At 38.4% G+C, this 144179-nt stretch overlaps 3 protein-coding genes and 1 long non-coding RNA gene across 8 annotated transcripts; 1 reads left to right on the plus strand and 3 right to left on the minus strand.

Annotated features, from left to right (window-relative positions):
- Positions 1 to 17979: 17979 nt before the first annotated feature.
- PTTG1IP2 (PTTG1IP family member 2) lies at positions 17980 to 53962 on the minus strand. Of its 2 annotated transcripts, none has more exons than XM_039337796.1 (8): positions 53574 to 53962; positions 50216 to 50268; positions 46134 to 46242; positions 43740 to 43851; positions 37845 to 37913; positions 31898 to 31944; positions 23633 to 26326; positions 17980 to 20383 (listed from the first exon to the last, which is right to left on the minus strand). In XM_039337796.1, the coding sequence occupies exons 1-7, from the start codon at positions 53701 to 53703 to the stop codon at positions 26277 to 26279; spliced, it is 570 nt and encodes a 189-aa protein (XP_039193730.1). In that variant the 5' UTR covers positions 53704 to 53962; the 3' UTR covers positions 17980 to 20383; positions 23633 to 26276. The 2 variants fall into 2 exon arrangements, with proteins under 2 accessions (XP_039193730.1, XP_039193729.1); XM_039337795.1 differs by having other exon boundaries at positions 17980 to 20386.
- Positions 53963 to 55738: 1776 nt separating this feature from the next.
- Positions 55739 to 65784, minus strand: CLDN12 (claudin 12). 3 transcript variants are annotated; one of them, XM_039337801.1, is made up of 6 exons: positions 65671 to 65781; positions 64770 to 64805; positions 63463 to 63486; positions 62491 to 62506; positions 62102 to 62164; positions 55739 to 61057 (listed from the first exon to the last, which is right to left on the minus strand). In XM_039337801.1, exon 6 carries the CDS (start codon positions 61034 to 61036, stop codon positions 60299 to 60301), a length of 738 nt encoding a protein of 245 aa, XP_039193735.1. In that variant the 5' UTR covers positions 61037 to 61057; positions 62102 to 62164; positions 62491 to 62506; positions 63463 to 63486; positions 64770 to 64805; positions 65671 to 65781; the 3' UTR covers positions 55739 to 60298. The 3 variants fall into 3 exon arrangements, with proteins under 3 accessions (XP_039193735.1, XP_039193734.1, XP_039193736.1); XM_039337800.1 differs by lacking the exon at positions 63463 to 63486 and having other exon boundaries at positions 65671 to 65784; XM_039337802.1 differs by lacking the exons at positions 62491 to 62506; positions 63463 to 63486.
- A 2474-nt stretch (positions 65785 to 68258) lies between these two features.
- GTPBP10 (GTP binding protein 10) lies at positions 68259 to 85822 on the minus strand. Of its 2 annotated transcripts, none has more exons than XM_039337798.1 (10): positions 85175 to 85822; positions 83322 to 83515; positions 83141 to 83232; positions 80878 to 81022; positions 80288 to 80361; positions 75293 to 75345; positions 70995 to 71102; positions 69908 to 69985; positions 69176 to 69299; positions 68259 to 68674 (listed from the first exon to the last, which is right to left on the minus strand). In XM_039337798.1, exons 1-10 carry the CDS (start codon positions 85208 to 85210, stop codon positions 68472 to 68474), a joined length of 1107 nt encoding a protein of 368 aa, XP_039193732.1. In that variant the 5' UTR covers positions 85211 to 85822; the 3' UTR covers positions 68259 to 68471. The 2 variants fall into 2 exon arrangements, with proteins under 2 accessions (XP_039193732.1, XP_039193731.1); XM_039337797.1 differs by lacking the exon at positions 85175 to 85822 and adding an exon at positions 84888 to 85082.
- A 25382-nt stretch (positions 85823 to 111204) lies between these two features.
- On the plus strand, positions 111205 to 113097 carry LOC120305628. The gene is made up of 3 exons (XR_005556079.1): positions 111205 to 111717; positions 112242 to 112451; positions 112745 to 113097. It is a non-coding gene; the product is annotated as an uncharacterized LOC120305628 (long non-coding RNA).
- Positions 113098 to 144179: the final 31082 nt, after the last annotated feature.

Raw genomic sequence — 144179 nt, forward strand, 5'->3', positions numbered from 1 at the left:
CAAGAGGGAATCCAAGAAAGCAATAAAAAATTATATCACCAAAAGTCCTTTTACTTCTTGGCAATACCATCTATTAGCAGAAATTTGGATGCACTTAGCTACTTAAGATATTTGAGGAACTGTCAAATCAGCTTCATGGATATATCTTCAGCAAGAACTAATTCACATTCATTTTGAAATCCTTAACTAGAGATACGTAGAAATTTAAAAAAAAACTGATAATACAAACCTACCGTAAGTTCTTAATTGATACTGTTGAGTTCAATTTATCTGTAAACCCTACTTAAAAGATACTACGAGTTACAGTAATCAAGAATTTATTGAGTCACTTGACATACTTTGAATATTGTCTTTGCCAGCTGCCCCAGGAGGGTGTTAAAAGTATGATTCAGTGCTTTGTTTACATCAAACATGAATGCATTGGGTGTAGTACATATTGAAAGCTTTATTTAGGAAGAAGAGATCAAAGCCCCAAAAAGTCACCGTTCTACCTGCAATGTGGTAGCTTCAGTTAGTTAATAAGATTTTGTTTCTCTGGAATCTGGTTCATAGTTAGGCTTGCATTTCTGCATATGTACAGTATATTCCATTATACATTTACAGCTTCAATATGGAAATAATATTCCTATGTGTGGTGCCTGATGGAGCCTGAATGATGTATAAGCACACCAACAGTGCCAGGTGGCCCCCAAAATATGGTTGGGTAGCTATAAAAAGATGTTGAACCCCCTGGATGCCCAGGAAAGAGGAGGGTGAGAGTAGGGGAGATAGAAAAGAAATCTGATAGCAGTGAGTAATGCTATCCGGGCATGTCGTCTTCCTTTGGTATGACACAGCTTTTTGTGTCTTTAATTATAATCCAGAAACAGGCAGCCAAGCATATAGTATACAGAATTACAGATGCTTATTTTCTTATTGTCACATTTAAAATAGTATCCTTTTGCACAATAAAAGAGACACAAGATATCAGTATAATAGGAATAAATTCCATCTTTTTATTTCTATAGCAGCGGCTTCTTCTATACCCCGTACCCCTAGAATGCTTCTGATATATTGTCACACCCCTTAAAAAAATTCAAAATAACAGCAATGAATTATGCATATATACTATAATTTTGAAAACCCAAGTTTTCGGGGAGGGGGGGCTGGAATATTGTCCTGCACCCCTGGTTGGGAACCCATTCTACAGTCATCCTAGAAACATGAAATTTAAATGTGACATACTACATCGTGTCTAGTAAACAGTTGTTCTTTGATCATTTGTTTTTGTCTTGATTATATTAGAAACTATGTACGTCCCGTGTGTGTGTGTGTGTGTGTGTGTGTGTGTGTGTATGTGTGTGTGTGTGTGTGTTTTATAGGTACAGTGACTCTGAGGAGACACTGGTTTATAAGTTTCAACCTTATTGGAAATTCTCAGACATGGGTACCCAGATGTTATTTTACAGGGTTCAAGCCCTCTACTACGAATTGGATCTTAGGTGACTGTATACAGTGCATTAGTTTTAGGAGCAGAGTGATGCTAATATTATATTATTATAACATAGCATCTCACCCTTTAAAAGATAGTGAACTAAGTATACCATTCTAATAGCATTGTTAGACACAGAGAAGCAATTGTCAAATTTAAAATACTTACCAGGTAGTGATAAGAGAAGTACTAGTACAAGTCACAGTTGAATTAATGCAGTCTAGCCCTCTAAAGCAGGGTTATCAAACTCGCAACATTACATGATGTGTTGTGACGTATCTTGACTTTTTGCCATTGCGGGCAATCGGATGGGCGCGGTTTCGCTATGATGCATCCAGCCCACGGGCTGGCAGTTTGACACCCTTGCTCTAAAGGAAGTCCTTCTAAAATCTAATATTATCAATCTGTAGTCCTAGTATGGCAGTGCTTTGTCTTTAAGGTCACATTCATATGTTATGTTAATGTATTTTATGAAACAGATGTTTCCATTTTTACAGAGTGATTACATGAGTTAAAAACTCATATTTGTGCAAAAAAATTCATTCTCAATAGATTTAATCATGACAGCATGTTATTATGAAATATAGTAGATTTTATAAAGAAATTGATTTTTATATTAATATTACAAGAGCTGGAACTGAAATTTTCCTCTTTTGTGATTCATCAGTCTGGTATATGGCTGTAGAGATTATTGACATAAATATAAAAAACAGGCTCATTAGAACAATAGCCTTCCTTATAATGACATATGGATGTGAGAGTGGATACTAAGAATGGTTGATTGAAGAAGAATTGACACCTTTGAACTGTGGTACTGGAGTAAATTATTGCATATACCATGTAACAGCCAGACCTACTAACAGTGTTAAATCATATAAAACAAGACACATCACTAGAACCTAAAATCACAAGATATCTGATTAACTTTGGCCATGTCATGCCTGCAACTTCATTGGAGAAGGCAATGATGCTAGGAATGGTTAATAGAAGGAGCAAACAAAGAATACGTTGGCTTGATAACATAAAAAATTATCACGATAAACATCCAATAATGGAAAGAAGCTGTGCTTGATGGGAGAGCATTTGTTGATAAAAGAGTCAGACACAGCTAAATAGTTAAAAAACAACAACATATAAATGTAATGAAATGCAACTGTCTTTAATGCTTCAGGTTTCATCATAGACTGGCTAACATCTATTAAGTTACATACCCTTTTTTCTGACAGGGGTTTATGACAGGGGTGTCAAACTCAATTTCATTGAGGGCCACATCAGCATTGCGGGTTCCCTCAGGAGGCCAGATGGGTGTGGCCAGGGTGGGTGTAGCCTACTGGGTGGGCATGCCCAGCTCTACATTGTTCACATCAAGGGTACCTGTGGGGACCTGGGCAGGACTGGGATAGATCTGAGGGTCTCTGGCAAAGGGATGGGACCAAGGCAAGTGCCAAGGCATGGTCCACTGGAGGAGCCTCACTGTTTCTCTTAGGCCATGTGGGGGGGGCTGGATGGTGGTGCGGGCTGCCCGGAGCCCTGGGCAGCAGAGGTCAAATGCCCAGCCTGGTCCTCGAGCACCTGTGGCACCAAGCCCAGCCCCACTTCCCGAAGGGGGTGCCCAGCTGAACTTACCTCCTCCTCAAGGCTGCTGCTGATGTGCTTGCTCTCCTTAGCCAGGTTGCTCATGATGGGTACGAGGGCAAAGTCAGAGGGAGACCCATTCCCTCTCCATGGGAGGAGACCCAGCTTTATATACAAAGCTTCCTTAGCAATAGGATGAGAGGCCCCCAGGATAGACCAGGAGGAAGGGGCAAGGGGATGGTGAAAGGGCAGCAGGGTAGGAATTAGGCAGGATTTCCCTCAGACCCTCTCTCTCCTTCTTTCCTTCCTTCCTAAGTACAGAGTGGTGGGGAAATATTTGAGATGAGGGAGAAAAACAGGCAAGAAATGCAGCTAGGGAGGTGTCACCCTTCGTGAGGAACGAAGAAATGCACTATCGCCTGGAAGTGTCCAGCACATGGCCCTCACTTACTTCACATATCTGGCTTGGTGGGCTCTGGGGAAGGGGATGCCATGAGCAGCATGAGAGTCAACATTACCAGCATGACACCGCCCAGCCCCCAGCCTGCCCGGTCTCGGCAGGCAGGGAGGCGCTCTCCTCACAGCGCCGAGAGGCTGAGCCAGGTGGTGTGAATCTGAAAAGAAGTACAACGATGCCCAGCCCCCAGCCTGCCCAGTTTTGGCAGGCAATGGGTCGCTTTCCTCACAGCTCTGAGAGGTTGAGCTGGGTGGTGCGAAGCTCATCTGCTTTGTACCTTGCTGCCTGCTGAAACTGGGTAGGCTGGGGGCTGGGCGGCCTCACACTTCTTTTTGAATTCACGCTGCCCAGCTCAGCTTCTCGGCGGTGTGAGGAGAACACCCCACTGCCTGCCGAAACCCCTCCCCCGGAGCCCATCAAACTGGATATGTGAAGTAGGCGAAGGCCATTTGCTGGCCACTTCCAGGCAATGGTGCATTTCTTCATTCCCCACAAAGGTGACACCTCCCCAGCATGCACCCAGGGGGTGGGGCCAATGTGGCAAGGGCTGGTTCCTCACTGTTTCCAGACGGCTTTGTGGAGCTAAGACTGAATGCATTTCAGCATAGATGGCCACCACAAAATTGTACATTGGCTCCCAGCTGGCCTGGGCCAGGGCCAAGGCAGCGGGGGCCGTTCCCTCACTGTTTCCAGGATGGCTTTGCGGGCCACATGAAACCACTTCACGGGCTGCTTCTGGCCCGCAGGCTTTGTGTTTGTCATATCTGGTTTATGAAAGCAGATGCCTGCTTGAAAAGTTAGGGAGAAAACATTACCTCTAAGCATTTTGCAAGATAGATTTGAAGAAAAAGAGGAACAGTGAGAATTTTCTTCTCTATTCACACAGTTTCTCCCTGCGTGACTTGAAGTCATTGTATCACATTGAGTCACTCAGGCTGATAATCAAAAGCGTATCAAATATAGTATCAAAGTAGTTTCTTAAAAGTATATCAGGGCTACCAGGAGATGCCTAAATGTAGGAATATGACGGAGCAGATATAGGGACACTTCTTCTGAAGAACAATTCAACTTCAAGCAATGAAGTATAAAGAAGAATGGAACAGTGGCAAAACTCAATGCTTTCCATATAGAAGATCATATATTCAGTCTTTGTCACCTTCAGGCAAAGTTATAAAAATCTGCATTGCCAGCCAGCAACTGGTTCATATATTGTGCAAAGCAAAGATGCATTTTTGCTATGGCTTGTTGAACAAATTGCAGTGGCCTGATTTATGCACTTCATATGGGCTTACAAAATATATTGTTTAGTTTCACATATTACCAGTCAGTGGCTACTTCGTATATTGTGCAAAGCAAAGCTGTGTGTTCACTTGCTCATTGAACAAATTGCAGTGGCCTGATTTACACTCATCATATGGGCAAATAACCAAGTGTCATATCTGTTCCCATCAAGGATTTTGTGTGATTTTAAGATACAATGTTTTATTAATGATTTATATTGGGATAAACAGGCCATCTGATTTAATATTATTCTTTCAATCAAGAGATCACGCTATAATACCTATACATAAATATGACATATAAATTGTTGTGAAGCAATACTAGGCAAACAGAACTAAAATGTTCTATTTTTAGAATACTTTAGAATCCTATATCCAAAAAAGGATTAAGACAGTCTGGAAAAAAATATTGTTAAGACCCAGATAGGAATTCCAAGATAAGGAAGCACGAGTCTCCTTTGCTCACCTGTCTTACTGTGGGATTCACATGCAGAACATTGGAATTCCTGCACCAAATTAACTTATTACTACAAAATATCAGAACTTCTCAAGTTTTGGGTTTTTTTAAAATTGCTTTTAAAATATTATCATTTATAAATGTTAGCAATCCATATTTGTCTCGTGAACATTTGGAATGTAATGAGAGAAAAAATAAACAAGGATATATTTTAAAGCATTAAAACCCAATCCTCTATTTAAAATATTTACATTTTGACTTAAAATTTCAGAAGAATATGCATGGCATATTTATAACATCTTTGTAATTTGTGCAGGATCAGGAAAATCCTGGCAAAGTGGTTTTTCAGACATTTATGATAATCTTCAGTTCTCTAAAAACAAAACCCTTGACTTGAAGCTGGTGGCTCTATGGATGTGCCCATGTCATTTTTTTGGCAATGATATAGATGCATTTTGCTATTACTGCCTTATGGGATGCTCCTACTTTCAGTGTAGCCTACAGCACTGGTATTCTGCCCTCCAAGTCCTGCTTAGTAACCCCAGACAAGGTTGACCAGATGCTACTAACAGCTTTCGTTTCTTTAATTTTAGTTAAAAAGCAGATCTGTACGAGCTACCAATTTACTGCTAGCAACCCTAATTTCTGACTAAATTTTTAAAAAACTTATATAATGTCCCTTTTCCCTAAGATCTTTTTCAAAGCTTCATTTTAATTCTATTATACTATGTTTTTTGCCTCATGGGCAGAGTGGTATAAATAAGATTAAATATTTATTCATCATATTCAAGTGCTTTATATCTAAGGTGAAAAGAAATTGCATCAGGAATGTTACCATATTCAGACTGACGGACGTTAACAAAAATAAAGATTTTCTGAGCAGGTTGTTTTCAATATGGGTAAAAGATTATTTGCATAAGGACTGAGTTGCCAGTTAAGAGCACCTGATGAGAAATTACAACCTCATCAAGAACTCCACTTGACAGCTCAACATAAACAATTCATAAGTATCATAGCCAAAGAAAATATATGCTTATGACTGTTTGTTCATTTTGAAAAGATCAAACTGTTGGATATCAAAGACCAGTGGCTTTATGCAGCTGACTCACTCACAATGATTTCTCGGTACTGATACATTTAAAACTAAGTTACTAGACCCTATAAGGCTTTTCTCAGCAATCTCATATCTAGAGAGCCGTGGTAGTGCAGTAGTTAGAAAGCAGTAGTGCAGGCTATTTTTGCTGACTGCCAGCAGTTCAATTCTCACTGGTTTAAGATTAACTCATCCTTCCATCTTTCTGAGGTTGGTAAAATAAGGACCCAGATTGTTGGGGGCAATATGCTGATTCTGTGAACTGCTTAGAGAGGACTAAAGCATTGTGAAGCAGCATATATGTCTAAGTGCTATTGCTATTGCAAGAGAGAAATTACTAATTGAGCAATTATCTGAATCAACTGCATATTTACAATCACATATCAACTACACAGTCACCTCAAGCAAGCCATTTTTGTCATGATTCTTCATCTGCTATGCAGGAAATAATACTAATTTTGTTAATAGGATTGGAATAGGATGTTAAGGATTTTTGAGCTAATATCAGAGAAGTATCTTCAAAGCCTAAAATATATTGTTTTCTGAATCTTTTAATCCCATTTATCGATTAATGTATACATATTCAATGGGAAGTTGCACATAGATGTTGATGGTGGGCTTGTTTTGGGGTTTGGGGTTTGGGTTTTTTTGCATTTTTTTGTTGTGGTTTTTTAAAATCCATATATGTTTGAACTAGGCTAGCCATACTTCTTAAAGTCCAGTTGTTTTTACCAAACCCATTTTCTCAATCTACACAAAGGTAATCCCCCAGATACGAGTGTTTATTTAGTGAGATTTCACAAAAACAAGGTTATTCAGAAAAAGTACTTACATTACAAATTCAAACTTGTGACCAAAAACAGGTTTCTGTAGCCATATGTCTCAGCTGCTGTGGTGGCTATTTTAACTCTGTGACTTGCTTGGGATGGTTCAGGACTACAAGAAGCTGGAAGTGGATTTTGTGTGTGTGTGTGTCTGGTCACATGGCCAAACAATATCGGGCGATTTTTGTAGCCAGCACCGACCATTTGTTTTTGTTTTCCCAGAGCTACATGGAAGATCTGCTGCTTGCTGAGCTTGAGGTCTACAGTAGAGAGCTAGAATTACTTCTGTAAGTATTTTAAAATATTATTTTTTGTTACTCTATAGTAGGCATGTCAAACTGCTGGCCGCAGTCCAGATGTGGCATGCCAAAACCATGCCCATCCCATTGCCGGCAATGGGGAAAAAGTCATGATACGTCGCGCAATGTCACATGATGTCGCAAGTTTGACATGCCTGCTCTATAGTACTGTTGTGTCCTGGACCTGCTGAAGCAATTCAGCAGGCCCAGAAATGTTGCAAACGGTTCCGGGCACCCTAAAAGCTGCCCGGGACCAGACTGGCTGGTGCCGGACTTGTGCACATGCGCAAGGTGTGAAAAAAGGTTTTTCCCTATTGGCTGGACTGCCTGGGTTTGGGGAGACTATAAAAGGCCTGCGTGCCTGCTTGGTAGTGAGTTGAGTTGAGGAACGAATAAAGAAATACTTGTTTACAACATGTGTCTTGCTTCAATGCCGTGAACTCCAAAACATAAAAGTGGTGACGAAGGTGGGATTGCTGCAAAGAAGAAAACAAGAAGAAGAGGGTAAGCCTCATCTGAAGAGCCTGAAACCTGGGAAGTCGGTGTCCAGCTCTGCACTCACCTGGCAGTACTGCATTGCTGGAGGTGAGCTTGGCAAATGGGCCCTTTCCCCAATGAAGGCTTGCAGCGAAGCATTCTGAAGCTGAAGATGTCAAAGGTTGGATGCTTGTTGGAATTTGACATTTCTCACCCGGAGCGCTGGAACTCCTATGTGGCCCAGGTAGAAAATTACCTAAGGGTTAACCAGGTCTGGGAAGACGGCCTGAAAGTGGCAACTCTGCTGTGCATCTGCAGTCAGGACACCTTCGACATGGCCGAAAACCTGGTAGCCCCTGCACCGCTGGAGTCTGTCACCTACACAGACTTAAAAAACATGCTGAAGGATCACTTCCATCCCAAACTGTCTGTAATTGCATGAGCAGAGGGACCAGAAGCTGGGTGAGCAGAGGGACCAGAAGCTGGGTGAGTCTGCTGCAGAATTCATCTCTGCCTTGAGACAAGCTGCCAGGCCTTGTGAATTCAAGGACCTGGAAGAATTCTTACGAGACTGCTTCATCTGCAGCCTGAGGAGCAGAGAGCTGTAACAAAAAATCTTTGCTAGAGCTGAAGTCACTTTCCAAGATGTCTTGTGCGAAGTTGCAGCTGAAGAAACAGCAGGCTGTGAAGGCCTTGCGGCTCACCAGAAATGCTTCAGCGGTCACGACCGTCCATAAAGAGATCGCTCAAGAAGTTCCAGACCTGGATCCTGAAGAGGAGGTGGACAGACTTCACCAGCCTTCAGTAAGAAGGCTGCAAGAGAAACCAGACAAGGCCCCAGCAGCCCTTCAGTGTCTTGGTTGTGGAGGATGTCACAAGCACACGGACTGCTGGTTCCGCTCTGCCATCTGCCGGGCATGTGATAAGCAAAGTCACATTGCCACCATTTGTTTCGATCGCCAGCAGGTGCAACCTCGGGAAGAATTCCTTCAGAAAGGTAGCAGGGTCCCCAGCCAACACAGCATGGGTTTCTGCACGTCGCGTAGAAACATTTTGTGGACGGGGACACACAAGCCCCTTAAAAAGAAACTTTGCATTGATGTGAAGTTATAGGGGGTTCCCTTATCGATGGAGCTGGATATCGGGTCCGCTCTATCGATCGTTTCACACAATACCTTTAAAAGGATTTGCAGTAGTAGTGGCCTTCGAGTCAAACTCAGGCCATCGAACTTAATTCTTACTGACTTTCAAAATTCAAGGGTTAATGTAATTAGAGAAGCCACGCTCAAAGTGCAGCTTTCCAAGGCCTATTAGATGTGGTGGTTGTTGGGGGTGATCGTATGAGTCTAATTGGACTCAATTGGTTCGAGGCCCTGGGAATCCAGGTAACTGGCCTACACAGCCTGCAAACTCCAGGAATTGCAGAAGTCTGCAGAGAGTTTGTGGATGTGTTTAGTTCAGAGCTTGGTTCATACAAGGGGCCTCCCATTGCCCTACGGTTAGATCCAAACATCACACCAGTTAGGATTAAATCTAGGAGGGTGCCCTTCGCCTTCAAGTGCAAGATTGATGCTGAGCTGGACAAGCTGCTCCAGCAGGGCATCTTGGAACCTATGGACTCAAGTCCATGGGAAACCCCCATTGTAACACCTTTAAAGGCCAATGGGGAAGTCTGAATTTGCGCGGACTATAAATGTACTTTGAATACAGCTTTGCAACAGCATGCATATCCTGTACCAGTAATGAGTCATATTCTGGCCTCCCTCAAAGGGGAAAAGCTGTTTGCAAAGCTTGATTTAGCACAGGCCTATCAACAGCTACCTGTTGATGAGGCAACTGCTGAGGCCCAAACAATAGTGACCCGTAGGAGTGCTTTTAAGGTAGAAAGGTTACAATTTGCTCCTGGCATACTTCAGAGTGTCATGGAGCACACACTCAGGGGTATTCGGGGGGGTTGCCCCTACTTCGATGATGTCCTCATCGCAGGGAAGTCATCACAGAATTTGGCTGAGAAGTTATGGGCTGTGTTGCTGAGGTTCCGCCAAGCGGGCCTCAAATTAAAAAAAGTCAAATGCAAAATTGGTGTTACTTCCACAGAATTTTTAGGCTTTAAAATAGATGCTCAAGGCATCCACCCTGCAGAATCCAAACTGAAGGCCATTCAGGAGGCCCCAAGTCCCAAGTCTAAAAGCGAGCTTCAGGCTTTCTTTCGACTTCTTAACTTCTATCATGCTTTTCTTCCCCATAAGGCTGCAGTGTCTGAGCCGTTAGATAAGCAAGCTCCATGGCAGTGGACTATGGTCCATGACAGGAGTTTTAAAGAAGTCAAGGCCTTGCTCTCATCAAATGTGATATTAGCACATTTTAACAAGCAACTGCCTGTGTGCATCGCTTGTGATGCATCCCTTTATGGGGTGGGTGCAGTACTCAGTCATCTGAAGGCTGATGGGACACAAGTCCCTGTGGCTTACTACTCAAGGACTCTGTCATCTGCAGAGCGGAATTACGCTCAGATTGACAGAGAAGCCTTGGCCATAGTAGCTGGCATAAAGAAATTCTATGATTTCTTATATGGCTGCCACTTCACGGTCTATACAGACCACAAGCCTTTGCTGGGGTTGTTTACAACGACCAAACAAACCCCACATATCATATCCCCACATATGCTGAGGTTGTTCATTTTCCTGTCAGCATATGACTACACGCTCATTCACAAACCTGGGAAAGAAATGGGCCATGCAGATGGCCTCAGTAGGCTATCTCTCACTCAAATAGAGGCAGATCCTGCCCCTGCCATTAATATTCTCTCTATTCAGGAAATACCTGAATCTCCCCTCAATGATAGGGACGTGGCTGCAGAAACTGTCACTGATCACATGCGTGCTGCCATGGGTGTTATCAGGATAGCCTGACACGTGTCCAGATGCTGCATTTCAAAGCTTCTGGCAAAGGAGTCACAAAATGTCTATATTTAATGGGTGCCTGTTATGGGGTAGTAGAATAATTATCCCAGCCTCACTGAGGTCTAGAGTCTTGTTCTCTCTGCATGAGGGACATCCGGGCATTGTGCACATGAAAGCGCTTGCACACAGTCATCTTTGGTGGCTTGGGCTCGATAAAGCTGTCAAAGCCCAGGTGCACGGGTGCCAGGTGTGTCAATTGTCACATCCTGAAATGCCTCAGGCCCCTATATACAGGTGGGAGGAGACACAAACTCCTTGGTCAAGGGTACATTTAGATTATGCAGGGCCCTTTCAGGGGCAATTCTTCCTTATCCTGGTGGATAGCCATTCCAAGTGGCTAGAGCACGGGTCATCAACCCATGGCTCCGGAGCCGCATGCAGCTCTTTCAGCTGTCTCCTGCGGCTCCCAGCCACGTGCAGTGCCAAAAAAACAGGACTAAAAAAGTTGAACCAATCAATTCAAACTTCTCACGAAAGAAGTTTGAATTGATTGGTTCAACTTCTTTGGTTTGTGGGACGCTGTTTGTCATGGGCTCGACATAGACGGGAGAGGGGGAGAAAGACAGCTCCAGAGGGAGACAGCCCTTTAGCAAGAAGCCGGCGGCCCAAGCAGAGCAGCACGGAAGACCTACTGGTTGGTGTGGGAGGCTCCAGTGTTGCCGGTGAGCAAGGCCTGGCGTCCGCAGCCCAGTTCCACACCCTGACGATCAGCTGGACCGGCTTTCACTGCTTCTTTGCAAATGAACGCAAAAGGTTTCGAGGTTTTGATCGCCGCTTAGTTCATGCTTCCCAGCGTCTGCCTGCCTGCCTGCCTGCCTGCCTGCTTGAAGGCCTCCGTGCTCCTTTCCCGAAGCATGCAATTGCTCAGAGCCCATCCCAAAAGGTGCTGCTTCCCTGGCAGGAGCCAAGTTTGCAAGTCTCATTGGCAAACTGGGAAAACTAAAGGTCCAGAGGATTCCCTCCTAAGCAGTGCCTGGACCTAGGCTGACGGGGGAGGGGTGGGGGTATTCGGGGACTAAAAAGTCCTCCAGGACAGGCTCGGGGCTGGCCCTCTTTCCCCGGACGCAGGAGAAGGGGAGGCACCGGCTCTCCACCCAGGCAGGCAGGCGAGAAAAATCCTGAAAGCAGGAGGGAAGCCTCCGGACCTTCGGTTTTCTCAGCTTGCCAACGAGGCTTGCAAACTCGGCTCCTGCCAGGGAAGCTCCTTCCCTGAAGCATGCAATTGCTCAGAGCCTGTCCCAAAAGGTGATGCTTCCCTGGCAGGAGCCGAGTTTGCAAGCCTCTGTTGAGGCAGAATTCAAATCACAGGCATTGAGGAGTTTTAAATATTCACACCAAGAAATCAGACTCTGTGAAATCAGCGAGACTTCCCCCGCGTGGTATGCATAACATTGCCCCTCAACCCTCACTGAAACCACTGAGCAAATGAGGGATTCCGTTGTTGGCAACATTACAAGCCGATGCTGGGGCTTCAAGTCAGTTGTGCTGTTTAAGCCACACATAACTGCTGCCCAGGATCAGCTCCTTAAGAAGCTGAGAATTCCCCTAAAAGTCGGTTAAATTTAAAACATTTAAAACCGTTAACAAAGCCCCCTAAGCATCCTATGGATGGAAGATCCCTCGCGCTTGGCTGTTAACCGGCTCTTTTGTGGGAAGGGTCGCACAGGGACCATTGATTGGGTGAAGTGAGTGAGGGCGATTCCATGGGAGAGAAGAGGCGGGGCATTATCTCCACAGTTATGGGGGAACACAAATCACAGCGGAGTTTTCATCTCGTGCTGTTGCCAAAGTGAAGCGGCGAAACCCCACTTGACCTCATCCTGCAGTAAGTCTTCCCTGGGCAGGCCTTTATCCATGTTCTGCGCTGGCTATACCCATGAAAATGATTTCATCAAAATCATTTGTGCCACCCCTCGCGTCTTAGTCAAGATTGTCAAGAAGGGATGAAGTACCACTCTGTGATTGTTGGGGAGGGAAGTGTCATTCATTTACCATATTTTTACCTCGCTTTTTGGTCAGTGCACTCAATTCAGAATCAGGTCCCGTTACATGCATGCTCATGCGCGTGCATGTGCATGCGCACATTTTGCAGCTCCCAGGTTTTTTTGTGAGGGAAATGGGTCCAAGTGGCTCTTTCACCATTTTAGGTTGCCGACCCCTGGGCTAGAGGTTGTACCTGTCTCCTCCACTACTACTGCTAGAACCATCCAGATGTTGAGAGGAATCTTCACTACCCATGGACTTCCTGATGTCCTCGTTTCTGACAATGGCTCCCAATTTACTTCTCTTGAGTTTCAGGCTTTCCTACAGGCCAACCTGATCAGGCATGCAACATCAGCTCCTTTCCACCCTTCCACCAATGGACAATCTGAACGGATGGTACGCACCACCAAAGATGCACTCAAAAGAATCACACATGGTAGCTGGCATCCAGGTTAGCAGATTTTCTTCTTGCACACTGCACCACACCATGCACTGCCACTGGAAAGAGCCCAGCTGAACTCCGCTGGGGTCGCTGCCTCATCACAAAGTTGTACAGACTGCATCCAGACCGGGTGGCTTCACAGGTGTCACAGCCACGGGCACCTAAGAGACTTCAGGTGGGCGATCCGGTCTGGGCAAGGAACATTTGGACATGGTCCTGGACATCTCTGGGTCTGTGAGGTTGTATGTAAGGTCTCAGGACCACTTTCGTACGAAGTGGCCTTAGATGATGGACGCGTCATTCAGCGCCATATTGACCAACCGTGCTGGCGGTTGTCCAACAATGTTTCCGCTCTTGGTTCTGCTCTGGGGGGGGGAGGAGGACTATAATCTGCATTCTGGTTTACAGTTTCCCAGTTCTAGAAGTGTTTCGCAAGCTGCTGAGTCTGCCGCTGAGGCTGTTCGGGGGTCATCGCAAGGTTCAGCAAGTGCTCCGAACAGGAATTCTCTGGAAGGGAGGGTCATCCCGCACATCAGGTATTGTTCCAGACAGGGAGTCTCATTGGGGGTATCCACACAATACAGCAAGCACTCCAAAAAGGGAGCCACAAGAGAGGGGGTTTGCCATAGAGGCAGCTCCTGACTCTGACACCTCGGCCACATATACAAGGGACTGGGACTACTGGGGCACTTCTGCAATGAAGGCCACTTCCGATGCTGGTTGCGGGCTTGAGGGACAATGTTCCCAAGAGAAGTCCATTGTGGACTTGGAGAATTCCACTCCACCATTGGGCTTGGGGATTTCTACCCCACCGAGGAAACCTGGCTTGGATTCGGAGGCTCCAGCCAGTCAGCAGTGGAGTAGGTCACCTAGAATTATAAGGCATCAAAGTCCTGGTCTATCGAGCCCACCAGACGGGCAGGTAGGCCAGGCACCATTAAATAGAAGTCCTGGTCTGCCTAGACTGGCAGGTGAGCTGTCACGCCAGGCACCCTCCCTGAACCTGCGATGGTCACAAAGGGCCAAAGGGCCACCTAAATACCTTAAAGGTTATGTAAGGTTACTATCAGTCCAAAGGCCACTTTACTAGTCAAAGAATTATGTTCCACACTGTGGTTGTTGTAATTATTTTGTTAAAAGTTTATTTGTTATTATTATGATTTAGTATAAAATGCTCTGCCTATGCACAGTAAAAGAAACTTGTGTTTAACACTTAACCTGTCCAAGACACCTGTATTGGGCTATTGTGCCTTCTGTGGCGTGTTTCATCCAGGGGAGAGGGGTGTTGTGTCCTGGGCCTGCTGTTGCAAACGGTCCCGGGCTTGTGCACATGCGCAAGGTGTGAAAAAAGGTTCTTCCCTATTGGCTGGACTGCCTGGGTTTGGGGAGACTATAAAAGGCCTGCGTGTCTGCTTGGTAGTGAGTTGAGTTGAGGAACGAATAAAGAAGTACTTTACAACATATATCTTGCTTCAATACCGCAAACTCCAAAACATAAAAAGTACTGTACTGTATTGTTTGTAATCACTTTGGGAACTGCTCTGCTTTCTATTGTGTTTGTAAGTACAGTACTTTGCAAGATCGTTTGTTTTCATTTGCCTGAAATTTATAGCATATGGCTGCTCCTGCCTCCTCTCCCTAGCATAGACCCACCAGAGATTTTGCTGACTGCTTACTGGAAGGAAATCCCCCTCCCCATTTTGGATTTTGCCTAGAGGGGCTTTTGCTGATTGGGGGCAGTGGTTTTTTTTTCTTTTTAAAGGTTTTAAATTTAAATTGCCTCCAGAAGTTGTGGGCGTTCCCTCACTGGATAAACATTTATCAGAAATACAGTACAGTATTGTCCTCTCTTGTGAGAACTGTGGGTTAGACTAGATGAACTCAAGGTTGCTTCCATCTCAGTTACTATTGCAAGCTGATAGTTCGGTAAACTCCACCATCTCCCTCTGCCTGGAGACACTTAAGCTAAAGCTACTTACTTTAGTGGCAACTACAATAGGAGAGCTCTGTAAACTCCCCTCCCCTCTGAAGAAGCTTGAACTGCCTAGCAACAAATCGTTTTTTTTTTTAAAAAGCCTGCTGCCTGCTTGGGAGGCAGTTTACAGTACTATAGTTCCTGAAACCTGAAACAGCTGATTGGTGGCCTGAAACAGCCTGCAGCAGCAGCTGGAAATGTCTTTCAGTTCAGACAGCCATTGGAGGAAATAATAAGTCAAATCTTTGTTCATTTAACGACCCATTTGATTCAATTAATGAGTCTGATTTTAAAATGTTGAGTCTGATTCATTTGACGATTGTGAGTCTAATATACAGGCTCTATTTGGCTCGTACCTCGGGGACTACCTGTACCTCTCTTTTTCCACTTCTGTGGCTGGACTATATACTTTAAGGCAGGGGTCCCTAACTTCCTGGCCACAGCCGAGTACAAGGCTATGTCCTATTCAGAACTGGGCTGTGAGAACAGTGGGCTGGCTGTATGCATGTGTGTACAGGTTGACTTGTGCGAGCAGTGGGCTGGCATATGTGCACACACATGCACAGTTCAACTTGCTCATGCAGGCCCATTGCCCTCTACCACCCTCGCCAAGCCACAAAGGTTGGGGACTGTTTCTTTAAGGCAGGGCTTTTCAACCTTTTCACAGATTGTACCACTTTTAGGACATGACACTATTTGAATACCACCAGTGCTTAGCAAGATGTCAAAAACTTGATGACTAAAAAAAGGGGGGGATTTTGGGTTTTACTGGTTATATTCATTTGTTGTTATAGAAATGGTTAGTTTATAATATTATGGAAAAGTAAAAAGTTAAGGTTCAATGTTAATGCTTCCTTCTACTGCAACAGAAGAAGCCTGTTCTTTTTCCCTTCTCCCCCTCACTTTCCCCCCTTTTTCCTCCCTACTGTGTTCTACTATTTGCTTTTGTATTTTTGTATTTTATTCTATAATCTAATAAAATATTACAAACTGTAGGAAAAAAAGGAAAAAAGCACCAGTTTTAATTTCTTCGGTAGCTGTTCCTTTGCTGAATCACTTTCCCTTTACACTGACAAATGTATGATGAATTTATCCATGTTTATTAATATGCACCAATACCAGCTAGCACAGGGGTCTTCAAACTTGGCACTTTTAAGACTTCTGGACTTCAGCTCCCAGAATTCCTCAGCCCTCATGGCCCTTCTTCCTCTCTCCCTTCTAAGCATTTTCCACAATGTAGTAAGAATGCACTCCCCAAAATCCCTTCACTGCACCCTTAAAGGTACATGAATCAAGTGCAAAGCAAGAAAGGCTCAAAAATAAACATATAAACTCCAAGTTTTTTTCCTTTAAGCTGTCTCAGGCATGTCATGTGTCACAATGTTGCAACCGAGACTGAAAGGCTCTGGCAATTGCGAAAAGCTTTAGCTTTAAATTAAGCCTGTTTACCTTCAAAGAAAACTTTCTAAAAGCCATAGACAGACTTAATTAAAGGGGGTAAAACTAATTACATTTGTTTAAAGGGATTAAATATTTCCCTGTTGTCTTTTTTCCCCTTTCCCGCCCAAACCACCTCCTTTTATAGCCTCTCCTCTCTTCCCCCCTTTTCTTCATCTCCAGCTCCAAGCTGCTTCTGAAGCGCCAATGCTGACTCCTTCTGCCGAGCCCAGACAGTCCTACAGTTGCAGCTACCTCTCCCTCAGGCTTTGGTCGCTTTGGCTCATTCCCTCCTCTCCCCTCCCCTTTTCTAGGACGGTCACGTACCACAGATGGTACACGTACCACCGCTTGAAAAGCCCTGCTTTAAGGAACCTCTAATTACTCAAGATAGATGATTTCATGCTGGTTGTTCCTTAGCATGACTTCTAGGAATAGCAAATGGATCAGGTGCTTTTCAGCCATGACTACTAGTGGCAAATATTAGAAGATAAATTTTTTTAATGTTCTTTTAAAAGCTTTCTATTAACTTCTACATTTATTTCAGAAGTGGAAATAAAGCATTGTTGATTTATAGAAACTTTAGCCATTACTCATACTTTCTATGGTTATTAAAAATGGTAGTACAACAATATCTGGAGGAACTTGAGTTCCCATATCACTCAAAGATTGTCATCTTAGTTTAAGAATCTATTCAAACACTTTTCTTTTAGTAAGATTGAAATTGGGAAAAGGAATGTAGGATCTAAATAAAAAAAAAGGCACTATAATTTGTACAGTGAAATTTTTTTTTTTAAAAAGTAGGTTTCACTTTGGGCACATCCATTATGAAAAATCTATTGTGTGGTTCTGTTGAATTGGTAGAGATATGCATGAGAACCAGGATATTGTCCAGCTTCTTATGAATATCAATGGGGTTTAGGCAGGGATTTTTTTTATGACTGCTGTCCTTTAGTGCAATCATGTATTCACGTTAAGTTTTCTGCAAATATTTTTTCTGTAGTCCCCAAAGCTGAAGTATAATAAATAAGCCCAGTAGTACATAAATATGTGCAATTCATCTTAAACTGAATTTCAGTTTGATCTAATATGTGTGCTAAAAAACATTAAGCTACAGCATGAGCATGTTTGCAGAATTTTCATATCATTCATATGCCAGAAAAATAAAACATCACATTTACTGTATTTGATTAACCACTCCATTCTGAGAGCTGAGAATGGATAATGAATGAAACACTCAATAAAATGAGGGAAACAAAATTATTCCTGTTTAAAACATGGTCTACTAAACAAATTAAACATCACAGATTTAAAGATTAACTCCTGAATTATCTTTTCATCTTACTCTTTTAACATAAAATCAACAAACTGAAAATTGTATAAATCGTTATAGAAACCAAATTTCTCCAAAAAGGATTAATACCTCAGAATATCTTTTGTGTCCTAGATAACTTTTATCCCTTAAATGTCTTGTTTTCTCTGTTGTTTGTTTTAAACTCTTTGTTTTTAATTAATTTGTCATTTATTTTTATTTGGTTTTAATATGAAACGTGCCATGAGATCCTCTGAATTATGGCAGGCAAGAAGTGAAATAAATAAGATGCACTTTGAATTCTTCAGCTCTTCTCTGCTACCTCTTATATTTCTCACAGCTTTCCCTGTGGAGCACCTGCATTGGCCTAGGGCAGGGGTCTTAAACTTAGCTCTTTTGTGGACTTCAACTCCCAGAGTTCCTCAGCCAGGCATGTTGGCTGAGAAATTCTGGGAGTTGAAGTCCACAAGTCATAAAAGGACCAAATTTGAAGATCCCTGGCCTAAGGAGAGTGACCCTGGCAGCGCGCAGAGTCAGCTTGGAGGAATCACTGCCTCTTGGCCTGTCCTGCCTGACCAAGTAGCAAAATAAAGTGGGGGAAGCATAGAGGAAGAAGATTTGTATGTTTAACTGAAGACCTTTAAAAAAGGACAGGATGATAATGTAATAAATAAATAATGAATCATGCTGGCTGGTCTTGATCTATTTGCTCCCAATTGGATTCTGAGGTTTTATTATTTGAAAGGAAAGAAAGTGCTGCCTCTCTTTTTTACTTATTGAAATCACACAAATTGATAGTTGACTCTTCCACAATAAGGCAACTTCTGCTAAGAGCATAAGAATCATTTGGGGTGACAAATTATCAAGTACAGCTAGACCTTATTTAGTGACCATTTGTTAGTGCTCATTCAAAGTTACAAAGAGATTGAATGAAAAGAGTTGTAGCTGGTCTCAAATTGTGACCACTGCAGCATAAAGTTATGATAGTCACAGTGTCCCATGATCACTTGATCACTATTTGTGATCTGTCAATTTCAGCAGGCAGTGGGAAAACCCAAGGAAGTCCCAAGTTGCAGTCATGTAATATCATACCTAACGAATATATGATTTGCTGAACCACAATCAGAACTGCCATCATAAATTGGTGCCATCATTACATTTTGCTTTATGACCACATCATTCAGCTATCAAATTCCAGGTATCACATTAAGGATCATTACTTGTAGGCTACAGCAATCTCGGCATTGGTTACTTGAAGCAATAGTGTCATTCTACCAAAGTTAGGACTTGTTCTGCCTAAATCCTTGCACAATCATGAATCTATGAGCTCTCTGGAGCTATAAATAGAGGAAGCAGATCTCCCTTCTCTAAATATGCAACTCTAATGGTTTCATTCAGATCACTACATTTCCATGCCATTCTTATGATATTCAGGCAGATAACATTTTATGACAAAGTGTCATCTTCTAAATGGAAGAGGTTAAAGAGTTTTTAGTTTCATGGAACTACATCATTGAGAAAACAAAAGGTTGTAAAGAAAGAAGGACACCTAGTTTGATATTAACTAAAACACATGATTTGGGAAACAGAGAAAATAGCCTTCTATAAAAAGAAAATATATTTATCTCAATAGAAGTACAGCTGCACCTTTCTTAAATCTTAACTTATATTCACAAGAAAAATCCTGAAAATGCTAATGATTACACAAAATATAGAAATGTATTTTTCATATCCAATTCCCCATTGATCTGCGAGGCAGAGTAGGTGTGCATGACTGCTGCAGCCAATCCGTTTCAGAGAAATATTCTATTCTTCCATAAACAACCAAGCAGATTTTGTTTAACCCTATATGACTACATCAATCATTTACACCCACCTTTTTCCACAATGCAGTGGTCCCTTCTTCATAACCAATTGAGTATAATTGGGAAAAAGAATCAGTGTCTGCCAGGCCAGTGGACTAGTAGACAATGATGCAATGAAGTTTTCTTCATATTTTCCTGGTGTAAGATGAACTAGAGAAAGTGGATGAGGATTTGATAAAAATGGCATTTCTTGACCCATTAATGTAATTGGGTTCTGCCTGAACAATCAGTGTTAAACTGGATTACTAGCTCACTGCTATTGTATAAACAAGGCCGTTGCTGCAATATTTTGTTGATAGTGAGATATGGAGATCTCAAAACATTTCACAGTTTTGTAGTCCTTTATATTAGTCTTGTGTTAAAAGTATTATAATCTCATGAAAGCCTGGTATGAGGTTTTATACGACATCAAGAAATTTCTTCTTCAATAATTTCAAACTGGTCACCTCTGATCCAGTTAGCATGAGGTTATGCTGCTGAAAGAAAACAAAAGTTGATCAATAAGTGACTGATTGGGTTAAGCAGGGCCATCAAATGATTTGTCCAAAGAAAAGAGCAAGTTAACTTTCAGTTTTCGGTTAAATTCATTAAAATTCTTAATTCATCTAGCCAGTGTCATGCTAAAAATGTAACATCAGTGTATTATCACAACATATCTAAGTGATTGTTATCCTAAACAGAATGCATTCAGAGTGATACCAGAAACTGGAAACAACAAGCAGGAGTACAAAAGAACTGTATAACAAACAATGCTTGCTTTTCTATTTACTGAATCTGCCAAAGTGACCTTATCTTTATTGGATCATGGGCATAATGATTCTCGTCTTATATTCTCTACAACGGAGATATAGTTTAAATCTCCAAAAGCTGAACTAAGCACTGAATGAGCTGCAGATTTCTTTCGATGCACTGGATATCTACAAATTTGTCAAAATGTGGATGAAATGTATCAGGTATGAATAGCAGATGGACAAAAGACATTGCCTATCATTTTGATTAGAATCAAAAGCAGTGATCAGAGAAGACAATGTGGTTGACTGTTCATAGACATGATCACCAAGTTTGGTTGAGAATTAGAGTAATGAAAACTGGTATGCTTTTGGGAAGGCAAATATAATGGCCATATTAAAAAGAGATGTAACAAGATAGTTAAAAATAATACATACTAAAATGAGAAGATAGAACTCTATAACAATACTAAGTCATTTTGGATACTATGAGACATTTAACTCTAAGCCTGCCTCTTTCTCTTTGTTCTAGTTGCTCCTAAAACAAGTAAACTCTATTTCCAAAAAGTTTCTCTCAAATGATAAATGACCTTCAATGTTTATAAATGAGGTGGCCATGCTCTTTAAAAATGGTTTTATTCATATTAAATTTTTTTCATTGAAACTGTTTTCCTTTCCTTTGGTACATTTTATGAAACTCACAGATCATCCTTGCTGTAAATAAGATGATTGATAATTTGGGGTACATATAAGTCCTCAATTTACAATCCCAATTGGGACCAGAAATTTTTGTTGGTAAGTGATAAAGCACAACATTTTTTGCTTAGCAATGGCAATCCAGTTAATCCCAGTTGCTGTCACTAAGTGAATGCTGGCTTCACTTAGTTAGGTGCAACAGCTTCCTGCTGGATTCCTACAATGAAGCCAGAGGGAACGCATCAGGAACTTGCAAGCTAGTGGGGGAGGAAGCAAGAAAATGCATAGGAAGGTCAGATTGTACAAAGATCTCAGAACCACTTGGATCTTCAGCTGCAGAGTCAAGAGGCTTCTGAAATTGAGAGATCATAAATATGAACAGGTTGCCAAGTGCCCAGATTGTAATTACTTGACTATGGGAGAGTCATTGCAATGGCCATAACATTGGATACAAATTGTAAGTCCCTCGTTCATCATTATCTTAACTTTGAACAGTTACTGAATGATTGGTTTTAAGTCAAGGATCGTAGATGTTTCAATACTGTCTCCAAAAGGGGATGTGTGAAAATAGGGAACTGTCATATTGAGTTGGACTAGTCCAGCTAAGCCACCAATCTTTGCATTGTCTATATTGACTAGCAATTGCTTCCCAGATTTTTTTTATCCCTATAACGAGATGCAAGCGAAATACTTCTTTTGAAATAATGTTTTTAGTAGCTCCTACTGTAGCATTTCTTAATCTCTCACCTTCCAGATGCCTGTAAAAGTTATCATGCTGGGAAATAGTTATGAAAATTTTCAACATCCCAAGAGCCAGTTTGGCTCAGTGGTTAAAGCACAAGGCCAGAAAAGAGGGGGGAGGGCCTATGAAACCCAGTCTTTTCTTAAGACACGAAATCAGATGGTGAACTTGCATCACTAACTTTTCACAGCCCTAGGAAGCAAGCAGGACCAAGTCGCTTTCAAAATGCTCTCAAGAAAACTGCACAGATTTGTCGAAGCAGTCCCCAGGAACGGAGAGATCAGGAAAGAGAGCATCTTCTTAGAAAACCAACTTGGAGAAGGCCCCTAAAAAAGGCTGTTTATACATTGGCATGAACTACAGGAAATGGCTGCCTTTGGTCTTTAGTGTTCGTAAACTTCCTGTCCAATTCTAGGGAACCTGGCACAGGCAACTGTGATTTGAAAAATACTTTTTAAAATTAATTTTGAGAAAGAATTCAAACACACATTGCAACTTTGTATACAGGCCAAAGATAGCTAATTCTTATAAATCACCATTTTGTGCATGTTTAGAAGGGAATACTTAGAAGATAGTACTGAACAATTTTTACGGTGTCTGCAAGAATAGCTGTGCCTATTTCCCCATGCTGTGCATCTGCTGTTCAGCAAATAAGAATGAGTAAGACAATATTACATAGCTAATTGCTAGTTTGAAAGGTATGTAAAAAAAAATCTAAGCCACCATTTCCCCATCTTTGCAACATATTAATCCTAGCTGCTGTAACTCAGTCGATGAATTAGAGACAAAACTATGCCCTTAACCAAATCAGACATGCTATTTTTGTCTGACTTGGAAACTCAACATTTCCATCTCCCCTCAGGCAACATTAGCTTATGCAACAATTCGAAACACAGTATTCTCATTGCTTGATAATATATAAGCTATTTTTCCTCTATAAGAAATTCTTAAGAAGCATTTCCCAATATTGAAGTATAGATAGTACTTGATTAATGACTGTATTTCTGATTCTAAGTCATTTTAATCATAAGTCAAGGACCAATGAATGGCCCAATTTTACATTTTTTGCGGCAAAGATGAAGCGACAAACTGCAGTCATTAAGCAAATCCATGGTCATTAAGTAAACCATTGCAGCCATTAAGTGAATCCACAGTCCTTAAGCAAATGCCACAGTCATTAGTGTGAACTCATTCTTCCAAATGGGCATTTTTGCCAAAACTGGCAAAAATATGGCAAATCAGGGTCACATGATTATGAGATGTAGCAAACAGCAATAAAGGCAAGCCAACTGGCAAGCCCCCAAAATACAGTCATGTGACCAAGGGGGGATTGTTGCAATATTTTAAAATGACCAGAAAAGTTTTTATGGGCTATAAAGCACCCATTTTGAAATGGTCACAACTGACCATTGTAAATGAGGACTACCTGTATATTTTGTGTTCTTTTACCAAGAACATTTAGTCCATTTTCTTCATCTAAGGTTCTGTATTTTAGAATACTGAATATAACCACTATGACACAAAATACATTAACCTGGAAGAAATTGCAAACTTACAAAAAGGTGATGGGTTCCACAGGATTGGGGACACTTCGCTATGAGGGGAGAGGCAGTATAAAAGATTTCTGAAGGTGGAATCAATCACTTCTTCTAAATTTCCTTCTGTCAGCAGAAGCCTCTATAGCTATGAGTTGTTCTGGTTTTCCCTCATGGATAAAATAGAATTCAAGATTCACATAAACATAGGTAGAACCATATCCTTAATTTATTTATTATATTGATAATCCATATTTGCAAACATAACAACATACAAACTACAAAATTAAACATGGTAAAACATGAAGATAAACAATTAAATAAAGTACAATACACTAAGTGATTTTTTTAAAATTAATGCAATATTCATGTGAATTAGAAAACACGGAGATATCCTTCAGTTGTATGTATATCATATCTAGGTACAAAACCTAAACTTTTATGCATCTTCTTAATGTATTGAGGCAAATTTTTCATAATGTCTCATCCTTGATGAATTCACAAATTATTATCCTCAGATAATCTACATAGATGGTTGTCCAGACAAAGGGGAATACTGAACAGCAAGGCTAATATGGGAATTAAAAGCATAAGGTGCAATTACATTTTCACATTAATCATTCACAAAGTAGGCTCAAATAAATGTTTACCCATCAGATACTTAAGAGAAGTTGCTAGCAGTCCAATTAACTGTTCAGATCTAATAAAAAATATTTTCACATCGCATGCAGTTTCCAGTTTCACAAGATATCTCCAGTGAGAACTCACTATAGAAATAGTATCCAAAGCTGTAAGTTTTCAAAAATCATGAATCTGGTTTAAATAAGGTGAAAGATAAACCAACCACATTATTTCAAATTGCTTTACAATTTGGGTTGGTATGTCTCTACTTGCCTCTACATACCAAAAAAAGTTGATTAAGTAGCAAGTGTCTATTGTTCCAGCTTAATTTGATGTTGCACCCAGGTAGAAATACACAATTGATCTGTTAGGTCTTACTAATGGCCTTACACTGTATTGGATTGGGTGAAAGCTTCAGTTAATAGAACAAGACTGCTCTTCCTTTGGCTCAACATGCTCCTTTTCACACTATTTCTGAAAGACCATCAACTCTGCAAAGCAAATTTGATATGGGAAAACTGTGGTGAGCTATTCCTGAAAATCACATGTTCATAATGAATGTTAAGATTAGCGAGCCTTAGTTTTCAGAGTTTTGTTTAGGGAACTTCAGCTATGTAATGACATGACAAAGTCTGTAGGCTTGTTAAATAAAGAAGAATGTTACCCACAATAAAATGTTATAGCATGTTCTTCTGAAAAAGAAAGTATTCTACTGAATCCACCCTACTTCCCACATTTTCAAATTGCTATGCAATATTCACTATGAAGCAACTTCAGTCCTTATTAGATCATTTTCTTCCCTGCTTAAGAAAAACAGTTTTAAAAAAGCAGTTTAAACTATAAGTATCTGAATAAAGCAGAGATGCTGTGCTTCAGATGTGAAAAAAAAAATATACTACTTAACTGTTCCTAAAAGCAAAGAGATCCACTCTGGGATCCTGGTGTGGTTCTGGAGGTTATCTACATGACCCACACAAAATACACAATTGGTCTGAAAAGCTCTGAACAGGAACATCCATAAGCTTCAAAGCACTTTCTTCTCTTCAAGTCTGAAGCACAGTACAGTTAACAGTTACTATTTAATAGCTCTATTTTAATTATTTATACAATAACAATATACTGGAAATATCCGCTTTGATAGATGTTAGGTATGATGACAGAAACAGATACAAAAAGTTTGTACATTAGAAAAAGTAAATAGATAAATCTTGTACATTATTAGAAAAAGTGGATAGATAATTGCTTGAGGAATGAATTAAGAACAAGGCTTTTCAACACAATCTATGAACGTACAGAGATTAAAACGAAAAGCTCTTAACACATGCCTAAATAATAGGTTTTTGATATAATACTGCAGATTTTACTATCTTTTTAAACTTTCTTTTTTTAAAGTCAAGTGTTAATTTCAGTGGTCTCTTCTTAAGTACAATGGATCAGGTACTGCAATCAAGATGTTTAAAGTCTGGAAAAAGCAGTTTTGAAGAACTTTAACATGAGACAATGGCAGGCTGCAGTGATTAAGATGCCATATTTAAGGATCTGATGATGCGGAAGGTACAGGCTAGCCAGAAGCACCAGATCACATTCATTCAGTTAAGGTCACTGCCTAGTGACAGTTTCTTTCACTTACACCCTTTGTATTCTATTAACATGAAGATGGTGTAAGCTATGATTATGTGATAACCTCACCTCTGCAGTGTCAAATACTTACCAACACCTACTTGACACAGATTTAAAGAGTCTCTTTATTTAGCAGCATGGAAAAGATGACAGAATTGGTTTTCCCCCTCCCCTCAAAAGTCTGTTTAAGAAAATTAAACTGTTTCTGTATCTCAAACTTCACTCCTCCAGGTTTTTTTTCTATAGAGGGGAAAAAAACCCCTGAAGCATTTTATACTAGAATCATTAGATGCAAATATAATATTGTTGTTTCCAAAAGGAGGAGGGAAAAAAAGCAAGATAAACATTAAGTTCTACTGAACATGTTTGTACAAATTTGGTGCAATGAGAATGTCTTAACATTTTAAGGCAGTAGTGCTATTTTTCATTCATTCTCGTATCTACTATAGGGATGATCCGAATTCTGAAGGAGACCTAAAAAATAAAATTAAACAAAGTATTAACAGAGATTCCACAATTGTTCTTTTCTGAACATGGTAGCTAATAACTATTAAGAATGGAACATCTCAATTTCTGCTTGAATACAAAACAAGGTTTTTTTTTTTTTTAAATCTTAACTGCAGACAGAATGTGCCTGTTGACAACCTCTCACAGCACTGAGCAAGAAGGGGTTTAACTCTTCAGGTCTTGCTTGATCTGTGTGACACCTGATAATATGACTGTGGCATTCTTCTGGCTCATCTTTGGAACTGGATGTGGCAATACTGTCTGGCAGCGGTTCGCCTCCTTTCTCCAGGTCATTTCCAAATGCTGGAGGAAGAAATCAAGCCTGAGACCCTTTGTTTGTAGGGCTTCTTGTAAGCTTGATGCTCTCCTCTGTGTATTATTTCTACAAGTGCAAGCACTGAGTCAGATTTCATCCCTATGCAGAAGATATCCCACCATCCTGAACCCAAGATAACCATGAAATACTATCCAAGTCCTGTCTCAGTGTCCTCTTGTTAATGACTGAAAAGAGAAAAACAAGCTTGGGCTCAAGCCTAGCTAGATTAATTGACTGTAAATTCAAGGGTTCCCCATTTCCAGAAGCTATTCCAACTTCAGTTCTTGATGGAATTGAGTTCCCCAGACAGAACTGCTGCTGTGAAGTTGGGGCTTCTCCTACACTTGACTCTTGCTCAAAGAGCAGTTAGCAGCTCCAGTCAGAAGGCTTTTTCTATAAGCAATTTTGTTCATCATTTATACCCTTTTGCAGATTGGAAGGTCCCCTTCCTGATCATGTATGCTTTATAGTTGAACTTTTGCAATGCACTATGTGTAAGACTGCTTTTGAAAATGAGTCAGAGGCTATACTTGGTCCAGAATGCATCAGTGTAAGTGGTCCTGAGTACACTTTGGTTCAGCTGCACTAATTGCCAATAGGCTTCTGGGCAAAATTCAAGCTGCTGGTTATCCTCTAGGAAGACTTGCAGAGCTTAGGGCCTGCTTATTTGTGGAACTACCTCTCTTTAGTTATGTCTGCCCATTCTATTTGTTCTTATAATGTGGACCTGCTCCATGCCATCATTAAACAATAATCATGTGGAGGTTTGAAGACATGCTCTTCTGTGACCATACTTGCTCTATAGGATAGTACCCTATTTCTTAAAGTGTCCATAGGCCTAACCTGTTGTGGTTGTTTAGGAAAGTCCTTCACTGAAATTCTTTCATTGGCTCTAGAACAAATCATTTGGGATCCTGAGTTGAAATCAGGATTTTATTCCTTAGCTGTTATCCTCTCTATTCCCAATATAATTCTATAGTTTTTGACTTTTATGTTTACTCCTGGTTTTGTTTCATGTTGTACATTCCTAAAATTGCTTGGACAATTTATGATGCTTATAAATTGAATACAAAAATAAAAGAAATAGAAATGAAGTTATCATAATTAACCAATGCCCAGTAACAGAGACATACTGATTTTTACAGCACAAATTTATCTTATTTAAAGGATTTTGTTATAATACTTAAAATTAATTTGACTGTTTTGCTACTAGAAACATGCCTAGCACCTCAAAGGATATTTTCATAAATAGATTTGTAGTTCTTACTAAGTGTAGTTTAGCTCAAGATCCCTGAAATAAAAAAAATGGACTTCTGTGCATTAAACTGTAAAAATGCTAAATCCTAATAGCCAATTAAAGTCTAAGAGCCTTTAAACCATCCTTCAAGTTAATCCAAATGTAAGTCATTCATCACCCATCAAAAATTTTAATCAAGGCAGAAAGAAGTCTCCCTGTGTATATACTAACTAAATTGTTCACCAGTTAAATGAGCAATTGAGATTGGCATATGGTGCTTACATAACAATTTATGGCATTGAAGGATAAGCGGAACAATGGCAGTATCAATACAGTTTAAAGGGCAATCATAACACAATGCAGGAAGGACATTTATGGAGTGTTTCTGTTGCACTAGAAAGTCCTATCTTTAATGTCAAGGACGAAGAAGATTTCCAGAACACAATATATAGGGGGCTGACATGGGATAACCAGATTTTAATCAATAAGTTGCAGAGATAATTGTAGTGAATATCCATGCAGTAAATTTCATTGTGATATTCATATATGCAAGTGCAAGCACACAAATATAATACCAAATATGATATCCTATTCATATGCCTCGTTATAAATTGCATAATTTTACAAAAATATTAAAATACAAAACTACTGTAAATATTAAAGTCATCATAGAATGCATACAACTATAAGCAACCCTAAAAAGGGAAAAGACAGCATTAATGATTAATGATTAAGGAGAATCTCTACAAATATGAGGTTGCTATTAAAAATAAAAAAACTCATGTCTGTCCTGTTATAATAATGTCCACTTCAACTTGTGTTATGTTATTATAGGGGAAATAATAATGGGAAATTAGAAATACCAAGTGTACTGGTAGTTACTTGGTTAAGGATCACTTGTTCATGACTGCCTGCAGTTACAACTAAGCTGGATTACTGATGCTTACAAATGTTTTTTTGAAGTTCTGGCCATCCTAGCACATACGCACACATCCCATAGTCAAATGATCACAATCTAGGCACTTGGCAACAAGCTTGCATTTACAATGGTTGCAGTATCCTGCAGTCATGTGACTGCAAATATGCAATCTTTCTCGCTGGCTTCCCATAAGCAAAGTCAATGGGGAAGCGGGCAGGGAAGATCACAATTTACCTGGATAAGTTTCTCACACCTGTGCATTCCCCTCAGGCCCTCTGCACGCCATCTGCCACCTGTACACCTTTGTGCACCCTCCTGAACCTCACACCATGCCTCCTCAGCCACTTGTGCACCCTCAACAGCAGCCACTTACCTGCCTCCCAGCCTACTTCAAAGTCACCTGGAATTTCCTGCCGGCTTCCCCATTGCCTTTGGTTGTTGAAATCTGGCAGGAAGGAAATGCTCACCTACTGACTCATGATCCTCACTTAGTAATGGCAGTGGGTGCAGGGATTGCCATCATTAAGTGGTGCGGCCACATATTATTGTGTTTCATGACCACATTGTTTAGTGATGGAAATTCAAATCCCAGTTGCCATCATAATACAAGGACCACCTGTACTAATGTTTTCTTTAAATCCATTCACAGCCTGGATCACCACAAATGTTTTGGAATTGTAACTCCTATAATACTGAGAAAATTGTAGCCTTTGAGAGTAAAAACCAAACTCCAGGTTGGCAACCCGCGACTCCGGAGCTGCATGTGGCTCTTTTAGCCTTCTCCTGCAGCTCCCAGCCTCCTCTGCCATTTGCAGAGAAAGAGAGAGACAGAGAGAGGCACTTGCGCTTCCCTTCTCTCTCTCTCTCTCTCTCACTGTCTCTCTCTCTGTGTAAAAAGAAGAGTGGCCTCACGCTGTCCTCCGACTAGCTGACAAGCTATTGGGCGGGGCTCCTCCCTTTGCTGTGTCTTTGCAGGAAGCAGTAAGGGCAGGAGAGAGCCAACCCAATAAGAATGTGTGTCAGCTTATTGGAAAAGAGCCTGAAGCCAGCTTGCCAGGTGAGCAGAAGATCGGAGAGAGGGAGAGAGAAAGGGAGAGGAAAGAGAGAGAGAGAGAGGGAGAGGAAAGAGAGAGGGAGAGAAAAAGAGAGAGAGGGAGAGAGGAAAGAGAGAGAAAAAAAGAGGGGGAGAGGAAATAGAGAAAGAGGGAGAGAGAGGGAGAGGAAAGAGAAAGAGGGAGAGGAAAGAGAGAGAGAGAGAGAGGAAAGAGCGAGAGAAAGAGGGAGAGAGGAAAGAGAGAGAGGGAGAAGAAAGAGAGAGAAATAGAGGGAGAGAGAGAGAGAGAGAGAGAGGAAAGAGAGGAAGAGGAAAGAGGGAAAGAGAGAGAGGGGGAAGAACTCATGCACAGCAGCCTCTATTTCTTTTTTAATTAAACTCTTCAATGAAGGTCCTCCCCTCGTGCGCACAAATTTTGTAGCTCCTAATGTTTTCTTTTCTCTTGGAAATGGGTCCAATTGGCTCTTTGGGTGTTTAAGGTTGCAGATCCCTGCTCTAGTCCATGAATACAATATGGGACCTTGATCCTTTTTGTCCTTAGTTGTTGCACTGATTACCTAGTTTGGTAATGACATATCTGTAAGAAAACAACCTCAGCTCAGAAAGCATCAAGGACCTTACAGATCAACTCTGAGCTATTACTATTCCCTTCTATCTATGCTTACTCTATTCTGTAACAAATTTTTCAGTTTAAAGACAATTATGGAAAACATTGTGTTTTTCTTGTAGAATGTATAAGATTGTACCAAATGAATAACAAATATATTTTCTAACAACTTAACGAATTCTTAGTTTTATTTAGCAATGAAAGTAGAATTTAGGTAAAGTATATTCATTCAAGAAGATATGGGGAAAAAATCTGACAAATCTCTGCACAAAGAAACCATTCATGTGGAGCAGTCCACTTTCAAAGTGCTAGTGCATCCTCCCCCCCACCCAAAGGACCACAACTAGATTGAGGGACACATGTTATGCATTATCAATGTATAATTACCATTTAAATGGAGAAAGAAAAGTTAAAAGGGGGAAAGCAGGGGAGGATGATTCTTTTTCATAATAAAACAAGTCTGTAGACATCTTAATTTAGAAACATGTTAGCAAATTATTTCCCCTCTATTATTCATTCATGCATATATATGAGAGAGAGTTCCTTTTGCAAAATAGAGCAAGCAAGTTAATCTATTGCTTATTTTATTCCTCTGTATCCAGATGAAACAACAAGCTGCTTATTTTAACTTTATGGTAAACATTGTTCCTTATGCTTATAGTTGGGTCATATATGCCATTGATGGCTCAATAATATTTAGTTCTTTATTTCTATTTTCTTTTTTTCCATCCTAAGCAAGTAACACATTCACAATTCAATAGGCTTGAAACATTGAACTAGCTAACTGACCTTTTGGTGTTAAAAATGCCATTTATATGCCAAGATTGTATTCAAAACTCACATAAAGTTACACTTCATTTTTTTAAAAAATGCACTGAACAAACCAGAATTGGATATTGGATATTGGCTTGACAGTAATCACTAGTATGGTGCTTACTAATGAAAAAACTGAAATACATCAAGCTATTTGTTTCCCAAATTGTGTTTCATTGTTCTAAAATAAATTACATATTAACTATAATTATAAATCATGTTAATTATGTGTGATATGTGAATGCAGCAAAAATTTTGAATGTAATCTATCAGATTAATGTTATGCAAAGGCAAACATTTAACCCCAACACTTACATGGGTTAGAAAACTTTATTTCAGGCACTGGATACCATGCAGAAGAGACATTGGTTAAACCTGCCCATCACTTTACAAGCAGAATGTCTAATGAGGCAGGAAAACTGCTTAACCTCACAATTTCACAAATTGCACTGCAAAACACTAATGTTATAGGAACAAATTGAATAAGAGGTTCCACTGATCACCCATTTCCCTTTGCTAAACAGAATTACATACCATGCTTACAAACACTATTGAGATAAAAAGCTTCAGATGGAAATTATGTTATACATACCATATTTTCTGCGTAGCTCATCATATTTCACTCTTCTTTCATGTCTCCTGCAAAGGTTATTAACATTAGAGAAAATAACAGATATTTAAGTTAATGATTATAAAATAAAAATGATAAACCAGTACTAACTAATAATATTCTGTATAGCTATTACAATCAGGGAAAATGAATTACATCTACAGTCATTTCTACATCTCAAAATACATTTTAATATACATTTGATGATCAAATATATCAACACAATACAATTTACAATATATCTGATATTGCAGTGTGATTTTCATATCTGTAAATATTTCTGTAGCATCTGAATCAATCTTCAGTTCAAAGTTGTTTTCCTTCCTTCAAATTTTATCTGTACTGATTTCCAATGACTGAAGCACACATAATGAATGCAATGTGAATATCAACCAAGCTTTTAAAATTTTAGCATATATGATAGCTTGTAAAATGAAATTTTTTTTCAAAGGCAAAACAAATTAAATTCTAGATTATGGTACTTTATAGAAAGATTAAGAAAGTGACAGTAAATATAATTCTGTAGTACTTTTGACATCAGAATATTTCAGAGGTTTTCTTCTATTTTCAGATCAACCCCTTTTAATAAACTTCTCCGAGATGATAATCTCAGCAGCTGAAATTGAAAGGACTGCAGGAGATCTATTGTACGCAATAGCTCAAAGTCAGTAATAAATTTTATTTGACTTCTGGTTCTGGAACGAGGCAACGCTGGTCATGCCTGGAGACTTGTCTCCGCGCCGTCCAGAGTTTCTTTCGCCGGTAGCCCCCCTAGGGGGTCGAAAGTCACCCTGGAGGAGGCTTGCTGGTAGATAGGGGAGGGCGGCAGCTTTCCCCGTGTCTCCAGCTATCTCCTTAGGGCCGAGGGAACAAAGATCGGCCTGCAAGATGGCCGATCACCCTGCTGCACCAGCCGAAAGTCACATTGACATCTAAGCGTTATAGACCCACCACGGATGATCCGGGTGAGACCCCTTTTATTCCTCTCTTCACCCCATGCTGTTTTTGCCTGTAAAAGCTTGTCCTTGGAATTATTTCCCCATCTGGAGAAAGCGGCTTTTGTAATTGTGGGAACAAAGGCGTTTTATAAAAGGACAGAAAAAAAATTCATTTAAAGACTATACTCTATCTCTATCTACGTTGAGGGACAGAAAAAATTGTTCTTTGTTTTTTTTGGAGCGGTATTATTTTATATTGGGAGAATATTTCTTTTTCCACTCTTTCTTTAAGAAATAGAAAAGAAAAGGAAAAAAAATGGCGTTTGCAATAGACTTTTTAGCTTACTGAGGACATCTACTGGTCAAAAGTTAATATTGTAATTGTTGACTATTTGAAGATGATTTTGGCTTTCAAACTATTTTTCAAGAGACAAGATAATTTGAGCCAGCTGTGAGATTTGTAGGGGTGGATACTCTTCAACTGTAGCCTCCACAAAAAAAAAAAAAAAAAAGGATTGCTTTTCAACTATTGTTAAAATGGAGAAGTCTCAATCACATTTAAACTGTAAACTTATACTGGAAAAGATCTATGAGGCCAAAGAAGAAATATGCACTACAATAAAAGAGTTTACTATAGAATTAAGAGCCAGAATCTCTACTGTAAAACCCAAAATTGACTTCAGATTACACCTGACTACTCTACAAAACAGATTATACAAGAAGAGGATTTAACTGAGAATAAAGAGAAATTTATCTTGCCTTATAAACAGTCTACTTATGGCTTTGAGGACCAGAAAAAGCAAAGACTGAGTTTTGAACTTTTGAAGCAACGAGGACTTATGGATAAGAGAAACAGAGGGCCAATGCAGAGGCCAAGATGGTTTTCATCGAATCAAAGGACACTACAAGCAACAAAAAGAGACTTATCAGCTGGAAGGGAAGCTCTGCTATGGAAACCTGCCTAGCATAAGAGGAAGGCTAGAATAAGATTGAAAAATGAAATTTAAAATTTCATGCATTGGACTAAAGGCAATCTAGAACTATGGACTGATTTAAGGATTAAGATTATGAGTTAGAAGTAAAGAGATGTTTTAGACTTGGATTGAATTAATAATTAATTGAATGTTAATCAAATAAGGTGACTTGTTTGTTTCATAATATGGATGTTATTAGCTATAATAACTAAATTGGATGAAATTTGTATTCTGCTTAATGGATTGATATGAATTAAGGTTTGATACTATTCTGTCAGCTTAAAGAGATTGCTTAATTGATGGATTAGATATGTATAGGATAGATAGATATATTTAGATATATATAGGATAGGTCAATATTTTTGCTTAAAAATGAGATATTTTCTATATAATGGATTAAAGGTAATCTAGAATATTAAGAACATATTTTTAGAATGATATATTTATTTGTATGAAAATTATTATGTAATGGAATGAAGAAAATTGAGATGTTTTAGATTTGGATTGAATTATTGAGTTAATTTAATAAGATGTGTTTGTTTGATGACATGGATGTTATTAGTTATGATAATTAACTGGATGAAATTTGAATTCTGTCTAATGGATTGAAATGATTTAAGGCCTGATATTATTCTGTTAGCTTAAAGAGATTGATTAATTGATGGATTAGATAGGTATAGGATAGATTAATATTTTATTTTAAATAGGGGAGATTAGTGGAAGAAGAAATAAATAAAATTCATGATAAAATTAAGGAACTAGAATTTATGTGGAAGGGATACCTGAATTGATAAGGTTTTTATTTAAAGCTAGCTTGATTACAGTATTCTAAATTTATAAAGCTTTAAAACAGTTTCACGTGGATAAATTTAAGCTAGAACTGGATATTTTAAATATACAATGCTATTTGAGGGGAAAAGAGAGGGAATATCTGATATATTGATTGTACTATGTATATATGTTTTGTTCTAGGTTGTTTGATTACCCCAGCACTATGCTGTTTTAAGAATTAAAAAAAACCAATAAAATGTGTTTTAAAAAAAATAATAAATTTTATTTGACTTAATGGACAAGAACCAAAAGACACCCATGCCTTTGACTTAGAATGGGCAGAGATATTTGTTTTATTCTCCTGGGGTTCACTGGATTGAATCATCATAAATTCTTTCTTGAATTTAGTTACTAACTGATTTATGTACATTCCAATTGCACATTTAAGATAAAAACATAAGCAATTTCTACTATTGCTGTGAAGATTATAAAAAGCAATATCGTATTCCACTTATGAGAATAAATACTTGCCCAATGTTGGCTTTTACTGAGCTGTAATGATGCAGTGGTTAGAATGCAGTATTGCAGGCTAACTACCCAATACCAGGAATTCGATCCTTACTGGCTCCAGGTTGACTCAGCCTTCCATCTTTCTGAGATCGATATAACGAGGACCCAGATGGTTAGGGGCTATGTGCTGACTTTGAAAACTGCATAGAAAATGCTGTGAAGCACTATGAAGTGATATACAAGTCTAAATACTATTGCTATTTATGGATGTGGGCAGTAAAAAGAAAATACAAATCATTCTTGTTATAACTTCCAATGGAGATTATTTTGCATTTTAGAGTAAGACACCACTGACACCACTATGGAGTGATTACAGGTGGTCCTCGACTTACAACAGTTCATTTAATGAGATCATTCAGTTTTACAACAGAATTGAAAAACATGACTTATGACTGTTAGTTATACTTACAACTGTTGCAGCATCCCCATAGTCACATGATCAAAATCCAGACCCTTGGCAATTGACTCTTGACAGTTGCAGTATCCCAGGGTCATGTGATCACCTTTTGCAACCTTCTGACAAGCACGGCCAATGGGGGAGCCAGATTCACTTAACAATCATGTTATTAGCTTAACAAGTGCAGCAAGAAAGGTCGTAAAAGGGGTCAAAATTCATTTAACAACTGCCTTGCTTAGGAACAGAAATTTTAGGCTCAATTGTAGTCATAAGTTGAGGACTACCTGTCATCTAATCCTTATTCACCTCTTGACTAGATTACAGCAACACACTCTACATGTAGCTGCTTTTGAAACTCGTTTAGAAGCTTACAGCTAATCCAGACTGCAGCAGCCAAGCAGCCATTAGCATTTCTTGGTACCCTTATGTGATAATAATTACTATGTCAGCTGCACTGAAGACGTTCAGATAAAATTTAAGATACTGGTGGTCAAACAATTTCAAAATAGATAGAAAATGTTTAATTTATACACACAGATATACACATTTCTTGGATCTCTCTTCTCCAGCAGCAGAGTTTAAAAAAAGAAGCTAAGATGCTGAATTCATTAGAACTGCACCTCAGAAAGAAATATGTCACAAAATACCCAACACATGATTAGTAGTAGAAATATACAGGAAGAAACAAAGTAGCATTACTTCCTCTGGAGATTTTATTCATTTTTAGCTCCAAAAAGACTTGGTTTCTCAATTTTTCCTTACTCTTTCCATTTTCCTCCTGATGGCCCTCACCTGATCTAGAATTGCATTCTTCATAAACTAAGCTTATCCGTTCTTTGAATACAGTAGGTGCAGTTAGCTTCTTTTTAATACCTTCAGTAAGCATTTTATTTGTTGTTTAACAGTCTCTTGGAAAAATGAAATTATTAGAGATTCCATCTAGCCTTCAGATGAAGGTCCTTTTATTATTTTAGATATTTATCAAGGAGACAAAATGCCTATCTAGCTGGCTGGCTCTTGTTCTGTAAAGAACATTTCTGCAACTTTGTTTAAAAATGAATTATATTTCACTAGGCTTTATGTATATTTATCTGTGATTCTTACATACATGTATTTTTTAAAAGTGTACACTATGGAAGCCTGTAGACAAAGCATGTATTTTAATAATATATTTATCTGATTTATATATTGGATTTCTATTTTCAGTGTGGCTATCAAAATTTTTAAAGTTTTTACAATAGTTAAAAACTGAAATTGTTAATACAATCAATTAATAATTAAAAGCTCAATGAAAGCTGTGTCATTACAATGTTTCTCTATGTATAAAAAAAGGGAGCAATATTCCAAGGGAATTTGTTCCATAGCCCACAAACAACAGAAGAGGTTTTCTCCTGCATTCCAGACTAACAATTGGGCGTCTTCAAAAAAGCCTGTCTTGCATGTAGCAATGGCTGCAAAGATTTGCAACAGAAAAGGTGCCCTATAAACTGCTAGGCATTAACTATTTGAGGGAGATGGATGGCACAAAAATGTGAAAAAATAGTAAACAAATAAACTAAAGTTTTTATTGTGCCTGATCAATCTAGTCAAGCAGTGCAGATCTCTGCAATGCATAAATATAAGCAAGTACTATTATTTATCGTTACTTTGCTGTGCAGAACTGAATTCCAGGAGAATACAGATAGTAGTTCTTGACTTATGACTACAATAGGAACCGTAACTTCTGTTGCTAAGCAATGCAGTCATTAAGCAAATTACTGTGATGGCTAAGCAAATGATAAAGGCATTAATCAAAATCTGGCTTTCCCCATTAACTTTGCTGGTTGAAAACAAATGGCGATCATGTGTCCCCAGCCTGCCGCAATCATCATAAATACATGCTGGTTGCCAAGGGCCCCAATTTTGACACATGACTGTGGGGATGCTTTGACAACTATTAAGTGCAAATTCACTTCTTTCATGGTTACTTTAAAAGCTTGTTAAATAATTGGTTGTAACCCAAGGACTACCTATAAAATGAAGCAGCACCATAGCAGGGATATTGGCAGAATTTCAACCAATGAATAGCCCAGATTATTGTAATTTATTCTGTCACTCTTCCACTTGTAACCAGCAATAAACTTGGATCCTTGTTTGTAACAAGCCGATAAACTATTTTGAAGCTCACAGCCTTTCACCAAAGACAGGCTGAAAGGCATTAGGAATCTTTTTCTGCTTCTGTAGCCAAATACTTAAGATTTGCTGAAAGCAGTATTACAGTTAATAATTTCCAAACTTACCGTTGAGCAGATTGCAATCGTTTTTCTTCCCGATCTCCAATAAATGTTTCTTCCTCATCAATTGCTCTCCTGAAAATGAAAAAAAAATGTGCGATTTCAGAACAACCATATGCCAGAAATATACTGTTCAGGTGGCATTAATTTATTAGATTACCAAACTTGTAACAGGGAATATCATTTTAATTTTTGCAGCCTCAAAGCGTGCCTAATTACAAACTGTATCTTTATTGACTTACGATCAGGATGTATCTGAACCCAACATTATCAAATGCTATTATAATTACACTTCATTCTAAAATTTTAATTCAATTCTTAAATTAAATGAAACTTATAGTTCAGATTTAAAGTGTTCTGGATATAGTAAAGAGATTTGTTTTATATAAAAATAAACCTCATCTAATATACTCTTATGATTTAAAGTGGACAATTTATCAGGATACTTGACAACATGACAAACAGAATAATGAATCATGCAAGTATTACTGAATTTATCTTTTCTATTAAGTAGAATAGTTGATGTTTCCTTTTTTCAACTCACATGGAAAATCAAGTATGAAAAAAGGATCAACAATAAAATATTTCTTAGTTATTAACTTTTGATTTGTTGGTCAAAATAGGAAATTTTATTTACTACCACTGTACTTTGACCGTTTCAAGAAAGAACACTGACATCCAGTGGACATGTTATGTGAGAGATTAAAGAATTATTCCAAAAATGCCATGTATGTATGTATGTATGTATGTATGTATGTATGTGTGTGTGTATATATATATATATATATATATATATATATATATATATATATATATATATATATATATATGGAATGAATAAAGCGCGTTCACCAGGAGAGTTTAAAGTTAAAATACTTTAATTAAAGTATTTTACTATATTAAAAGGTTGCCAAGCTTTCGTTGGGAAAACTCCCCAACATCTTCAGGGCTGAGAGACCGTTTCTAACAAGGTGATTCAAACGGGTTCCATAGACGTCTGCACGTGGTTCCTAGACTGTGCTAGCATTCCCTGCTGAACAGCTGATAGGTGGGAGGGGGAATCGGAGTAAAGATTTCTTCCGTCGTTCTCTCGAGCACTTTTGTTCACATTTCCGTCGACCTCAGGGGGTATTGTTAAAGTTATGTTCCGCCCTCTCCCGGCAGTACTGGCTCTCGTTGCAGTGGGGGGATTTAGTTTGATGTCATTGTGTATCCTACCATGGAGGCGGGGCTTCATCGGCTGCAATTTAACATCTTTCCTCTGCTGCGTACTCCCGTATTTATCTTCGCTCGCATGTACAAGCATCAACTGGATACGGGAGCACGCAGCAGAGGAAAGATGTTAAATTGCAGCCGATGAAGCCCCGCCTCCAACGTTCCTCCAGGTCTTCCTTTCCTCTACCATCTTCTGGAGTCCATTTAAATTCACACCTACTGCTTCAGTGACTCCATCCAGCCATCTCATTCTCTGTCGTCCCCTTCTTCTATTGCCCTCAATCTTTCCCGGCATTAGGCCCTTTTCCAGTGAGTCCTTCCTTCTCATTAGGTGGCCAAAGTACTTGAGTTTCAACTTCAGGATCTGGCCTTCTAAAGAGCAGTCGAGGTTGATCTCTTCTAGGACTGACCGGTTTGAACGCCTTGCAGTCCAAGGGACTCGCAGGAGTCTTCTCCAACACCATAGTTCAAAGGCCTCAATTCTTTTGCGCTCAGCCTTTCTTATGGTCCAACTTTCACAGCCATACATTGCAACTGGGAAAACCATGGCCTGGACTATACGCACTTTTGTTGGCAGGGTGATGTCTCTGCTTTTTAGAATGCTGTCTAGATTTGCCATAGCTTTCCTCCCCAGGAGCAAGCGTCTTTTAATTTCTTGGCTGCAGTCCCCATCTGAGGTGATCTTGGAGCCCAGAAAAATAAAATCTGTCACTACCTCCATTTCTTCCCCATCTATTTGCCAGGAATTGAGAGGGCCGGATGCCATGATTTTGGTTTTCTTAATGTTGAGTTTCAAGCCAACTTTTGCACTCTCCTTCTTCACCCGCATCAAGAGGCTCTTTAGTTCCTCTTCACTTTCTGCCATTAGAGTGGTATCATCTGCATATCTTAGGTTGTTGATATTTCTCCCGGCAATCTTAATTCCAACTTTTGATTCATCTAGCCCTGCCTTTCTCATGATGTGCTCTGCATATAAGTTAAATAGGCAGGGCGACAGTATACAGCCTTGCCGGACTCCTTTTCCAATTTTGAACCAATCAGTGGTTCCGTGTTCGGTTCTCACTGTTGCTTCTTGACCCACATATAGCTTTCTCAAGAGACAGATGAGATGGTCTGGTACTCCCATCTCTTTAAGAACTTGCCACAATTTGTTGTGATCCACACAATCAAAGGCTTTTGCATAGTCAATGAAGCAGAAGTAGATGTTTTTCTGGAACTCCCTAGCTTTCTCCATGATCCAGCGTATGTTGGCAATTTGATCTCTAGTTCCTCTGCCTCTTCGAAATCCTGCCTGTACTTCTGGTAGTTCTCGATCCACATACTGCTGGAGTCTAGCTTGTAGGATTTTAAGCATAACTTTACTAGCATGTGAAATGAGTGCAATGGTGCGATAGTTTGAACATTCTTTGGCATTGCCTTTCTTTGGAATTGGAATGTAAACTGACCTTTTCCAATCCTGTGGCCACTGTTGAGTTTTCCAAATTTGCTGGCAAATTGAGTGTAGCACTTTTACTGCATCGTCTTTTAAGATTTTGAATAGCTCAGCTGGAATACTGTCACCTCCACTAGCTTTGTTGTTGCTCAGATTTTCTAAGGCCCATTTCACTTCACATTCTAGGATGTCTGGTTCGAGGTCAATGACCATCTCATTGTGGTTATCTGGGATGTTAAGCTCATTCTTGTATAGTTCTTCTGTGTAGTTTTGCCATCTCTTCTTAATCTCTTCTGCCTCTGTTAGGTCTCTGCCATTTTGGTCCTTTATCATGCCCATCTTTGCATGAAACGTTCCCTTCATATCTCCAATTTTCTTGAAGAGATCTCTGGTCCTCCCTATTCTGTTGTTTTCTTCTATTTCTTTGCACTGTTCATTTAAGAAGGCATTCTTATCTCTTCTAGCTATTCTCTGGAATTCTGCATTCAATTGGGTGTATCTTTCTCTTTCTCCTTTGCCTTTCGCTTCCCTTCTTTCCTCAGCTATTTGCAAAGCTTCCTCAGACAGCCATTTTGCTTTCTTGCATTTCTTTTTCTTTGGGATGGTTTTAGTTGCTACCTCTTGTACAATGTTGCGAACTTCCATCCATAGTTCTTCAGGCACTCTGTCTATCAGATCCAGTTCCTTAAATCTATTTGTCACCTCTACTGTATATTCATCAGGAATATGATTTAGTTCATACCTGAGTGGCCTAGTGCTTTTCCCTACTTTTTTCAATTTAAGCCTAAATTTTGCAACGAGAAGCTCATGATCTGAGCCACAGTCAGCTCCTGGTCTTGTTTTTACTGACTGTATAGAGCTTCTCCATCTTTGGCTGCAGAGCACATAGTCAATCTGATTTCTATGTTGACCGTCTGGTGATGTCCATGTGTAGAGCCGTCTCTTGGGTTGTTGGAAAAGAGTGTTTGTTATGACCATCGTATTCTCTTGACAAAATTCTATTAGCCTGTGCCCTGCTTCATTTTGTTCTCCAAGGCCAAACTTGCCTGTTATTCCGGTTATCTTTTGGCTTCCTACCTTAGCATTCCAATCCCCCATGATGATAAGGACATCATTTTTTGGTGTTAATTCTATAAGGTGCTGTAGGGCTTCATAGAACCGGTCAATTTCATCCTCTTCAGCACTAGTGGTTGGGGCATAGATTTGGACTACTGTGATATTAAATGGTTTGCCTTGGATTCAAATTGAGATCATTCTGTCATTTTGGGGATTGTATCCCAGTATTGCTTTTCCTATTCTTTTATTGACTATGAAGGCTACTCCATTTCTTCTGAGGGATTCTTGCCCACAGTAGTATACCTGATGGTCATCTGAGTTAAATTCACCCATTCCTGTCCATTTTAGTTCGCTGATTCCTAAGATGTCGATGTTCAGTCTTGTCATCTCTTTTTTGACTACGTCTAGCTTGCCTTGATTCATGGATCTTACATTCCAGGTTCCTATGGAGAAAAAATCTTTACAGCATCGGACTTTCCTTTCACCACCAGATATATCCACAGCTGAGCGTCCTTTCGGCTTTGGCCCAGTCGCTTCATTCTTTCTGGCGCTACTAGTACTAGCCCTCTGCTCTTCCCCAGTAGCATATTGGACACCTTCCGACCTGAGGGGCTCATCTTCCAGCGTCATATCTTTTTGCCTTTTAGTACTGTCCATGGGGTTTTCATGGCAAAGATACTGGAGTGGTTTGCCATTTCCTTCTCCAGTGGATCACATTTTGTCAGAACTCTCTGCTATAACCTGTCCGTCTTGGGTGGCCCTGCACGGCATAGCTTATAGCTTCATTGAGTTAAGCAAGCTCCTTCGTCACGACAAGGCAGTAATCCATAAAGGGGTCCCTTATTCATAGTTTTCCCTAATTATGGTTTTCATTATTTATTTCATTTTTTCTTTCTAGCATGTAAATGGGGTCATTATGGGTAGTCCTCAATTTACAACCACAATTGAGCTGAAAATTTCTGTTGCTAAGCAAGGCAGTTGTTAAGTGAATTTTGTCCCATTTTATGACCTCTTTTGCCATAGATTTAAGTGAATTAAGTTAAGTTGTTAAATGAATCTGGCTTCCCCATTACTTTGCTTGTTGGACGCCAGATGGAAAGATTACAAATAATGATCACATGCTCTCAGGACAGTCCAACTGTCATAAATACATGGCAGTTGCCAAGTGCCCAAATTCTGATGACATGACCAAGGAGATGCTGCACCCATTGTAACTGTGAAAAATGGTCATAAGTCATTTTTTTAGTGCTATTGTAATTTCAAACAGTCACTAAACAAATGGTTATAAGTTGAAGACTGCCTGTATTAGAAAGTCATCATACTAGAACATTGTCTGGATTTAATGAGTTTTATATGATTTCTGAAACCATTTGCGTGACAAACTTTAAATCTACGTATTACACATATAGATCAGGATTAAGATAGTTAAATATTTTTATATCTTGGAAATATTCTTTTCTTTTATATTTTTTATCTCCAATGACAAGATGCCTCAAATTCAAATCCAAACATTTCCTCTTAAAAACAGCAAATAGCAGATTATTATTCTCTTAAATCATGCAGAAAAAGTAGTCACATAAGAAAGTAAGGCCCTGGACATGCAAATAATCTAATCTGGATGGTAGATACACATATTCTGTGTAAATATATTTAAAAATTAAGAATCAAATTAGCTACAAAATAGCCATAGGCATTTGATTATAATAAAGCAGAATTTACTAAAGATGAAAACTTTAAATTTTTAGTCCTTACAGTTTTCACATATCCAACATTGTTTATTATCTCAATCTTAATGTCTATAAAACTGTGATAAATGCTAGGGAAAAAGAGATTTTCTCCAGCAAACAATAAGAAAGAATAATCTCTGCTGCATATGTTATAATCCCGACTGACTTCCCTAAAATGTTTCTAAACAATCTAATCTTTTATAATTATATTATAGTATAATTATGGTATGATTTACTTACAGTTGGATCCCTAAGACAGATGTGCTAGAACAGAAGTGTCAAATTGCTGGCCCGTGGGCCGGATGCATCACGCGGAAGCTGCACCCACCCCAGCTCCAGCAAGGAGAAAAAATTCACGATATGTCATGTCATGTCACGTGACAAATTTGACACCCCTGTGTTAGAATCTTCAAAAATGCTATTTTCAGAAGGAAAAAAAATCAAGAAAACATTTTTAAAAAATGTGTGTACCTTTCAGAACGCCTACGGCATTTGCGGCAGCAATAACAGCAGCAACAAATTATGAACACCAGAATGATGCCTACTACAACACCTATAGTGATGATGATTGCTTCCAAACTTGCTGAAAATTAAAAGTAAAAAAAAGTTAGAAAAGGTAGAAAAAGTAGCCATTAGAAAAATATGTTATGGGAAAAGGTGATTTATGTCCATTATGCTTACATACACACTCTTATTAAGCACTATTACGTATCTGTATGATAAAAAGGAAGATCTATCACTACAGTATCTATTTGCTAAATTTAGATATTTTATTTAATTTGTAGTAACATGACTGTGCAGTTGCCCACGTTTCATAATCCATATATTAGCACAGTGTTCATTTATCACCTACTTCACATTAATAGGAAAATGTCATGAGATACACATTGAAAAAAACTATGTAACCAATGGAATCGTACTTGAGACAATGACTCAGTTATTACATAATGCTATGCCATAATACGATTTGTCTTTAGTTTATCATAGAACATCCCAAGAAAAAAATATGAAGTTTATAAAACCCAGTAAAGCAATCTGCATATCATACCAAACTAAAAAAACCACTCTACTGTGAAACATAGTGCATGAACCAGACAAATATCAAGTAGGTTCAATATGCACTACCTGTTTTTATAAAACAGTCATTTATAGATTAAACAGTATTTGTCTTTCAGTTTATAGCCAATATTTCTATTATGGAGAGCCTTCAAGGTGGTTAATAAAATTATAGACAAATACTGAATATAAAACTGTAAAAAATATAATTTAAAATTATTAACAAATACTAAAATCATATTAACATTTGAAAGCCAAACAAAAGCAATATATCCTTACAAATTTTCTAAAAATTTAGAGTGGGGCCAAAAAACATTAGAGGACATGCTCCATAGCTGAAATGAATACAGAAGGCTCTTTCCTCTATGCCAAGTAAAATAAAATAAGGCTGACTACAAGGGCATCTTTAAAAAGTCCCTTCCTGCTAATCCTAAGAATTGCATCAAATATCAGACACATTTTCCACACTCAGACATTACAAAACCATTTTCCTGTACTGAATACATCCTCTCTTCATGTACACCTTTATGCCAAAAAACTGATATCACAATAAATTTTACACAGAGTTTATCGTAGTGGAAATACTCCAGAGAATCCAGGTTACATGACCACTTTTCACCTTGGTGAAGTCTTTATATCCTTTCTAAACCAATGGAAAGTTGGAAGGAAATTATTTAAGGGGTATTGGGAATCTGTCTGAGTCTGTCCATCTATTAGCAGGATAACTGGAAAACAGTACAGAACTGGATCAGATTTGATATGGGAAGAAGTTGGGAAAAGATAGAGAGTTGAAAACAGGCTTGATCAGGCCAATGGATGCAGAGATAAATTATCCTCAGTGCACCCCAATGCTGACTGTTCCATTTTAAGCATTTCACATGGTCCCGTGCAGAACATACGGTACACAACTCACTCTGTATTTCAAGTTCATGTATATACATGAAGAGGAAAATACAATCCATGAGGAGAGTGGAAACACACATACAACATATAGAACTCCGAGATAGCATGATTTATGAAATTATATAGGCATCTCTTGAACAACCCGGGAAGAAAAATAGAGCTAAATGCAAGTGAAATCTTTATCAGTTTTCCTTGTCGTGATAAGAACAGTGAAAAGAATGTTTTTCTCCACTTTTACTGCATCCACTGAGAGCCAGCCAATAGCTGTTTCGGACAACAGATCTTTCCTTGATAAGGAACGATTGGGGGAACTCTTGCAAGGTTGCTGTGAGGATTCTTCTGGGCATCCATTGGTTAAAGTCTCTTGGATTTGCTCTGGGTTGAACTCCAGTTGTGCTCCTATGAAGTGGCTGGGGAAATATTTTTGCTGCATTACCTGGGTGGATTTTTAGCTAACTGGTCCTGAGGAAGTGGACAGAATCCCTGCAGTTGTGAGATCTGCCACCTGTGTTCTAAACCCATGCTCCTCCAGGGAAAGGCACATTAAGGTCCAAGACATATTTCTGGGAAAGGAGGTGGTAGTTCACACCTTTTCAAGCGCCTTCTTTGGACCCTACTTTGCTGGACAACAATCATCCAGTCACCAACAGAGGCTTCTGTAGTGTTTTTTACGAAGGTACTGATATGGCACTGATATGTTATAAATTTTAATCTTTTGGGTTTTTTTCTGTTTGTTTCTTAACCCTATACCGTGTTTTACATAATACTGACATCCGTAATTTTTTTCTAAATAAATAGTGATACCATTTCACAGGAGACACTGAACTGAATTGAATGTTCTTTCATAAAGACATTGCAATTATATTCTGGCCTGTGCTGATTTAACATATATACAAGATTACATACCCCAACATATTGCCCAGTAAGACTTAGTAAATGAACACAACGATGATGGTGGCAAGATTTTGTTTACAGGATAATCCATACAAGTAGAATTTTCACTGCACCAAAGACACTGTGAGGAAAAGGAATGAAAAATAAAAAGTTTATCATGAACCAAGCTTATTATTAAATCAGCAGTTTTATCAAGATTATAACTAACACTTCTGCAACACTATCGGTACCAGAAAAAGCCAGCAGATTGGCAATCTGATCTTATTAATATTTACACCCCATCTTTATTGCACTAGTCCAGGCAGTTTACATAATATTCTTGCCTCCTATTTTTCCAACGCCCCTCTGAGGTGGATTGGGCTAAGAGAGTGGCTGGCTCAATCACCCAACCAATGTTCATACTTAAGAGAGGAGTAAAATTTGGAATTTCTTGATATAAAGTCCAAGACCTTAATCACTATACCAAAGTATCAGTTATGACAGGAATGTTTTGTCCCATGAATGCTTTGTACTGACTGAATGAAATTACATCATATTTCATCTTGATTTATCAAGATCCCATTTTTAAAGGCTAGCAAGTTATAATTGCTAGCACATTTATCTTACAGGTAGTCCTTGACTCATCACAGGTGGGACTGGATCTTCCCTCACTAAGCAAAGTAGTCATTACATTGCACACAATTTCTTAACCTTGATGGCTGCAGCCATTAAGTGAATCACCACGGTTATTAAGCAAATCACTATGGTCATTAAATGAATTCTGTTTCCCCCAATGACTTTGCTTGTTGGAAGCCGCCTGAGATAGTTGCAAATGGTGATCACTTGATCCCAGGACCCAACAATCATCATAAATACTTGCTGGTTTCCAAGCACCCAAATTTTGATCATGTGACTGTGGGGACACTGCAACACACATAAGAGTGAAGACTGGTTATCAGTCACTTTTTTCAGTCCAGTCACAATTTCAAATTGTTCTTAAATAAATGGTCATAAGTCAAAGACTACTTGTATTTGATTTACTCTAGGCCTACTTCCTTAAATTAACCAGAAGAGTTTTAAAAATTCAAGTAGGTCTCAGTTTATGACTGATCACTTAGAAGTAACCCTAACCCCACAGCGAATAATGGGTTTACTTAACAACTGCGGCATTCACTTAATGACTTTGGCCATGGTGGCACTGTGATTAGAATGCAGTAGTGCAGGCTACTTCTGCTGACTGCCAGCTGCCAGCAGTTTGGCAGTTCGATCCTGACTGTCTCAAGGTTGACTCAGCCTTCCGTCCTTCTGAGGTCGGTAAAATGAGGACCCAGATTGTTGGGGGCAATGTGCTGACTCTGTAAACCGCTTAGAGAAGGATGTAAAGCGGGATATAAGTCTAAGTGCTATTGCATTTGCTTAATGGCAATGCACTTAAAATTGCTATAAAAAGGTTGTAAAATCGGGTTAGCCACATAATTATCGCTTTACAACTATCATGACTTATGGTCATAATAGGCTAGCTCCATCATATTATTTCCCATTCTTCACCTTGGGAGCTGAAAATGTATTTTATACTAATCTGAGCAAGAAATAAAAATGTAATTTCCCAGAAATTCAGAATCTTTATACTGGCTTTATTTATAAAATTACTCTGCCGAACAATTATATTTATGAACACTGCTATGATGAACTCCAGATGTATTTTTTCCTAAGAACAATGCTGGCAGCGCTATAGTAATTTCCCTGCTGCATTCATCATCCAATTATCAATACAACTCATCAGCCTTGGAATTCAGGACTTAATGATTCTAAAACATTTATGTTGCTTTAACAATTTCAATATGGCTCAAAAGATAACTTCTTGTGAAAAAATTCAGGCTGCATAGCTATCATTTTTAATTTAAAAAAATGGGGCTGGTGGAAGTATCAGAAAATTTTTATCAGTCTTCTTTTCCTTTTCTTCACTCTTTTGTGGATTCATATCTGTAAAATAATTCACTTGGGCTGAACAAGGAAAGGGAGTATTTTAAAACATCACTAACAAAGAGCAGATGGCTGTTGCAATTCCAGGCTTTTCTGGATAGAGAGCAGCTAGCTCTCTTCCTGGAAAAAGGGGATCAAATAACTCAGAGATACTGCCTTAATGAACCCACTCATGAATGAGGAGGGGAGTTTTGCTTGTTCAGTTTCCACAATTTTGTATCCTAATGTATTATTTCTTGACACATAACCATATTAATGAAACAAAATGTGACTCTTGTTTCGCTGGCTGTATTCTGCTATTAGGAGCTTCCCATCCTCTTTTATCAATGATGATCTGGCCTACTTTATCACTGTTCCTCTCTTCTACTATACTCTGGTGCTACTGAATTCTAGCTTCACTTTTGTTCTTTCCAATCTCTTTTCTTGCTGAATCTAAAGTTCTGATTACAACAAAAGAATAGAAAAATCCTTAATTAAATGGCTATCATATAACACAAGGAAAATAATGAGATAAATGCTCTAGTTAAATAATAAGGTCACTGTTATAAATTAAGCCATTCATTGTAAAAGATTATTATTCTTCTGAAATCATTTTTTTTAAAAAAATCTCTAAACATGATCTCAACTAAACAAATGTTTAGGCATGAACAGTTCACAATCCAAATTTAGGAAAGTGAAACAAATCAATACAGATTTTAAGCTATTATCGGAATTCACTTGGACATGAAATAACCATCATATGAATTCATGCCAAGAGATTCATTTTTAATTTAAAAAGACACACTTAATATTGGTAGTCCTCAACTTATGACCAGAACTGTTCACAGAATTACAGTCATAAGTCATTACAATCATCAACCCGGACATCATATGACCAGACTTAATTTTAGAACTTTTGTTGCAATTGTTAAGCAAACATCATGCTCATTAAACAATGTGATTTTTTTAAAGGTAACACTGTGATTATGCAAATCCATTCTACCTAATGGTTGTTTTTTGGTGGAAGTAAATATCAAAAATTAACAAAAATAACTGAAAATCACTATCACATGACTGTGGGATGCTGCAAACAGCTATAAAGGTAAGCCAACTGCCAAGCACCCAAAAGTGAGCATGTGACTGTGAGGGGTTTGAGCTATTGTACTTTCAAAATCAGGTCATAAGTAGCTTTGGGGGGGTGGGTGACCATTTCAAATGGTCACTAAACAACCAGTTATAAGTCAAGGATTACCTGTAGTCACCTTATCTTCAATCTTAAAATACACAGCACATTAAACACATTCATTTCAGAGAGACAAATTTAACTTTTTTCTTTCATGTTATGACAAGCCATATTTAGTAAATCATTTATAAACTCACATATTTATCACAGTCCTCGCAAATACTCTATTTTCTCCCCTCCTTTCAGACTTTTCAATTTGCCCTCATATATAAATTAACTATATTAAGATTTGGTAACAAATCACAGCTTGTACAACCAACTGGGTAAAATTGAAATTGTGATTTAACATAATTTCAAAATAGGGATTAGGAGCCCACACAAGAAGAATAAACTTGAAGATTCAATTAGTAATTACCAAACTATGGATTATTCCCATCAATGAAACAGCTTTCTTTTTCCAAATATTTATGACACCTTCCTTACATTTGAAAACTCAGCAGGAAGTTGTCAGGCTACCACAGAGATAAAAAGAAACATAACTCAAAGCTGCATCTTTATTGTATTCCAGGGAATGATAACCGTAACAGAGAGTTGACAACTGCTGAGTGGGGTAGAAATACAAATTCATAATTTATAGCCAGCTAGATCTCAAACTTTTTGTGCTCTCTTGCAGCTGCACCTTCTTTGAAAATTTGGATTTCTTATCTATATCCCTCAGAATGTCCAAATATGGCATAATCTTCTTTACATTCTTTGCATTCAGATTCTTTTGTTACCATAAGCCCACCACTGTAAATCTTTTAAGTCATTGAATTCTAAATGTTATTGTCTTCTAGTTGCCAGTGACCTATTGTTTACTGATATCAAACAACAAATGTTTGCATTTCAAAAAAAAATCTGTCTCTGCCCATGAAATACAGTAAAAATAGTCAAAATTTTCCTCTGGTTAAATAAAAATGAAAATACTTACGATAGTATTTTTTATACATGCTTCACAACTCATTCCAGTAAAATCAGAACATTCTGAAAAAGAATAAAAAAATTGCATGGGAAAGTTTAAATCTGAAGGTTGTAAATTTTCTGACAAAAATATTTAGATAGAGAAGCAAAGACTCTTTAGATCCAAAAAAGGTCAAAATTTCAGAGCAAATCAAATATGTATAAATATTTCAGAAAACTAATGCTTTTCAAGATGCTAGGCTTTAGAAAGCATTTTATTATATAAATTTCAACTACACCTAAATAAAGCACAATTGAGCAACAAAGTACATTTTATAATAAATTCCAATATTGTAGCATAGTAAATATGCTCAATGCTAAGTTGCATAACATATTCAATGTATATCTGCATTACTGTACAAAAACACTAACTAGAATAAAATGAAAATAGTATTTACAAGTATTTATTTTTTACATCTTGTAAGCAGCATTTTGTAATGATTCTTTAGCTGCAAAATAGTCTTAAGAACTGTAACCATTTCAGGAAAATTTCCATGTAAAGTCATTAAAGACTAACTTACATTTACAACTGCACATAGAACACTTTGCTTGAGTATTTTAAATAGTTGAACTATATTTATTTTAAATGGAAACTTCTGCAGAAGCACACTGTGACCCAAGAACTGCAGAGTAACATAAAACTGAACTGCATCTGTCACATGCCATAGGCAGATTAACATGCCTTTTTTATTATGAAAATGCTTCTGACTCCTGTCCCACCAACACTTTTAACTGTAAAAAAACTCAGTAAATGACCTCTAGATCAGGTTTTACTGACAACCATATTAACTGAACTAAGGACTGATGTGCAGCCAATGTGGTAGGGAGAAGCAGAGATTCCAATCTGTTTGCCACCACCCCAGAGCATCTTTTCACTGGTGCCATACTGAGCAGGAAGGGGCAGGATGAAACAGACAAAGACAAAGTCATTTAAAACTTTCTTGCACTCTACAGTCATTAATTAGTTGGAGTACAAAAGCAAGACTGTTTTGGGAAAAGAGAGCACAAGCTGAAAGGAGAAATTGTTGTGGTATATAACAGTAAATCTTGGCAAAGTGGAACATGTTTCTCCCTGCAAGGAAGGATAGAACATCATCTTGCCTAAATAGTAAGATGAAGGTTGCACTCTGTATGCAGCCCCTGCCAGCTCCATTCTGCCCCTTGTATCCTGCTGCTTCGTTCTCCTCAGAGCCCTCTCTCCAGAATCCCAAGGGTGCTTTTTCCAAAAAGCAACTAGACTTTTTTTTTTTTTAACTTTGAAAACATTTAGCTTCCAATCCAAGAAGTTTCTTCAGTTTAGAACTAAAGAGGTTTCTTGGTTGACAAACAAAATATTTTCAAAAAAAAAAAAAAAGTCCAATTGCCTTTTGAAAACAGCATGTTTGGGACAACCATGATCTGGATGATTGAGAAGACCTCTCTTCAGAGCTTTTTTCATCCATCACCCCAAGAGCTGTGCCTATATGTGGGTTCCTGATGAAATACTCATTACTTTGCGTCAAATCCCCCTTTCCCAATTCTTACACATCCCAAACATGGTCCTGTTTCTGCCCCAGGCAGACCACTTTCTACCTATGTCGGTCCTACTTCTTGTCAAATTTAATCTGCTTTTCATTAAAAGTAATCTGAACTAATTTTTCAGAAAACATACTTATGAAATGAAGAGACATAGCAAATGGAAGATAAGACATAATTTTCTCTCAAGAGAATTGCTAATAACACTTTTATTTATTGGCAGTTTTTGTTGATTAGACAGGATAATTAGAGAAAAGAACCATAACATTAAAAGAAATGTTAAAAAATATTTTTCTTATAAGTGCTATGAAGAATATCAAAAGCCACTCCATATGTATGTATGTATGTATATATATATATTACTTTTCCTGCACTTTTAGCTTACTTTTTGACTTTTCTTATTCTGTATTGTTTTAATATTTTGTTGTCCAATAGCAACCAAACTAAATATTGATGTTCTGATTAATATAAAATCTTACAAGATAAGCAGCCAAAGTGAAACAGCAAATAAATAGTGTTCTTCAATAAAGTATTTAAAACATTTAGTTGAATGACATACAGTGAAACTATTCATTGACCTTGGAGACTTTTGTACCAATGTATAAAAAGGCCTCAGTGTTACAGACCTTGGGCAAACGAATCACATGACCGTGACAATTTGAGTCAGAGATCTTCGCCCTAATCTATCAACTCAAAAGAAAAATGTTCAAAATTTATATTTTTAAAACAATTAAATCTATTAGGGTTGAATAAGCTATACATTACTAGAAAATAAAATCAGCCCTTTAATAAATTAGAACTTAAAATGGTTAACTCTCTCTTACTATGTCTAAAAGTACCTTCAGAGATGTTTTAATTCAGAAATGTTATATGGGATTGAGAGGTAAATAAAATTCCTTCCTCAACTAGTCTTAATCTAAGGTGTCTCTTGGCTGTTCTTAACTTACACTTTAAAATACCAACAGTAAAGTCCACTTCAAATTCATAATATCCTGTCTAATTCAGTTCCAACTATTTTGTGGAAAATGTAGGAAGTGCTACCTGCAATAAAATCAGGCAGTTCCTGTAGAAGTTTCAGCTAAATCATCCTATTAGAGGAATGACATTTTCACAATCTCCTAAAAGAAAAGGCACCAACCCTGAGGGCCCAGGTTATTCTAAGTGTTAATCTGATGCTCACTGAAATTAAGATATTAGCTCTAGATACTGTAGGTTCCTGAAGGATGGAGTAATAGAGGAGGCCATAGAAGTCTGGGAAAAACAATACAAGGGCAGGAACTGTATCCAGTTTTAGGTCAAAGTAAAATGATAAAACCAGATTACTGGAAAGGACCATCTGTAAAAGACTGAAGGGGATTTAGCACGATATAGCTCATTATTTTTAAAGACGCCTGGGGCGGGGCCGAGAGAAAGAGAGAGAGAGAGAGAGAGAGAGAGAGAGAGACAGAGCCTGCTAAAGGTACGAAAAGACTTTGCTCTCCGAGGCAGAGTTCCTGAGCCTTTGAGCCTTGTCACCTCCAGAGCCATCAGGCCTGCAACTCCCAAAATGGGGATGGGGCTTTACATTCTCCCCTCTCCCCACATCTGCAAGAAGCCTAACTGACAAGAGGAAAAGGGGGGAGAAAAATGCGCCGGTATCCAGAATGGACCCAGGAAATACGGACGCAAGAGAAGGGACTGGAAGACTCTCCCCACCGCCGAAAAGCTGGCCGTAAGGCGGGAAAGGAAACCAAGCCTGAGCAGGCCATGCTCCCTCCCGCAATGCACCCCACACCGCCCGGCCCGAATAGGCGACAGGACCGCTCCCTGCTTACTCGGAGCAGGAGTTGGCGAAGGCGACACAGAGGACACAGTGTCCAGTCCCATCGTCGGGCAGCGACGTAGCAAGACGTACAGTACGGCCAGAGTCCAGAAACGCTGCCAGCAGGCCATAATCACCGCCATCAATTGACCCACTCAAAGCCGATAACCCACGCACTTCTCCACCCACCCGCTCCCATAGAATTCAGGGAGAACTTATTTCCTGATTCGCGCAAGCGTATTTTAACTTCGTGGGCAAAGCCCATGCCTCCCGGCGAATAGGAACGCTCGCCACCGCCCACCAGGCCGCAATGCGTTCTCTCTTGCTCGGTCTGCCGCGCCGTTTCTAAAAATGAAGGCGGATGCGGGGCACCCCTATTTGGCTGTGCTGTTAACAAACTGGCGTTTGGGGAAAGGCAGGATGACGGGTTGTATGAACTATTTCTATAGGACAGGGTTTCTCATTTTCAGCAACTTTAAGAGGGATGGACTTCAACTCCCAGAATTCCTCAGCCAATATGGTAGGTCCGGGAATTGAAGTACCTTCCTCTTAAAGTTGTAGATTGAGAAACTGCCTGCTAGCTGGGGAACTCTGGGAGTTGAAGTCCACGTATTTTAAAGTTGCTGACGTTGAAATAGCTAGATTACGTATTTATGGAGACAGATTGGAGCATCATTTTCTTTGGTGGAAAGTCGCTGACACCAGTTTACCTAACGTAATGCATTCAGCACGATCTCTATTTGAGATTGATGTGAACTGCAAACCTCATACATGTTCTTGTTTAACTGTTTGCCAGACAAAAACTTTAAAATAATTCTTAAGTTTTCTCACTGTTTTCAAACTCTTTGCTAGAACCTTATAAAGAGATTCTTCAACTATGATTCTGAATCTGTAAGGATATAACTTTTTTTTATGAATCACAGGAGTTACTTTGAAGGAAATATAAACGGCTTGCATTGTCACTTAGTCAAGCTCTGTTAAGTTACCAGAGAATAGTATCTTAGATTTCCAATTTTTAAGAAAATGCTGAAGAATTCAGTACAGGTAGTCTTGAATTTCTGTTCACTTAGCAACTATTTGAAATTATGATGGTGATGAATAAAGAGACTTGTGCCCAAAGTTATGGCATCCTTGTGGATTTGCAAATAAATTTTGGGTGTTAGGCAGCTAGACTGCAGTTCCCAACACAATGGTGCTGCAACCTCTTCCACCAATCTAGCCATCCCCCACCCCATTTCAATTATCTATCTAACCCAGGGGTGTCAAATTGCATGCCGCATGCATCATGCCGAAACTGCACCCCATTGCCGACAATGGAAAAAAAGTCGCGATATGTCGCAACACGTTATGTGACGTTGCGAGTTTGACACTCCTGATCTAGCCCATCAGCCTGTGCAAACAAGGCTGGCCTCAAGGTCTACTAATTTACAGAAACCTGTTCAGCCCGTGAGACCCAGCTTAACTTCAGATTTTTTTTTCAGTTGACACACCCAGTCTGTGCAAAGTGCGGCCTTCCTACTGTCTTTTGTCATTCTTCAAGTAGACTCCATTCTTATGATTCTTTGAAAACTGATTTGGAGAAGGCATCCCCATGCTCCTGACTCCATCTGTTTATTGACCTGCAAGTTCAATTAAAAACCACACTTAGGAGACCCAGGATTGTGGTAATTGAGTGAATCTGTGACATGCCTTAATTAACAACTGCTTTACTCAATGACTGATTCTGTGCCCAACTATAGACATAAGTACAAATCTTTAGCAATTGCTCACAATTAGAACTGTGATGAGTAACTTTGCAATCAATCCTGGCATTTATGGCCTTCACAGGACTGTAAAGCAAAGGAAAGATAATTAAGATTATAAGCAAAGTTGGGGTTTCATTTAGTTGCTTAATGATTGAATTGCTAGTGGTTGCTAAATAGTAAAAACATCTTTAAATTTTTAACCATCTTTTGAATCTCTTCCCCCAAAAAGCCCAATGAGAATACTTTGGAAACCTAGAACACTGAACTAGGATGGTCTAATTTGGAACGCTGGATTAAAAGAGCAGAGTGAATGGAAAAAGAGGGGTAAGATACATGTAGGCCTATTTCTTATGTTATACTAAGTGAGAGTAGTATCTTTCACCTTAGCAGGAATTCGTACTATAACAATGAAGACTTCTATATGTCAAAAGTGGTCTGATCACCCAATGCAAAATGTTTTATTTTTTAATTAAAAATACACACTTTACATAAAAACATATACTATAGGATATCATTAAATGTCAAAACCAGTTTTCTTTACAGTAGGCAACTCTGATTAAATTTATACATTTCCATGCAACACAAAGATAAATTTTGTTCTAAAACGAGTGGTGGGATTCACATCCAAAATTTTGTATTTGAAAAATTACTCTATATCATGCCAAACAAGATAAAATTCAAAAGAAACAGATTAATGTTACACTCAAGTAGCACTTTAATAGCTTCTGCATGCACAAGCAGCCAGCACTGTGAAAAAGTCCATTTATAATAAATATTTCATTAAGAAAATGTACAAAATCCAACTAGACAAGCAGTTCAATTTTTCTTCAGCATCAGTGAGGGATACTGTCTATTCCCATTTAAGGTGGTTAGTTAGGGTGAATGGGACAGATGGCACAGAGCTGTTTCTATTTATTACTCTGATACCCCTGATGCTGGCACTGGTGGTAACTTTCTTATTTTGCTTAAAGGCCTTGTACTCTTAAAAACAGAAAAGCAAGTTGGGCAGTATTGAGCTTCAGATTTAGCAATCATGTTACCTGTTCAGATCACAGGTAACTAAGCAATGTTTGACTGGGTTCCTGTCCTTATTGCAGTCAGGACACCTATAAAGACTACAAAATTATATAGCTTTATAACTGTATGGCTATAAAAACAGGAGCACAGTCAGCCCCTGCTCAGTTGCCTGCGGTCCACGTGGCAAGCACTTTGTTTCTGAAGATGCTAAGTACAATTGCTGCAAAATATCAGGAAATCCATTGCCTAAACCAGTCACTAAATCCTGAAGCTCAACATTGTTAAATAGATACTGGCCGTGAAAACCTATCCCCAGAAAAGCAAGTTAAATATTTGCAGCATCCCAATACTTCAAGTTAAAACCCGTAAAAATGGCTTTAATATAGAACAGCTACCTATGGAGTCATGACCAAACTGAAATACAGCAATTCTTGAAGGCATTCTCCTATTCGTCTTCTTCCAATATTAAAAGCACCAGCCATAAGACAAAGTGTATCCTCCACCATCTCCATGAAATTCACCCCTCTCCCAAAAGATCACTCCAATATACTTTAATTTCTTTCAGAGAGCTTGAGCTAACAGAGCACAGGGGACATAATGGAGTATTTATTTTGGAAAACAGTTCCATTCAATATATGGATATATCTATGCCACCTCAATCAAAAAGAGTATGCTCTTTTTTTGTTGTTGCTTGCATTCAATTGTGACTGATTATCAGAAACTGCCTGGACAAGTCCCTGAAGTTTCATGGCAAGATTCCATAAGTGGTTTGCCATTGCCTTCTTCCTAGAGCTGAGAGACCAAGTTTGCCCAGCTGGCTTTGTCCCTACGGTAGGACTAGAACTCACGGTCTCCTGGTCCCCATGATACCTTAACAAGCTGGTTCTCAGATTATTCTTAACAAAGGGTAAAATGAAGCCTCTAAGCTAAGTACATCAGCTCCATCATTTATACTATCTGATGTAACTGATGTATTGTTTGCTAATTGTTTTCATACCTCCTTTGTTTTTCATACAGGAGCTCAAAACAGCATTCATAGGACTTACTTTCATTTTTCCCTGCAAAAACAATCCTGTGAGGTAGGTTGGCTGAGAAAGAATGACTAGGTCAAAATCATCCATCGAGCTTCTATGACTACAGGTGGACAAGAATCTGAGCCTTCTCACTCTTAGTCCTATCATTGCTAAGATGAGAACTGAAGTAGTAGAAGAAGAAGTGATCAGAATGCAGCTATTGTATTTCCATAAGATTTCCAAATTCTCCAAAAGACAATAGAAACTGAATACCTGAATGGGAAAACTGAAGAAGCAGTATTGTTATTCGTTTGTCATTAAAAGCACATATAAGTTAAAACCTGTCCTGCATTTTGAGGCTATTCATGAATTGCAGCTATTTGAAGGAAATTGTATTCACTTCCCATTTATGAATTTCATTTAAGTGCAAATATAAATCATTTCTAATATTCTATTTTTAGTTGTAAACAATGCAAATATCACTGTTAAGAATGTTACATACCCAACATCTTGGAGAAATTCCTCATTCAAAACAAAGCTTAGACTGATGTACATATAATTGGAATGGTAAATACAAAATAAACATTAATACAAAACAATTTCCAATAATTTGCCTACAGAAATAGATAGATATTATAAAGAAAGCTTTGCTTTCTTTATCATATGTTACTATTTTTATTGTTTAAAGCAAATAAAGTAATATTCTTAGAAACCAATAAGAAAGATACAAGATTTGGTTCAATTTCCAGAATATACTTAAAAGCTTTTGTAAATTCTTATTTGCTTAAAAAAGAGATCAAAAAACATACTCCAAAGTTCATATATGCTTCTGGTACTACTTAGAAAGCAGTAAATACCGGAAAATGGAAAAAAAATGTCCATCTGAAAACATTTCAGGAATAAGAAAACAAAATAAGATCTACAAACCAAGCTTATATGTATGTAACAATATAGCAAGTGTTTTTAATGATAATTTCATCTTCAAAACTGTAATATTATATAAAAATATTCTATACTCAGTGTAATTTATTTGGAACATGGCTTTCAAGAATCCACTTATAAAAAGTAACCCATAAATGTAATTCTTTTTTTTTTTAAAAAAAATCTAAAATCAGAAAGGAATTTTTCAATAAGAGTAGGCAGATTTTCTTCTAAGTTAATCAATATTTAGAATACTTACAATTTTAAGTATAAAGGAAAAACTCACATTATAAAAATATTTGATAATAAAGGGATGTACGAGCCTAAGTATAATTGCTGTCCAACTGATCTACATTTTTGATTTTGCCTCCATAATCAATCCTGAGACTATTTGATATTGATAATAGACTACTCATGTGCTTTGGCTGTAAACAGACTTTTACATAATGTCCTTTGTTGAAAAAAAAAAAGCTTTAAAACTTTTCTTTAAACAAACAAAATACTTCTTAGGCAATGCAGTTTTACTCCCACTAATTATCATTACGCTTCTTTAGAACTGGCAATCTTTATAGGAGCAAAGGATGAGTCATTAAAATGTTGACAAGTATCTTTTGTATGTGCATAATGAAACACAAGAATAGGTACAGGACTGAATGTGTAGATAAACTATTACTTTGCATACTGAATGTCAAGCTATTACTGTATAGCTTCAGACAAAATTAGCTTATTTGTAAAAATAAGCAATGACTATCAGTGAAGAAAAGATTTAAACTACAAATGTTTCGAATTAGAGGAATACAAGTAGTCCTCGACTTATGACCACAATTGAGCCCAAAGTTTCTGTTGCTAAGCAAGGCAGTTAAATGAATTTTGTCCCATTTTCAATCTACCTTGCCAGCTGTTAAGTAAATTACTGCAGTTAATTTAGCAACACGTTTGTTAAGTGAATCTGACTTCCCCATTGACTTTATCAGAAGTTCGCAAAGGGTGATCCTATGACCCCGGACACTACAACCGTTATAAATGCATACCAATTGCCAAGCATCCAAATGTTAATCACACAACCATGGGGATGCTGCAATGGTCGTGTGAAAACTGGTCATAAGTCACTTTTTGCAGCATGATTGTGACGTCAGTCACTAAATGAATGGTTGTAAGTCAAGGACTACCTGTGGTCTGGTAAGAAGTACAAGTAATCCTTGACATATGATCACAATTGAGACCAAAATTTCCTTTGTAAGTCATTGTGGTTATAAAATGTGACCAAATCTGATTTTACAACCATTTTTATAATTGTTAAGTGAATCATCACAAATAAGTAAATCATGTGATCATTAAAAAAACCACCATGCCCAACTGATGTTTTTAATTGAAAATCGACTGGGAAGGTAGTAAACTGTGATCATGTGACTATAGGATGTTGCAGCCAGTCATAAATGTAAGCCAGTAGCCAAGCTCCCAAATTGTGATCACATGACCACAGAAGTGGTATGCCAGACATAAGTGCAAGGACAGGTTGTAAATTATTTTTTCTGGGGCCATTGTATCTTTGAACCACTTGTTAAAAAAATAGTTGTAAGTCAAGGACTACCTGTACTTAAATGTTTCAATGCTGGGAAAAAACCAGCATGACAGTATTTTTCATACTATATTTTATGGAAGAAACTTGAGTTCTGCAAAAGTAAAATGATACTAACATTTGTTATTTATAAACTTATAAAAACTGCTGGTTTCAGATACCCTTAAAAATTTGCAGTTATAACTAAGACTATTATTTCATTACCGGCTCATTATCAATCTAGATCAGAGGTAGGCAACCAGAGGTAGGCATGGCTTAGGAATTCTGGGAGTTGAAGTCCACGAGTCATAAAAGAACCAAGGTTGCTTACCCCTGATCTAGATAATGAAAGTAAAAGTCACCAAACTACAAACCCTTGCTATAGTTGCAGAAGTTGCCAAGCTGTGGGAAAGCACTTAACCTGTAAATGCTAGCATAAAGGGAGAACACGCAAAGGAATGTTTGGCTTTCTTGACCCACTCTTTTAAGAAGTACGTGTAACCACAGGGATGTCAATTTCAATGGCAGAGTGCCGTGATCGTGCAGAATATGGTTGGGAAGCATAGCTGTGCACACTAGGGGCATGCGAATATAGAGGCTGCCAGAAAGGGGAAGGTAACGTCTTGCATGCACAATACCAAAGGCATAAGAGAATAGCTGTAAACAATAAGCCACCTGCACTGGCAATAGCAATGTAAACCGAAATGTCAAAGGTGAAAACGGGTTCATATTTTTGATTCAGCTCTCTATTATGAAAGATGACCCAAACTGATGGTATCAGGCAAATGACACATGCAAGAAGAAAGAAAAGGCCGGCCACAAGATGGCAGCCTGCACTATTGATGAGGCATCTGACCTGCTTGATGTTAGGCACAGTGGATACAAAAGCTGTGTTACACATGCCAATTAAGCAGAGAAAGAGGGCCAAGACTGTGGTCAACATGCTAATGGGAAGAGCTAACTGGAGGACACGCAAATCTAGTTGATCAACTGCTGTGTACCACTCAGTGTCATAAATGACACAGTCTTTGCTCCCATCAGAGCGAACACACTTAATCCATAGCCCAGTGTAAACGGTCACATTCTTTTCATTTTTGTTAAAGGTGTAGAGTCGCATTTGTCTCCAGTTTGGAAGCAGTGCAGCAGCAATGAGTCCTGATAAAGCAGCTGTTCCAGAGAGGAAGGCTAGGACCGTTGCAGCATGAACATCCCGGCAGCCCATTGCAATCAGTAAAAAAGTTTCCTGGAAAAGTTGAGAAAGAGCAAGTTAACTGTATGAAGATCATTTCAGTGTGATGAAAAACCAAGAAGAAATGGTGGATTCAGCTGACTTTGAAATGGGTGTCAGATTCCTTACAGTAAATGATTCAGTATTATTAGTGTATCACCTAATAGCATTGGTAATCCTGAACTTATGACCATAATGGAACCTGCCCATTTACAGCTGCAGCTCACGATGACTAACTCATGATGGGAGATTTAGCTTAATGATCTCCCATTCTTACTCTCCAAAATGAATTGTTAAACAAATACCCTGGTTATTAAGTGGAGCTGGGTGCTCCAGTGGTGGGGGAGAGACTTGGAGGCCTTGCACAGGCCCAGGTCTTCCTGCTCCAAGCCTCCCCCATCCCTGAAGCATCTGGTTCTTCACTCCATGTCCTTCAGGATTTTCCCAGGCCTTAGCCTGCTCAGAAACTGGCCATTCAGCCACAGAAGGGAGTCTAAAGGAACCATTGGTACAGAAAAGGGCAGTTAAGAGTCTGTAGAGCAAGGCATACTTCCCATCCAAAAATCCAAGAGACTTCCAGCCAGGCCATTTAAGACAGCCTAAAACTGGGCAAGGAGGCTGTTAAATCTTTTAGGCCTCAGCCTACTTCCCATTCAGCCTCCCAGGGATTTGCGAGTCTTGACTTACTCCACATCCAGCTCCAGGCCCAGCAGCACCCAATTTACCTTTTCTGATTTTTGCAGAGGAGCAAAAATGATGCAATGCAAGGCTCAGCTTTCTTCCAAAACTGCAAGCCTCATGGCAATTTTGTGCTATTCTGCAAGCAAGCAGTATTTCTCGCGAGACTGTTGGGGGTTCTATGTTTTAAGGAGGCTCCACAAACAAACAGAGCAGAGCTGAGACGCCAGCTTTAGAGTAAGCTGAGGCTTGCGGGGACCCAACCAGATAGTTGAGGGAAATAGCTGGGGGGGAGGAGCACTGCACTTTCCTGTGGTTAGTAGTAAGGTGAATAATGGCATAGGCACTGAACTGGCTGTAAGTTTGTAGCAGAGTCAGTACCTTTGGATGGTCTGTCGTAAATTCAAACAGTCACCAAGCAACCAGCTATAAGTCAATGACTACCTGTAATACAGTAAATTTAATCACAAAAATAGTATTTAATGTAAATAGTCAATATAATTATTTAACACAGTTTCTTATAGCCAAAAGCCCTTATTTATTTACTTGAAAATAAGCCCAAGTGAATTAAATTGACTGTCAAGTGAATGAGCATATTAAATAACATTTCTACTTGCTGATCTATATTCAGCCACACATTTAATGGCAAATGCATGTAATTTTAATACAAAAAGCTACCTTACAGTAAAATAATTCTTAAAAAATGCTCCCATTTGCTTGACTGTTAAACATACAAAAACACAGAAGTTTAGCATGATGCCCAAACTTACCTTGGAATCCTAGTTTCTGCAAGAATGCAAAAGAATGTTGTTAACCAAAGCAACTATAAAAACAGAATACTGAATACTTTTCTATTTGTAATTTTAGGTATAGCACAAGTAGGTATAGAATTTGCTATCTGACTTTTTAATTAAAACTAATTTGCATTGGTCTAAACCTAGCCATATTATTATTATTCAAATATGAGCCGATAAGTACTATTCTTTAGCCTGAGAATGGAATTTAACCTAAAGTGTAATTAAATTCAGATTAATAGAAGAACTCACATATGTATACCAATGTTTCTAGAGCAAATATTTTGAGTCAGTGGCTATGTTTGCATAGATTTATAAGATAGGATTCCATTGAAATTCAATTTATCATGGGGACTGCAGCCAAGAAATTAAAAGACCCTTGCTCCTGGGGAGGAAAGCTATGGCAAATTTAGGCAGCATACTAAAAAGCAGAGACATCACCCTGCCAACAAAAGTGCATATAGTCAAGGCCATAGTTTTCCCAGTTGCAATGTATGGATGTGAAAGTTGGACCATAAGAAAGGCTGAGTGACAAAGAATTGAGGCCTTTAAACTATGGTGCTGGAGTAGGCTCCTGCAAGTCCCTTGGACTACAAGGCATTCAAACTGGTCAGTCCTAGAAGAGATCAACCCCGACTCTTTAGAAGGCCAGATCCTGAAGTTGAAACTCAAGTACTTTGGCCACTTAATGAGAAGGAAGGACTCACTGGAGAAGAGCCTAATGCTGGGAAAGGTTGAGGGCAATAGAAGAATGGGACAACAGAAAATGAGGTGGCTGGATGGAGTCACTGAAGCAATAGGAGTGAGCTTAAATGAACTCCAGAAGATGGTAGAGGACAGGAAGACCTGGAGGAACATTGTCCATGGGGTCGCGATGGGTCGGACATGACTTCGCAACTAACAACAACAACAAAGCTGAATATTAGCATATTTAGCCCATTCACTCACATTTTGATGCTTCCATTTGCATGACTGTTAAACATACAAAAACACAGAAGCTTAGCATGATGCCCAAACTCACCTTGGGATCCTTATTCTGCATGAATGCAAAAAAATGTAGATAACCATAGCAACTATAAAATACTTCAATTCTATTGTAAAAAGTATCCATACAACAGAAAAATATCTAATTTCAGACATTATTGTTTCTTAAGTTCTTTTTTTCATTAATCTGTTGGCATTAGCAAACTTCTATTTCAATTTACAATATTGTTCTACACAGATGCATAGTTGTACTACTTGTGCACTTAAACTAGACATAACTTAAATATTACACTGAAGGAGAGCTATCCATTGTCATTTTTAACAATCATCATAAGCTGATCAATTGTGTAACCTAATTTTGGATTAGAACACTTGAAAACACTTTCCTCTCAACTATTTCACTCATATTTTGATATACCAGAATACAGACTGAAGCTAAGATACATGCTATGTTCTTCAATTTATCCTACAAGTGCTAAAACAAACGAAACTGACAATCACCAACTCCTTATATAAAGAAAACATAATATTTCAAACCAATTTGTGCATGCAGGCAAAATATATATTACTATAGATGCTAAATCTATAAGATTAAGTAGCACTGACATATCCTTCATTATCTTTCTCCAAGGCAGTATTATTTTCTCAAGGGCAATATTTTATGTGAACACTATATTTTTTGCTCATGCTCCTCAACATTATGTTGAAGGCACATTCAAAAATGAGTTTTATCATTCACAGGCAGCAAATCCCTCATTCAAATGCCTGAGTGAGGCATGATTTTTCTTAGCTTCCAGCTGTGTGTATACACATAACTATATTGTAGATATTGTGGATATATGTCGATACTGATAATTCAATGCCAAATACGTAAAGCATTACATAATGCCACTGAAGACCCAGTCCCTAAATATAGTAAAATGCAGTTGTCACTCTTTTTAACACAGAAAACATGAATCTTAACATATTGAGAATCAAATATATTCATTAAGCTTTTCTATAGCTTTATGTATATACCATTATTCTTAAACTGGTCATCTGCCAAAAAAACCCAAAAAACAACAGTTCATAATTCTAAGTATTCAGAATCATTTGAAGAGCATAAAAATATGCACAATGTTTTCAATATAATATATCTCAAATCAGAGTATGGAACCAAAATAAATATGACATAGGCATGCACACCTCATTCAGCCCCCACCATATCAGTTCTATACAGTATATAATTAACAAAGCCAGGAAAACATGTTGCAATATGGTAAGACACTTACTTGTACACTGTATCTAACTTTCTTCAGTTCCAATTACTGTAATCAAGAAAAATTAAAAATCATATTATCAAACTGAAACACTCAAAAACAACTAAATAAAAACAATACAAAGTATTGTATTTTGTTTGCATTACTGTTTATGGCTAAAGTGATGAAAGTAACCCACAGTAAGCTACAGGAGATGAGTTAAATTATGATTCAGGACAACATATAAATACCTATTTGAAACATACAATTAACAGACAATATAATTAGAGTTGTACCAGCCAACTTGATTCATCCTGTGTCTCAAAGCAGCCAACCAAAAAATCTGTAAGGACTATTTAAAAATAGGGGTGTTGCCTTTCACAAATTTATCCAATTTCAATTTTAAGTCCATTTAAACCAGATCTCATGAAAACATGTGGCAGCAAATCTTACAAAACGATAACTATGGTTTATACTTTTTCTAATCTATTCCACCAAACTTTTCCATAGGATGGCCCCTAATTTTAAAGAAGTATTTTTTTTTAAAAAAAGTATTTCCTTCCTAGTATCAGAATATTTGGACAACAGGTTCTACTAGTCAGGCATCAGCATCCCTTCCAGATGTTGCTGAACTACAATTCCCATCCGCCTCCCATAGGCCATGCTGGTTTGAATAGCTGGATGCTGTGCTTCAGGAACATATCTATTTTGCCTTGGCTGATAAACCTGTGACAATGAGACTCACTCTTGAATAAACAGACAACAGTTGCACTGAGGATAACAAATAATCGTAATAATCATTATACAATCCCTAACCCATATAAATATAACACAGCTCTAGCGATCTCGACCGTAGGAAAGAAAGCTAATTATTGTACAATGAAAATTGGTATCTTTGTTGACAGACAAATAGAGCAAATCTTCCCTTTCTAACCTGCTTCCCACGCACGACGCACACAATTACAAACAGCGAATCCATCTTCGATTTCCCGGATTTTCAGGAAGTGGCTGCCTTTTCCAGGTCTGCCCAAAGCTTCCTGGGACTGTAGTCTCACTCTACAGTTCTCTTAAGTTTCCACGTGCTTCCAGAGACTACAATTCCCAAGATCCTCTTTCAATAGCTATTATTGAAGCCTCTTTCCCGGTTGTAATTGAGGTTGTCCTTTGAGGACCGGATCGGATTTTTTTTTGTTTGGGTTTTTTGTTTTTTGTTTTGCAAAAAGGAAGGAGTTTGGGTGAAATGAGCTATCGCCTTCGAGATTTTTAGTAGTGATGACTACTGTTTTTTTTTTAAACAAACCCATGTGAATTCTGCGGATGGATTTTTACCCTAAAATATTAAAATCGATGTTGAATTATAAAATATAATTGCACTTTATGGCGCTTTAAGTTGCATTTTGAAAAATAGTTTTTAATTAAGTTAATTAATAAAATTATCGTTTGGGAAAAAAAGTTTAGTTCCTGCAATGCATCCGTGGACCCATTATTGATCTTGAGCTGTCAGATCTCACAACTCTAATTTGAACCAACAATAGCCACGTTTTAAAGCAGTGGTTCTCTGGTCGGGACCCCATTTGGGGTCGAATGACCATTTCACAGGGGTCGCCAAACAGTCCGTCATTTTTTTCCCCCTTTTCTTTAGCTGTGCTACTCCCTTTTATTCTATTGGCTTTTGAAAGCCAATAGAATAGACTCTCTTGAATAGAGTCTAATTCTATTGGCTTTCAAAAACCAATAGAAATTGTCCAGGCTGTCTCTGCCCTGCTGAGCCTGCCAAAAGTCCCATTCTGCAAATGGTGCTGCACCAGTTGAGTAGTCCTCAACTTTCGACTGGTTGAGTAGTCCTCAACTTACGACCGGTTGGGGTCGCGGCATTAAAAAGGTTGAGAACCACTGTTTTAAAGCAATATCTGATTTGGGATTAGGAAGACAACAAATTGCTCTTGTTTAAAAAGGGCAAGCGCACATAGCCAAATCCTAGATCTGGGTTAAGTTCACTTAACATTTTATAGGAAAGTAAAATGGGAAGTCTCATCTCACACAAATCTGAATATGGTGCAATGGGTGTTCTTGATTTTCAGCAACTATAACCAAAGGGATGCCAAGGGTTGCCAAAAAGGAATAAAAGTCTACAAGCCCTGGACCCTCATTTTGCTCATCTCTGCTTTCACAGATTTACAGCATAACTAGATGGAAGTTTATTCAGAAGCTAGTTCTACTGGCTAGATAAAACCAGCCATTATGTCTATTGAGCCAGATTATGGCATGATGAGATGTATACACCCATTGTGGCTTAACCAACTATTTTTACAATAAATTATAGTTTAGCAGGATATATTAACCAGATGGCTTCTCTCTTTCTCCAATTTGGTCTGCACTCCCACCCGCCACTTCCAAGAGTAGTAATGACAAGATAAATGTACAAACTCCATTACTGGTTCTTCATTTCTACAGACAATTCGGGAGAATGAGAGGCTGTCAATTGTCTCACAATCTTCACTGAATCATCTAGAAAATTTGTTTCTATAGGTTCTTTAGTGCGTATCAGCTTTCCTCCCGGATCCATGAAAGGCTTCCATCTACAGAACAAAAAAAAATGTAGTCCACCATCCTCCCATCTAGTTAAAATTCTCCAGTGGGTCCAACATTATATTCTGAGCCTCAAATAATTTCACATCATGCTTATATTAGATTTTTTTGCCTTCATTCTTCATTAGATTTAAGTGCAAAAGTAGTTACATGTATGAACTACTGAATGGTATTCTTTGGCTGAATCGCCATGTCATATTAAGCTTTTTGGCTGAATAAACCATAACTGGCTAGATATGCATAATATAGCATTGGAATTATAGAGCTGGATGGGATCTTTGAGGTCTTCTAGTTGAACCCCCTGCTCAAGCAGGAGATCCTGTATCATTCTGGACAAATGGTTATCCTATCTCTTCTTAAAAATCTCCAACGATGAATACCCACAACTTCTGGAGGCAAGCTCCCCCATTGATTGATTGTTCTGACAGGAAATTTCTTATTTCTAAGTTGGATCTCTGTTGTTAAGCTTTGATCTGTTACTTCTTGTCTTGCTTTGGAGAATAGGTTGACTCCCCTTCTTCTATGTGACAGTCTCTCAGATATTGGAAGATTGATATTATCTCACTCCTAGTCCTTCTGTTTGTTAAATTAGACATTCCCAGTTCCTGAAACCATTCATTGTAATTTTTAGCTTCCAGCCCCATAATCATCTTTTTTACTCTTCTTTGCACTCTTCCCAGTGTCCAAAACTGGACACAATAGTTCAAGTATGCTTTTACTAGTGTAGCATAAAATGGTTCTAACACTGCACATGCTGAAAGATGTACCAGTGCAAGACTTTTTACAATTGCCACTAGAATGGCTATAATAATTTAAACATTTCTGCCCAAAATATTTCATGGAGCATTAGGTATCTGTAGTACAATCTGTTGTGCTCTCTCAAAATATTGTACTCTTCTTGAAGTCTTTTATGAAGAAAACTGAGTCCCAGGATCAATATATAAAATTATATATTTACATGTTTTAAAATTTATTCTACAAAGTACATGAGATACATAACTTTAAAATCTACATATGTATTTACTATTTTACAAGAACAAAATACACATATTTATACTTAAAAAGAGAAGCAACCATAACTTTGCATGAATTCAGTTAGAAGCAGAGTTACAAAAATTGATGTATTGGTTTAATTGGAAAACGTTGCTATATTTTTGAGAGATGTAATGCATTGAGTTGCTCCCTCTGATAACTTTCAATCTTTTCTTCAGTTTCTTGATCTATTATTTTTCTTAAGCATGTAATCAACTGCTCAGATCCTTCGCCAGTAAGTGCAGATATGGGAATGATTTCCCTGAATTTGACAGTGACTTCAGGAATCATCTTTTGTGGAAGCAAGTGTAAATAATCTGAAAGGAAGAAAATATGTCATAAATAATTAGGTTGTACAAAGTTGCTGCAAAATGTCTTAACAAAGGAAAAGAAGATGCAAAGTAAAATGATGCAATGCTTCTAACATTTCCTTCTTTGAGGGAAGAGGGTAATTTTATTCTCTTTTTAATATGTTTCAATTCTAAGAAAAAAGAATATTAAAAAGGTCAATGCATAATTGTTAATATATATTTGTTTTTGATGATGGTTCAAGACAATAATTCAAGTTGAAATTGGGATAACTACATCTCTACTAATTAGCAAAGGCCTTTTCTATTCATTATTATGCAGATGGAATATTTTTGGTATTTTATCTTCTTGAACTACAATTATTATTTAAGCACTAGAAATCTTGCTATGAATTTTTGATTTATAAGATAAGCCACAATTCCCACAATTATCAATCATTGTTGATATTTTATATCCAAAAGATATATGTATTCTTTATTTTAAAAGGAACTGGTCAAAATGAATCTTACTTTGAGGGTTCTGTAATTGTTCCATTAACTTTTCAAAATTTTCTTTGGCGTTAGGCAAATCCATTTTATTCACAGCAAGCAATGCAGATTTAACTTGAAGTTCCTCTTTATACAGTTCCAGCTCCTTCAAATATAATTTGCATACACTTTTTTGAAAATATTTGACTACTAAGCAATTCAGTATTACTTAACATACATAACTTAAACATGGTACAATATAATGTTAAGGCAGTTGTATAACTATATATTCTAGTTCACCCCATGAGTATGAATCTTTAGTTTTGTACTGGCAATGAAAGGCACTCTTAAATAAAACATTAAAAAAAGTCTTCTGTTCATACTTCTAGGTGTATACAAGGTAAGCACTTGCCTATAAAGTTGCCAAGATTCAGATACAACTAAATGTGAATATGGTGGTGGTATATTTTTGATTGTTGTTACACTCTCTGACTTAGAGGCCAGATCTGAAATCTACTGTCAACAGAAAACAATATTCTTATCTGTATTGAAATAAAACATGTTAAACTGCTTTGAGATAAACAGACCCTTCCAGGGACAAATTAGTTCAACATCTTTATTATCAACTGTCCCTAGAAATATCAAGGAGAAACTTCCAGACGTATAATATTATAATATTATTATAATTTTAAGAGACTTATTATGCAAATAAATATTTCATCATGAAACTATATATAGTTTAATGTTACAACACAAAAGGGACAGCAATTTTACCTTTGCTAGTAACATTATGGTTTCAAATGCCGTCCTGAATGGTTTATGAGAAGTAAGTTGGAACCCAGACACATCAACCTAAATTTAAAAAAATAAATATTTTCACTCACGTGGTAAAGGTGAAAAGAGTTAATAAGGTAGTTATTTATTTATATATAAAGCAGTTTTGGAAAATAGTACTTTAATGTTTCTAAATGATTTCTAAATTACTGAAAACATTAAATAATTTAGATATTTTTCTATGTTTCATTATACCTGCATATATCTTTTTATAGAAACTTTACATAATTGGCTATTATCCTATTCTGGATCTAATGGAAATTGTACCACAAGTGGCCTCCTCCATTAAGTTACCCAAAAATTTCACTACCAATTATTGTAAATGCCAGCGTATAAGGCGACTTCTGCGAGCGCTGAAATCGGCGGCAAAGACGGGGGTCGTCTTATACACCGGAAATACTGGTAGTTTCCGGTGTATAAGACGACATTCTAGGAATGCGGCCCGGCGATAAAAACGGGGGTCGTCTTATACGCCGGGTCGCCTTGTATGCTGGCATATACGGTATTCCTTTGCTATGTAAACTGATTGCTCAGTAGCATTTTGATGGACAATCTAGGAGACTCCAAGCTTTAATTCCAAAAGTGAATTGCCATAAATGTTAAAGAATTCATATTTGGAAATATACATTCAGTGTTTTATATTCATGAAAACATTTCAGTACTTCATCCTGGGAACTGCTTCCAGTTTGCAGTCAAATATTATGGTTCACCAAAATTATGGGAGTTTTGATTTTGGCTAAGATATTGCATTAACTCAACAAATTATGGTTTAATAAATAATAGTTAACTGATTAACATGAACCATCATTTATACTCTGCATAAGCTGATCCTCAATTTTTTAACCCAAATACCATAAAAAATATGCCACTTATGAATAAGCTGGTCTGCATTTTTTATGGTACTTTCTTTAAAATCTGAGGATCTGTTTATCCATGTGTTGGCTTATATACAAATTTATACACAAACACACAATTCATATGTTGGCCAAATTAAGCATGAAAATGCTGACAAAGAATGTATTCTTACAACAAAGAGAAGTTGTTTAGTTCTTTCCACATGTTTCAAAAATTTATGGCCTCTTCCTTTATTTGCGTGGGCACCTTCTATTAATCCTGGAAGATCAGCAACTGTTATCTAAAGAGAAAAGAAACTTTTTAAAATGGTTTGGACCTGTTGAGTTCACTTAAGTGGATACCAAAATCATTAGGAAGCTAGTAGTTTCATGTGGTAATTCTGCATCCCCAAATAACAAGTTAAAAACAGCACACATTTATAATAACAATATAGTTTTAAACAGTATAATTTTAAAATCTTAATTTGTATAGTTTTAATGTTTTAATATTTTAATTATTTCTCTTCTTGGTTTATAACATGTAAGTTGCCTAATTACCTTATGGGAGAAATCAGCGGCATAAAAATTTACTAAATAAATATATGCGGACAAATAAAGGAATGTAGGTCTTTGGTTGTTCGGGTTTTCTCCCGCGTAAAATTGGAAGTGTCTTGGCGACGTTTCGACGAAGTCCCATTCGTCATCTTCAGGCTGGTGTTTTCAGCTTCGTGCTTTGAGCAGCAATGTGTGGTCTTAGCTGTTTATTCCTTTTAACTGCCAGTGGGGGTATGAACTGATTGGGTGGGAGCTTGGCTGTGTTCTGATTGGGTGGAACAACCAAAGACCTACATACAAATACCCGCGAAAACCTCAGAAAACAAATAAAGGAATACATATACATTACCTCTACTTGTTTTTTTTTCCTACATTCAACTTTGTAAAACTAAATATTTCCTTTTTTAATCACTTTTGGAAAGTGCTTGTTAATTGCCTTTCAGCTATTGGGAACCTTTTGATGCACATATTTTATTGCACTGGGTAAATTTCCTTCCTAATGAAAGAAGCTTAAACATAAATTTAAGGATTTTTTTTAAAAAACTGAAATAAACAGCAAAAGGGCAATTGGATTTTTGATTTTAAAAAGTTACTAATGAACTAAGGATCAAAATGGATTTGAAATAAAATTTTGGGATTAATTATAAGAATCCTTCCAGTGGGAAAATGCTTTTGTTTGAATTCTTTTTTAAAAAAATAACAGGATGACCCTTAGAGGGAACAGGAAGAAACTAAAGATTACAATTAAAGGGGAAAAATCACTTAAATTTGACTTATTAATACAGAAAGGAGCAAAATATCGTTAACACTGGACGTGTTTGAAAATATCTTTGAACAACAGATCCAGAAGTTAATTTTAAAAGTGTTAACCTCTGCATTTACGGAAGAGGAACAAGTTCTATCAGATACTGCTCTGAAAATGGACTTAAAATGACAGACTACAAGAATGATATGGAAAAATATGTTATACTAGACCCGTGGTGGCGAACCTATGGCATGCATGCCACAGATGGCACGCAGAACTCTTTCTGTGGGCACGCGCACTGTCGCCCTAGTCCTAGGCCTTCAGCTGGGTTTTATAAAACCTTGCCGCCATGTGCAAAAAAAAAAAAAAAGGTTCAATATATCAATCAATTTCAACTTCTTGCGGGAAAAAAAGATCTCGCAAAGTTGGAATTGATTGATTGAACTTTTTAGTCCCACCCAGTCTGCCGTTATCATGCCCACCCAATTGGCCATGCCCACCCAATTGGCCACTCCCTCCCAATTGACCACACCCTCCCAATGGGCATGCCACCCGGCACCCAACGATACATAAGTGAGTTTTGGGTTTCAGTTTGGGCACTCAGTCTCTAAAAGGTTTGCCATCACTGTACTAGAAGAAACTATCTAGTGACTAATAATTAAATAAATAAATAATACACCTAACAAATGAAAGCAGTGACTGGATAACTTTCCTATATTGGATTTACAAAAGAGGTTTGTTAAATTTGAAAAAAAAATGAAGAATTTTGTGATAAGAGTTTAAGAAAAATGAAAAGAAAAAAATGAAATTAAGTTTGAAGACATTATTTGAAGGGATTAAGGATCAAGATTGATAAAAAAGAGAATATAATGTTGGTTTATTTGATCTAGTGGTCTAGACTCAAGTGGAAGTAAAAACCTTGGATAGGAAGACAAGAATAATGACAATGAATCATGCCCTTCATCCACAAGCAGTGTTGACAGACTCTGCTTACCAAGGAGCAGAAGTGGACATGGAATGTTGTAATACTTTAGATAGTTGAAGAAAAACAACAACAACAAAAGGTATTGGAAGACTATCTGAACAACAATGAAGAAAATACATCTTACATTATTGAATACTTGAAAGACCAAACTGGTCTATAAGAAAAATCAAATAAGAATAGAAAAGAGATGGCAAGACAAAGTACTGCATGTCCAGTAAATTAAAAAACTAGCAGGCAAAGAAGATAATAACAAGACCTGGTAATGGCTAAGAGTAGAAAAGTTGAAGAAAGAGACAGAGAAACTAATTCTGGCTGCACATGTCCAAGCCTTAAGAACAAATGCATAAAAAGCCAGAATTGAAAATTATTTATTTTTTATCATACATGGACTTCCAATGTATACTGACATTTTGCCTAGATTAAAAAAAAACACAATAAAATGTGAATGTTAAAAAGTTCTATATTCAGATACCAGTGTATGTAACCATATAACCATTCCAGGGCAGCATCATTTATATGAAAAAAATCAGATACTCGACCGGTATATGCCCTCAGCTTATAGCTGGTCACAATGTGATCTACAGTTTGACATGGGATCATACAGTCACACATGCCTCATTTATACAGTGAGTCCTGGCAGACAATTTGTGAGGTGCAAATCCTATTCAGAATTGTCCATGGCTGACATGATAGTTCAAAGCTTAGCATCTTTTTTGTGGGGTCATTTATATGTCTTCCTAAGTCTGGACATTCAGCAACCCATTTGGCTTTCCACTGGGAATCGATGTTGAAGTTGTTGGGCAGGTGTTGGGCATGTGTCAGTGGGGGCTACCTAGATTTAAGCCTCCAGGCTGATAAATAAGAAAGATCAGTGTATACCAACAGGAGTGATTTGCTCAGAATTTTTCTCTATTCTCAATGCTTACTGATAGCAAATGCTATATCTGCAAATAAGCTGAAGAAACAGCAGACCACCTATTTAGCTGCTGCAGGCTGACTACAAACCATGGCATAACAAAATAGCAACAATGGTGTATTGGACTATCTGCAAGGAATATCATTTGCATGAAAGCAATAACTGATGGGGCCACAAAATAGACAAAACAATAGGAAATTAAGAATCTAAAGTGCTCTGGGACTTTAGAATTCAAACAATCATCTGCCATACAATGCCCAGACCTAACAATTGTTGATAATTCACAAAACAAGTATATGGAGACTGAATGGGTCAAGAGAAAGGAAAAGACTAAGGAGATGTAGTTGGATGGAGTTGATGAAACCTTCATAAAAGCAGAGCTGAGAATATGTAACGGGGCATTTTAAGCAAGTATTATAAAGAAATAAATATTGAGATATGTTGGGATTTTGTTTTACTTCTTATCTCATGTCTTTAATTTCTTTTGTATACTATTCCTTACTCATTTTCTACACTTTAACAATGCTCATTTTGAAAGAAATTATTATAATGGACAAGTACATATAGCTATTCATCATGAGCACATATTACTAAAACTATCAAACTTTATATCAAAGTCTATCTAGCTCAACTTTCTACCACCTCTGCTACTCCTTACTGAAGAATTTGAGAAGAACAATGCTACTGCAATTATGTCCTACTTGTGAAATGCCTATATATAATAACCATTAAGAGAATTGAATCTCAGACTAAATGATCCTTTCGTGTAATGCATCCAGATGCTGCCTATGTTCATGAATATTTACTAAACCTGAAGATTGTATCTGTGGAGCACACAAAGAGGCAATTTGAGTCATAAAGTCAGAGATGCAAGAATTAACCTATTAGAAAGTTCAGAATAAATACTTCATTTCTTTATTTAGATGTTATCCTCCTGGTAATATGCTGATCCAGCTGAAAAAAATAGGAAATCAGTAAGATAGAAAAATAGTAGATCGTTTAGTAAAATACTGATGATATTGACATTTTTTTCAAAACAATAGTTTTGGAATAGGAGTTTTGCTCTGGACTATGTAGGTAATCAGACAATGTTGTGGTCTGCAGACCTGAGATTAATAAAAAATAGTTTAATATGACCACACATCAAGGATTTCATATGCTTTAATTAGGGAACACTCATGTGAAATATCTTGGCAGCATTATTTCAGTTATAAGCAAGTGAGATCTCCTAACATTGCCAAAAATGAATTTCCACAATATATTTTATATAATAACTATATTGGAAACTAACCTGCTTGTGATCAGGATACATCACAGTTCCAATTTCGGGAGATAGTGTTGTGACTGTGGAAAATGAGAAATAAGTCAAATGAGGTAGAAAGGATTTTCAAAATTTACCCCTGGATTAAATTTATCTGTTCAGTGAGAAAGAGAAGTTTCCTGAAGATGGGCTCCAGCACGAAAGTTCGAAAGACTAAACCTCTGGCCCAGGTGACTGACTCAGATTGGATCCTGCAACATTATCTTGGGACCCATATATTTGCCTTCACTCCTCTATGCATGCATCCTTAAGCATCACACTTAAGTCAAAAATATACCCACCCTGTTTGGATTTAGCATGGTGTGTATCTTCAGCTCAGCTTATACTTAATACTAAATCAGGACTTGTGTAGACTAAAGTCTATTGAACATTCAGAACAATGTAAGCTTGACCTGTTTCATCCATTTGTTGTGGGGTTTTTTTCCAGCACCCATTATGGTGGTAAAATGGGTCAGCCTGTGACCAACCCAATTTTACAGTCTTTTTTGTGGCAGTTAAGTGAACATTACTTTTATTAAGCAAATCCACTGTCTTCTATGTCATTTTTGCTGAAAACTGGAAGTAAATGCTGGGTTTTGGCAAAAACATAATAAATCATGGCCATGTAATTGTGTGATTCTGCAGATGTTACTGTAAATGCAGGCCAGCTGTGAAGTCACCTAAAATGTAATCACATAACTGTCCTGGGACGGGAAGAAGCTGCTGGTACCTCAGAACCAGATGATAGGTACCTTTTGGAGGGGGGTGTTATCTATTGTAATTTCAAATGGTTGCCATGTGTCTGTTTTGTAAATTGAGGACTACTGTATACATCATGTGAACCAAAAACATCATGTTTGTTCCCATACCTTTAATCACATGGCAAGAGTTATGCCAACAGCTTTTGTTTCATTTGGCAGGGGACTCACCTTTCTATTGGCAGGCCATCCTAGAATTTGTGATTAAAGTATAAGCTGCTCCCCACTGTATATTGTCCCTCACTCGTTATACTACAGAGCTCTGTACCAGAAAAGTAACCTACAGCTTTGCTATGTGGTGACATGCATTAATTATGGGAGGTCCCATGAAGAAATATAGTTCTAAGAACTGGTGTTTCTCTTTAATGCCTTTAATGTTTATTTTTTTTTTTACTGAATCACTGATTGCAGAAATAAAAACAGACCTTTTTTGGTTGCTTCCCCAAAATCCTCCTCTCCCAAGGAAGATTATCTCACTTCTTTATTAATAATCTTCATCATGAGATTTCATAATGAGGAAGGCATTGTGTGGTAGAATTTTTCTTGTTGCTTTTTATATTCCCACTGTTTTTGTGGGTTATTTTTTTGTTTTAAAGTACTGTTTTCTACTGGTATTTGTTTATATATAAATAAATAAAGGCATTGTAAGAAGTATATGGAGACAATCCCTTCATGGATCACTACCTTGTCATGGTGAAGAGGCTAATGCAGCTCAACATTATGAGCTAAGCTGTGCAGGGCCACCCAAGATGGACTGGTTATAGTGTTCTGAAAAAATGTGGTCCACTGGAGAAAGAAATGGCAACCCACTCTAGTATCCTTGCCAAGAAAACCCAATGGACAGAATTAAAAGATTAAAAAGATAGGATTCTGTAAGAGGAGCCCCTCAGATTATAAGATGTCCAATGTGCTACTGGGGAAAAGGAGAAGGCAATTACAAGTAGCTCTAGAAAGAATGAAGTGGCTGAGCCAAAGCTGAAAGGACGCTTAGCTGTGAATATGTCTAGTGCTGAAAGAAAAGTTTGATGCTGTAAAGAACAATATTGCATAGGAACCTGGAATGTAAGATCTATGAATCAATGTAAGCTGGATGTGATTAAACATGAGATGGAAAGATTGAACACCTTGGGAATCATTGAACTAAAGTGGACAGGAATGGATGAATTTAATTCAGATGATCATTATATCTACCACTGTGGGCAACAATCTCTTAGAAGAAATAGAGTAGTCCTCATAGTCAATAAAAGTGTGAGAAAAGCAGTGATAGAATGATTTTGGTTCGAATCAAAGGCAAACCATTCAACATCACAGTAATCCAAGTCTATATCCCAATCACTGAAGCTGATTGGTTCAGTGAAGATATAAAATACTTTCTAGAACTAACACCAAAAAAAGAATGTCCTTTTCATCATAGGGGATTGTAATACTAAAATGAGAAGTCAAGAGGTAACAGAATAAAAGGCAAGTTTGGCCTTGGAATACAAAATGAAACATGTTTTGATAGAAACATGCTGGTTATAACAAACACTCTTTCCAACAAACCAAGAGGTGATTCTACACATGGACATCACCAGATGGCCAATACTGCAATCAGATTGATTATGTACTTTGCAGGAGAATTTCTATACAGTCAGTAAAAAACAAGATCTGTGGCTCAGATCATGAGTTTCTTATTGTAAAAGGCTTAAATTGAATAAAGTAGGGAAAACTACCAAGCCATTCAGATATGACCTAAATCATATCCTTTATAAATATAAAACTATCCCCAAAAAGAAATGCAAGAAAGTGAAGTGACTGTCTGATTGTTATTGTTGTTAATTGCGAAGTCATGTCCGACCCATCACGACCCCATGGACAATGTTCCTCCAGGCCTTCCTGTCCTCTACCATCTTCTGGAGTCCATTTAGGTTCACGCCTACTGCTTCAGTGACTCCATCCAGCCATCTCATTCTCTGTTGTCCCCTTCTTCTATTGCCCTCAATCTTTCCCAGCATTAGGCTCTTCTCCAGTGAGTCCTTCCTTCTCATTAGGTGGCCAAAGTATTTGAGTTTCAACTTCAGGATCTGGTCTTCTAAAGAGCAGTTGGGATTGATCTCTTCTAGGACTGACCGGTTTGAACGCCTTGCAGTCCAAGGGACTCGCAGGAGTCTTCTCCAGCACCATAGTTCAAAGGCCTCAATTCTTTGTCGCTCAGCCTTTCTTATGGTCCAACTTTCACATCCATACATTGCAACTGGGAAAACCATGGCCTGGACTATACGCACTTTTGTTGGCAGGGTGATGTCTCTGCTTTTTAGTATGCTGTCTAGATTTGCCATAGCTTTCCTCCCCAGGAGCAAGCGTCTTTTAATTTCTTGGCTGCAGTCCCCATCTGAGGTGATCTTGGAGCCCAGGAAAATAAAATCTGTCACTACCTCCATTTCTTCCCCATCTATTTGCAAGGAATTGAGAGGGCCGGATGCCATGATTTTGGTTTTCTTAGTGTCTGCCTGATAGGGATTTATAAATAGCTGAGGGAAGAATGAAAGAGAAAGACAAGGGAGAAAGGAAAAAATATGCCCAACTGAATGCAGATTTCCAGAGAATACCAAGGAGAGATAAGAATATCTTCTTAAATGAACAATGCAAAGAAATAGAGATTAAGAAGAGTGGCAAGAATACACAGAAAAACTGTACAAGAAATATTTTAATGCCCATGATAACCATGATGATGTGATCACTGACTTTGAGCCAGACATCTTGGGGTGCAAAGTCAAATGGATCTTAGGAAGCATTATCAACAACAAAGCTAGGGGAGATAACGCTATTCCAGCTGACCCATTTAAGATCTTAAAAGATAAGGTTGTTAAAGTACTGCACTTAATATGCCAGCAAATTTGGAAATTTAACAGTGGCCACAGATTGGACAAGGTCAGTTTACATTACAATCCCAAAGAAGGGAAATGCCGAAGAATGTTCAAACTACTGTATAATTGTAGCCATTTCACATGTTAGGAAGGTTCTGCTCAAAATCCCAGGCTTCAGCAATATATGAACCAAGAACTATCAGAAGTACAAGCTGGGTTTCAAAGAGGCACAAAAGATATATATCAGATTGGAGTATGGAGAAAGCAAGAGAGAAAAATCTCTGCTTCTGTTTCATTTACTACGCAAAAGCCTTTGATTGTATGGATCAGAATAATCATAAAGAGATGGGAGTACCAGATTACTTACCTGTCACCTAAGAAACCTGTATGTGGATCAAGAAGCAACAGTTAGAACCAGACATGGAACAACTAATTGGTTTAAAATAGGGAAAGAAGCATGAGAAGGGTGTATATTGTTACCCTGTTTATTTAACTTAACATGCAAAATGCCAGGTTGGATGAATCACAAGCCAGAATTAAGATTGCTGGGAGAAATAGCAACAATCTCAGATATGCAGATGATACCACTGTAATGGCTGAAAATGAACTAAAGAATCTCTTGATGGGGACAAAAGAAGAGGGTGCAAAAGTTGGCTTGAAACTCAACATTAAAAAACTAAGACCATGGCATCTGGTCCCACCCCCTCCTGACAAAAAGAAGAAGAAGAAATGGAAACAGTGATAGATTTTGTTTTCTTGGGCTCCAGGATTATTGCAGAGAGTGACTGCAGTCATGAAATTAAAAGACACTTTTTTCTCTAGAGGAAAGCTATGGCAGAGGTCCAGGCTACCTGATGAACTGTCTCATCCTGCTAGGACAACCCCGTCTGACTCTTGCTGGTAGAGGGTCTACTACAAATCCCATTGGTCAAAGAACTCTGTTTACTAGGATCTATAAGAAGAGCCTTCTCTGTCATGGTCCCTTCTCTTTGGAACATCCTAACTTCTAGGGTAAGATCGGACAACACACCCCTCCCATCTTCCATAGAACCCTGAAGATGTGGCTGTGCTGGAGCTGACTACTGGATTGTTGACAGACTCCATCTCCCCCATTGCTCTTTGCTCTTCACCTGTCCATCTTTTTGATTATAATATATTGTTTTGATTATTATATTATGTTGTTTTCTTTTTCATTATTTTATTGTTCTATTGTTTTACTTCAGTTTTGTTTACACTCTTTTGATTTCTTTGTTTTTATTGTTGCAAGCCGCCTAGAGAAGGCCCATGGTGAGATAGGTGACAAATAAATTTAATAAGTAAGTTAAGTAAGTAATTACTAAATGAATGAATGAATGAATGAATGAATGAATAAAGTTACTTACAAGCATAATCTGCAATTTGAGGTTTGGCATGAGAAATCTTAGTTAATAAAGAGGACTTTCCTGCATTTGGAAATCTAGAACAATGAGAATTGAGAAAATTACCATTTAATGTTACTATAGAATTTTTACATATAATAGAACAAAGTTGTTGAATTGTAAATAAAAAAAAATAAAGTAAATATTTTCTAATAATAAATGGAAATGTCTTATAGGGATGAAGAAAAAAGATTCTATTTTAAGCCAAGCAAGTATATTTTCCTGACCTCCCTTCTGCATTCCAAATCTACAAAATCTTTTCAGGGCTGGCGCAAAAGTAAGATTTTGACCCTTTCTCTATTGTTCTGAAATTAATTTTTAATTTCAGAACAATAGACAAAAGCTTGAAATCTGTACTTTTGTGCAAATCCTGAAAAGATTGTAACTATACAGAAATAGGGAGCAAGTGGAAACATTCTAGCGTCTGGAGGTAAATGAACAGTTGTTGAGTCAATCTAAAATAAAGCTAGAATGAATAACAATATTTGTAGTACAAAGGAAATTACTTCAATTACTGAGATTTTAGAATATAATTTTCAAGATCAATAACTTACCCAATTAAACCAACATCTGCAATAAGTTTTAGATCAAGATGTATCATGTGAACCTGACCTCTGGTAGGCAAGAAATTTGTTACTGGACATCCACCAATACCTCCGTGTGCTACCAACAATCTTTCTCCTACTTTGTCAAGTTTACCTAAATATAAATATTAAGTGTCAGAAAATTTTTTGTATCATTGGCACAGAACTTATTTTAACAAGCATTTTTCAACAACATATTACGTTTTTAGGCAGGCATTTTTAAAAAATTCAACAACATGGAAAATAATTTTAGCAATCATCTATAAATTATAGATGTTCTCATTAGTTAGTGAACACATTGAATATAAAATATATAGTACAAAAGGGTTCTATGAATGAATGTACATTCCAAAGACTTATGAAAACATTCACATTAAATCTGATTAATCTGAGATTATCAGGTAATATCAAGGGTGAAGGCTTTTGCCAGAAGAACTTTATGCCTGTGTCCCTATAATAATCAGGAGTCAGGCTCAATATGATAGTAGCTCAATGTTTACATTCCATTGAGCTCAAAATAAAATATAATTTACAAATAAAGGTGGAAATAAATTAGCAAATATATGCTAGAGCAGAGTCCCCCAATCTTTCTGGCTTTACGAACCAAGGAGGGGGAAGGGGAAAGGGATGGTTCTGCATGAGCAGTGGGCAAGGGCACATATAGCTTCATTCATGCAAATGGAGTGCATGTGCACATGCTTGCCCGCTGCTCATGCAAGTAGGATACACGCACACACATGTGCTCACCTGCCACTTTTGCAGTCCAGTTCTGAACGGCTGTAGGCCCAGCACTAAGCTGTGGGCCGGAGGTTGGGGATCCCTGTACTAGTGTGAAAAGGCTGGTCTATTCCCAGCCACAAGATGGCTTTGACCTCACACAACTTTTATCTAGCTATAATCATTCCCAGCATATTGTTCAAGACGTTATAAGAATTGTAATTTTAAGAATGATGCCTAAACTTATTTTTCTTCCCTTATAGTCTTTATTTATATTTCAGATCCTTTAGATTCTAGAAGCACGAAGTGAAAAACACCAGCCTGAAAATGACGAATGGGACTTTGTCGAAATATCGCCAAGACACTTCCAATTTTACGCGGGAGAAAACCTGAATAACCCAAGACCGACCGACCGACCTACCTACATATATATATATTTGTTTTCTGAGGTTTTCGCAGGTGTTTGTATGTAGGTCTTTGGTTATTTGGGTTTTCTCCCACGTAAAATTGGAAGTGTCTTGGCGACATTTCGACGAAGTCCCATTTGTCATCTTCAGGCTGGTGTTTTCAGCTTCGTGCTTTGAGGAGCAATGTGTGGTCTTAGCTGTTTCTTCCTTTTAACTGCCAGTGGGGATATGAACTGATTGGACACTTCCAATTTTACGCGGGAGAAAACCCGAATAACCAAAGACCTACGTGTGTGTGTGTGTGTGTGTGTGTGTGTGTATGTATATGTACATATACACACATACATACATACATACATACATAAAGTTTTTCAGACAGACCGGTCTGATTGATTGCATTTTGCCATTTTTGACTGCTATGCCGCAGTTCTACTTTTTTTATGATCACTTTTGCCTTGCAGCCCCCCAACTAGGGGCATTAAGCAGGCTCAAGTCGCTACTGCGATACATTACAAATTCAGATTAAATACAGATTTTTGCTGACAAAGAGTTAAAGGATTAAGTGGGAGACTAAAAAAAAAAGTAGAACTACAGTATAGCAGTCAAAAATGCCAAGGTGCAATCAATCAGACAAGTCTATTTGAAAAACTTTCTGTATATACTCTCTTGACTCAGCTGACAAAGAGGGGAGGAGAACTGGTGGCCTGGTGGTTAATACAACTGCCTAGCATGTAGGCTGCCTAGGTTCAAATCCCATAAAGGGTGTGGCTAGCTGATGAGAGCATAATGAGCTCAAAATAGCTATTCTAGTCTCCCACTTAATTCTTTAATAACTCTGTCAGCAAAAAGAAATCTGAATATATACATATATAGATATACCTACATACACACACACATACACACACACATACATACCAAGCCATTAGTTATTTACTTCAGAAAAAAACATGTAACTGAGCTTCAGTTTTCAAGATGTTATCGGAAAGTTGGCAATTGTAATTTTACCCAGCAGTATTAAAAAAAATGGCATGAAGAAAAATCAAACTAGATATCCAAGCTGCTATTATGTTCAACATAGTAATAAAGATAAAAGTAATGAAGATCCTTACCAAGCTGTTTCTCATCATCTGTAGTAACACATATTCCTGGAGGTACATTTACTTCACAGTCTTTTCCTTTATTTCCTTTCAGTGCAGCAATACTTGGAGACCAAAAAATAAACATCACATGACTGTTTTCTAGGACAGGACTGAGAACCAGAGGCATTCTCAGTCAATAAAAAGAACTCACCTACTGTTGGTTCCTGCTTCTGCCACAAACCGCTTCTTTGGATATTTATCTTTCATTTTCTTCAAGGTCATTTTTTCATCTGCTATTAACCAGACATCACCGCCTTTTCCTCCAATGCCACCTAAATGAGCATGACCCATTCCACCAGTTCCACCTTTCACATAGATCCTTAGGTCATCCATAAATCTGCCATACTGAAAAAATTAATACATGAAACATGTTACTTCAACCCAACAGAAAATTGCAACATATTGTAAAAAGAAATGTACCGAGACAGAGGTGGTCTATTATTATGACTTCCTTTACCTTAAATAAAACTCTTCATATTATCATATAAGCCACAATATTTCTTATTTGATGTTGCTAATTTTATTTATTTTCTGTAGGAACACATAAAGCACTTTTCTGGAAGATGACACTTCACTATTTCAGTGAAGACAAAATAGTTGTTGGATTTATAACTTTTATTAAGGCATGGTTTCTTTAGCTATGGCTTATCAAATAGTATCAGATATTATTAGTGGGTTTGTTCTAAATCGCAATTTTCAAACCACAACATATGTATTCACTATTTGTGAAAGCTATTTCAATGCTGACTTCGTTGAAAAGCAGAATAAGAATGCTTTAAATAAATAGAAAATTAAACAGGTTCTGTAAAGTATTAATTATATTCTCTTCCTAAATCTGAACAACTATATTCCAATAGTTACATGAGATCTATGCAATGGCAATCAAATATTAGGTTTATGATATTGCATTGAATACAAATGTTGTGGTTTGTAAAACATGGTTTAGCACAAACTCACTAGTAATATCTTATTTGATAAACCATAGCTAAAGAAACCTCTCCTTAATAAAATTTATAAATCCAACCATTACTTTGTCTTTATTAAAACAATGAAATACTATTGTCAAAAACAGTGCTTTATTTGTTCTTAAAGAAAATAAAATTAGCACCTTAAAACTCAGCATAAATCAAAGTTTCTTGGATTAGAACATTAATTAAATGAATCTCTAGTTCTATAGAAAATTATGCAATAGTAAATCCTATACACTGAATTTCTTCTTTTGAAATTATTTCCTGAGTTAAACATCTTGCCATAAATTGATAGTATTAAGACTCACATCCCAACAATAAGCATAATTGTAGAGACATACATTTCCTATAATTTTTATAATTTAATAGACAAAAACTCAATTGCTCTTCTTTAACTTAGCTCTTCATTGCCAAGATATGCCTAATTGGCCCAACATATTCATTATGAGGTAATAGAACAATTTAAGCAAACTACCAATTTTCTAAATTCATCCATATTGAAACATAAACTGACCATAAGGACTAAGTTCATATTGTGCAATAAGCAAAATATATTGTGCGCTGAGGCCAGTTTGTGCCTCAAACCACTCTGGGAACATACACCAAACCAACATTTCTTAAACTTTTTGGGGGGAGGGGGAACCTCTTCCTGCTTACAAAGGACTCTGCATATCAACATTTGTTTAATGGAGGTTAAAATATCATTTTTCAACATGCAAATAATTGTAAATAATTTCAATTTCACGAACCCGTGAGAAGGTCTTGGGGCACGGGACATTTGGAAAAAAAAAATACCGCCCTAAGAGAAACATCTCCATCAAACCAAGTATTTCCCCCCACTTGCTTTTCCCTTCAAATCCAAAGTCCCAATCAACGAGGGGAATATCTAAGACGGTAAGAGCGCAAGAGCAGCACATGCAGACCATATCAACTTGGGAAAACGTTCCATGATCTGGAACAACCCTGGGCATCTTCCTCTTTCCCCCAGGGGTACAAGCTATGGGGAAAGGGGGAATCACTTTAAGATCTCACTAACCTGTCTGACTAAGAGAGTGCGGCTAACCCACACCATACTACCCGCCAATAAGTTTAAGCAAGTCCGCCGCGGCTTCCGCGATGGGTTGGATTCCAGGCCAGGAGGACGCAGGTTGATGACCTCAAATGACGGGCCACTTTCACTTCGGAAGCCATAACGGAAGTCGGGGAACTGCTGGTCCGGAGGTTAAGGAAGCGGCAATGGATGCTTTGTGCATCGTAGGCTTGATGAGGGTGTTCCTGAAACTAAGAAGGATGAAGCAACTCGTACCAGTTTCGACGTCATTCCAACGGATTGATTCGCTGGTCTTTGCAGCTTTCTCCATAGCTACGCTTTGTGTGGTGATGAATCAGAATGCGGCGGTACAGGGAGCTTAATCCTTTCCCGGAAACTGGCTGGGAAGTTCATGCTTGTTGACTCACAGATCCGGAAAACACCATTTTCGGTGCGACTGAATGAATCTTTCCCTTCCGTAGCATCTTAAATAATAAAAATCACCGAACGTTAGTAGGTAGCTAAGACGTTAAGTTTGCATGCAATGTTAGGATCCTAGGTTAATTGTAAAAAATAAATCACGGTTCATTTATATTTCACTTCCCAAATCTTGGAACAGTTTTCACATATTTCTTGTATTGGAGCTATTCTGATTCATAGGGTGGAGTGGGGCGGGGGGGGCGCAAATAGAAAAAGCAAAGCTTCCAAATGCTATAATACTGATGCAGTTATTTTAAAAATAGACATTACCATCTCAAAAGTGGGCATATAGGATCATTGTACCCAAGATCTAAAATTACTTATATTCACAAAGCTTGTTATCCTATTGTTCTAGATTCTTGCTCTAAAGTAGCTCCCTGTGAGCCTTTGAGGATTTTTTCAGTATGGATGTTTTATGTCCCAAGATAAATCTAAATATAGTTTTTGGCTTGTTTTGGGAGGATTTGCCTTCAAGTCAATAGTGATTTCTGGCAACTGCTTAAACTAGTTTTATTGTCAAATATTTTTTGCAGAAGTGTTTGCCATTGACTTCTTTCTAGGGCTGAAAGAAAGTGACTGGCCCGAGGTCACCCAGCTGGATTTGTGCCCAAAACTGGATTAGAACCCCTAGTCTTCCAGTATCTAGCCTGGTGGCTTAACCCCTACACCAAAGTAGTTCCTTAAATACAGATGCATCCTCTTTTATTGTTGCAGGCATACTCAGTTATCAAACAATCCTGCAACAGAAACCATTGTGATCAAAACAATAATAACAGCTATAAGGAGATTGCTTTCATCCTACAGTATTTAACTGATTTTAACAAGCCAGAAAAATATGTTCTATTGTTTTTCTAAAACCATATGAAAATTATATTCAAGGTACTTGAAGAGTTGCAATCTTGTAGGCTCTGTTAAGGACAGTAGGACATAATTCAGAGCAGGCAGATATAGGACTGCACTGATGGTATTCATCCTTATCTGCTTGTCAATGATTACTTTTTCTGACAGAATAAGAGCTATCTTGCAAACTCTATCTAATCTGTTCTGAATAATGACCATCCTGTGTTCACTATATTAGAAGTATTTAACTCTGAATGCAAAGAAGTGGGTATATCTTAATTATTACTGGATAGATTTTTTTTTTCATCCATAGAAATGTTGCATTAGTTACATTTTTACTTATTATTTATTACCTAGGCTTGTAAATTATTTCAGTCCTAGCCAACTCTAAGTGAGTATTCTTTTTTTAAAATAAAGTTTAAAATAATATAAAAGGACAATATTAATAATCCTAAACTACTATCCCAAAATACTCCTCCAATAAAAGAAGCACCACCTGTAGTGGTAGTGGTCCATTTATATTTCACTTCCCAAATCTTGGAACAATTTTCACACATTTCCTGTATTGGAGCTACTCTAATTCATAGGGTGGAGTGGGGCAGGGGGGCGCAAATATTTTTTTACTGAACAAGGAAAGTTTTGGATTTTATTTTAGTCTCATGCTGAAATTTAGAATTTTCTGTGGAACAGAAGGTGAACTAGCAATTCAATTAAACTATATCTTTGATATAGTAGTTCTTATTGTGATTTTTATTATTTCTATTTCAATTATTTTAGTCTGCCATATGCTGTTAGGATTAGGGTACAATATAGATATTAGAAATAATAATTTCCCAATGAGATGTTATGGAAATTTGTCATTAGGCAAATGTACTATCCTGCATGTAAAGAACTTTATCCAATACCTAGACTTTGAAAATAAATCAGCTGATGTTTATCAGATCCATTACATTTATATTTGGAATGGTGATGTTTGTGTGTAAAGTTAAAAAAAGCTTCTAAATAAATGTAGAAATTTTTAATAAATATACAATCTTCATTTATTTGGCTAAGAAATTATTGAAGAAATGTATTTGAGCAGTTGTTTGTATGTCATACTTCTTGATGAGTTCATGTCATTATGAACAGTATAGAATGAACTGTTTGATTCAGTTCATTACTGTTCAGTTCAATAATAATTCTTCAGTGCATTATGGACAAAAGTGGTAATTGTGTGTGCTTATCATGCGGAAATTATTCTCTTCAGAATCCCATATTCCTGAAACTGAATCCCTCTAGTTGAAACATATCCCATAGAAACCAATCTCATTTTCAGGCCAATAATTTCCTTAATAATTATCAGAATAACAGAATGACAGAGTTGGAATAATGGGAAGGGACCTTGAAGGATTTCTAGTCCAACCCCCTGCTCAAATAGGAGAGCCTATACCATTCCAGACAAGTGGTTGTTCAGACTCTTCTTAAAAACCTCCAGTAATGGGAGCACCCAAAACTTCTGAAGGGAAGCCATTCCACTGGTTAATTGTTCTCACTGTTAGGAAATCTCTCCTTAGTTCTAGGTTGCTAATCTCCTTGATTAGAGAGAAGCAACCTTCTGGTACTTCGGAAAATAGTTGATCCCCTTTTCTTTGTGGCAGCCTTCAAATATTGGAACACTGCTATTATGTCATCCCTAGTCCTTTTCAATTCCTGCAGCTGTTCTTTCTATGATTTAGCTTCCAGGCCCTTAATTAACTTTGTTGTTTTTCTCGGCATTCTTTCCAAAGTCTCAACATCTTTTTTTACAACTGGATGCAGTATTGCAGGTGTGCTCTTACTAAGGCTTTATAAAGTGGTACTAGTACTTCACCTGATCTTGATTCTATCTCTCTGTTAATGCAGCCTAGCATTGCATTGGCTTTTTAAACTGTTGCCACGGACTAGAAACCAAGAATAACAGAATTGGAAAGGACCTTGGAAGTCTTCTAGGTCTAAGCCCCTGTTCAAGCAGGAGCCCTATGTCATTCCAGACAAATGGCTGTCCAATCACTTCTTAAAGTAGTGGGTACACTACTTCCAGAGGCAAGCCATTCAACTGATTAACTGTTCTCACAGTCAGAAAATTTATTCTAGATTGCTTCTCTCCTTGCTTCTCCTCTTGATTACTTTCCATCTACTGCATCATGTCCCGCCTTCAGGTGATTGACCTCTCTTCTTTGTGGCAGCCCTTAGATATTGGAACATTGCTATATATCACCTCTAGCCTTTGTTTTCATTAAACTAGAAATATTCCTATCCATATGAGAAAATGAGGCTACAATACATAGAGCGGTTCCCTGAAAATGGGCTCCAGCACAAGTCCAAAAGCTTGGAATACAAAACCTTTGGTCCAGGTGATCGACCTAGATTGGATCCTGCACTATAGTATGTATCCTTGATAACATTTATCTCAAAACAATCTTATTGATTAGGATGTTTGGTGTTATAAATGGTCTCTCAGCAATTCTCAGTAACTCAATGACTTTCAGTAACTCTACAACTGGAGAATTGTTACTGAACATATTTAATCACTTAAAGTGATTAAGGAGTGAAAAGTTTTAGTGTTCAGTGATTGTCCACTAAGACAGGGGTGTCAAACTCAATTTCACTGAGGGCCGCATCAGCATTGCAGTTATCCTTGGGGGGGGGGTAGGTGTGGCCAGGGTAGACATGGCCTACTGGGTGGGCGTGGCTGGAGTGGATGTGGCCTATTGGGTGGGCATGGCCAGCTCTTCATCGTTCGCGTCAAGAGTGCCTGTGGGAGCCTGGGCAGGAGTGGAACAGATGTGAGGGTCTCTGCCAGAAGGGGGTGGGATTGGGGCAAGCGCCAAGGCATGGTCCACTGGAAAAGCCTCATTGTTCCTCTCAGGCCATGCGTGGGGGGGGGGGCTGAATAGTGCTGCATGCTTCCTGGAGCCCTGGGCAGCAGAGGTCAAATGCCCAGCCCGGCCCTCAAACACCCGTGGCACCAAGCCCAGCCTCACTTCCCCAAGGGGTTGCCCAGCTGCATTTATCCTCAAGGCTGTTGTTGCTATGCTTGCTCTCCTTAGCCACGTTGCTCATGATGGATACGAGGGCAAAGTCAGAGGGAGGCCCACTCTCCATGGGAGGAGACCTGGCTTTGTATCCAAAGCTTCATAGCAATAGGATGGGAGACCCCAGGATAGGCCAGGAGGAGGGGGCAAGGGGATGGTGAAAGGGCAGCGGACCCTCCCTCCCTCTCCTTCCTTGTTTCCTTCTTTCCTCCCTCCCTCCCTCCCTTCCTAAGAACAGAGTGGTGGGAAAATATTTGAGGGAGGGAGAAAAACAGGCAAGAAATACAGCTGGGGAGGTGTCACCCTTTGTGAGGAATGAAGAAATGCACCATCGCCTGGAAGTGGCCAGCACATGGCCCTCGCCTACTTCACATATCTGGCTTGGTGGGCTTTTGGGGGAAGGGGCGCCATGAGCAACGTGAGAGTCGATGTTACCTGTGCAATGCCACCCAGCCCCCAATCTGCCTGGTTTTGTCAGGCAGCGAGGTGCTCTCCTCACAGTGTCGAGAGGCTGAGCCCAGGCAGCACGAATCCAAAAAGAAGCATGACTCCACCCAGCCCCCAGCCTGCCCGGTTTCTGCAGGCAGCGGGGCGCTCCTCACATCGCTGAGAGGCTGAGCCAGGCAGTGTGGAGCTCGCCAGCTTTGCACCTTGCTGCCTGCTGAAATTGGGCAAGCTGGGGGCTGAGTGGCAGCATACTTCCTTTTGGATTCACGCTGCCTGGCTCAGCCTCTCAGCGCTGTGAGGAGAGCGCCCCGCTGTCTGCCAAAACTCCTCCCCTGGAGCCCATCAAGCCGGATATGTGAAGTAGGCAAGGGCCATTTGCTGGCCACTTGCAGGCGATGGTGCATTTCTTCATTCCTCACAAAGGTGACACCTCCCCAGCATGCGCCCAGGGTGTGGAGCCAACGTGGCAGGAGCTGGTTCCTCACTGTTTCCAGACGGCCTTGTGGAGCTAAGACTGAATACGTTTCAGCATAGATGGCCACCACAAAATTGTACATTGGCTCCCGGCTAGCCTAGGCCAGGGTCAAGGCAGCAGGGGCTGTTCCCTCACTGTTTCCAGATGGCTTTGCGGGTCACATGATACCACTTCACGGGCTGCATCCAACCCCCAGGCCTTGTGTTTGACATGTCTGCACTAGGACTTCAAGATCCCTGTCATAGTTATTGCTACTGAGCCAGGTTTCATCTAATTTGTACCTATACATTTGGTTTTTCTTGCCCAAGTGTAAGATCTTACTTTTATCTACGTTAAATTTTATTTTGTTGGATGGGGTGTTCCAGTCTGTCAAGATCCATCTGGATCTTGAGCCTATGATCTGGGTGTTGGCTATTCCTACCTACTTAGGGTCATCTGCAAATTTGATCAACTATTCCATCATCATTCTAAATCATTTATGAAGATATTGAAGAGTACTGGGCCTAAAATGGAACCTTGGGATACTCCACTGTATACTTCCCTCCATGCAGATGTAATCCCATTGACAACTACAAGTTGAGTGCGATTTGTCAGCCAGTTATAAATCCATCTGGTGGTGATGCTGTCTATCCCGCTTTTTTTTAGCTTATCAAAAAGTAGGCTGTGGTCTACTTTATCAAACGCTTTATAGAAATCCAACTATACTACATCCACAGCATTTCTCTGATCCACTAATTTCTCTAATCCAATGGTCCCTTTGTCAAAGAACAAAATAAGATTTGTTTGGCATGATTTGATTTTGACAAATCCATGCTGGCTTCTGGTTATAAGTTTGCTTGTTTTTAGTTGTTCGCAGGTTTGTTGCTTGATTATCTTTCCCAGAATCATCCCAGGTATTAATGTCAAGGTAGTTGGCTTGTAGTTTCCTGGATCTGTTTTTTCCCTTTTTTGAACATGGAAATCACATCAGCTCTTTTCTAGTCCTTTGCTAATTCCCCGCTCTTCAGGATCTTTGAAATATATGGTTCAATGTTTCGGAGATCATGTCTGCCAGTTCTTCGGAACTGTGAGATATAATCCATCAGGTCCCGGTGATTTGTACTTGCCCAGAGTGGACAAGTGTTCTCTTATCATTTTTTGTTTATTTTAATTTGTATTCATAGTCTGTCTTTTACATTTATGTTTTTGGTAGGTTGGGCTATATTTTTTGTGTGTGTGAAAAAGGATGCAAAGAATGAATTAAGCAGCTCTCCTTTTTCTCTACTGCTTGTTACTTTCTTGTCATTTTCTCCTATTAGAGGACTGATTGTTTCCTTGATTATTTTTGTTTTTTATATGTTGAAAGAAATTTATTTTATTATTTTTGACATTTGTTGCAAGTTTTACTTCATTCTGACTCTTAGATTCACCTTTGCAAGTTCAGGCTATTTGTTGGTATTTTGCTTCAGTTATGTGTCCTTCTTTCCATTTTTATACTTAACATTTTTGTCTTTCAGTTTATCAGAGAGATCTTTGTGCAACCATGCTGGTTTCTTTTGGGATTTCCTTTTTTTTCAGTGGTATTGGCTGGATTGGGCTTTTTTGATTATATTTTTAGAGTTTCTCAAGCTTCTTGAGTTGTTTTCCCACTTAGGATTTTCATCCATTAAATACTTCTCAAACTCTCTGTGAGTTTGTTAAAATTAGCTCTTTTAAAGTCTAAGACACTGGTTTGATTATGTTCTATTACTTGTATTTGAATTATATTGAATTCCAATATGACATGGTAACCCTTAGCCAAATTCTGACAACTTCAATCCCCTCTATCACTTGTCTGTTAGTAAGAATTAGGTATAGATAGTTCCCTCCTCAACCTTTCAGATGACAAAATTGTGAGTAGATGCGTCAGGAACTTGTTCAATCTTCCACTTGATGCAGAGTTTGTTTCCCAGTTGAAGTCAGGATAGTTAAACTTCCCCATTACTGTAGAATAGAATAGAGCTAGAAGGGACCTTGGAGGTCTTCTAATCCAGCCCCCTGCTCCAGCAGGAGGACCTATACCATCTCAGACAAGTGACTGTGTAGACTCTAGCTGTTTCTTAAAAATATCTAGTGATGGAGCGGCCAAAATTTCTGGAGTCAAGCTGTTCCACTAGTTAATTGTCCTCACTGTCAGGAAGTTTCTCCTTAATTCCAGGTTGCTTCTCTTTGATCAATTGCCAACCATTGTTTCTTATCCTCCCCTCTGATGTTTTGGAGAATAATGTGACCCCCTCTTCTTTGTGGCAGCCCCTCAAATACTGGAATACTGCTATCATGTCTCCCCTATTTCTTCTTTTCTTTAGAGTAGCCAAACCCAAGTCGTGCAGCCGTTCTTTGTATGTTTTAATCTCCAGGCCTTTCATCATCTTAGTTGCTATTCTCTAAATTTTTTTCAGACTCTCAACATCTTTTTTGTGATATGGTGATCAAAATTGGTTGCAGCATTCCAGGTGTGGTCTTATTAGGATTTTATAAATTGGTACTAATACTTCACATGATCTGGATTCTGTGCTTCTGTTTATACAACCCAGGATTGTATTAGCTTTTTTGCTGCTGCTGCTGCTGCTGCACAGTGCTAGCTCATAGTCAAATGATCATACACTAGGACTCCAAGATCCCTCTCACAGTTACTGTTTTTAAGCAAAGTCTTACCTAATCTGTACTTGTACTTTTGATTTTTCCTACCTAAATGTAAGACTTTGCTTTTCTCCATGTTGAAACACATTTTGTTGGATAGGACCCATAGTTCAAGTTTGTCTAGGTCTTTTTGGATCCTGAGTTTGTCTTCTGGGGTGTTGGATACTCCTGCCAGTTTGGCATCATCTGCAAGTTTGATAAGTTCCCCTTCAATTCCCTCATCTAAGTCATTGATGAAGATATTGAAGAGTATTGGGCCTAAGACAGAACCTTGTGGTACCCCACTGCTTACTTCTCTTCATGTGGATGTAGTGCCATTGAGGACTACTTATTGAGTACGGTGTGCCAGCCAGCCACAGATCCATATGGTGGTGATGTTGTCTATTCTATCTTTTTCTAGCTTACCAAGGAGTAGGTTATGGTTAGGATTAGGCCAGAGGCCTCTTGCCGGCAGTAGCTGAAACCGACCCTCTTGACAGCACTAGGTGAGCTGTGAGCCTCTCGCTGGTGCTAGGCAAGCCACGAACTGCGCACCGGCACTAGCTGAGTCACGAGCCATGCACTGGCACTAGCTGAGTCGCAAGATGTGAGCTGCGAGCTGCTCACCGGCGTTAGGTGAGCCGTGAACAGCAAGCTGTGAACTGGGAGCTGCTTTTTGGCGCTAAACAAACTGTGCTGGTGCTAGTCAAGCCATGCACCAGTGCTAGCCGAGCCACGAAGCGCATGCCAGTGCTAGCAGCCCCATTTGTGAAGCATGTCTGCTCACGGCCCCATTTCTGCAAAAAAGTGCCTGTCCCTCCATTTCCCACCGGCCGACAACCCAGAAAGGTTGGCGACCCCTGTCCTAAGAGCATAAGCACATGTTGTTGTTGTTAGTTGCGAAGTTGTGTCTGACCCATTGCGACCCCATGGACAATGTTCCTCCAGGCCTTCCTGTCCTTTACCATCTTCTGGAGTCCATTTAAGCTCACACCTACTGCTTCAGTGACTCCATCCAGCTACCTAATTCTCTGTCGTCCCCTTCTTCTATTGCCCTCAATTTTTCCCAGCATTAAGCTCTTCTCTAGTGAGTCCTTCCTTCTCATGGACATATTTTACAAATCATAACAGGGTCGGTCTCTTTTTCCATGACTATTTTCATTTTGCTAGTTCTTTTAAGGATTAAAAATTCTAAACATTTACAAAATGTAGAAGATGTTACCACAAAAAGGAAAAAAATCTAGCTTAAAAATTTAAAATTTTAAAAGTTTGTTTAAAAAAATTAAATTTTCTGTGTTGAGTAGGACTTAAATGGGAATGAGGTTGCTTTCTAGATATAGTCTGTAATCCACAGATGTATAAAACTGGTAGATAAAAGATGAAAGATAAATGAAATCTCAACTGAAAGGAAAAACAGCATCTCAGCTGAAAATAAAAATGTATCGGCAGGGTGGCTCAAGAAAGGGAAGGGCTGCTTTCTCCTCAACCAGGTATGCTGAACACAACCCTGAGATTTGCAGAAAGGATGATCACACCTTTTGCAGAGAGGAAATTTTGCAGCAATTTGCAGTGCTTTGCTCTCAGTCGTCTACTCCCTGCCTTGAATGTCCATTCCTATCCTCCCTGTCATGAAGTGTTCCTATTTATTCCTTTCCTCCCTGCTTTTTGTGATCCTTATGTATCCCTTTCTTCCCTGGCTTCTTATGTTCCGTACCTGTCCTTATCCTCTCTGTCTACTTGCCCTTCCCTGCCACTGCCGGGGTCTTCGGCCCTCCCTGCCTTCCTCAGGCTCCATGTGCTGCCCTGTGCTCAGCAGGTCCATGTTGCTGCCCCCAGCCACTGGCTATTGCTCCACCACCGCTTAACTGGTGACCTCTCAGTGGTCCATCTCTCTACCCCCAGTTGTTTCTGCCTCCAGGTGTTTCCCCCACATTGCTCCATTGCTGTTTAGCAGGAACACCATGGCTGAGAAAAGAAAACCCACTGCAATATAGATAAAACTCAGGAGAAACCCAAGACCCTCTTTATTGGATTAAAATAATATTGAGTTAAAATAATAAAACCCTCTTTTGGGGGGTTAAAATAAGTCTTGTGCTAGAGACTGTATGTTCTGCAACCTCATTACCCATGGTTTTTATGGGATTCTCAAGAGACTTCTGCATGATAAAGACACAGAATCACCTCTTTTCACCACATAAACAAGCACAGAATGAACTGTGAAAATTATTATTGAACTGAACAGTAATGAACTGAATCGAACAGTTCATTCTGTACTGTTCAGAATGAAATGAACAGTATAGAATGAACTGGAGAATAATTAATGGTAATTATTCTCTTAAAACCACAAGTAATGAGGTTCCAGAACAAGCTGTCTGTATTATTTTAACCCAATTATATTTTTAACATGTTTATTTTTCTTTTGTGAACAAAGAGAAAATACAAAAGAGAAAAAAGAAAACAATAGATTAACAAGCATCCAACACTAATAACAAAAAAGGATATTATGTACAAAAAAAGAGAAAAATATCAAGTGAATCTAATATTAAACATAAAAAACCTATCCCAGCTCAATGCTGAAAGATACATCCAAAAATAATATTTTCTTCTTCCCTTATGTAATGGGTCTACAAATAATTATAAATCTAAATGTCGAGTAATCAAATTGACCCAACATCTGTTCACAGTATATTAACCAAAGAGAAAATCAACCTAGAACTAAGGAGAAACCTCCTGACAGTTAGAACAATTAATCAGTGGAACAACCTGCCTCCAGAAGCGATGAATGCTCCAACACTGGAAGTTTTTAAGAAGAGACTGGACAGCCATTTGTCCAAAATGGTAAAGGTTTTCCTAGATTGGACTAGATGACTAGATGATTGGGTTGGACTAGATGACCTAGTAAATGTTCAACTATATTTACAATTATTTCACCTTATCTTTTGTCTCCTGGGTAGAAAACCACATTGATCTTCACGTATGCAATCTCGTAATTTTTTTTATGTTTTTCAACTAAAATAGGTGTAAACAGTTTATAATCATTACTAAAAAAGAAATTGGTCTGTAGTTCTCCACAGAAGTTAAATCCTGTCTCTGCCTCTGACATCAGAGAGATATAGGCATCTTTCTGTGAATCAAACATAGAGTTTCCCTTTAGAACAGAGTTGATGAAGTAATTAATCTTCAAAAATTTTACAGAATCCACTCGATAAACTATCACGTCCTGGTGCTTTTCCTATCTTAACCCCATTAATTGCTTCTGTTATTTCAAAAGTTGTTATTGGCTGTTCATAAATTTCTTGTAATTTTCCAATAATTTAGTGATATTTTGAGTCAATATGTAATTATTAATGCATTCTAGTCGAACTTCATATAGATTTTTATAATAATTCCAAAAGGCCTGAATATTTTTATTATTCATATAGGTCTCATTTTCTTCCTGAAGTTTAATTATTGTCCTCTTTTCAATCTGTTTTCTTAATTTATGTGCCAGGCATTTCCCTGGTTTATTTGCATGTTCAAAAAACTGTTGTTTTGTATATTTCTATTTCTTTTCAATATCTGAAACAATCAACAAGGAAATTTGTTGAAATAATTTTAACTGGTTAAATATGCTAAAATCTTCTGGTGATTTCTGAAGTTCTTTTTCCTTCAGTTTAATTTCATGTAACATTTTTTATTTTGGGGGGGATTTTTCAATTGATCTTCTTAATTAATGTACATATCATATAAAGTATCTTCTTATCACAGTTTTATAGGCATCCCAAACTATTGTCAAATTGGTTCCCTTGCGAGATTATTGTTAAAATAATCTTGGAGTACTTGTTTACTTTCTTCACCAAACTGCAATCTCTGAAAAACAAGCTAATTTAATCTTCATTTGAAAGACTGGGTTCCAGATTTAAGCTGGAAAGTCATTGGGTTATGATCTGAAAAAGATTTTGGAACACTATGAGCTTTAATTGTTTTATGAAGCAATTTTTTTGTACTCCAGATCATATTCTAGAGAAAACTTTATGTCTTTCTGAAGAAATTGTAATCTTTTTCCAGTCATTTTAACCCAATTATTAAGTTAATTATTAGTTTGAAAATGAGATTGATTCATTTCCAGGGACATGGGATTCTTAAGAGAATAATTTCTGCATGATAAGGACACACAATCACCACTTTTCTCCACGTAAAGAAGCACAGAATGAACTGGAGAATTATTATTGAACTGAACAGTAATGAACTGAATCGAACAGTTCATTCTATAATGAACTGGAGAAAAATCCCATGAAAACCACTGAATAATGAGGTTGCAGAACATGCTGTCTCTAGCACTTGATTTATTTTAATCCAATTATTAAGGAAATCATTGGCCTGAAAATGAGATTGACTTTTTATTTGTGAGGTATGTTTCAGGTAGAGGGATTCAGTTTCAAGGACAATCCTTTGTCCGTTTATTGGTATATGTGCTGCATTTGTATCCCATTTTCCATCTGGGAATTCAGAACCATACATTTGGACTGACTGGGGCCCATTAGCTATTTGCATATGAGGCTTCCCATTCCCACAACAATAAGCAGTAAACTGCAATGACCTCTGTGTCAAAGAGTTTATAATGTTTAAGACTGTATAAATCTCAAGCCTAATTTGGGATGATTATATAATATTTTTAAATGTTTCAATGTATATTTATAAATTATTTATAAATTACTTAATTCCAAAGCCATCTCCATAGCAGTTTAGGAACAGAGAAATATTTATTTTGTACATTGGTGATGGAAGCATGGGTTTTAGGAAGGTAATTAAATTTATGAAGTGCATTATTTTGAAGCAAGCATTTATCCTCCATCCCAAATTAGTGGCCATTGCATAGTTCATGTATTACAACAGAAGCAGCAACTGATAATCAATATATAAACATAGAGGAGTTTGTCACAACTATGCCTGTTTATACTCAAAAGTGCACTGAGGATATCTGTGTCCTTAAAAACATTGTTGTGAGGGCTAATGAAAAACCATGGTTGACTTATGAGGTTCTCAAGATGTTGAAAGCATGGAATGTGGCTTTTAAATCTGGTGATATGCTGGCACTTAGATCAGCCAGATCTAATTTTAAAAGTGCCATAAAAATAGCAAAGCAAGCCCATTGTCAGTTAAATGAGCTGAACACATTTTTGGGAAGATTTGAGGCATCAAATAGCACCCCTGCAAGGAAAGCTGTGCTCCATCATGACGAGCAAGTCCTTAGCTTTGATGTTACCTCTGTCTGGAGAACATTGCGGAAAGCTAACATTCAGAAGGCAGGAGGCCCATATAATATCCCTAGGCATGTTCTTAGAGAATATACAGATGAGCTGACTTTTGTTCTTGCAGATATTTTTAGTCTTTCATTGCAGCAGGCAGTGGTCCCATCATATTTTAAGACAGTCATTATTTTGCCAGTGCCAAAAAAGTCTACAATTATAGGTCTCAATGATTACCATCCGGTTGCATTTACATCCATCATTATGAAATGTTTTGAGAGGTTGATAAAAGACATTATTGTATCTAGCCTCCTGCCAGCATTTGACTCATTTTAGTTTGCTTACTGACCAAATCATTCTACTATAGGATGCTATTTTTTCTGTTCTCCATCTGAGCTTGGAGCACTTAGAAGGAAGAAATGCTCATGTATGAATGCTATTTGTTGACTTCAATTCAGCATTTAATACAATTATTCCTCAGCATCTAGTAGATAAACTGGGCCTTTTAGACTTTAATACTCCTTTGTGCAAATGGATTCTTGATTTTCTTATTGACAGGCCCCAGTATGTACGAGTTGGGACTAATATTTCTAATACCATTTCTTGAGCACAGGTTCTCCTCAGGGCTGCATCCTAAGTCCACTGCTGCTCATCCTGTTGATTCATGACTGTTGTGCAAAGTTTGCCACGAACTATTGATTCCTACAATGGAGGAATGGTTACAAAGCTAATGGAGCTAGCAGAGATGGCTAAACTAACTGTACTGATTAAAGAAAAGAATACAAGTACTTTTTAAATAATTTTTTTATTAATTTTCTAATTTTACATTTAGGTATTTAAAAAGCAATGTGGTGGCTGGGTTAATCAATAGTTCAGTAACATACAAAAATTTTTGATACAAATTTCAAACTACAACCTCAAATATTTCCACTCTTTTTCCTTTAATATCTACTATCTCATATTTAAGCTAATATAGTTCTTATTATATCAACTAAGTAAAAACATCATTATTACATTTATCAAAATGTTTTTAGCTTATACATATCTTAATTACTTTTACATTCAATCTTTGCATTCAATCAATGTCCTGTTATTAGTTTTTCCCAATTTTTAGTTTCCCATCAATATTCAAATTTAACATTTGACATTTATAATTTCCAGGTTTTAGATAACCAAGGTTTCCTTTATCTCAATTCATAACAGAACCTAATATTCCAAATACACATCTTATCTATTTGGATATAATCTTGTTTTATTTCCTAAAAGTTATCTATTTCCCCCCATCTTACATCAGCTAATTAATAATACAGTATCTCCTTTAATAAATCAAAGCCGATTATATATATTGTCTGGGTTAATCAATAAATCAAACATACTAATAATATTTTTTCTTTTTCTATTGGTTCTAATTCTTAAGTATTAAACAAATAACATCGTTATTTTTAACTAATTTCCAAATATTTTAAATTTAATGACCAAAATTTCCCTTATCTCAACTTCTCCCTTTAACCCTCTAAATATAAAATCCCTTCTAATCAATCAAAACCCCAATTTTTTTCAGCCTTATTCTGGCTTTCTTTATCAATTAGCCTTCCATGTCAATGCTTTAAATCATCAAATAGATCTCCTTTTAGTTGCCATTTTTTTGGAAGGACTAGCCCATTTGTATTCCTTAAATCGTCTCCCTATTATTTCAAATCCCCATAATTGTCCTGGTATGTTTATCTTCTATTCAATCTGTTCTTTTTCTTGCTCCTCAAATTTCTTCTATTTTATATGGAAAGTCTTTTCCATTTTCAATGTTGTCAGTCCCTTTTCTGGATATTCCATTAACTGTGTTTGTTGGTCAATTGAGTCCTCTATCTTGGTATTTGATTGTTCCACTTCTTCTGTTACCTTCTGCATTGTTAGTTCTTTAGTTGTAGTCGAAATTTGGGCTTGTATATCTAAGCTGACATCTTGTTCTTTTCTGTAACATCTTATTTCATCACAAGCTGAAAGAATAGTTTCATGTATTGTTTTCCACATGGAAAGAATCTTTTCCTAGTCCTCATTCATCTCTTTCACGTATTTATAGATAGTTTTTATAATAGAAGTCATTTGACAAGCAAGTTTTTATAATCTAAGGTATTTCATCATCTCATATAATAACCAATATTCCTCAAATAAAAAGATAGGAAGGCAATCCCCCACATATAACTCTGAAAGTCAGTAAAGGTTTACATTCACAGTTCCAATAGGCCAGTTATGGCGCCCAGCTGTTCTCTCACAGCTGAGTTTCTCACAGATAATGCCAAGGCCAAGGAGTCTTATCTAAGGTCTAGGCTTTGAGCCAAATCTCTTTTAGGAAATAACAAGTTGTAATACCAAACTTCACTACAAGATGTCACCAATGCCGTTAAAAAATTCTAAATCCAAAATTTTTATAATCCTTTTTCCAGTTTTATTTCTTTTTTTAGATAAAAGCAGAAGTTTCCAATAAAAATAGAAAAAATCTTGGTCCCCAATTTTCAGGAACATATAAATCCAATTAGATCAGACATATTCTTTTTGGGCTTTAATTCCCCTGCGTAGTCAGTCACCGCTATTCTTAGAGGGTGGGATAAAATTCCCTTTCCTCTTTCCTCACAGGGGGAAAGATATTTCGGGCAGCTTTTACAGGAAAAAAAAATACTTAGGATAAAGAGAAATTCAGTTCTCCAGCACAGGAGATGGAGAATCCACCAATGGGTTAAGACTGTGTTCCTGCCCAATCAGAACAAGTCAGCCAAACCTGTTACACCTGTCCTGGATTAGGGTGTCCCAATCTCAACTTGATCTTGCCCAGGACAGACGTGCAAGTTTGGCTCATAGGCAGGTAGATCTTCCATTGGTGGATTTTCCATTTATCTCAGTCTCATGAGCTGTTTCAGCCTGACTGCTCCATTCCCCAAAACACGCTTTTCCCCTTCCTTGAGGAACAGAGGCTTCTGTTCCTCTCCCACAGGCAGTAAAGCCTCAAAGCTGAGGGAAGCTGCCTCCCTTCTGGACTGAGGCTTACCCTTCTCTTTCTCCATCGAACAGCACTGGGATCAGTGCTGCAGCTTCTCTCTCTTCCTCCCAGTCTTCTGGGATTGACTTTTAAGCTCTCTCCTTTTGTCGGAGCCTGCGGCTGCAGCCCCAACAGCCGAACGTGCATGCCAGCTGAGAATGGCCGTTTGAAGCTGGTGCGCATTTGGAGAGTGCTCAGTCAGGCTCCCCTCACACTCAGGACTCGGTGGCCGCCCTCCGGGTGGTCGCTAACCATTTTTTATCATTGGAGGACTCCTTGGGAGGGAGCACAGGCCAGCTTCACCCCTCGCCCATACCATCCATTCCCACAATGTTTTTTCCTCACACAGCCACCATTTTGTGGTCCGCGTGGCTTTTCTGTTAGCCGGGCTGAGGGGCACACACAGAGGAGGGTGATCCCTCCTCCAACTCTCCTTATCTCCCAATTTGGTTTGTTCATCACTCCGGGGTGGGCAGGATCTGTTGTTTCCCTCTGTTTTTCTTCCTTTACACATAGATCACAGGGGAATTACCTTGGATCACGGCCGCCATTTTGGAAGGCAGTTAGGCCGCGTCCATTTGACCTACAGGTCTCAATACTCTCAGCCCCCTGTGGGCTGCTGACAAGAGGTTCTACACAAACATGGGGAGATTCTTCAAGGGACAGTGACTCTCCCCCATATTTTTTCTCCCCGAACTAAACAATAAGAATTAAAATTACATATAGATTTCCCTCATCAAGCCTCCTATTAGGCCCATCTCAGGGCCTTGTTTAGGTTCTCCATACCTGGTCACCTAATAGCAGGCAGTGACTACTGGGACAGCACACAGGGGACTTCACCGTCCCACAGACCCACTCACCACGTAAGCTGCATTGCCATTCTTCAAGAAGCTGGCCTGGCAACACCGCGTGGCTGATGATACGATTGGTTACTCAAGCAGTACCGGTCTGGTGACCAGGGGAGCAGGGCGACCAGTACCATCCCCTGCTCTTTATTTTTCCCTTCCTGCCTACGCCACACCAAAGAAACCAGGGGTACCCTCTCGTGCACCTGACTTTATTCCACCAGGATGGAGGACACTACGGCTTCTCTGAACAAGGATGCCTTACCTCCCTCCTCGGGCTGGAAACGGCACAGAACCTCCAACCAGGAGGCTTCAGGCAAGATCTTGGCCAGGGCCAAGGCCAGATCTGCGGGGAAGACCTCCAAAATGGCGGAGAAGTATGCCAGAAGGAGACACCAGGCTCTGGAGAAGGAATTCTCCAAAGCACAAAAATAAGCCAGGATTGAGACTAAACAGGCTGAGGCCCGTCTTTTTGATTTACCCCTGGGCCCTTCCACCTCTTCCCGGGAGGTCTGGTCACCAGGAGAACTTCTCACCTCTCCTGTTCCACCCGGACCAGTCTGCGATAATTCCATCTCTCAACCTCCTGTTCCACGGGTCCAGTGCCCAGCTCCAGAAGCCACCTTCACTCCCACGACGGCTGGACTCAGGACAGCTGAACTGGTCACCTTTCCCCCTGAGGACCGCCTCTTGAGGCCAGGTCACACATACCCAGGGCCAAGTCGATTATTTCTCTCCCGATTCACCAACTGGCTACCGCGGCATATCACGCGCCCTCCTCCCTGTCCCAGTCATCATATAGCAGAACTTCATCCCCTCAGGAGTATGATCAGGAGTTAGAGGTCCCATGGTCGGATGAGGACGATCCTTCCCCAGAACCGCCATCCTTTGGCGGCCTTTTAACCCTTCTCTTTTTCTACCCCTACTCCACAAAGCCAGTTCCACAGCTTATCATCAGTTCCAATTGCTCAACGCCAGCAACAACAACCACACCAGATTCAGAGGTGGACCCAGTGTTCTCCGAATTGGTAATTACACAGCACCATGTGCCTTGCCTGCCCCTTTTTCTCAATGCAGTCTGGAAACAGTGGGTCTCCCCAGGCACTTTTCCCCTCCCCAGTGGGAACGATAAAAAATTGTTCAGCATCGCCCAAGATTTAGCAGATGCGCTAGAGGTGCCCTCAGTAGACGAGCCCCTGGGTCCTCTGCTCTCCCCCATGCCATATCAGGTAATATGTCTGAGGCACTGAAGGCGGAGGATTGGAGATGGGAACTCACTTTCCGCAGAACCCATCAAGCTGTGGCTTGGACCATTAGGGCAACCACCTCAGCATCCTTTTTCACCAGATCCTCTCTCCTTCGACTCCGGCAGCTCCAAGCTAGGATCCCACTGGAGGATGTTCTCACACATCAGGACCTGAGCAAGTTAATAGCGGCAACAGAATACGCTTCCGATGCAACTCTATATGCAGCCAGGTTTTTTCCCAGGGCCTTGGCATCTAATGTGACAGCACGTCGAATGCTCTGGTTAAAAAACTGGCATGCTGATGCTAAGACTAAATGGCGCCTGTCACCTGTTCCGTACCAGGGAGGCAAGCTATTTGGGGAGGCCTTAGCATCGTACCTGACAGAAAACAAAGACAAACATAAGGTTCTTAACCATCTTATCAAACACGCCGACAAACAGGCCATTCCTTAAACCCAGAGACAGTCCTTTTGATCAGGAGCTAGCCCCAGCTATTCCCAACCCAACTGCCCCTTCCAGGCCAGACAGGACTGCCTGTATGACAGGACGGCTCCCAGATCCAGGCAGTAATTTCAAGGCAAATGGCCCTTTCGAGGGGGCGGATGCCCATTCCGATGGTCTAAATGACTCTCGGGTGGTCCCTCCCATAGGGGGCAGATTATCCCTCTTTGCCCACAGTGGGAGGCAACCACCATGGACGCCTGGGTCCTAAACACCATTCACCATGGCCTGTCCCTGGAATTAATTTCTAGCCCTCCGGGGCGTTTCATATCTTGCCCCCAGTCAAGAAATCCAACAAAGAAGCGACTCATGCAAGAGGCTATTCGTCACCTCTTGAACATAAGGGCCATAGAGCCGGTGCCAGAAGGTCAGAGAGGTTGGGGATTTTACTCCATCCTCTTTGTCGTCCCCCAGGCCTCAGGGGGATGGAGGGCGATCCTAGACCTAAAAGGTTTGAATTATCATCTTGCATACCAAAAATTCAAGATGCAAACGCTCCAATCCATTTTGAGAAGCGTAATAAAGGGAGACTTCCTGATGTCCATCAATCTCCATGCTGAGAAAAGGTGTTCAGGTAAGACAACACCTCATCTCACCCAGTTTCATCTGCGTTGCTTTCAAAGTGCTTGGTAGTAAGTTTGACTTCAGCTGTCAGCAGCTTAATGATGAGCCATATTACTATGGCTAGTCTTTTCCCTGTCGGTTTGAAGAACTGCCCTGGATCAAGCGGAGGAGCTGCTGCCCTTTTGCGATCAAGCAGGGCTCCTCTCCTTGCTCGTCACCCCTACAGGGCGACTTTCTACCTTTTCCAGGATCCCTAGGGGGATAAAACTGGACGCTGAAAATGAAGCTCGCCTCCATGTGTCTGCCAACGCCATGATAGCAAACTGGAAGTCAAATACTTTTATTGCCACATGAAAACCGCTTCTAGGTTTTTATGCTTGTGGTAGTAAAAAAAATGAAATTTTGATTGTGGGCTTTACCAATTAGATAGATTTGATATTATTGAAATGGCTAGTTTTTATTATTTTGTAAAAGTAAAAAGTTGAGGTTTGAAGTTAATACTCTATTGCATCAAAGGAACTTGGAAGTCAATGCCTTTCCCCCCCTTTTTTTCCTCCCTTCCTCACTTCTTTCCTCCCTTTTCTCTTCTCCATCTTTTCTGCCATTTACTTTGTATTTCTATTATATTGTATATTATAAATTAATAAAACTTTGTAAACAGGACAAAAAAATGACAATATCTATAAGAACACAAGACAGCTCATCTGCACATTCCCTAAGATTGACAAATCATAAAAATTTGCATCAAAACAAATGTTTTAAAAGGAATTTGAATCAATATTATACTAAAGCAGTCATAATCTGAGATAGGTCAAGAGACAATGCAACAATAAAAATTCAAAAATTAACATTTTCCCATGTGTTTGCAATCAGATTGCTAGATAATATCAAAATATATCTCTAAAGTATCTAAAATCAATGAAATTGAATTGTTTCCTCTACCAATGAACCAAGAGAAAGGAAATATTTAGTGATTTGATCTTTGTTCAAAACTATATTTAGTTAAACAGCTGCTCATAGGGTTACATTGGGAAGGCTAATGTATTTTTACTAAAAGAAAATATCAGTTTCCTGCTATGTGCTTGTTAGTTGCATTACGGTAGTGACTTGAGCACTGAGTCTTGACTCATTTATGAAAAGGAAAAACAAGTTTATTTGTTTGCACTACCTGCTACAAAAAGCTGTGTGTCTCCTAACTTCACTGAAAGTACTCATTTAAACTTTAAATTTACATATAAAACTGAATAACATGTTTCCATTAATAATGGAAAGAATGAAATAGTATTTAAAAAAATCACTTTTAAAGTATCTTTAAAGTATCTTAAATCTCATACTTCGTTAGTTTTAAAACAAGATTAGATAGATAGTTCGTTCCATTGTATTTAAGGAAGCGAATAGAATTTGTTCTCTCTGCTTCTTTTCAGTGATCTTAATTTTAAGTAATAATTTTACTTAAAATTAATTTTGGTGTTTCATTGCACAAACTAAATATATCCCTGATCATATTGAATGAAGGTCCTTGATTTATTGCTTAGCCATCTGACAGACTTTTTTATTAAGATGACATCTGATTTCCAGAAGGATAAAGAAGAATATTTACAATGCAGATGCACAAAAATAAATCATGTATCAGACTTCCAAAGGGATCCTCTGGGCTGCTATATTAGTGGATCAACAATTCCATGCAAAAGCATTGTACATTTTTTTAATCCAGTGTTTTCTGAACCTTTTGTTTTTCAGAGAAATCAACCAGTAAAAATCAAAAAGTACAGAGAACTTATTCTTATGTTCTCAGTGAAGACCTCAAAGTTGTTTAATACAGATATTTTTAGCATTATCTGTATGAACTAGTTTTTCAGAACTGTTGGAAATTTGATGAAAAAACTTCTGAACCATGCACATATGAACAAAATTATATGTATTTGTGCTAAATATATTTGAAATATAGTTTTAACAGCACAAAACAGCATTGAATCAATGACTGCTAAATCCTTGGATCAATAATAGAGGCTCGATTATGTCTATTATTTTAACGCAGGTTGAATAGTTGTAAAGCTATTTTGAATTACAAAAGCAAAAGAGGGATAATAGAATTTCTAACTATTTCTGGCTGCTTTTTCATAATTCATTTTTAGTTGGGAGCCTAACATTTTAGATTTATATCTTATCTTTTTGACAAAAATACATTTTCACAGCTGAGTAGATTGGTACTGAGAGAAACCACAGGGAATGGGAATACAGTATACAGAACATATAACGCAGAAAACCCTTATCCCAAATTTGTTGACTCAATAATAATAATAATTAATAATAATAATCAGGATTAAAGACAGAAAGCAAATCTCTCTGTAGGAATTTTCTTTATCTTATTTGCAGGTTCATTATATTTTCTTTCTCATAAATCTGACAACTGAGGAAGAGTGTTGTATCATAGCCCACATGGCTTTTCTTTAATATTTAATCAGTTATGTCAGTTGAGATTTTTACTACCTAAATTCATAAATCTAGGTAACGGAACCTGTGCTTATTTCCTTTTCTTTTGTCCCTTTTTTAGTTTTCCAGTCCTAATTCAATGATGGTGTGATATCTAAAGCTATCCTGCATTTCTAGACTGTTCTCTTAATGCACCGATGTCTTACCAGTTACTTTAGAGTTATGTTCTGTCTTTCATCTAGAAGCTCAGGTGATGTATATGGGACTTATTCCTTTAATTCCACCCCACAAAACATCCTTCCAAGATAGGGTGGACTGGGACACCACCCCAAAACTAGAATAATGGGTCTTCGTAGCAAAGGATGGAAAGTAATATAGAGAAGATCCACCCATGCAATTGTCACCATCTCATGGATGCATACAATCTTGTTACAGACAGATGTAGCATTAATGGGCATCAGCATCAGACCTTTCAATTCCCACTATAGACAAATGGCTACAGAAGCTGATGGAGTTGGCAGAAATGGCTACCCGTGATGGCCCTGGTGAATGGAAAGGGTAGCATCCCAATGGACATGCAATCAAAATTCCGATACTTGGCAACTGACTCCTATTTATGATGGTTGCAGTGTTCTGGGATCATGTGACCATCTTCTGTGACTTTCTGACAAGCAAAATCAATGGGGAAACCAGGCCCGGCCGCCTTGTTTAGGGTGACCCGCTCCCTTCTTAAAGTGGAGGAGGCGGAGGAACCCTTGCAGGGGAGAGCTGAGGAGTTTGTTCAGTTTATGTCGGACAAAATTGCTCAGATTCAGAGAGACCTGGACTCCGACTGGACAGTACCAGCCGAGTTGCCAGGGGCTGGTCTTAGTCATGTTATCTGGAGCGAGTTTGAGCCTGTGACCCCTGATGAAGTGGACAAGGCCGTGAGGGCAATGAATGCCGCCACCTGTTTATTGGACCCGTGCCCCTCCTGGCTGGTTTCTGCCAGTAGGGAGGTGACACGAGGCTGGCTCCAGGCGATAATCAATGCCTCCTTGATGGAGGGGTCTTTCCCGCAACCTTTAAAGGAAGCGGTGGTGAGGCCCCTCCTCAAGAAGCCTTCCCTGGACCCAGCTGTTTTGAAGAACTTTCGTCCTGTCTCCAACCTCCCCTTTGTGGGGAAGGTTGTAGAGAAGGTGGTGGCGTCTCAACTCTTGCGATCCTTGGATGAAACCAATTATCTGGACCCTTTTCAATCTGGTTTCAGGCCCGGCTACAGCACTGAGACTGCTTTGGTCGCACTGACCGATGACCTCTGGCGAGCCCGGGATAGGGGTTATTCCTCTATCCTGGTGCTTCTTGACCTCTCAGTGGCTTTCGATACCATCGACCATGGTATCCTTCTGCGTCGTCTCGGAGAGGTGGGGGTGGGCGGCACCGTATTGCGGTGGTTCTCCTCCTACCTCTCTGACAGATGTAATGCACTCTACATGGAGCTACCCATGAAGGGCGTTCGGAGGCTGCAGTTGGTTCAGAATGCAGCCGCGAGAGTCGGTGTTGGCAGGCGGACAGAGATCGACCCCTAGGCGCCTCGATTATGGGGTGCCTCAGGGCTCGGTCCTGTCCCCCCTCCTTTTTAACATCTACATGAAACCGCTGGGTGAGATCATTCGGCGACATGGGGTGAGGTATCATCAGTACGCGGATGATACCCAATTGTATATCTCCACCCCGTGTCCTTTCAGTGAAGCAGTCGACGTGATGTGCCGGTGCCTGGAAGATGTGAGGGTCTGGATGGGGATGAACAGGCTTAGACTCAACCCTGACAAGACAGAGTGGCTCTGGGTCTTGCCTCCCAAAGGCCAACTGGATGGTCCATCTTTAGTCCTGGGGGGGGCAAATTTACCTCCCTCAGTGCAGGCACGCAACTTGGGTGTCCTCCTGGACTCACAGCTAAATTTGGAACAACATCTATCGGCTGTGGCCAGGGGAACCTTTGCACAGGTTCGCCTAGTGCACCAGTTGCGGCCTTATTTGGACCGGGAGGCTTTACTCACAGTCACTCATGCTCTTGTCACCTCAAGACTGGATTACTGTAATGCGCTCTACATGGGGCTACCCTTGAAGGGCGTTCGGAGGCTGCAGTTGGTTCAGAACGCAGCCGCGAGAGCGAATGTGGGCGCGCCAAGGTACGCCCACATGTCACCTATCCTCCGTGAGCTGCACTGGCTTCCTGTGGGTCTCCGGACGCAATTCAAGGTGTTGGTTATCACCTTCAAAGCCCTTCATGGCATAGGGCCAGGTTACTTACAGGACCGCATTCTGCCGCACAGCTCCCAGAGACTGGTGAGGTCCCATAGATTGGGCCTCCTTCAGGTCCCGTCGGCCAGACAATGTCGGCTGGCGGGCCCTCGGGAAAGGGCCTTTTCTGTGGTGGCTCCGACCTGGTGGAATCAACTTCCCCCCGAGGTTCGAACTACTCCCACCCTTCCGGCCTTTAAGAAAGCCATTAAAACTCTCCTGGTCCGGCAGGCCTGGGCTGATGTCTCCGGGGGGCCGGGATATGATCGGACTTGCGGTATGACTGGATTATTTTATTGTTTTACGACTGTTTTTAACTTTGTACGCCGCCCTGAGTCCTTTGGGATTGGGCGGCATATAAATATTTGTAAATAAATAAATAAATAAAATAAATTCACTTAACAACCGTTTTACTAACCTAAATGGGGAAAACTCATTTGACAACTATCTCTCTTAGCAACAGAAATTTTGGCCTCAATTTTGGTCATAGGTCAAGGACTACCTGTACACATTGTCACTACCCACCCACCGATCTTGCATCCTCCCCACCACCTAAAACCATATTGTAATTCTCCATAAAGCCCCTCATCTTTCAAATCCTATATTCTACATACCTTCATCTTTCTCAAGGAAATTATAAAACCCTGTATTAAGGTTTAGTTTGTAAGGTTTCTCCAGCCCACACTTCTTTCACTCCAGAAGAACATTCTTCAACTCTCCCTGGTTCTCACCCAGGAAGAATGCTCTTATAGTCCACTCCAGTTTGGGCAAATTCAATAGATTTTTTAATTTAAGGCCACGGTAATTTCCAGTACTGCTTCTAGAGCATGGCAAATCATTCTTTTTTTAAGATTCTGGCTCCAGCTTAATATCCCTACCATACTGGCAGATTAGCTAATTTGACTAATTATCTTTCTTCAATTTCTGAAAAGTACTTATATATCTTTGAGAGCCTGAAATAGTTATCTTGGCATTTCAGTTTTGGAAATCCCTTTCTAAAATGAGATGTATTTCTTGTAATTAAAAAAAAATACTATAAGCATTTAATCTTTATTTAGTGGTTTAATTTGTTTTATGTACTGGAACAGGGCAGGTGGTTGCACGGCCAACCGGTGTGTCCGGCAGGCCAGATAGTGTGCCTCCCCCTGCTATCTCCCTCTGCCTGATGCCAATGCTGCCACTGCGAAGCAAGCAAGGTGAGGCAGGTGCGAGGAGTGGGTGGTGCCATGCTATGGCTGTTGCATGCTCAGCTGCCGCCATCCAACCTCACACTCCAGCTCCACCGCACTATCCGTGATGGCCCTGGTGAACGGAAAGGGTGGGGAACCCCCATCTGCAAGAGGCAGATGGATCTGAGTGCGGTGACTGCCAGCCTGGCTCTCCAAGCAGCAGGCAGAGGCAAAAGCACAGCTGCCTGTCCCGTCCCAGATGCGAAGGCTGCAGGCAAGCAAAGACAGATAATGGGGCCACAATGCTGGAGCCCAGCTGGTCACCATCGCCACCATGTCACACCACTGTATGCTCAGTCCTCACCATCCAAACTTGTCCTCCATTCGGTTACCTCCTGCACAACCCGAGAGGGTCAGCAAAGCTCTTTTGTGGATCAGACCCAGTCCCACTCACCCTCCTCTGTAGGAGACCCCTGGATGCCCCCCATACCTGCTGCCCCCCCAGACATTCCCCTATGCAAGTGACAGCAAATTGGCCATGCCCACCCCAACCATGCCCACCCCATAGGATGTGACCACCTTAGCCACGTCCCTCCGCCACTCCAAGGGCAACCACAATGCTGATGTGGCCCTTAATGAAATCGAGTTTGGCACCCCTGATCTAATGAATCCATCTCAGTTGTCTCCAGAGGGATTTGTTTGTCCTCTGTGATAACTTCTGTTTCCAGTAAAAAATTGAAAAGTTCAAGTACTTCACAGGCTCATAAATGAAATGTTTCTTTTAAAGTAGCTATTTTGTGTTCTGGCAATCTGACTTCAAAGTTTTGTTTTATAATCAATATGTAAACAAGACAGCTGTCACAAACAAGAAGTTCTTTTTCATTAAATTTATACTTTCCTTTTTTCTTTTCTTTATGCTTTCAGAGATCTCTGAGCAACATGAAATCCTCAGGCAGAAGGTTATATCGTCAGCTGTGCTGCCTATTATTAGTGAATTTAGTTTATGGCAGTAGAGAATTTCAAAGAAAAGTACTTCAATATATAGGATATACTCATAATTATTGCTTTTGAAGGGCATCTTTGCAACTGATTGCGTTCAGGAAACTCTCCGTACAGACAGTTGATGAGCTCTGGGACTTCATGGAACATATAAGTCGTGGGCAATTAATCGCCCAAACTCGTAGTGCCTGCTTTTTTTATTTTAACGATTTTCAAAAAATGTATGTTGATTGTTCAGCCTCAACGAGTCATGAAGTAGGCAAGAGACATGTAGCATCCAAGAGATCAATTTTATATGCGGACAGAAAACCTTACAAGGTAAAAATAACATGATTTCCCCTCTATTTCTATTTGGTTTCATATTCATGGTAGGTCTCTGATGTTAAAGGTCCAAATTTTTCTCTTTTCCAGGATTATTTTAGTCCATTTTTACTTATAAACAATTATTTTCACATTGCAAGCAATACAAGGGATTAGAGACATAATGGAGGGAATCTTCCCTCCTTTCCGATTTTTGATAGGAAAGAACAAATTCTCTTGGATGAGAGAACGAGGATTCCAGTCTTAAGTGTCGGGGGCCATAGAATTACAGCCAAATGGAACCCCTACGGATTTCTCTCCTGCATTTCTTTCATGTATTACTGCTGAACACTTAATGCTCTACAGGTTTTTGTTACACCAGTGTCCTACAGAGTTTTAGAAGTAAACATTGTTTAATTTTTTAGATTAACTTTGGGGAGATTTTCCTGGATTCACAACCCCTCTTAATCAGCAGGTGGCAGTTATGGCTCAAAAGGCTTTTGCATAACTTCATCTGGTGTTTTAATTGCATTCTTTTATAGATTGAAGGACCCTTGAGGGCCACTCTAATCACATCACAACTTGATTACTGCAATGCCTTCTATGTGGAGCTCCCTTTGAAGACCACCCAGAACTTCAACTTATCCAGAATGCAGTGTCACAAGCAGTGATGGGCGTGCTTCTAGGTGCCCACATAGAATCAGGGAATCAGGAAGCATGCAAATACAACAACAACAACAATAATAATAATGGTATTTGTACTTATAATAATACTAATTGTTTCATGGGAATTTAATTTATATTCATTCATAAATATTAATAAATTTGAAAAACTGACAAGGGCTATATTTTAAAATATTTTATAGTTCAGTGTTAATCATTAAAGCAGATTATAAATCTGAAAGTGAGAATTTTTAATTTGCATTTTCGTTTGTACCATTATGCTATTACTATTTTTAAAAAACAAAACTGTTCTCTTTACCAATTATGAACAATTTATAGAATTCTAATATTTCTTGCTGTTTTCTCTCCTTTTCCTCTGCAGACTCCTTGAATCGGAAGCACAAAGCAGGAAGCGTATCGTAAAATAAGGCCAAAAAAAGAGCTCGCTTTACCATAGATGATTCTGAATACTATTTCTTATTATCTTTTTCTGATTTGAAAAACATGTTGGGTATAATAATTACAAACATGAGCTTCTTCTTTTAACAGAGTTCCAACATTTCCATTTGCCAATTCCAGTGCTTTATAAATGTTGAATACTTCCACTCTGTTAGGAATAATATCTTTAAAATTAGCACATGTTTGTAAAATTCTTATTCTTTTCTTTTGGGGAGAAGCGCTAAATTCAGTGGAAATCCTATATATTTTTATAAGCTAATAAATGATCGTGCAATATCAAGAAATATATTTTATAATGTATCTTATAAATGTGATACAGTGATTTTCTGTGCAGTCTATAATTATTAATGTTATAGTTCATGTTGATTATTGCAAATTAAAATATGCTTCTCTGCAGTGAAGATTGAAATAGTGTTGTTATTGTTTTAAATGTAATTTATTGGCTTCTAGCAGTCTATCTTTCTGAAAAATGTCCAGTCCTCACACTTATGTCTGGTGCTTCCACTTATGACTCTCAAACTATCCTATAGTCATGTAATTACAATTGAGGCATTTGGCAACCAGCTCCTATTTAGTGTTCTACAGTCATGTGACCTTATTAGCCAATTTCCACCAAAATTGCCCCTTCAGAAGAAAGGATTTGCACTTATGACTGTAGAATTAATATAACAACCATTGTAAAAATATCCATGAAATAAGATTTCACTTCACTTCCGTGAATATGGCTGACTGAAGACACTTTCAGGGAGGGATCCCTGAAAGAGTTTTCCATGGAATGTAGCTCTTCAGCTACTGACTGAAGGGACTTAGCATTCCTTCAGTTTTGATGACTCACTCGGATCGGTACATTTCCCCTTAAGATCCTCGGATACAGCTGAAAGCCTGCAAGTGGCTTCTGGGCTCCGAATGTATAAGCTGGGAAGAGGGAGGGCTGTAATCTGTTTGTGGTTGAAGAAGCCGCCATCTTGACATTTATCTTTCAAATGGATAGTAAGTTCTGCCTTTTATTTCTTTATCACCTTCAAGGATTACTAATCTAAGAAGATAAAAGACACTCTCTTTAGTCACAGCCTGGTACATCTTTTTGAAAGTCCTGTGCCATTTAGAGATTTCTTTTGTTAAATAACAACAAGGAAGAAGGCTGCTAAAGCAAGCAAAAATAAGGAAGAGAGAAAAAAAGCTAACAGAGAAACATAAAGAAACTTAAAGTTTGCAAACTGTGATTTTATTTTATTATCATAGTACTTTGTAGCTTGGTCTTCTTCGTTGTGAGTGGCTAAAAGTTTCTGATTCTGATCAATTAATTAAATTAAAATGATAATTTAAAAAACCTTTACTCTAGAGATGCAAACATGTGCAGAAAGTTACCAAACTACCAAGGTAATTTCAAAAGTAGCTGAAAATGCAGAGGAGTTCATTGCAAATTTGGAATACAAACCTGACATTAACTTTTATTATGTGATTGCAATTCAGGCATTTGGCAACCAGGTCCTATTTACAACTATTGTAGTGTTCTGCGGCCATGTGACTTTATTTGCCAGTTTCCAGCAAAAAGTGCCTATTCAGAAGAAAGGGTTCATACTTATGACTATAGAATTCATAAGACAACCACTGTCGTAAAATAGGATTTCACATGTTACATGTGGTGCAATCAGCAATAGAGTCTTACATGGAGCCTAGAGCAGAGTAACAAGATCTTATGAATTTTTAGGGAAGATCTTAGGATCAAATGTAGAAATAAGAGCCAGTAATTTCTATCCCAGTTCTGAGGAGGGTGAAATGCAAACTTTTATTCCATTAGTGGCATTTGCTACCAATTTATGTGAGCAACCTGGACCTTTTCTATAATAATGATAGGAATATATTCTAGACTGTATATAGGTGTAAGAAGACATTGCACCATGACAGGAATTTGGACTAAAATATATAGGATATTGCAAGGGATATGGTTTATCAGAGGCAACAAAAGACTCTAAAAAAATAAAACACAGTATCCAAGAAGACACTAGCTGTGAAGAAGTTATGGCTGTTGTCATGTGATATAGATGTTAGTCCAAGACTTTTCCCCACACTGTACAGTTAGGGAAGAAAAGTCCTCTACAACACACAATTACCTACAAAAAAGGAAAGAAAAGGCAGAACATTTACAATAATGTACTAATTTCTATTCAGTCACTTAATCCTTTTAAATAGCAGCTTCAGGCCCAAGTTGTTTGGCACTGGTTCAACAGTCCAAGCAAGGTCCAGTGGATCTGCAACCTTCAATCTGGTATGATGAATCCAAGACTTGATTGCCTGGACTTTAACACAGGTATATATTGTCAACAATATTTAAAAATGCCCCTTGTCTTTGGTTGTCAGTGGACTTTCCTTTCTCCAAACTTGGCTTACACCCAGAATCCGGAGACAAAAGGGTGAAATAGTTGGTCCGATTGAACAGGTGTAACTTTCTACAAATATTTAACAAGAGAAGAAATCATGGCAGAAAATTGTTTATCATAAGCCTGACCAATATCATTTGCAACTTGGTGTGGATCAAAAATTGAGAGACTTCCAGTTTTGCGCCGTAGTGCTCGGCTGAGAAATTGCGGAGCTTCACACACCATGGCTAGTTTCGCCCTGCCAGGGGACCCTAAATAGGTCTAAAGTCACCCCAGAGGTGATGAAGAAAGAGGGGCACCCCGATGATCATGGAATGATGGTGGGTGGCCTGATCGATCTGGGGAAGCTCTCTAACCTGACAGGGGAAAGGCTGACCACATCTCAGTGACCAGCCCAAGCTACTTGCATCTGAAGTCCAAACACACTAACCAGAACAACGGTGAACAGCTTGTCTGAAACTGGGTAAGGAATTCAATCTTCTCTCTCCTATTTTGTATCTGATTTCCTGGAAAATATTTCCAAGAAGCAAAAATCTTCCCAAAGTGAGAAGGGACTACACCCCATCCTACCATAGATGGAGGCAGCGAATTAAACTCTTATGGGGAACAAAAATATAGTGAAATAAGATTAAAAATACTACAATCTGGATAAATTTGAAAACTAAGAAAACCGTTAAATATCTGAAAAAATGAAAAAATTATTACTATTGTTTGTTGTTAATCAAAAAACAAGAAAAACAAACAGTGCATCACAAAAATGGAAGGTTAGACTAGAAAATAAGATCAGCAAATTAAGATCACATGCAAGCAAACTAGAGCAGATGAAAGAAAAGAAACTGAAGAACAAGAAGACCAAAGAATACCTAATCAAGAAATACCACTTTGAAACAAGGAAGATCAAGGAAGCACTGGAAATAATAGCACCTATAGCCAGGAAAATCAGTAGATACGAAGCTTGAATTGCAAATTATAGGCAAAACTTTCAATTTCAATCCAATCAGAAACATTTCTACCAATCCATCAATGGAGAAACTGCAATGAATCAGCCAGTACCCTACAAGGAAGAAATAGTGCAATTCTAGAAGCAGATATGAGATAAGCCAAAGTAATACAACAAGGATGCGGCTTGGTTAAAAGAGGTGGATGCAAATAAAAGTTGAAATGAAAGAACTAGTAATAACAACAAAAATGGTAGAAAAAAGAACAAGGAAAATCAAAAATTGGTCAGCACCAGGTGAAGATGAACTGCATGGATTTTGGTTGAAACATCTAACTGTTATACACCCACTCATTGCCAAACAGTTCAACAACATACTACAAGGAGGAGAAATTGAAAAGTGGCTAACAACTGGGAAAACCAACCTAATAATGAAAAATCCAGCAAAAGGGGCAACACCAGACAATTACCTGCTTACCAACAACTTTCAAATTGCTAATTGGTGTGGTAGCTGATGAAGTACAACAGCATCTAGTTGAAAACAATCTCTTTCCACCTGAGCAGAAAGGAAACTGCCCCAATAGCAGAGGAACAAAAGATCAACTCCTAATAGATAAAATGATCTTGGAAAGCTGCAAGAAAAGGAAGACCAACTTGAATGTGGCATGGATTGACTACAAAAAGGCATTTGACTCTCTGCCACATGACTGGATAATCAAGCGCCTAGAAACAACAGGAGTCAGTAGAAATGTCAGAAAATTTGTGCAAAGATTGATGGCACAATGGAAGACACAGTTGCAGGTCGATGGTGAGAGACTGGGAGAGGTTAACATGAAAAGAGGAATATTTCAAGGAGATTCATTAGCACCACTATTATTTGTTATTGCACTGTTTCCTCTGTCAGAAATACTGAATTACTCAGGAGATGGCTATCAAACATCAAAAACGTCTGCCAGACTATCCCACCTCCTTTACATGGATGATCTGAAGCTGTATGGGAAAACATCCTCTGAAATAGAATCGCTGCTCAGCACTGCCCATTTATATAGCCAAGATATTGCAATAGAGTTTGGCCTGGATAAATGTGCCACACTTACTATCAAACAAGGAAAAATAGTGAAAACTGAAGGGATCAAGATGCCCCACGAAACTAACATTAAGAGTCTGGATGAGAAAGATTACTACAAATACTTGGGTATCGTGCAAGCTGACAACATCAAGCATACTAAAGTCAAGAAAAAGATTAGAGGTGAATATATCAAGAGAGTGAAGAAGATCTTAAAGTCCAAACTCAACGGATCAAATACCATGAAGGTAATCAACACCTGGGCAATTCCAGTCATTAGATACACAGCTGGAATAGTGGACTGGACTAGAATTAAAAGCAGAATTAAAAGCAATGGATAGGAAGACCAGAAAAATAATGACAATAAATCATGCTCTTCATCCACGCAGTAACATTGACAGACTCTATCTACCAAGGCAAATAGATGGGTGTGGAATGCTGCAAGTACATCAGATGGTTGAAGAGGCAAAAATGGCTTTGGAAGAATATCTGAAGGACAATGATGAGGATACACTGAAATTAGTATATAAGGAAGGCTTTCTGACTACTGGAGAGAACAAACTGGTCTACAAGAAAGACCAAATGAAGAAAAGAATAGAGGCATGGGAAGACAAAGCACTACATGATCAGTACATTAAAAAAATAGCTGGGAAAGCTGATAATAACAAGACCTGGCAATGGCTAAGAGCAGGAAAATTGAAGAAAGAGACTGTGGGACTAATTCTGGCTGCACAAGACCAAGCCTTAAGGACAAATGCATACAAAGTTAAAATTGAGAAGACAGCAACAGACAGTAAGTGCTGCCTATTCAAAGAAGCTGAATAAACAGTGGACCATCTGATAAGCTGCTGCAAGAAGATCACACAGACTGATTACAATTAGAATTCAAATAAAGAAAACACATTGTTCATTAAGTACTAAAGAGTGTTTTTGAAAAAATCAATAAAATATATTAAAAAAGAAAAAAGAAATTGAATCAGGTGAAAAAAATCTGATAAGATTTACCATAAAGAAATTCAAACAGACTAACTGTTGTTCTCTTATTTGGTGAAATCCTTAATATTAAAAGATATAAGGACAATGCTTGGACCAAGTCAACTTAGCCTCTTGGGCCAATGTAGCTAAGTGTCTTTTAATTAAACCATAGTCTTTTCCACCTTCTTATTGAATTCAGCGGGATAAGTGGCATGGAATTTCCATGGATTGTTGAACAATCTTTGAAGTGAAGTGACTTCCATTGTCTGAGTCAATACCCAAAATAGGCAGACCAAATCTGGGAATAATTTCTTTCAATAACATTTTAGTCAGTCTCCTAGACTTTGTTAGTTCTAGTAGGAAACACAAGGATCTGTCCAGCCTCCTGCTTGATTTAGCCAGACTGTCTCCATCAGGCAAAGGATGTGTACTAACACAAGGGTCCCCAACCCCAGGCAGTGGCCCACTACCAAACTGTGACCTGTTTGAAACCAGGCATGGGAAAAATGGGCAAGTGCTTGCATGTGAAGGTCCAATTGCACAAATGGAGGGCGCTTGTGCTCGCGTACGAAGCACAACACTCCACTGTCGCCAACACGAGTGGAGCTTCGCACATGAGAGCAAGCACCCTCCTCTCACAAGCAAAACTCCATTTGCACAAGTGGAAGGTGTGCACACCCACTTGCTGTGCGCACCTGCATACAGCTACAACACATGCCCATCCATCCATGCCAGCCGCCAAGCTGAAAAAGTTGGGGGCTGCTGTGCTAGATTGCATTATCTGCATTTTTAAACTTTCTTAACTTCCCATGTTCTTATGATCTAGTTCAGTGGCTCCCAACTTTTTCTATACCCCACACTGCTAGAATGCTTTCGATATATTCTCACATCCCTTACAAAAGTTTGAAATAACAGCAATCAGGACTTTTTTTCTCATAGAATGCTCAGAACAGCGTTCTGGCACCTTTTTTTTGAGGGATTTTTTTTCAACTTTTGCATGAGCTGTGCTACTCCCTCTATTGCAGTGGTTCTCAACCTGTGGGTCGGGACCCCATTTGGGGTCGAACGACCATTTCACAGGGGTCACCAAACAATGCAGTCCGCCATTTTTTCCCCTTTTCCTTAGCTGTGCTACTCCCTTTTATTCTATTGGTTTTTGAAAGCCATTAGAATAGACTCTCTTGAATAGAGTCTAATTCTATTGGCTTTCAAAAGCCAATAGGAATTGTCCAGGTTGTCTCTGCCCTGCTGAGCACGCCAAAAGTCCCATTCTGCAAATGGTGCTGCACCAGTTGAGTAGTCCTCGACTTACGACCGGTTGAGTAGTCCTCTATTTACGACCAGTTGGGGGTCGCAGCATTAAAAAGGTTGAGAACCACTGCTCTATTGGCTTTTGAAAACCAATAGGAATTGCTGCTGAGCGCGCCAAAAGACCCGGCTGGCAAACGTTGCATGTGCAAGTTGTCTGCAGTAAAGGCAGGTTGGCAGGAATTTTGCACCCATCCCTGCTGCCCAGCTACACCATCTCCTAGTTAGTCCCGAAGATATCTGGAGGAGACTGGAGCGGCGACGCCATGGTAAGTTTCTCTTGATCTTCAGCCCTGCTAGGACAATAATGGTTGTGGGTGCAGGAGGCAGGGGTGGTGGGGCTACTGCAGGCGGGGGCATGGGGTGCATCGATGGTGGGCTGCCCCCAGAGTCAGAGCTGGCATGGCTGCTGTTTTGGGGCAGCAGGGCCCATTCTACACTGCTGAGCAGCAACATGGTTGCAGGCAGGGATGCGGGGTGCATCGATGGCGGGCTGCCCCGGAACCAGAGCCGGCATGGCTGCTGTTTGGGGAGCTGGTGCAGCTGCTGTTTTGGCAGCCGCAGGTCCTATTCTACACAGCGGGGTGGTGGAGGGGTGGGGGTGCGGGGTGCACTAGCAGCGGGCTTCCCCCGGAGCTGGAGCTGGCGTGGCTGCTGTTTTGGCAGCTGTGGGGCCCACTCTATATGGCGGGGCGGCGACACTGGCAGGGTAGCTGTGGTTATAAATGACTGAAGAAAGGGCAAGAACACTTTGGAGAAAGAATTCAGTGTAGATCAGTGGTTCTCAACCCGTGGGTCGGGACCCCATTTGGGGTCGAATGACCATTTCACGGGGGTCGCCAAACAAGATTTTCTGCCATTTTTCCCCCTTTTCTTTGGCCACGCCCCTGGCACCCAGTGATGTATAAGTGGTTGGGGGTCACCACAACATGGAGAACTGTATTATGGGATTGCAGCATTAGAAAGGTTGAGAACCACTGGTGTAGATAGAAAGATGGGAAATCAGAGTAGGCATGGTTTGCCTAAGTTTGAAGAGGATAAAGCTCTATCCTTTGAGAAGGAGCAGTGATATATTTTATAGAACCATAGACTTTGAAGGGATCTTGGAGGTCTTCTAATCTAATCCCTGGCTGAAGGCAGAAGACTTACACCATCCCAGTCCAATGGCTGTCCAGTCTATTTTTTAAACCACCAGTGATGGAGCACCCACAACCCCAGGAAGAAAGATATTCCACTGATTAATTGCTGTCATTGTCAGAAAAAAAGTCTTCTTCTAGGATGGATCTCCCTGTAACAAGATTCCACTCTTACTTCTCTGGTCCCTAGAGAATAACACAATCCCCACTTCTTTGTGATAGCCCCTCAAGTACTGGAAGTCTGTTATTATGTGCCCCCTGATCCTCCTGAAGAGGAGGAACCTGGTCCTTCATAGGGAGAACAGCCCACTTGGCCTGATAGGTGGAGGGATGAATCAAGCTATTCTGGGATCTTCTTGATGAACATAAGAAAGAAAATAAGTTTTTCCCCAAGATGGAAAACTATACTGCCTCATAGTTCCCAGAGACCAGTGAGGTCCCACAGATTGGGCCAAAGGGGTCGCAACCCACAGGTTGAGAACCGCTGTTCTAGAATCTCAACATCTTTTTTACATCGTGGTGACCAAAACTGGATGCAGTATTCCAAGTGTGGCCTTACCAAGGCATTGTAAAGTGGTATTAATTACTTCATGTGATCTTGATTCTATCCCTCTGTTAATGCAGCCTAGCACTGTGTTGGCTTTTTTGGCAGCTGCAGCACACTGCTGGCTCATATTTAAATGATTGTCCACTAGGACTCCGAGATCCCTCTCACAGTTACTACCATTGAGTAAGGTAACCTTTATACTATACCTGTACATTTGGTTTTTCTTGCCTAAATGGAGAACTTTACTTTTTTCACCATTGAATTTCATTTTGTTAGATATCGCCCAGTGTTCAAGTCTGTCCAGATCCTCCTGTATCCTAAGCCTGTCTTCTGGAGTGTTGGCTATTCCTGCCAGTTTGGTGTCATCTGCAAATTTGATGAGCTCCCCATCTATTCCCTCGTCCAGATCATTGATGAAGATGTTGAAGAGCACTGGGCCCAGAATAGAGCCCTGGGACACCCCACTACACATTTCCCTCCGTGTAGATGCAGTTCCATTGAAGACCACATACTGAGTACGGCTGGTCAGCCAGCTACGGATCCATCTGGTGGTGATGCTGTCTAACCCGCATTTTTCTATCTTATCAAGTAGTAGGTTGTGATCTACTTTGTCAAATGCCTTACTGAAGTCCACGTAAATTATATCCACAGCATTCCTCTGGTCCACTAATTTTGTCACTTGGTCAAAGAATGCAATAAGATTTGTCTGGCATGATCTGTTTTTGACAAACCCATGTTGGCTTTTAGTAATGACTTTGTTTGCCTGTAGGTGTTCACTGATTCATTGTTTGATTATCTTTTCCAGAATCTTCCCAGGTATTGAGGTCAGGCTGATAGGGCTGTAATTTCCTGAGTCCTTTTTCCCCCCTTTTTTGAAGATGAGAACTACATCAACTCTTTTCCAGTCCTCTGGTAGTTCCCCAGTGCTCCAGGATCTTTGGAAAATATAGTTCAGTGGTTCTGAGATCACATTTGTTATATAAAAAAGAAAATCACAATATACATTTTATTCTAATAATCATAAATCTTGGTCTAGAATTGATACGATTTGGATGACACTTGAATTAAGGGTTAATATGCAGGAAATTGAAATAAAATTAGGCACTTGGGCGAACATAATGCTTTAAAAATGATGTGGAAACAAATGGATTCTGAACCAGTCTATATTAAAAGAGAAAGAATTTATAGAATTAGCAACAAAAAAATGGAATTTTTCTTTAAAGAAAATAAAAAAAGATACAACATTAGAAAGTGCAAGGGATATAGCCAAAGCATATTTTCAAAACATAGCGATAACATACATGGCAAAAAAAAACAAAGAGACAACAATGTCAGTTGTTAAGAGAAGAATTTAAAATATTAGAATTTGAACTACAAATAAACCCACAAAAAATATTGAAAAGACAAATGGAAATAATAAAACATAAATTAAATTTAATAGAATCAGAAAAATTGGCACAGCAAATTAAAAGGCCAAGCAAAACTTTTTTGAAAATACAAATGATAATGTTTCTTGACAATTTATGATTCAACAACTAAAAACAATGGATTTTGGACAAAAACTTTATAAATACGATTCAAACAATATATCAGAAACAAATAGCAAAAGTGATTGTAAAAGGGGATTATACAGAGAATTTTGATATATGAAAAGGCACAAGACAAGGATGTCCACTATCCCCACTGCTATTTATCTCAACTTCGGAAGTTTTAAACAGAAACATTAGGCAAGATGCAGAAATTAAAGAATTGAAAATAAAAGGTGAAACCTATAAATTGCAAGCATTTGCAGATGATTTGTATTCATTCTAGAGGAAACTTTAGAGACGATTCATAAACTGTTGGAAAAGATAGAACAATTTGAAGAGATAGTTGGACTAAATATAAATAGAGAAAAAAACCAAAGTGATAGTTAAAAATTTTACAGATAAACAAAAAAGCAACTATCAGAAAACATAGAATTGCAAATAGTCAAAAATGTCAAATACTTGAGAATATATATGACAGCAAGATATTCAATAAAAGAAGATAACTATATTAAATTGTTAAATCAAATAAAGCTTGATTTGTAAAAACGGAAGAATCTGCAATTGTCAATGTTAGGAAGAATTGCTATGGTGAAAATGAATATATTACTAAAATACTATTTTTATGTTAACGATACCTATAAAATTGGGGAATTTTTTTTAAGATTTAAACTCTCTAATTCAAAAAATTATCAGGCAAGGAAAGAAAGCTAGAATTAAATTTAAAATGTTACAAGAAACTCAGGGAAATAGAAGTTTTGGCTTGCCAGAATGGGTTTTATATTATCGAGCGCCAGTGCTAACATGGGTAAAAGAATGGATAACTTTTAGAAATAAAAGATTGCTGTACTTGGAGGAACATGGCCTACAATTTGGTTGGCATACTATTTTATGGTATGGAAAAAATAAAATACATAAATATTTCCAAAACCACTATATTAAAAATGCACTAATAGTAACATGGGAAAAAATAAAATGTAAGATCTATTTGAAAATTTCAGGATGATTGTCAACAACGGAAGCATTTGTACATCCAAATGTAGTCAGTCTTGATAAAATATGGACATATAAAGATATTTTAAATTCTGAAGGAAACTTAAAATCTAAGCAAGAGTTCTAGTTTGCCAGCATGGCTGCCATGGACGTCTGGAAGGCAAGCTCCGTCTTCTGCGTCCAGTTTTGCTTCACTGGGGGAACCTGGAAAGGGTCAAAAGTCACCCTGTAGGAGCGACCAGCAAGGAGGGGCTCCCCGCTTGATTGCAGTAGCCTTTCCACTCGATCTGGGGCAGCCCTCCAAACCAGCGGATGAAAGACCAGCCATAGAAATATGGCTCGTCACTAGGCTGCAGACAGCTGAAGTCACACTTACCATCAGGCAATTATAAAGCAGCACTGATGAGATTGGGTAAGATCTACCTCTCTTAAATCCTAACTACCTTTTTTACCTGCATAAGCTGCTTAAAGTACTTTCCCCCCTGTGGAGAGGGAAGGGAAAGTTTAAAACATTGCAAGAATAACCTGATCCTAATTGGAATTAGATGTGTTCCATACTCAGTGACAAAAATTTTTCTTTGCACTCTCTGATTGTAAAGCTTTTAACCTAATACACTACTAAGAGAATATGGATGAAAAACTGGAATAGATTCTCTTTATGCTGAAAGCAATTCACCAAACTATTCTTACAGCTACTGATGAAATAAGAGGTTACAGAAAAGATGTCAGCCCAGATATATGAACTCAAACTTTGATTACAACTAAAAAAATCAATTACACAGAATATAACAGAAAAAGTGGAACAATTAAATATTATGATAGAGGATTCAACTGATCAACAAATACAGTCAGTGGTAAACCCAGAAAAAGGATTGACTATATGGAAAAGGGAAAAGACTTCCTATATAAATTAGAAGAAACCTGAGGATCAAGAAGAAAAACAGACTGAGGAGAAGATAAACAGTTCAGGACAACTACGTCAAGATGGAAAAATAGACGATTTGTTAGTCCTCTCAAAAAAAATGGCAACTGGGTGGTTTTTTCTATGTCAAACAATATACATAACAACACAAGGAGATTTATTTGATGACTCAAAAGCACGGATATGGAAGACGATTTGGCAAAGAAAGAGTAAGACTGAAGAAAACTGGGGTTTTGACTTATTAGTGAGAATTAAAATAGAATATACTCAAATAGATAAGATGTGTACTTTGAATACTAGATATTGTTATGAATTGAGATAACGGAAACTTTGGTCCTTAAAAACCAGGAAGTATAAATATTAACCGTTACATTTGAACATTGATTTGCTTATAAAGGTTAAATGTAAAGGTAATTAAAATGTATATTAGCTAAAAATCGATCAATGAATGTAATAAATATGTTTTTACTTAGCGGTAATAATAAAAATTACTAGCTTAAATATGAGAAAGTAGATATTAAGAGAAAAAGAGAGGAAGTATTAAATGTTGAAATAAGAGAAATTTTGGTTACTAAATTTAAGATATTTGGAAATTACTAGAAAACAAGAATATTATATTGTATTATTAATCAGTTAACGTAAGATGGTGAGAATTCAGATAGATAAGACATGTATCCTGAACATTAGATCTTGTGATGAATTGTGATAAAGAGAATTCGGGTTATTTAAAATTTGCAAATTATAACTATTAAACATTAAATTTAAATATTAATGGGGAACTAAAAACTGGGAAAAACTAACCAGAATATTGATTGTCTAAAAAGATTGAATATTAAAATAACTAAGATATGTATAAACTAAAAATTATTGGTAAGTGTAAGAAAGTTATTTTTATTTAATCAATATATTAAGAATTTTATTAATTTAAATATGAGACAGTAAATACCAAGGGGAAAAGAGAGGAAATATTTAATGTAATAGTGTGTGATCTGTACTAAAGATATTTGTATGTTATCGTATTATTGACCAATACAGCCGCCATGTTGCTTTTAAAATATTCAAATGTAAAACTAGGAAATCAATAAAATTTTCTTAATAAAATAAAATAAAATAAAATCTATGCAAGAGATGGAAAATCAGGGCATCGATTTAACATGGTGGTCACATTTACAAATGCAAGTGAGATATGACAAAGATATTAAACAGTATGGGTTTTTTTGTTTTGTTTTTTTTTATTGAAAATTTTTAAAATTTTTACAAAAAAAAGAAAAACAACCCTACCCGACCCACCCCAACCCTCCCATTCCCTCCCTCCACCTTCCCAGAGCTGAATATAGGCTTAATTAAAATTTCTTAAGTTTCTTAAAATCTTAAGAAGAAGAATATAAACCATAAATAAGTCTAAATACAATACTTATACAACTTATAAAATAATTAACAATAATATATATATGTAAAAAGCATAACTATTAGAGAAAAAAGAAAAAAAGAGAAAAAAAATGCTTAGAAAGAAGAAGAATAAAGGAGAAAAAAGAGGAAAAGAAATATAAAAAAATAAAGTAAAAATAAAAGATATAAGAAGCAAGAAAGAAAAAAGAAAAAAAAGAAAAAAATACAATCTATAAAATATAAAATTTATATATAAGTTATTGAAAAACTAAATAATATTTTTTTATATCCAATCTGTGTTGTACAAAATCTATCCATTTTTCCCATACCGCAAAGAAGTTCTCTTGCGATTGATCCTTTAAAAAAGCCGAAATCTTTGCCATTTCTGCCAAATAAGAAACTTTAGAAAACCACTCTTGCAAAGTAGGCAAAGATTCCTTCTTCCAGTATTGCCCTACTAACAACCTTGCGGCTGTGATTAAATTTAACATCAATATAACCTCCTTAGTGTCACAATCAGTAACAATACCTAACAGAAACAATTGTGGGGTAAATTTAACCCTCCTTCTAAAAATTCTTTGAATATTCCACCATATCTTAATCCAAAAGGCTTTTATATTTTTACACGACCACCAGATATGATAATAAGTAGCATCCAAACAACCACATCTCCAGCATTTAGGCTGTAGGTCAGGATACATACGAGACAATTTTTGTGGATCAAGGTGCCATCTATAAAACATTTTATAAAAATTCTCCCTTAAGTTCTGGGCTTGAGTAAATTTAACATTCCTCACCCAGATGGTTTCCCAGGTATCTAGTAGAACTGGTTCACCGAAATTTTGTGCCCACTTAATCATACAATCTTTAATTAATTCTGGTTCTGAATCCAATTCTACTAGCACCCCATAAATTCTCTTAATGTGAGTTCGCCTTTGATCCTTTACTTGTTTAAAAAAATTTTCATCTTCTCTAAGCAGGCCCACATTACGATCTATCTTCCATCTATCCACTATTTGTCTATACTGAAACCATGAATATATAATGTTTTCTAGTGCTAAATCTTCCAAAGATTTTAACTGCCAATTTTTACCATCCCATCTGAGTAGTTGTGCATAGGAAACGCTATCCATCTTAACTCCTCTCTTTACACCCTCTATCACATGCCAAGGTATAGCTCATAATGGTGTTTTAAAATCACTTCTATAATATTTCCTCCAAACCCGAAGTAAAGAAATCCTTATAATATGGGATTTAAAAACCCGATCAACTTTTTTATTAAAAATTAAATAGGCATGCCATCCAAAAAGTAAGTCCCAACCCTCCAAGAGGAATATTTCTACATTTGTTAAATTAACCCAATCACTAATTAATGTTAAAACCACAGCATCATAATACAATTTCAAATTCGGTACCTTGAGTCCACCTCTCTCACGGGTATCTTGTATAATTTTAAGCTTTACTCTTGGTTTTTTCCCTGCCCAGATAAATTTATTGATACCTTTCTGCCATTCATTTAAATTGACCTCATTCTTTAAGATAGGTATCATTTGAAATAAGAAAAGGAACTTAGGCAGGACATTCATTTTGATCACCGCAATTCTTCCCAAAAGAGATAATTGCAACTTCTCCCAATTTTTCAAATCTCTTTGTATCCTGACCCACAACCTTTCATAATTATTTTTATACAATTTTACATTAGAGACAGATAAAATAACCCCCAAGTATTTTACCTTATCAACAACCTCGAAATCTGTCAGATTAACCAAAGTCTGCTTATCCATATTAGTCATATTTTTAGGTAGTATTTTAGTCTTGTTATTATTAATTTTAAAACCCGAAACCCGTCCATATTGGTATATCAATTGTAATAACTCTACTACAGAGTAAGTAGGTTGAGACAGTGTAACCACCAAATCATCTGCAAAAGCTCTTAGTTTATATTCTTTTTTATTAACTTCTATTCCTTTTATTTGCTGTGATTCTCGAATTTTAGTCAACAATATTTCCAAAGTTAAAACAAACAGCAGAGGTGACAATGGGCATCCCTGTCTAGTCCCCTTTTCTATTGTAAAAACCTCTGACAAGCCCCCATTAACTATAAGTTGTGCCGTTTGTTTTTGATAAATAGCACCAAGAGCTTGTAAAATTTTTTCTCCAAAGTTCATTTTCTCAATTAGTCTTAACATAAATTGCCAATTCAATTGGTCAAAAGCTTTCTCAGCATCTAAAAATATTAATCCTGCAGAAACTTGATTATTTTTATCTAAATATTCTAATAAATTAATAATTTGTCTGACACTATTCTTCATATACCTTCCAGTTATAAAACCCGTTTGATCCTTATGTATAACCTGATACAAAACCCTCCTAAGCCTATTAGCTAGTATTTTTGCAAAAATCTTATAATCTACATTTAGGAGTGATATAGGTCTATAATTCTTTGGTAAGGTAAGATCTTGATCTTCTTTTGGGATTAAAGATATAAAAGCTCTACCCCATGACGGGGGGATCTCTGAAGCCTGTAATATATTATTAAACAGCTGTCTTAAAGGTTGAATCACCTCTTGTACCAAGGTTTTATAATAAATAGATGTCAAACCATCCGTACCCGGTGCTTTACCTAATTTTAATTCTTTAATCACTGTCTCAATTTCCTCACTGGTAATTAAATCATTGATTTCTTGTTTCTGATCTTCTGTTAATTTAGGGAAGTTGACTTCATTTAGGTAGTTATCTATATCTAAAACCTGTATATTAGTACTCTTATATAATTTCTGATAATAATCTAAAAATGATTTCTTAATCAGCTCCTTCTGATGTACCAATTTACCATTATAATTTATTTTATCTATAATTCTCTGTTTCTGTTGCTTTCTCAATTGGTAAGCCAACCATCTCCCTGGTTTGTTAGCATGATCAGCCATCAACATATTAAATTGTGTTTTAAGCAATTTTATGGATTCTTTAACTTTTTCATCTGTGGGATTTAAAATCAAAATTTTTTCTTTTAATTTAATCTCATCTTCCAAATCCTTACATTTCTGAATCTGTTTTTGTCTATGAATATTATTCATTTGTATCAAAATCCCACGCATGAAAGCTTTACCTGCATCCCATACCATTGACATTGATGTTCCCTTATGTATATTTAAAACAAAATAGTCCTTGAAATGTTCCTTTAATTTTTGAACATTCTTTTCTTGTCTGAATAAATTCTCATTGATCCTCCACGATCTCCTCTCCTCTTTTTCCTCAAGCAACTCCATCCAAACTGGGCTGTGATCCGTCAATGTCCTAGGAAAAATCTTAACGTTCTTTACCCTAAAATATAAATCAGTTGTAATAAAAAAAAATCAATTCTTGAGAAGGATTGATGTCTGTCTGAAAAAAAGGTGAAGTCTCTCTCCTCCTGATTGCGTTCACGCCAGTAATCTCGCAGCTCCCAGTCCTCTTTCAAGTCAAAAAAGGCTTTAGGTAATTTAGCCTGTTTAAAAGAAGTGGAAGTTCCTTTTTTATCTCTTTGTGTATCTAACACACCATTCCAATCACCCATTAATATCACAGATCTATAATCCAACAAAGTTAATTTCTGGTGTAACAATCTATAAAATTGTTCCTGTTGTTGGTTTGGTGCATACAACCCCACTATAAGTATTTTTTTACCATATAAACCAACTTCAATCATAACATATCTCCCTTGAAGATCAGATTCTACCAAACTAGCTGATAAGTTTTGCTTGACATAAATAACTACACCCCCTTTTTTCCTAGGAGCAGAAGATACAAAGTGAGATCCCAAACGAGCATTAACTAAATATTTTTGGTCTTTAGATAAGATATGTGTTTCCTGCAAACAAATAATATCATTATTATGTTGCTTTAAGTAGTGAAAGATTTTCTTTCTCTTTTGTGGAGAATTGAGGCCGTTAGCATTCCAGGTCAGGAGCTTTACCATCTCCCTTAACCAGGAGCCTGGAGAAGACTGCTTGAAGATCTGCCATTGAAGAATGTACTGCAGAACTCTTGGGTCTTGCTCCTCCCACCGGCAAAGAAACAGTTTCTTGAAGAGATTCTTTGACTTCTTTCTTCTGTTGTTCCTTTTCCTTACGTCTATGTGCTGCATGAGTCATTCTTTGCTCTTTGATCTCTGTTTGTCGTGACCACTCCGCCTGTAGTTTTCCAGCAAGCATCACATCTTGTCCTTCAGACTGTTGTTCAACCTCTTTACCATCCAGAACTTTCTGCATCATAGATTATGGCGAGCCTGCTCCCAGGACCGATCTGTAAAACTCCTTTGCTTTAGTGACTGTGTTAAGTCTATAACGCGTCCCCGCATGGCTCACAACAATATCCATCGGAATCTCCCATCTGAATTGCATCATTCTTGTTTTAAGTTCATTGGCTAGAAAAGCAAAATCTTTTCGCTTTCTTAAAATTCTAGATGGGATCTCCTTTAAAATCATAACATCTTGAGCAGCAATCTGAAATCTCTTATTATAAAAAGCTTGTATAATTTCATTACGCAGAGATCTCTTTGCGAAGTAAATCACCACATCTCTTGGTAAATTCTTCTGTTTTGCGACCCAAGAGTTAACTCTGTAGACTTTTTCCACTTCTCTAAGTATTCCGTCTTTCTCCCTATTCAGAATAACGGCAAAGTCATTTACCAGAATCTCTTTCAAATCTTAATGCATATCCTCTTTCAGGCCCCTGATTCTTAAAGCATATTCCATTTCCCTATACTGAGACATAACAATGTCATCTTGTGAAATTTCCATCTTTTTTTCCATGCCTTCAAATTTATCTTCCAGAACATCAACCTTATCTGCAACCTCTTCAATCCTGGAATCAAGCTTCTCAACCACAGTGGCAAGTCCTGATATAGCCATAACTATGTCTTGCCTCAGAATAGTGTTATTCTGCTCTAACAGGTTCTTCATTTCTCCTCTGATTTGAATTTTATTCTGATCTAAAAGCTCCTTCATTTCCCCTCTAATTTCAGTTTTGTTCTGATCAAAAAGATCCTTCGTTTCCTCTCTGATTTGGGATACAGCATTTCCCATTATATCTTTCATATCTTGTACAGATAGTACTGGCAGAGGAGGAGAAGATGGTGGTATAACTTTAGGTTGTTGTACCGGTGTAGCTTTAGATTGTTGTATCGGTAAGATCGCAGGGGAAGAAGCCACCTTAGGAACTGTAGAAGTTGCTTGCCTCTTAGAAGCCATTTTAAAAAAAGAAAGGTCTTATTTCCTCTTCTTCCTTCTTTAAAAAAAACAATAAAAAAATCCTCACAGAATAAAAAGCAAAGGAGAGTATGGGTTTTATAAAGAGCAGACTATGTTTGATCAGACATTATTAACTTCCAGTAAAAAGTTAATCAAAAATGTACAATTTCTTATTAAATCTGAAAATGGAAGATGAACAGGTAAATGAACAGACAATGATAGTATGGGCAAAGAATTTTGGATATAATATAGACTTAGAGAAGTGGCAATGTTTGTGGGAAAGAAACTATAAATTGACAATGTCAGCTTCATATAAAGAAAACCTATACAAAATGTTCTATAGATGGCACTTGCCACCAACAAGATTAGCAAAAATGTTTAAAAACATGTCAGAGAAATGTTGGAAATGTAAGCATAAACCAGGTACTTATTAACATATGTGGTGGACATGTGTTAAAGCAAGGAGATATTGGACAAAAATTCACACTTGGTTAGAAAAAATGTTAGAGAAACACATAGACTATGAACCTGATTTTTTTTTTACTAGAAAATTTGATAAGCAAAGTACAAACTTGATTTTTCATGTGATAACAGCGGCAAGAATTATATTTGCACAATACTGGAAGAACAAAGAAACACCACCAGAAGAAGAAATAATTAAAAAAAATACTAGACTGTGTGGAAATGGACACACTTACTTTAAGGTTGAAAGAAAAAGAAGAAACAGAATATTTTCAAACTTGGGACTTATTTTATCAATGGTTAGAGAAAAGGTTTAGGAATTAGGAACTGAATTTGTATGAGTGAATAAGATACTCAGACAACATATTTTTGTTGAATGGTTACTATTGAATTCTGTTTTAAAAGAGTCAATAAAACTTTATATAAAAAAGGGTGGTGGGGCCGCTCCATAGGAAAAGTAAGAGACAGTAAGAAGCCACACCCTGGCTGGAGTACAAAGAGGACAGGTGTGGGAGGGGCTGGCTGCCAAAGACAGCCGTTCATGCTATACCTTCTGTTGTTTGATTTCTTGGCTCAGGATTCTTGGACTTTTAACCACTTTGTCGAATTTCTGTGTTTTTGAGTGACTTGAACCTTGAGTTTTCCTGCTGAGAACTCAGAGCCTGATCTTGTTCGTTTCAACAGCTAAAGGACTGGTTGGAGTTTGTTCCATAAAAGCTGTGTCAAAATAAAAGGGATTATTTTCTTACAAAATCCTGTCTTGTTCAATGAAAAGGGGTTTTCCTCGCAAGTAAGCATTTGAGCAGTACTCAGCCCAACTCATCTCACAAGTGTCCTAAAGGTGCTTTTTCAAGGGGCAACTGGACTTTCTTGTTTTTCCTTAGAAGACATTTTGCTTCTCATCCAAGAAGCTTCTTTTTCTTTTTCTTTTCTTTTATATTGGCCCATATGCATTTTAGGAGGCTTTTGTCCTTGCTTTAGTGCAGTGGTTCTCAACCTGTGGGTCGGGACCCCATTTGGGGTCGAACGACCATTTCACGGGGGTCGCCAAACAAGGCTGTCCGCCATTTTTTCCCCCTTTTCTTTGGCCACACCCCTGGCACCCGGTGATGTATAAGTGGTTGGGGGTCACCACAACATGGGGAACTGTATTATGGGGTTGCGGCATTAGAAAGGTTGAGAACCACTGCTTTAGTGCCTTTCTGTAGAGATCTCTTATATACAATGCAACTCCATCTCCTATTTTGTTAGCTCTGTTTCTTTTGAACAACTTGTATCCTTCCATCAGTATGTTTCAGTTATGAGTTTCATCCCGTCATGCTTCGGTAATGGCAACTATATTGCACTTGCCCTGTGTAATAGTATTCAAGTTTTGTTTTCCAGACTTTGAGCATTTATGTATAAGCATCTGAGTCTTTTCTGGCCAGCCCTGTGTATGCTTTCTACATCTAATACTTTATATCTGAGTTATTTTTTCTCCCCATCACTCCCTATCTCATTGTTTGATTGGTTTTCCTAGGGTTTATGCTTGGAATTAGGCCCTAAAGATCCTAATTCCTTCTCCATTTTAGTTTAAAGCCCTTCTGAGCCAGTCATTTTACAAACACATTTTTCCTAGTTCTATTGAGGTGCAGCTCATCCTTTGCCAAAAGCCGTTCATGTAGTTAATCCAGACAATGGTCTAGAAATCTGAAGTTCTCTTTGTGGCATCGACCCCTAAGCCAGTGATTGATTTCCTTTGTTCCCTCATTGGATGTTGACCTTTCATTGGCAATACAGATAAAAACATCACTCTTGCTCCTTACTCCTTAACTTTTTTGCCTATTACTCATAATCCTGTTTTCAGGTTTAATGTATTATTATTATTATTATTATTATTATTATTATTATTATTATTATTATTATTATTATTATTATTATGGATCATCGCACAGTCAGCCAGATGTTCAGACTGGATTTGGCATTTTGTCTACCTATCGAGTCCTTACCCAGGACCTGGGATAGGCAGATGTGGATGTTTGATGGTATTACAGATATCGTCGCAGGATGGAAGCAGTTCCTAATAAGGCCGCCTTTTGCAATTGACTAATAGCGAATTTGTCAATGCCAATGGTGTTCAAGTGGTGCTCCAGTTGTTTTGGGATTGCACCCAAGGAGCCTATGACTATTGGTACTACCCTTGCTTGCTTTTGCCACAGTCTTTCTATTTCTATTTGTAGGTCTTTGTATTTTGTTATCTTCTCCAGTTCTTTCTCTTCTATTCTGCTATCTCCAGGCACTGCCACATCCACTATCCAGACTTTTTTGTCTTTCTTATCGACAATTGTTAAGTCTGGGGTGTTATGTTGCAGGTGCTTGTCTGTTTGAATTCTGAAGTCCCAGAGCAGTTTAATTTTATCATTTTCTATGACTTTCTCTATTTTATGATCCCACCAGTTTTTGCTTACAGGCAAATGATATTTTTTGCAGATCTTCCAATGCACCATTGTTGCTACTTTGTCATGCCGCTGCTTGTAATCAGTTTGTGCAATCTTCTTGCAACAGCTTACCAAGTGGTCCACTGTTTCTTCAGCTTCTTTGCAGAGGCGGCACTTACTGTCTGTTGCTATCTTCTCAATTTTGACTTTGTATGCATTTGTCCTTAAGGCTTGGTCTTTTTTTCTGACAATGACAGCAATTAATCAGTGGAATATCTTCCTTCCTGGGGTTGTGGGTGCTCCATCACTGGTGGTTTAAAAAATAGACTGGACAGCCATTGGACTGGGATGGTGTAAGTCTTCTGCCTTCAGCCAGGGATTAGATTAGAAGACCTCCAAGATCCCTTCAAAGTCTATGGTTCTATAAAATATATCACTGCTCCTTCTCAAAGGATAGAGCTTTATCCTCTTCAAACTTAGGCAAACCATGCCTACTCTGATTTCCCATCTTTCTATCTACACCAGTGGTTCTCAACCTTTCTAATGCTGCAATCCCATAATACAGTTCTCCATGTTGTGGTGACCCCCAACCACTTATACATCACTGGGTGCCAGGGGCGTGGCCAAAGAAAAGGGGGAAAAATGGCAGAAAATCTTGTTTGGCGACCCCCGTGAAATGGTCATTCGACCCCAAATGGGGTCCCGACCCACGGGTTGAGAACCACTGATCTACACTGAATTCTTTCTCCAAAGTGTTCTTGCCCTTTCTTCAGTCATTTATAACCACAGCTACCCTGCCAGTGTCGCCGCCCCGCCATATAGAGCGGGCCCCACAGCTGCCAAAACAGCAGCCACGCCAGCTCCAGCTCCGGGGGAAGCCCGCTGCTAGTGCACCCCGCACCCCCACCCCTCCACCACCCCGCTGTGTAGAATAGGACCTGCGGCTGCCAAAACAGCAGCTGCACCAGCTCCCCAAACAGCAGCCATGCCGGCTCTGGTTCCGGGGCAGCCCGCCATCGATGCACCCCGCATCCCTGCCTGCAACCATGTTGCTGCTCAGCAGTGTAGAATGGGCCCTGCTGCCCCAAAACAGCAGCCATGCCAGCTCTGACTCTGGGGGCAGCCCACCATCGATGCACCCCATGCCCCCGCCTGCAGTAGCCCCACCACCCCTGCCTCCTGCACCCACAACCATTATTGTCCTAGCAGGGCTGAAGATCAAGAGAAACTTACCATGGCATCGCCGCTCCAGTCTCCTCCAGATATCTTCGGGACTAACTAGGAGATGGTGTAGCTGGGCAGCAGGGATGGGTGCAAAATTCCTGCCAACCTGCCTTTACTGCAGACAACTTGCACATGCAACGTTTGCCAGCCGGGTCTTTTGGCGCGCTCAGCAGCAATTCCTATTGGTTTTCAAAAGCCAATAGAGCAGTGGTTCTCAACCTTTTTAATGCTGCGACCCCCAACTGGTCGTAAATAGAGGACTACTCAACCGGTCGTAAGTCGAGGACTACTCAACTGGTGCAGCACCATTTGCAGAATGGGACTTTTGGCGTGCTCAGCAGGGCAGAGACAACCTGGACAATTCCTATTGGCTTTTGAAAGCCAATAGAATTAGACTCTATTCAAGAGAGTCTATTCTAATGGCTTTCAAAAACCAATAGAATAAAAGGGAGTAGCACAGCTAAGGAAAAGGGGAAAAAATGGCGGACTGCATTGTTTGGTGACCCCTGTGAAATGGTCGTTCGACCCCAAATGGGGTCCCGACCCACAGGTTGAGAACCACTGCAATAGAGGGAGTAGCACAGCTCATGCAAAAGTTGAAAAAAAATCCCTCAAAAAAAAGGTGCCAGAACGCTGTTCTGAGCATTCTATGAGAAAAAAAGTCCTGATTGCTGTTATTTCAAACTTTTGTAAGGGATGTGAGAATATATCGAAAGCATTCTAGCAGTGTGGGGTATAGAAAAAGTTGGGAGCCACTGAACTAGATCATAAGAACATGGGAAGTTAAGAAAGTTTAAAAATGCAGATAATGCAATCTAGCACAGCAGCCCCCAACTTTTTCAGCTTGGCGGCTGGCATGGATGGATGGGCATGTGTTGTAGCTGTATGCAGGTGCGCACAGCAAGTGGGTGTGCACACCTTCCACTTGTGCAAATGGAGTTTTGCTTGTGAGAGGAGGGTGCTTGCTCTCATGTGCGAAGCTCCACTCGTGTTGGCGACAGTGGAGTGTTGTGCTTCGTACGCGAGCACAAGCGCCCTCCATTTGTGCAATTGGACCTTCACATGCAAGCACTTGCCCATTTTTCCCATGCCTGGTTTCAAACAGGTCACAGTTTGGTAGTGGGCCACTGCCTGGGGTTGGGGACCCTTGTGTTAGTACACATTCTTTGCCTGATGGAGACAGTCTGGCTAAATCAAGCAGGAGGCTGGACAGATCCTTGTGTTTCCTACTAGAACTAACAAAGTCTAGGAGACTGACTAAAATGTTATTGAAAGAAATTATTCCCAGATTTGGTCTGCCTATTTTGGGTATTGACTCAGACAATGGAAGTCACTTCACTTCAAAGATTGTTCAACAATCCATGGAAATTCCATGCCACTTATCCCGCTGAATTCAATAAGAAGGTGGAAAAGACTATGGTTTAATTAAAAGACACTTAGCTACATTGGCCCAAGAGGCTAAGTTGACTTGGTCCAAGCATTGTCCTTATATCTTTTAATATTAAGGATTTCACCAAATAAGAGAACAACAGTTAGTCTGTTTGAATTTCTTTATGGTAAATCTTATCAGATTTTTTTCACCTGATTCAATTTCTTTTTTCTTTTTAAATATATTTTATTGATTTTTTCAAAAACACTCTTTAGTACTTAGTGAACAATGTGTTTTCTTTATTTGAATTCTAATTGTAATCAGTCTGTGTGATCTTCTTGCAGCAGCTTATCAGATGGTCCACTGTTTATTCAGCTTCTTTGAATAGGCGGCACTTACTGTCTGTTGCTGTCTTCTCAATTTTAACTTTGTATGCATTTGTCCTTAAGGCTTGGTCTTGTGCAGCCAGAATTAGTCCCACGGTCTCTTTCTTCAATTTTCCTGCTCTGAGCCATTGCCAGGTTTTATTGTTATCTGCTTTCCCAGCTATTTTTTTCATGTATTGGCCATGTAGTGCTTTGTCTTCCCATGCCTCTATTCTGTTCTTCATTTGGTCTTTCTTGTAGGCCAGTTTGGTCTCTCCAGTAGTTAGTAAGCCTTCCTGATATACTAATTTCAGTGCATCTTCATCATTGTTCTTCAGATATTCTTCCAAAGCCATTTTTTCTTCTTCAACCATCTGATGTACTTGTAGCATTCCACGCCCACCTATTTGCCTTGGTAGATAAAGTCTATCAATGTCACTGCGTGGATGAAGGGCGTGATTCATTGTCATTATTTTTCTGGTCTGCCTATCCATTGCTTTTAGTTCTGCTTGAGTCCAGTCCACTATTCCAGCTGTGTACCTAATGACTGGGATTGCCCAGGTGTTGATTGCCTTTATGGTATTTCCTCCATTGAGTTTGGATTTTAAGATCTTCTTCACTCTCTTGATGTATTCACCTCTAATCTTTTTCTTGACTTCAGTGTGCTTGATGTTGTCAGCTTGAAGGATACCCAAGTATTTGTAGTACTCTTCCTCATCCAGACTCTTAATGTTATTTTCGTGGGGCATCTTGATTCCTTCAGTTTTCATTATTTTTCCTTGTTTGATAGTAAGTGTGGCACATTTGTCCAAGCCAAACTCCATTACAATATCTTGGCTATATATACGGACAGTGTTGAGCAGCGATTCTATTTCAGATGATGTTTTTCCATACAGCTTCAGATCATCCATATAAAGGAGGTGGGATAGTCTGGCAGATGTTTTTGATGTTTGATAGCCATGTCCTGAGTTATTCAGTATTGTTGACAGAGGAAACAGTGCAATAACAAATAGTAATGGTGATAATGAATCTCCTTGAAATATTCCTCTCTTGATATTAACCTCTCCCAGCCTCTCACCATTGATCTGCAACTGTGTCTTCCATTGTGCCATCAATCTTTGCACAAATTTTCTGATGTTTCTACTGACTCCTGTTATTTCTAGGCACTTTATTATCCAATCATGTGGCAGAGAGTCAAATGCCTTTTTGTAGTCAATCCATGCCACATTCAGGTTGGTCTTCCTTCTCTTGCAGTTTTCCAAGATCATTTTGTCTATTAGGAGTTGATCTTTTGTTCCTCTGCTATTGGGGCGGTTTCCTTTCTGCTCAGGTGGAAAGAGATTGTTTTCAACTAGATGCTGTTGCACTGCATCAGCTATTACACCAGTTAGTAATTTGAAAGTTGTTGGTAAGCAGGTAATTGGCCTGTAGTTACCTGGTGTTGCCCCTTTTGCTGGATTTTTCATTATTAGGTAGGTTTTCCCAGTTGTTAGCCACTTTTCAATTTCTCCTCCTTGTAGTATATTGTTGAACTGCTTGGCAATGAGTGGGTGTATAACAGTTAGATGTTTCAACCAAAACCCATGTAGTTCATCTTCACCTGGTGCTGACCAATTTTTGATTTTCTTTGCTCTTTTTTCTACCATTTTTGTTGTTATTACTAGTTCTTTCATTTCAACTTCTGTTTTATTTATTATTATTATTATTATTATTATTATTATTATTATTATTATTAATCATCGCACAGTCAGCCAGATGTTCAGACTGGATTTGGCATTTTGTCTACCTATCTTACCCAGGACCTGGGATAGGCAGATGTGGATGTTTGATGGTGTTACAGGTATCGTTGCAGGATGGAAGTAGTTCCTAGTGAGGCCGCCTTTTGCAATTGACTAATAGTGAATTTGTCAATGCCAATGGTGTTCAAGTGGTGCTCCAGTTGTTTTGAGATTGCACCCAAGGAGCCTATTACTATTGGTATTACTCTTGCTTGCTTTTGCCACAGTCTTTCTATTTCTATTTGTAGGTCTTTGTATTTTGTTATCTTCTCCAGTTCTTTCTTGTCTATTCTGCTGTCTCCAGGCACTACCACGTCCACTATCCAGACTTTTTTGTCTTTCTTATCGACAATTGTTAAGTCTGAGGTGTTGTTATTATCGATCATCGCACAGTCAGCCAGATGTTCATACTGGATTTGGCATTTTGTCTACCTATCGAGTCCTTACCCAGAACCTGGGATAGGCAGATGTGGATGTTTGATGGTGTTGTTGTTACTATTATTATTACTATTACTATTACTACTATTATTATTATTATTATTATTATTATTATTATTATTATTATTATTATTATTATTATCTCGTGAATCTCAGTCAACTGAACATTCAGATTGACTGGCACTGATGGTTGACACGGGTTACTGCCAGCATTCTAGATATCAATCAGATACCTCCTTAAAATGTAAGATGTTCCGTGTAGCGCAGTTTTTTGTAGCCTTGCTGGAGTTCTTGCAGGAAGCTGCAGTTTCTTAAAATATTTTGAAAATTTTTTGGACATAGTTCCCAGTGTCCCGATGACAATGGTATCACTGTTACAGGTTTCATCCATAATTGCGCAGTTTCGTTGGCCAGGTCACAATATTTTGTATTTTTTTCCAGATCTTTTTCTTCGACTCTGGCACTTCCTGGTACAGCGATATCAATCAGCTGTAAGCTTTGGTTCTCTACAACTGCGGTATCTGGCGTGTTGTGTTCCAAATGGCAATCTGTCTGTATTTGAAAGTCCCACAAGATCTTCACCCTCTCATTCTCAACAACTTTTTCCATTCTAAGTTCCCACGACTTTTCGGACACAGCAAGTCGTATTTTTTACACAATGCCCAGTGGATTAATTTAGCAATTCGGTCATGTCTAGCTTTGTAGTCAGTTTGCACAATTTTGCTGCACTCACATATTAGATGTGAAACAGTTTCAACTTTGTCATTGAAAGTCGGCAATTTGGTTTGTCAGTGGATTTTTGTATTCTTGCTTTCATGGCATTAGTTTGTAGTGCTTGTTCTTGAGCTGCCACTATTAAGCTTTCCGTTTCTTTCTTGATGGTTCCCATCTTAAGCCATGCCCATGTCAAGTTGTTAACACATTTTCCTTCAATGTTTTTCAAATGCTGGCCATGCAAAGCTTTGATTTTCCATCTATTTAATCTGTAAATCCAGCCATTTTTCCTTATATTCTGCCTTTGTTTCTGTTATTTTTATAATGCTCTCTGTTTTCACAGCCTGCAGCAGTTTTTCCATACTTTGAGTCACATAGTTATTCAAAGTTTGTTTTTCTTCTTCTACAGTTTGGTGGATTTGCAATAGCCCTCTGCCCCTATTTTTCTTGGCAGATACAACCTGTCAGTGTCACATTGTAGATGTAGAGCATGGTGCATATTCAAAAGTTTATACATTTTCCTGTCCAGATTTTCCAATTCAGCCAAAGTCCAGTTGATAATTCCAGCTGGGTTATATATCACTGGGACTGCCGATGTATTAATGGCTTTAATTATTTTTCCAGCTCTGGTTTTAATATTTTGAGGATTCGCCTGATGTATTCCTTTTGTGTTAACATTTTGACTTTTCCATTCAAGATGTTATCTGTGACCAATATGTCTAGGTATTTGTAACCGTCATCCTTTGCTAGGTTACTTCCATTTCCCACTTCTGGGAAATGCATGGATAATATAGCACATTTTCCAAGTCCAAAGTTCATTGTGACATCACTGCTAAACAATTGAACTGCTTGTTGTTGTTGTTGTTGTTATTGTTGTTGTTGTTGTTATTTTACAGATGGTTGGTTCTGCTCTCCTGAGAATTGAATCTCCTTTCACTAACACTTGTCTTTTTTCCCCAAGGGAAGTCTGGACTACTTTTTTTAACCTATCACAATAGTACTTGATGATGCCAGTTTTTAAGGGACACTTGATGAAGCTTCTTTTCTAGGTTTCTGCATGCTTTCTCAAAGTGGGAGACTATGAAATTGATTGCTCAGCTCCAGTGGGGCTGCACTGGAGTGGGTTAGACACAGGGGCTTTGTTCTTGCTTGCAGTTTTCTTCTGTGAGTTTCACGTTTCCATCAGTCTTCTTCTAAAGGTTTATTTACAGGATGGATTTTTTATTGTTCAATATTATGTTCAATTTGAGTATAGCCTTCTTGGTTAGGTTGGAATTTTGCATTTTGTAGGTTGAGTTTCATAGTGGCTAAAGTTGCCTCTAGACCATTTACTTTTTCTTCTGGCAATTCAAATAGTTTACATTTGGTACCTTAGGTCTTCTATGGGCATAAACACAAAAATGGACATATTTTGCAGATCACAAGAGGGTCAGTCTCTTTTTGCATGACTGTTTCTTTCTACTAGTTCTTTTAAGGATTAAAAAATTTAAAAATTTAAAAAGTGTTCAAAGTGTAGAAGATATTATCACAATTTTTTAAATGAATAAAATCTGGCTTAAAAATTTAAAATTCTAAAAGTTTGTTTAAAAAAATTAAATTTTCTGTGTTGAGTAGGACTCAAATGGGAATGAGGTTGCTTTCTAGATATAGTTTGTAATCCACAGATGTATAAAACTGGTAGATAAAAGATGAAAGACAAATGAAATCTCAGCTGAAAGGAAAAACAGCATCTCAGCTGAAAATAAAAATGTATCGGCAGGGTGGCTTAAGAAAGGGAAGGGCTGCTTTCTCCTCAACCAGGTATGCTGAACACAACCCTGAGATTTGCAGAAAGGATGATCACACCTTTTGCAGAGAGGAAATTTTGCAGCAATTTGCAGTGCTTTGCTCTCAGTCGTCTACTCCCTGCCTTGAATGTCCATTCCTATCCTCCCTGTCATGAAGTATTCCCATTTATTCCTTTCCTCCCTGCTTTTTGTGATCCTTATGTATCCCTTTCTTCCCTGGCTTCTTATGTTCCATACCTGTCCTTATCCTCTCTGTCTACTTGCCCTTCCCTGCCACTGCCGGGGTCTTCGGCCCTCCCTGCCTTCCTCAGGCTCCAAGTGCTGCCCTGTGCTCAGCAGGTCCATGTTGCTGCCCCCAGCCACTGGCTATTGCTCCACCACCGCTTAACTGGTGACCTCTCAGTGGTCCATCTCTCTACCCCCAGTTGTTTCTGCCTCCAGTTGTTTTCCCCACATTGCTCCATTGCTGTTTAGCAGGAACACCATGGCTGAGAAAAGAAAACCACTGCAATGTAGATAAAACTCAGGAGAAACCCAAGACCCTCTTTATTGGGTTAAAATAATATTGAGTTAAAATAATAAAACCCTCTTTTGGGGGGTTAAAATAAGTCTTGTGCTAGAGACTGTATGTTCTGCAACCTCATTACCCGTGGTTTTTATTGGATTCTTAATAGAATAATTTCTGCATGATAAAGACACAGAATCATAAACAAGCACAGAATGAACTGTGAAAATTATTATTGAACTGAACAGTAATGAACTAAATCGAACAGTTCATTCTGTACTGTCCATAATGAAATTAACAGTATAGAATGAACTGGAGAATAATTAATGGTAATTATTCTCTTAAAACCACAAGTAATGAGGTTTCAGAATAAGCTGTCTGTATTATTTTAACCCAATTATATTTTTAATATGTTTATTTTCTTTTATCAATAAAGAGAAAATACAAAAGAGAAAAAAGAAAAGAATAGATTGACAAGCATCCAACACTAATAACAAAAAAGGATCTTATGTACAAAAACACAAAAAATGTCAAGTAAATCTAACATTAAATGTAAAAAATCCACTCAATGCTGAAAGATACATCCAAAAATAATATCTTCTTCTTCCCTTATGTAATGGGTCAACAAATAATTATAAATTTTCCCATCTGTGTATTATAAAAGTTCTGTATTAAATACATAAATATCCCACATGTGAACATCTGTTCATAGTATATATATATTAAAAGAAACCTTGTCAACCGGTTACCCCAAATGTAAAACGAATCTTCATATCCCTCTGTTAACTATCTGTTATTGTATTTAATATGTAAAAAGTCCACAAATGGCTTCCAGTCACTTGTAGAGTTGTCTAGTCCATTGTCTCTGATCAAAGTGGTTAATTTTGCCATCTCTGCCAATTCAGTCAATTCTAAGATCTATTCTTCAACGGTCAGCATCCTCTTTTTCTTCCAACACTTAGCATAAAAAATCCGCACAGTGCTCACCATGTAAAGAAATAATGTCCCAAACTGTTTTTCAATTGCTTTGCCCATAAAACCTAAAAGAAAGGATTAAAGTTTCAATAATATGTGTATTCAAAATATTTTTGACATTGTCACTGTTATATTTATCAAATATGATCTAAGATACTTATGAGACCACCACATATGGTAAAATGTTCCTGGAATTTGATTGCATTTCCTCAATCTATCCAGAGTCAAATATCAGTGGTACGTCATTTTATAAAAGTTTTCTTTCAAATTGTAAAAGTCAAGTAAATTTTAAATCATTGGTCCATACATTCTCCCATGATGTAATAACATTACATTATGTAACAACCAACATTTTTTGCCCATTTTACCATACAATTTTAATGTACTGATCCTCACATGTTTTAAGTAACATTTTATAACTTTATTAATCAAGTGGTCATCTCCAGAACATAAATTCATATCCAATTCAGATTTATTTTCTGTAAAAGCAAAACTTTTTAAAAATCAAGTTTAAATCTTTCAAAAATTCTATAGTAATTAAACCAATCACAAACAAATCCTTCACTCACTAATTGTTCTCTTGTTTTTATCTTAAATCCCTCTTCAAATATCAGTAGATCCCAATATGTCATCCTTTTAGATTTCAAAAACTTTCTTTATGGTGTATTGCTTCATGGGTTGATAACCGTGGCACTTTGTTAGCCAATCATCTGTTGTATTTTCACCATTCAGGCCTAATTGATTGGCTAATAATATGATTCTTAAAACCAGGTAACAAGGAAACTTTTGCCTTGACGTACCATTGTAGTGGGGTTGGCTGAAAGGCTTTGCAGGAGCCTGCCCGGGGAGAGGGAAGCTCGGACAGCTGCTGCCAGTTTTGGCCGTGGCTGGTGTTGATCTGGCGGAATTAAAG

The sequence above is a fragment of the Crotalus tigris genome, unplaced genomic scaffold (assembly GCF_016545835.1).
Source record: "Crotalus tigris isolate CLP2741 ecotype Arizona unplaced genomic scaffold, ASM1654583v1 scf7180000017686.862900, whole genome shotgun sequence".
Classification (NCBI taxonomy): domain Eukaryota; kingdom Metazoa; phylum Chordata; class Lepidosauria; order Squamata; family Viperidae; genus Crotalus; species Crotalus tigris.

Excerpts from the sequence above, each read along its gene's own strand:
- CLDN12 (XM_039337800.1), bottom strand. The coding sequence starts at position 61,036 with ATGGGCTGCCGGGATGTTCATGCTGCAACGGTCCTAGCCTTCCTCTCT.
- GTPBP10 (XM_039337797.1), bottom strand. The coding sequence starts at position 85,064 with ATGGTCTGCATGTGCTGCTCTTGCGCTCTTACCGTCTTAGATATTCCC. Across the intron at positions 80,362-80,877 it reads GCAGATGTTGGTTTAATTGG|ATTTCCAAATGCAGGAAAGT; the intron begins GTAAGTTATTGA and ends TCATTGTTCTAG. Across the intron at positions 71,103-75,292 it reads TGTATCCTGATCACAAGCAG|ATAACAGTTGCTGATCTTCC; the intron begins GTTAGTTTCCAA and ends TTTTCTCTTTAG.
- PTTG1IP2 (XM_039337796.1), bottom strand. The coding sequence starts at position 53,703 with ATGGCGGTGATTATGGCCTGCTGGCAGCGTTTCTGGACTCTGGCCGTA. Across the intron at positions 37,914-43,739 it reads TGCCGTAGGCGTTCTGAAAG|GAGAGCAATTGATGAGGAAG; the intron begins GTACACACATTT and ends TTTCATTTTCAG. Across the intron at positions 26,327-31,897 it reads TGAGCTACGCAGAAAATATG|GTCTCCTTCAGAATTCGGAT; the intron begins GTATGTATAACA and ends TTTATTTTTTAG.